The sequence below is a fragment of the Mytilus californianus genome, unplaced genomic scaffold (assembly GCF_021869535.1).
Source record: "Mytilus californianus isolate M0D057914Y unplaced genomic scaffold, xbMytCali1.0.p SCAF_4, whole genome shotgun sequence".
NCBI classification, from domain to species: Eukaryota; Metazoa; Mollusca; class Bivalvia; order Mytilida; family Mytilidae; genus Mytilus; species Mytilus californianus.
This window is the reverse complement of record NW_026262690.1, coordinates 60492790-60614685: the sequence shown is the minus strand read 5'-3', so window position 1 is coordinate 60614685 and position 121896 is coordinate 60492790. Positions and strand designations below refer to the sequence as shown.

The 121896-nt window shown below is 32.8% G+C and overlaps 3 protein-coding genes and 1 long non-coding RNA gene across 5 annotated transcripts in view; 1 reads left to right on the top strand and 3 right to left on the bottom strand.

Moving 5' to 3' along the window:
• Positions 1-4151: 4151 nt before the first annotated feature.
• LOC127698572 (elongation factor 1-gamma-like) lies at positions 4152-47476 on the bottom strand. Its single transcript, XM_052202082.1, has 11 exons — positions 47434-47476; positions 47161-47310; positions 44306-44369; positions 42192-42334; positions 40251-40394; positions 30591-30720; positions 21943-22031; positions 14670-14752; positions 7403-7575; positions 5129-5253; positions 4152-4380 (listed from the first exon to the last, which is right to left on the bottom strand). Exons 1-11 carry the CDS (start codon positions 47443-47445, stop codon positions 4228-4230), a joined length of 1266 nt encoding a protein of 421 aa, XP_052058042.1. The 5' UTR covers positions 47446-47476; the 3' UTR covers positions 4152-4227.
• On the bottom strand, positions 31292-37613 carry LOC127698591 (uncharacterized). The gene is made up of 2 exons (XR_007980896.1): positions 37535-37613; positions 31292-32007 (listed from the first exon to the last, which is right to left on the bottom strand). It is a non-coding gene; the product is annotated as an uncharacterized LOC127698591 (long non-coding RNA).
• Positions 47477-47502: 26 nt separating the features above from the next.
• On the top strand, positions 47503-82358 carry LOC127698587 (calcineurin subunit B type 1). 2 transcript variants are annotated; one of them, XM_052202104.1, is made up of 6 exons: positions 47503-47602; positions 69451-69490; positions 70989-71165; positions 71737-71796; positions 72561-72745; positions 74965-82358. In XM_052202104.1, the coding sequence occupies exons 1-6, from the start codon at positions 47600-47602 to the stop codon at positions 75013-75015; spliced, it is 516 nt and encodes a 171-aa protein (XP_052058064.1). In that variant the 5' UTR covers positions 47503-47599; the 3' UTR covers positions 75016-82358. The 2 variants fall into 2 exon arrangements, with proteins under 2 accessions (XP_052058064.1, XP_052058065.1); XM_052202105.1 differs by having other exon boundaries at positions 47510-47602; positions 74863-82358.
• A 26771-nt stretch (positions 82359-109129) lies between these two features.
• LOC127698578 (homeobox protein MSH-C-like) overlaps positions 109130-121896 on the bottom strand; it is a 23599-nt gene continuing 10832 nt past the window's right edge. Inside the window, exons 2-3 of the mRNA XM_052202092.1 lie at positions 119438-119607; positions 109130-109820 (exon numbers count right to left, since the gene is read on the bottom strand). Of these exons, the coding sequence (XP_052058052.1) occupies positions 109623-109820; positions 119438-119607 (368 nt within the window). The 3' untranslated portion in view covers positions 109130-109622. The remainder of the gene's footprint in view (positions 109821-119437; positions 119608-121896) is intronic.

Below are 121896 nucleotides of genomic sequence, written 5' to 3'. Positions count from 1 at the left end.
CATTACTTTATACATAATTTAAAAGCAGTGTAAGGGAGATAATTTCAATGATGTATTTGATTTATCTCCCTTACACTGCTTTAAATTATGTTTTGTACTAAAGTATTTGTCCATTAACAAGGACAACCTTGTTTTTCCCCCTTTTTTGCCCCTAATTCCTAAACCGTTTGAGCCATAACCCCCCAAAGCAAATCCTAACCATCCCTTTGTGGTATGGAAACTTGTAGTATAATTTCAGAGAGATCCATACACCGTTCCACAGTTATTGTCTGGAAACTAGAAAATGCTCATTTTTGGCCCCTTTTTGGCCCCTAATTCCTTAACTGTTGGTACCATAACCCCCAAAATCAATCCCAACCTTCCTTTTGTGGTATTTAACCTTATGGTCAAATTTCAAAAAGATCCATTCACTTAAACTAAAGTTAGAGTGCGAAAACCAATATGTATTCGGACGACGACGACGCCGGACGACGACGACGACGCCAACGTCATACCAATATACGACCACAAAATTTTTTTGCGGTCGTATAAAAACAGCAAAATTTCCTTAAAATTACCAATTCAGGGGCAGCAACCCAACAACAGGTTGTCCGATTCATCTGAAAATTTCAGAGCAGATAGATCTTGACCTGATAAACAATTTTACCCCATGTCAGATTTGCTCTAAATGCTTTGGTTTCAGAGATATAAGCCAAAATCTACATTTTACCCCTATGTTCTATTTTTAGCCATGGCGGCCATCTTGGTTGGTTGGCCGGGTCACCGGACACATTTTTTAAACTAGATACCCCAATGATGATTGTGGCCAAGTTTGGCCCAGTAGTTTCAGAGTAGAAGATTTTTGTAAAAGTTTACGGACGACGGACGACAAGTGATGAGAAAAGCTCACTTAACCTTTCAGGTCAGGTGAGCTAAAAAAGGAGAGTAGGGGTTACCCCAGGGGACTTCCCCTAAATTTAATTTGCTTTAATTTATTGTCCCATACAAGTACATATATGGTTTAAGGGTGGGGATCTCAACCGTTTACAAGTTTTCAAAAAGAAGGGGGTAGGGTTTACCCCCGTGGACTTGCCCTAGAATACAAGAATATAAATGGTTTCTGGGTGGGAATCGTGACCGTTTACAAGTTATCAAAAAAAAGGGGGGTAGGGGTTACCCCAATGGACTTCCCCTATATTTCAATCAGAAAACAGAAAATTTTCAAATAAATCTGTCACTCCAATGATTATCATATGCTAAAATATTTCAAAGATCTAATCAATAATGAAAATAAATCATTATCATATGCTGAGATATTTATAATATCTAATTGAACAGAACTATGGTTGTTTAACATAGTACTCTAACATAATTAATAATGTAATAATCTTCAAAATGTCTAATGATATAGCTTATAATCATTACCACTTAGGAAATAGATAATTTTCAAATAAATCTGTCACTCCAATTTTTATTCTGAGATAAGACAAATTATAAAAAGATAAAAACAGTAAAATATTTTAAAATTCTACTTTTGGATATTAAAAATGGCGATAACTCACAAAGGAGATATACTAATATCTTGAAAATTAATAGAGACCTTCATTAAGTCCCAGGAAACAACATATTTAAATTTGAAAAAAATTTGTTAAGCGTTTTCATGTTATTGAGCCAACCAGCCGCCCGCCGTATATAACCATTTTAATAACCGATATTTCCTTCGAAATTCCGGTTAAAAAGTGTTTCTCACAATTAGGTGCTAACAATTACCCCAGCTGTTGTCATAACAGCATCACACGATTTGGATGGTAATAACTTTTATAACAATGCATTTGCTTCTTACAAACAAGTGAACAACCTTTCAATCACACAATGAGCCAACATATTTTACCAGGTGATCAGTTTGTAGAGATGAATTTAAACTGCAATTTTTCATTCATGAAACAAAATCTGGACATGCGCTTGAAAAAACCCAAAAGCAAAGAACATCACTTTTATATATATAAATCCCCCCCCCCCCTTTTTATCATAGCAATTAAAACAATTTGGTGTATCAAATTTTCTTTCAGAATCAATTAACACTATTTACCTTCCAGCGCATGTTTATTTACATTCTTTTAATCACGAGTTTTCCCTCGCATTTGCGCAGTATGGTTGTCGAAGTACTATCAAGAGGTCTCGTGGTTAAGGTCACTGCTTACTGAAAAGCTATCGGCGAATTAGAGTACAGAAACAATTATTCAACAGCAGCAAATTTCTTAAAGATTTTGATGAGATAAAGGGGAGTTCATGTACACTTTTTATAGTAAAACTTGAGCCATTCAAGTATGTAAAACATACTCAACTTCTTTTTTAATTTGAAGTATCATATGACTTTAAAAGTATATTTTTAATCAGAATAAAATGCTCCGCTGGGGCGCAGCTTGATACGACTGCAGAGGTCGAACCCTGAACAGTTGGGGCAAGTATGGACACAACATTCAAGCTTGATACAGCAGTGAATTTGGATTGTAATTAAATATTTGACACAGCATAGGTTTCTGACACAGAATGAAAGTGGACTAAGAACTTAAAAGTTTTCAATTTACCTATTCAAACCATATCATTATTATTTGCTTTTATATATAAATCAGAAATAACCAATTTAAAATGGAAAATTCTAAAGAAAAAAAAGGAAAAAAAAATCCCCCCCCCCCCCCCAAATTTTTTGAACCCCCTTATGATTCATCACTTCAAAACTCAATCCCAGCCTTCCCTTTGTGGTATTGTACCTTGCAGTACAATTTCAGAGAGATCCATACACTTGAACAAAAGTTATTGTCTGGAAACTAGAAAAATGCTTGTTTTTTGGCCCCAAATTCCTAAACGTTTAGGGCAATTACCCCCAAACTCAAACCCAGCTTTCCCTTTGTGATATGAAACCTTGCAGTACAATTTCAGAAAGATCCATACACTTACACACAAGTTATTGTCCTGAAACTAGAAAAATACTTGTTTTTTGCCCTTTTATGGCCCCGAATTCCTAAAATTTTGAGGGAATTACCCCCAAAATCAATCCCAGCCTTCCCTTTGTGGTATGGTACCTTGCAGTACAATTTCAGAGAGATCCATACACTTGAACACAAGTTATTGTCTGGAAACTAGAAAATGCTTATTTTTAGCCCCTTCTTCCCAAGCTTTTTGGTCAATTACCCCCAAACTCAATTCCAGCTTTCCCTTTGTGATATGGAACCTTGTAGTACAATTTCATAAATCCATACACTTACACACAAGTTATTGTCATGAAACTAGAAAAATGCTTGTTTTTTGCCCCTTTTTGGCCCCTAATCCTAAAATTTGGAGGGAATTACCCCCAAAATCAATCCCAGCATTCCCTTTGTGATACGGAACCTTGTGATACAATGTCAGAGAGATCCATACACTTACACACAAGTTTTTGTCATGAAACTAGAAAAATGCTTGTTTTTTGCCCCTTTTTGGCCCCTAATTCCTAAAATTTGGAGGCAATTACCCCCAAAATCAATCCCAGCATTCCCTTTGTGATATGGAACCTTGTGGTACAATGTCAGAGAGATCCATACACTTACACACAAGTTATGTCTGGAAGTTACAAAAATGCTTATTTTTGGCCCCTTATTCCTTAGCTGTTGGTACCATAACCCCCAAAATCAATCCCCACCTTCCTTTTGTGGTATTGAACCTTATGGTAAAATTTCATTGAGATCCATTCACTTAAACTAAAGTTAGAAAGCGAAAACTAATGTGTCTTCGGACGACGACGACGCCAACGTCAACGTCATACCAATATACGACCACAAATTTTTTTTTGCGGTCGTATAAAAATTTGGAAATTCTGAAAATTCACACATGTAAACAGCTCTTGCTATTTGAGGGAGGGTTAATGCACTATAGCTCACAACTAGGAGTTGGTTTAAAAGAAAAAGAAGGTAGATAATTTTGCCAGGCATTGACTTACATTTAACCCAGATAAGCTATTTTTAGTCATAGTTTGATGACACAAGTAGAAAGTAAACAGATGCTTGGATAAAAGTAATGTCAAAAGCCTCCTGGCTCATTAGGACATGCAAGTTCATAAAATGTTAAGGACAGACTGGATAAGTAAAATCCAGGTGAGGTGAGAACGATAAAATCATAAAAACAAACAACAAATGTTTTTTTTTTATATATTTTCTTTTCTTTTAATCACATTCACCAGCACTAGTTTTTTAATAAATAAGTTGTCTCCTTTCACTTGAAGATTTTTCCTTGATTGAATTTTTTACCATCAAAATCTCCCTCCCAATTCCAATATTCTTCTACCATTTTCTTTGTTTCTGCAGTAGTTGGGTCCAGTTTTTTCCATTCATATGACTCATAGTCAACCTGCCAGTTGGGATTCAGCTGTAATTATATACATTGTGTATTGAAATTTAGATGTAAATAAGAATGGTTTCTTTATAATAACATTTTTTTCTGTTGCCACTTACTTTTATTAACTTGTTATTTTTACTTTTTACTAAGAAAATTTTCAGATTCCTATCTGACAATGCATAACAAACATCAGTGATCTATCAGATTTAAAAAATTTAAATGAGAATTTCGACACAAGTCTCAATTCTCAATTATAATTAATGCAAATATAGATATCTATATTTAGGCGGAGATCGTGTTCTATGCTGGCTGTCTAACTGAATATCAGAAACAGTCATATATAGTTGCAATTATTTTTCAGAATTTGAAATTTGCTGAAAAATTACTATCGACTGGAATTTAGAATGAAGGGGATATTAATTGATGTTATTTTCCTTCAATTTGTGAAGTATAGACAAACATTTAATTACGATTATTGTAGTTTTGACATTGATTTCTGACATTCGATCAACAATACTAGATGTATTAGAATGGAACAATAACAGATTGCATAGTTAACAATTTTTTGTGCAAGTTTGCAACTTTCACCAATCACGTGAATTCCATGTGAGTTATACTGAATAAAAAATAAAGATTACTGAACTGGCTCTCTAGTGATTTATCACATACCAAGAAAGAAACTTAATTGACTTCACAACTGAATATCCCCTCCCCATTTATACAAACAAAATAGGGGAAATTGTATCGCAATTGCTTTCTTATTACAATTCAGCCCTACCTCAAATGCTAATTTGGGTCCTCTCCAAAACCATACACCTGATATACTGTTTTTGTTATCTTCTCCAAATATACACATACTACCAAAAGCATTCTTCCTCAATTTTTCAACTCGTTGAAAAAATCCTGTAAAAATAGAATAGAAAATTTTATTTTAAGTCAGGTTTACATGAACATTTGATTACAAACATAAGCTCTTTGTGATTTTTGCTGACATGTAATAATGCACAATTCTAAGTTTGAATAATCAATATAAAATAATCTGCAAATTATTCCTTGGTAAAATATGATTATAACAACTCTACATTTTGCATTGTAGAATGGTAAACTTAGCATCAAATTCCCCTTTTTGCAAAAACCTTTCACTGAACTGGTGTAGCAATTACGGAGAAATGACAGTAAAGAAAGCAAGTTTTTATAAATGTTTTGTCTAGTTTCTTTATTAAGGACAGTCATGCATAAAAACCCATTCTGTAAATTTATGATATAAGGTGTGTTAACCAGAATCCCCAAAAAATATCAAAGCATATAATTTGCCTCAGACATTTCTTTTACAGGAAAACTGATGATGTTTAAAATTACATTCATATTCAGTAATAATAATAATTCTTCATCAAAAGGGTTAAAGAGTTAGATATAAAAACAAATCTTCCCCAGGCTTTCATACAATACATTGAAATATAACAAACAAAGAAGTACAAAACAAACCCACATACAAAAACTTAAATGAATGTTTAAAACAGGTAAAAATGATAAATTCATAGAGTTGACTTAATTTAAATTACCTCAACAACATATAAAGTTCAAGTGTGTGACAAAGTATAACATATAAAGTTCAAGTGTGTGACAAAGTATGATAAAATGTTATTTAAACTGATTTGTACCAGACTGACAAGCTTAACTTTTTTTGAATGTGCTCCTTCACAAAGTAACCAAATGTAGGGAGACATGTTACCCTACCTCAATATATTATTCTGACATATAAAATGTCAGTTGCCGAGATGAAAAGCAATTCTTGCTGTTTTAATTTTACAATATCCTGGTATCCTATAAAATTATTCATAAATGATATGGAAACATGTATCGTAAATCAGGTGATAAAATCAATCAGAATAAGTTTCTGAACAAAAGTAATCAGTGTTAGTCAGATTATTAATGTAAATGTAGATTTAAATTAATTAGTAATATTTGCTTGTAAAACCACTTAAACAATAGACAATGGTGGATGAACTTTTAAAAAATGAGACTCACTACTGACAAGATTACCGCTAATAAATGAATCTTTCGATATGATTTGATCTGCATAGCAGATACAATGTGGAAATAAAATTTATAAAATTCTAAAGGGAGCTTACATCAACAGATATAAACAATTCACCAAAGTTTCATGAGAACTGCTGAAAGCATTTTTTAGTTATTGTCCGAAAACTGGAAAATCCCCCTTTTTTTATGAATAAAACCCTGCAACTCAGAATCGCTATATCTAAAATTTATAAAAATCCAATAGCGAGCTCATGTCAATAGATATAAACAATTCACCAAAATTTCTTGCAAGTTGGTGAAAGCATTCTTGAGTTATTGTCGGAAAACTGGAAAATTCCCCCCTTTTTTAATGAATAAAACCCCAAATCTGGGAAACCATAAATCTGAAATTTATAAAAAAACGAAAGGGAGCTCACGTCAATAGATATAAACAATTCACCAAAGTTTCATGCATATTGGTTAAAGGTTTTTTGAGTTAATGTCCGACATGTTGATGACGGACGGACAGACAGATGGTCAACGGTATACCATAATACGTCCCGTAAACGGGCATATAAAAACTGATTGACAGGTGTCATTTACCTATAAACTGCAAAGAGCTTTGTTTATTTAACAATATTCATTATATCTGCTTGCTTCAGATGTCTTCTGTGTTAATGAGACTATCATGAGTTAAAGTTTTGATTTCTTACATTGCCTTTCATTTAGAAATAAAGTTAGGATTTGCAGTATAGATCTGTCATCTGTAAAACTGATTTATAAATAAGACCTATCGGAATAAGTTCATATATGTCCTCATCCTATTCATAGGTTTTCCTTGAAATATTCACAGTAGTTATATTTTTCGCATTTCAACGCTTACCATGAAAATAAAACTGCCTCACAAGTTTCCTTGTTTAAAGTATACCAGTTCTGATAGCACATGAAATTTGCTCTCAAGTTCAATAGCCTTTTTTAGCAAAATTATACATATATACAAAGTTTTTAAGCAAGAACTTTAGATTCCTCTTACCTCCTATTAAATTGCAGGTCATAAAAATTTTGCTCAGTTCTGAATTATACTTGTATTCACAATACCAAATAGAATAATTGTCTTTTTCAAAATTGTTCCAAAAATATGGAAGTGCCTCTGTTAATGTGTCCTTATTGGAATATTCACGTTTAAATTCATCCATGTTGAATTTTCTGAAAAAGAAAATGCTTCAATTATCACAAACAATTTTTAATTTAACTGTGAAGATTTACGCTCATATTGACTCAGTGTGTGTGGTTTTTTGCAAAGACTGTTTGAGCTTGACTAAAACCATTGTCAGGACAAAGTATTCACCATAAATTGGTAAGAGAAAAATTTTGAACTTGTGTGTTTACAAGAACTACGAGAGTTTAAATAAAGTTTCATGGAGACTGCACACGCTGAAATGTCTCACCTGCTTTACTTACCATGATTGAATTTATGTAGAAAGTGTGTAATATGAAGGTTTTACTAAATTGTTTCGAATTAAATGAAAGGACAGAGTTCCAATGTCCCCCGTGTTGCACAATTTTATCTATCCAAGGTACAAGAGCAATAACTAATAATACACTTTTTTTTTGTTCTTTAAAAACATTTTATAAATATCTTAAAAGAAATGAAGGCTTCAGAGCAAATGCAATGCGATATCCGTTATAATCAATATTTCCAAGGGGCATAATTAGTTGAAAATATATAAGCTTTTATTTTTCGAAAGTGTCAAAGACATTGCTGATGTAAACCTATGATATAAGTTTCATATATTCTGGCAAGAATTGTACACATGAGAGCGCTAATCATGCAATTTCCCATATAATTGATGTTTCCAAGGGGCATGACTTTTTGAAAAAAGTAATTGTTCGGCACTGATTTTCAAATGCTGATATAAACGTATGATACAAGTTTCATAAAATTCTGGCAAGAATTGTACACATGGGAGCGCTAACCATGCATTTTTCCATATAATTAATGTTTCCTAGGGGCATTCATCTTTTAAAAATAAATGTGGATAGTGTCCACATGTGGACACAGATGATGCGCCTGCTTGCAAATCATATAGTTATAAAGGGACATAACTGGAGAACGGTAAAAGTGACACTACCCAAATTTGAACTTGATCTGAGTTTTGTGGTAATAAGCATTGTAAGTCTCATAACATTTGGTTGAGGCTAACTTAAGTACAGAACAGAAACTAAAAATTCAGCAATTTTTCTTTTGTAAACACGCATAACTCTAGAACGGTTGTGTACAAGTTTTATAACATTTGGTTGAGACAAACTAGAGTTAAAGAACGGAAACGAAAAATTCAGCAATTTTTCCATTTATAAAGGGGCATAACTCTAGAACGGTTAAAGTGACGCCACCAAAATTCAAACTTGATCTGTGTTTTGTGGTAATAAGCATTGTGTATAAGTTTCATAACCTTTGGTTGGAGCAAACTAAAATTAGAGAACGGGGAAACTAAAAATTTTGCAATTTTTCCATTTGTAAAGGGGTATTACTCTAGAACGGTTAAAGTAACCCAACCAAAATTCAAACTTGATCTGTGTTTTGTGATAATTAGCATTGTGTATAAGTTTCATAACATTTGGTTGAGGCAAACTCAAGTTAGAGAACGGAAACTAATTTTGGGACGTACGTACGTACAGACGGACAAGGGTAAAAATTAATGCCCCCACTGCTACGGCTGGGGCATAAAAATTGATCGGCACTGATTTTTAATTTGTCCAAGACATTGCCGATATAAACCTATGATATAAGTTTCATAAAATTCTGTTAGAATTGTACAAATGAGAGCGCTAACAATGCAATTTTCCATATAATTAATGTTTCCAAGGGGCATAACTCTTTTAAAAATAATTGATTGGCACCAATTTTCAAACTCGTCCAAGACACTGCTGATAAACACCTATGATTTAAGTTAAATAAAAATCTAGCAAGAATTGAACAAGTGAGAGCGCTAACAAGACCGTACAGACGGACACCCGCCCGTCCCTATTTCTATGTCCCCCGCAACGTGTTGCGTGGGGGACAATAACCATTATCAATGATCAATGAAAATGAGGTCAAGGTCAGATGAACCATGCCCAACAACATGTGCACCATGCAATAATTCCATACACCAAATACAGTTGACATATTGCTTCAAGTATCTAAAAATAAAATGCTCCACAGGGCGCAGCTTGATACGACCGCAGAGGTCGAACCCTGAACAGTTGGGGCAAGTATGGACACAACATTCAAGCTTGATACAGCTTTGCATTTGGATTGTGATTAAATATTTGACACAGCATAGGTTTCTGACACAGAATGAATGTGGTCTAAGAACTTTAAAATTTTAAATTGGACATTCACCTATTATGGTCCAATATCCAAAATCTAAATACATGGTTAGATTCAGCATATCAAAGAACCCCAAGAATTCAATTTTTGATGAAATCAAACAAAGTTTAATTTTGGACCCTTTTGACCTCAATGTGGACAAAGTTGATAACGGGGCCCAAAAATCAAAAATCAAAATACATGGTTAGATTCAGCATATCAAAGAACCCCATATATTCAATTTTTGTTGAAATCAAACAAAGTTTAATTTTGGACCACAATTTGGACCAACTTGAAAACTGGGCCCATAATCAAAAATCTAAATACATGTTTAGATTCAGAATATCAAAGAACCCTAAGAATTCAATTTTGTTAAAATCAAACTAAGTTTAATTTTGGACCCTTTGGACCTTAATGTAGACCAATTTGAAAACTGAACCAAAAATTAAGAATCTAAATACTTGGTTAGATTCGGCATATTAAAGAGCCCCAAGAAGTCAAGAATAAAACCCCATTGAAATTGGTCAAGAAATAAGCAATTTATACGAAGTATCTTCTTTTGCACAATACTGTGCAATTAAATATTTTTTGCTATTGCGCAATACTGTACAATTGACAATTTCTTGCTATTGCGCAATATTGTGCTATTGGATATTTCTTGCTATTGCGCAATACTGTGCAATTGAAGATTTCTTGCTATTGCGCAATACTGTGCAATTGAAGATTTCTTGCTATTGTGCAATACTGTGCAATTGAAAATTTCTTGCTATTGCACAATACTTATTATATAATAATTTACACATCCTGTTTGGTGTGTATCTCCTACCATATCATTATTATTTGCTTTTAAATATAAATCAGAAATAACCAACTTAAAATGGAAAATTTTAAAAGAAAAAAAAAAGGAAAAAAAGAAAAAAAAGGAAAAAAAAAAAATCCCCCCCCCCCAAATTTTTTGAACCCCCTTATGATTCATCACCCCCAAACTCAATCCCAGCCTTCCCTTTGTGGAATGATACCTTGCAGTACAATTTCAGAGAGATCCATACACTTGAACAAAAGTAATTGTCTGGAAACTAGAACTAGAGGCTCTCAAGAGCCTGTGTCGCTCACCTGACTCTACTTTGGTTTTAGAAATCATGTAATGATAGATAAAAATCATAACAGATACCCAAGTAATGATTGAGGCCAAATATTGATTAATATTGGTCCCGTTATTTAATAAAATATCCTGGTGGCCATCTTGAACAGTAAATCGGCAACAAAGTAGCAACACTTGGTCAGCACTTCATAAGGAACATTCATGCCATTTTTGGTTTCATTCCATTCAGTGGTTCTCTAAAAGAAGACATTTGTATGTATTTCCCATAGGTCCTTTGTTAAACTAAGTCCCCTGCTGTCGGCCATCTTGGATGATGGACAGACTGCAAAGTAACAACACTTGGTCAGCACCTCATAAGGAACATTCATGCCATGTTTGGTTTCATTCCATTCAGTGGTTCTCTAAAAGAAGACATTTGTATGTATTTCCCATAGGGTCCTATGTTAAACTAAGCCCCCCGCTGGCGGCCATCTTGGATGATAGATCGGCTACAAAGTAACAACACTTGGTCAGCACCTCATAAGGAACATTCATGCCATGTTTGGTTTCATTCCATTCAGTGGTTCTCTAAAAGAAGACATTTGTATGTATTTCCCATAGGGTCCTATGTTAAACTAAGTCCCCCCGCTGGCGGCCATCTTGGATGATGGACTGACTGCAAAGTAACAAAACTTGGTCAGCATCTCATAAGGAACATTCATGCCATGTTTGGTTCCATTCAATTCAGTGGTTCTCTAAAAGAAGACATTTTTATGTATTTCCCATAGGGTCCTATGTTAAACTAAGTCCCCCGCTGGCGGCCATCTTGGATGATGGATCGGCTACAAAGTAACAACACTTGGTCAGCACCTCATAAGGAACATTCATGCCATGTTTGGTTTCATTTCATTCAGTGGTTCTCTAAAAGAAGACATTTGTATGTATTTCCCATAGGGTCCTATGTTAAACTAAGTTCCCCAATGGCGGCCATCTTGGATGATGGATCGGCTACAAAGTAACAACACATGGTCAGCACCTCATAAGGAACATTCATGCCATGTTTGGTTTATTCCATTCAGTGGTTCTCTAAAAGAAGTCATTTGTATGCATTTCCCATAGGGTCCTATGTTAAACTAAGTCCCCCGCTGGCGGCCATCTTGCATGATGGATCGGCTACAAAGTAACAACACTTGGTGAGCACCTCATAAGGAACATTCATGCCATGTTTGGTTTCATTCCATTCAGTGGTTCTCTAAAAGAAGTCATTTGTATGCATTTCCCATAGGGTCCTATGTTAAACTAAGTCCCCCGCTGGCGGCCATCTTGGATGATGGATCGGCTACAAAGTAACAACACTTGGTCAGCATCTCATAAGGAACATTCATGCCATGTTTGGTTTCATTCCATTCAGTAGTTCTCTAGAAGAAGTTCAAAATATAAAAAGTTAACGCCGACGACGGACGCCAAGTGATGAGAAAAGCTCACTTGGCCCTTCGGGCCAGGTGAGCTAAAAATGTGTTTTTTGGCCCCTTTTTGGCCCCAAATTCCTAAACGTTTAGGGAAATTACCCCCAAACTCAAACCCAGCTTTCCCTTTGTGATATGAAACCTTGTAGTACAATTTCAGAAAGATCCATACACTTACACACAAGTTATTGTCCTGAAACTAGAAAAATGCTTGTTTTTTGCCCCTTTTTGGCCCCTAATTCCTAAAATATTGAGGCAATTACCCCCATCATCAATCCCAGCCTTCCCTTTGTGGTATGGTACCTTGCAGTACAATTTCAGAGAGATCCATACACTTGAACACAAGTTATTGTCTGGAAACTAGAAAAATGCTTATTTTTGGCCCCTTTTTGGCCCCAAATTCCTAAATGTTTCGGCAATTACCCCCAAACTCAATTCCAGCTTTCCCTTTGTGATATGGAACCTTGTAGTACAATTTCAGAAAGATCCATACACTTGCACACAAGTTATTGTCATGAAACTAGAAAAATGCTTGTTTTTTTGCCCCTTTTTTTGCCCCTAATTCCTAAAATTTTGGGGCAATTACCCCCAAAATCAATCCCAGCATTCCTTTTGTGATATGGATCCTTGTGGTACAATGTCAGAGAGATCCATACACTAACACACAAGTTATGTCTGGAAGTTACAAAAATGCTTTTTTTTGGCCCCTAATTCCTTTACTGTTGGTACCATAACCCCCAAAATCAATCCCAACCTTCCTTTTGTGGTATTGAACCTTGTGGTAAAATTTCATAGAGATCCATTCACTTAAACTAAAGTTAGAGTGCGAAAACCAATGTGTCTTCAGACGACGCCTGACGACGCCAGACCACGACGACGACGCCGCCAACGTCATACCAATATACGACCACAAAATTTTTTTTGCAGTCGTATAAAAATAACCATGAAAACTTTAACATTGACCAATGAACTATGAAAATGCAGTGAGATGAATCCTGCCAGACAGACATAATTATACACCTGACAATCATTCTATACAGCAAATAATGTTGACCTATTGCTTATAGTATCTGACAAATAGATCAAATCAGAAAAAAATTAACATAGACCAATAAACCATAAAAATGAGGTCAAGGTCAGAAGAGACCTGCCAGTGGGACATACACATGTCACAATCATTCCATACAACAAATATAGTTAACCTATTGCTTTGAGATACTGACTTGACCATGTAAATTTAACCTACATCACTGATCCAAGAAATAAGGTCCAAGGTCAATTGAACCCTGAGACATGAAGACCTTGCAAGGAGCCCATATACCAAATATAGTGATCATAGTAAGTGAGAAATTCACATGACTGTCGCCAAACCATGAAACTGAGGTCAATGACAATAGACTTATGACAGATGGAAACTTCATAACACAAGGCATCTTCATACAAGGTATGAAGCATCCACGTCTTCTACCTTCTCAAATATAAAGCTTTGAATCAATAGTTAACACAGTCACCGCATTGTAATCCCTATGTCTCGCAAGACAAAAACTGTCTAGGTTCATGGAATATGCACAAGATCAAATTCCTCAACCAATTCTATATCTATGCTTTACCATTTAATTTGAAATTGTGACTAAATACTTCAAAAATATCAAAAGTGCATTACAACACCAACAATAAAACAACTTCACAAAACTGATTAAAAGCATTTTAATTTGTGACTAAAACTTCAAAATATTAGAACAAAACCAAAACTTAAAGGCGCATTAGCTGCCAAATTCATATTTGATTTATAACATACTACTACATATATCCAAATTGCAAAAAGTCTAAAATAAACAATTAACAATCCATGGACTTGATAATATGTATCAACATTTCATGTGTATTTTTGTCTAGACGTCATCTAATTAACCATGAGATAACCAGATATAAACATAAATATAAATATAAACAGAAACGTCCACATGCAATTGGATTTTTCTAGGTCGGTTTGATTTCATATTGTAGGTTAAAAAGTATGTTTATCGAATCAACCAAATGATTCATCCTTGTTTCTCTTTCAATGTTGACATTCTTTTCCTTTTAATAGCTGAATACATGCGTAACCGAACTCGGGGTTAAATTAAAACTCACATGAATACGGATTCAATGAGGTCGAATTATTCACTTGCAAGTGAATAATTCATCAGTGATGTTTCTTATCTTATTTTGACAAAATTGAACCAAATTGGCTGCTAAAAGCAAAATAGTATTTCACTATCACTTTTATTAATGATAAAGCAAAAAAAAAATCATATTTTAATTTTTATTATATCTCGTGGCTAATGCCCCTTTAATTTGAAACTATTTTAGGTGTGTTTTTTATTAAAGGAAAGAGGAAAAGAATATGTAATATTTTTACCCTCTTGGAAATGCAGCAAATGGATCTTTTTCCTCTTTCTCTTTAGGTGCATCATCGTCTTCATCATCATCTTCATCCTTTTTCTGCAAAAAACATATTTAGAACATAAATCTACTAAATTCTTTTAATATTCTTTTAATATTCTTCTAATGTATAGATCAAGAGTTTATTTTACAAGTGTTTGATATTTTAAAAAGCCTGAAGTTTCGGTCCCATCACAAGTTTGTTGTGATATTTTGACATGCTGTCTGAATGAATAATTTTACATTAAATATCTTCATAATTGTTCACGTCCAATTAAACAAGCATTCTTAGAGTATTGCATGGCAATACATAGTCCCTTACTTGTTAAAAAATCATTGTACTGGAACAAAATGCTAACTTAATCTATAAGTTGTCATGGTGTAAACTATATAACAAATATCAAGTCAATATCTTCAAGCATGACGAAAAAAAGTGTGGAAAACTGATTATTTGAGTGAATTTTCTAAGTCCACAAGGACCATATAACTGCACAAAATCATCCGACAGAACAAAATCCAAAATTGATCAGTAACTTGTCATGATAAAAATATATAACAATTATCAAATCAATATCTTCAACCATGATGAAAAAAAGTACGGAAAACTGATTATTCGAGTGAATTTTCTAAGTCCAAAGACCATTACTCTGCATAAAATCATCAGACCTGAACAAAATTCAATTATGATCTGTAACTTGGCATGATAAAACAATATACCAAATATCAAATCAATATCTTCAAGCATGAAGAAAAAAAGTGTGGAAAACTGATTTGCCAGACTGACGGATGGACAGACAGACAGACAGAGTGTAGGGGGCTAAAAAATAAAATTATTTATCTTATTCTTTAGATTATGGAGATGTCAAATATCATATTTATCCTCCTTGGTAAAAAAATAACGAGATTTTACATATGTATGGACTAACATACGAATTTCTTGAATACAATGATATTTCCTTATAATTAGTAATAAACTGCTTCGCTGAGCGCAGCTGGATACGCCCACAGAGGTCCAACCCTAAACAGTTGGGGCAAAAATGGACACAATATTCAAGCTTGATACATGTCTGAATTTGGATTGTATTAAATATTTGACATATTATAGGTTTCTGAATAAATGTAGTCAAAGAACTTGAAATTGGTTATATGAATTGAATTTATATTCAACAAGTAAAATTGTGAGCTACTGCTCACTGATGATACCCCCGCCGAAACATTTCGGTAAACAGGAAGTTGTTGAGTGATGAATCTAAAAATGCATCACACAGTATAGCTGACTTATATAAACCCTGAAACCAAATTTCAGAAATCCTTGTCAAGTAGTTCCTGAGAAAAATGCGATGAAAATATTCATGGGACAGACAGACTGACTGACAGATGGACTGATGGAAGGACAGACAGAGGTTAAACAGTATACCCCCACTTTTTTAAAGCGGGGGTATAATTAAATATTTCTTGCTGTTGTGCAATACACTGTGCCATTGCGCAATACTTAGTAAATCTGTTGTCAGACTATAAAAATTAAAGCTCAATTAATTCTCAATGTCATATTAGAAATTTATGAAAATGTAAAGGGAGCTTACATCAATAGATATAAACAATTCACCAAAGTTTCATGAGAATTGCTGACAGCATTTTTGATTTTTTGTCTGAAACTGGAAAATCCCCCTTTTTTTATGAATAAAACCCTGTAACTCGGACACGTAAAATCTAAAATATATAAAAATCGAAAGGGAGCTCATGTCAATAGATATAAACAATTCACCACAATTTCTTGCAAGTTGGCGAAAGCATTCTTGAGTTATTGTCCAAAAACTGGAAAATCCCCCTTTTTAATAGGGATGTCAACTCGGTGAAGATTTACTAATCGATTACTCGTTGGATTTACCAAGCTATACTCGAGTAATCGCTCGGTAAAACATTTTCAAAATGGAAACACTAACTTATACCTATTTTATTCATTGTGGGTCGTTGTCTTATGATAGTAAAACCCTCAACATTATTACTTAGGACTAGATAATAGTCCAAGGAAGTTTATACCAATCAATAGCTCATTTACTAACAAGAGTAAAATATTTTAAAATTCCACTTTCTGATATTAAAAATGGCGATAACTTAAAAAGGAAAAATACAAAAATCTTGAAAATTGAACTAGAACTTTATTAAGTCCCAGGAAACAACATATTTAAATTTGAAAATAAAATGCTTCGCTGAGTGCAGCCTGATACGACCGCAGAGGTCGAACCCTGAACAGTTGGGGCAAATTTGGACACAATTTTCAAGCTTGATACTGTCTGAATTTGGATTGTGATCAAATTTTTTACAAAATATAGGTTTCTGATACAAATTAAATGTGGTCAATGATCTTATAAATCCATTGCGCAATACTGTGCAATTGAAGATTTCTTCTTGAAACTTTTCAAAAATTCGAAATTTTAAAAATTTTGAATCCCTTTAAAAAATTGGGAAAAAAATCCCCCCCCCACCCAACATTTTGAAATCCCCCTTGGAGCAATAACCCCAAAACTCAATCCCAGCCTTTCCTTTGTAGTATGGAACCTTGTAGTACAATTTCAGAGATATCCATACACTTACACACAAGTTTTTGTCTAGAAACTAGAATAAAATGCTCCGCTGGGCGCAGCTTGATACGACCGCAGAGGTCGAACCCTGAACAGTTGGGGCAAGTATGGACACAACATTCAAGCTTGATACAGCACTGAATTTGGATTGTGATTAAATATTTGACACAGCATAGGTTTCTGACACAGAATGAATGTGGTCTAAGAACTTAAATTTTTTTAATTTACCTATTCAAATCATATCATTATTATTTGCTTTTATATATGTAGGACTCAAATCTATGGCGGGTTCCAAATCTATGGCAGATTCCTAATCTATGGCAAATATGACGTTACAAACGCCAAACAACTCAAATCTATGGCAGATTTTTGTTTTCTCCAAATCTATGGCAGATCTGAGTGAAAGAGTAACATGTAACGTCACAATTGAATAACGCCATATTACATCTTCGCCGCCGCTTACGATGGCGAAACCCATATATGTGAACACCATTCAAGGTGAAGGTATTTCCCTGACAACAATTTGCGGGAGGTTTAAATGCAGATGTGACCTATTATCCCGAAGAGGGACAAAATGTGCTGTATCGGTCGATGCCCGCGATGAACAAGGGCACCGCTAATTTCAGTACCGCATATTTTAGAAAAGGAGTTTTAGTAGCAATTTACTGTCTACGGCTGGCACAGTTTATAAAGTGAATATTAAATTACCGGATACAAATTTTATTTAAATCGTCATTAAGTAAAAAAGAAGTATTAACGATATCCCTAAAATAAATATTATTTGAAAATTCAAACGGTTCATTTTTATTTTTTACTTTTTTTTTACTTTTTTTTTTATATAAAAAGCGGCCTTCATGTTTGTTAAAGGACTTATTAGCTGGTTTAATGAATGGGTTAAACAGGTACCATGCACAGATTAAAAAATGTTTATTTTTTTACAGAGCTCATCATTTTAATCTTGAAGTCTGTATTAAGGTATATGAATTTATCATTTATGTTTTTTTTTTTTGGTTAACCATCATGGAATGTTTTTTTCAAAAATGTTAATAGACATGCTCCCGTTGTCGTATATTTCCGCTTGTTTAAGAGAAGTCATTGGTCAAAATGTACTGCATTGTTTTCCGTTTGCACAATATTTGCCATAGATTTGGAAACAACAAAAATCCACCATAGATTAGGAAATTACAAAACTTGTCATAGATTAGGTTTTAAAAAAATCTACCATAGATTTGGGATGGCATGACGTCACATTTACCATAGATTAGGAATCTGCCATAGATTTGGAACCCACCATAGATTTGAGTCCTACATATATAAATCAGAAATACCAAATTTAAAATGGAAAATTTTAAAGAAAAAAAAGAGGAAAAAAAGGAAAAAAAATCCCTCCCCCAAATTTGTTGAACCCCCTTATGATTCATCACCCCTAAACTCAATCCCAGCCTTCCCTTTGTGGTATGGTACCTTGCAGTACAATTCCAGAGAGATCCATAAACTTGAACACAAGTTATTGTCTGGAAACTTGCTTGCTTGTTTTTAGGCCCCTTTTTGGCCCCAAATTCCTTAACGTTTAAGGCAATTACCCCCAAACTCAAACCCAGCTTTCCCTTTGTGATATGGAACCTTGTAGTACAATTTCATAAAGATCCATACACTTACACACAAGTTATTGTCCTGAAACTAGAAAAATGCTTGTTTTTTGCCCCTTTTTGGCCCCTAATTACTAAAATTTTGAGGCAATTACCCCCAAAATCAATCCCAGTCTTCCCTTTGTGGTATGGTACCTTGCAGTACAATTTCAGAGAGATCCATACACTTGAACACAAGTTATTGTCTGGAAACTAGAATAAACTGCTTCGCTGAGCGCAGCTGGATACGCCCGCAGAGGTCTAACCCTGAACAGTTGGGGCAAAAATGGACACAATATTCAAGCTTGATACAGGTCTGAATTTGGATTGTAATTAAATATTTGACATACATCTATTATAGGTTTCTGAATAAATGTAGTCAAAGAACTTGAAGTTGGTTATATGAATTGAATTTATATTCAATTAAAGATTTCTTGCTGTTGTGCAATACACTGTGCTGTTGCGCAATACTTAGTAAATCTGTTGTCAGACTATAAACAAATAAAATTTATAAAATTCTAAAGGGAGCTTACATCAATAGATATAAACAGTTCACCAAAGTTCCATACGAATTGCTGAAAGCATTTTTGAGTTTTTGTCTGAAAACTGGAAAATCCCCCTTTTTTAATGAATAAACCCCATAATTCGGAAATGTAAAATCTAAAATTTATAAAATTCTAAAGGGAGCTTACATCAATAGATATAAACAATTCATCAAAGTTTCATGAGAACTGCTGAAAGCATTTTTAAGTTATTGTCCGAAAACTGGAAAATCCCCCTTTTTTTTATGAATAAAACCCCATAACTCGGAAACGTAAAATCTAAAATTTATAAAAATCCAAAGGGAGCTCATGTCAATAGATATAAACAATTAACCAAAATTTCTTGCAAGTTGGTGAAAGCATTCTTGAGTTATTGTCCGAAAACTGGAAAATCCCCCTTTTTTTAATGAATAAAACCCCATAACTCGGAAACGTAAAATCTAAAATTTATAAAAAACGAAAGGGAGCTCACGTCAATAGATATTAACAATTCACCAAAGTTTTAAGCAAATTGGTTAAAGCGTTTTTGAGTTAATATCCGACATGTTGACGACGGACGGATGGACAGACGGACGTACAACGGTATACCATAATACGTCCCGTAAACGGGCGTATAAAAATGCTTATTTTTGGCCCCTTTTTCCTAAACGTTTTGGGCAATTACCCCCAAACTCAATTCCAGCTTTCCCTTTGTGATATGGAACCTTGTAGTACAATTTCAGAAAGATCCATACACTTACAGTTATAAGTTATTGTCATGAAACTAGAAAAATGCTTGTTTTTTGCCCCTTTTTTGGCCCTTAATTCCTAAAATTTGGAGGCAATTACCCCCAAAATCAATCCCAGCATTCCCTTTGTGATATGGAACCTTGTGGTACAATGTCAGAGAGATCCATACACTTACACACAAGTTATGTCTGGAAGTTACAAAAATGTTTATTTTTGGCCCCTAATTCCTTAACTGTGGGTACCATAACCCCCAAAATCAATCCCCACCTTTCTTTTGTGGTATTGAACCTTATGGTAAAATTTCATTGAGATCCATTCACTTAAACTAAAGTTAGAGTGCGAAAACTAATGTGTCTTCGGACTACGACGACGACGCCAACGTCATACCAATATACGACCACAAATTTTTTTTTGCGGTCGTATAAAAATTCGTAAGGGTTCCGCGGAACCCAGTGTCTCGCCTACTTTTGCTGTTAATCGCAGGCTCAACAAAAATAAGGAAAAAAATCAATAAAAATATTCCTTTAGATACTATCTTTCGATTGTAAGAAGCTTCTGTCAAAGTTTGGTATAAATCCAGGATAGTTTATGAATCTAATAAATGTTTTAAAAACTTTAACTGCAGACTGTATTTAATGTTAACTGGAAGAAAAACTAAGTCCATTTATTAGTAAAATAAGGATAAACAGGTACAAATTTTAACAAAATGTCCTTCTAGATCATGTAGATACTAGCTTTTGATCATAAACAAGCTTCTGTCCAAATTTGGTACAAATCCAGGATAGTTTAAGAAAGTTATTAAAATTTCAAAAACTTTAACCACAGAGTGAATGTATTGTTTCCTGGCCGAAAAAGTAAGTCCATTTATAAGTAAAATACAGAAAAAATGAAATTTTTTTTTTAACAAATTTACTTCTGGATACTATCTTATGATCATAAACAAGCTTCTGTCCAAGTTTGGTACAAATCCCGGATAGTTTAAGATAGTTATTAAAATTTCAAAAACTTTAACCACAGAGTGAATATTTGTGGACGCCGCCACCTACAGAATGTAGGATCACTATGTCTTGCTTTTTCGACTACAGTCGAAGGCTCGACAAAAATACTTGTTTTTGGCCCCTAATTCCTACGTTTGGGACAATTAACCCCAAACTCAATCCCAGCCTTACCTTTGTTATATGGAACCTTGTGGTAAAATGTCAGAAAGATCCATATACTTACACACAAGTTATTGTCTGGAAACTAGAAAAATGCTTGTTTTTGGCCCTTAATTCCTAAACTGTTGGCCCCATAACCCCTTAAATGAATCCCAACCTTCTACTTGTGGTATTTAACATTGTGGTACAATTTCAGAGCAATCGAAATATTATACACAAGTTATTATCCTGAAACTAGAAAAATGCTTGTTTTGGGCCCCTAATTCCTAAACGGTTGGGACCATCATCCCCAAAATCAATCCCAACCTTCCTTTTGTGGTATTGAATCTTCTTCAAAAATTTCATAGAGATCCATTCACTTAAACTAAAGTTATTGTCCGGAAACCAATGTGTCTTCGGACGACGACGCAGACGACATCATAAATTTTGCGGTCGTATAAAAATTTGTTAGTGTTTTCATGTTATTGTACAGACACTGTTTGGCAGCCGCCCGTCCACCCGCCGTACATCACCATTTTAATAACCGATATTTTCTTCGAAAATCCGGTTAAAAATGAAGGTATTCAATTTACAACTTTTCTTTTAATTTTTTTATATTTTTAACCTCTTTACCTTGGGTTTTTCTTTTTTGGGTTTATCTGCTGGTTTCTTCTCTTTCTTTCCACCATCAGCTTTACCATGGAGTTCCTGATATTTCTTAGCTAAAAAAGTTTAAAGGTACTTTTATTATATTTTGTAGCAGTATTAATTTTTTTTGACCCATGTATGTGGTAGTCTATTTATAAAACTGTGTCTGGCAAAGGGAGACAACACTTATACGATAAGAAAAGAAGCATGAATTTGCTAATCCCAGTACTTATTAACTACACCATGTACACATAATATAAAAGTTTCTGGAAGGGTGAAATTTACAGACTACAATGGTCATACACAACTGAATACCTCTTTAAGAGATGAAAATCATGTATGGAACATGTAGATTTTAGAAACAAAATTTGTTAACAAAGACTCGGAGTTCCATGTTTTTCTTTCCTCAACATTTACAACATTCTATTTATTACAATGTTATATTTGCCATGAGGAGTAAAGATTCCATTTATACAGGAAAAAAACATAAAACTATATCTTAGACTTCTAGTTGCTAACATCTACCTCATTTGGTCTCTGGTAGATAGTGGTCTTACTGGCAATATACAATTATTCTTCAGAGTTGGCAAGGTATTACCCGCCCTGGAAAACCCAGGTCCGGGTAATACTGGGCAATATGATTTTATAAGCTTATTTTAACACAAAATAGTAAAGACTTGTTGTAGTTTCATAGTATTATAGCTAAATATATACATTTTATACAGATAACCATTGAGAGTCATTTCTAGAAGATTGAAAATTCAATTTCATTCTCTTCTCCACTAACTCCATGTAGGCAGAATACAAGATTTGCACATTTTAGGATACCTTGTTAATTTCCTAGCATTGTTTCAATAATCCAAACTTTGAAAAAATGCATATTATTTGAATGTTTAAGTAAATTATAAATTTAAATTGCTATGCAAACATACTGCTAAATAAACACCCTCCAGGGTCATGTCATTAACACTTATAGATATGAAAAGGCTGATTATTGTTATATAAACATATCTGTGTTCTAATCTGAATAATTACTTATTAATTAGTGATGTACATATAAATTATTTAAAGTATTTTTTTTACCTGTAAGTGTTAATTGTTAATATTAGTTATAAATATTTGAAAAAAAAATTGAATTCTTTGGCTTTCTGTTAACAGTTTGACCAATCTAGACAGAATGGTGATTTAATAGTTTTTTAGAATTATTGCGAAAGGCTTTTTCCAATATTATTTGTCTAATGTGTCTTCATGTACACTTGTCTCAGAGTTGCTAGAACAATACTTTCTCAAATGTATACACTTGTATTATAAGACTCTCTAACAAGTTAACTTATTTATAAATCGAGATTTGTTTATAAATATCTTAAATGTATTGCATTTGTGTTTGATCACTGAATCCTCTTTAAAATTCAGGCCAGTATTTTATATTGCCCAGTATTACCCGGTAAAACCCGGGTTTTCCCAGTATTTCCCACTGGGCTGGGCAATACTCATAAAACCCGGGTTCTTCTTCTTCCAGGTAAGGAACTGGATTCAAAATTGAATGTTATTGGTTCCGCGCGAAAACTTTACGCAGTGTCGGGCAACACAGAAAGTTCTCTCTTGGCTATTTACAAATTACATTTAAAACGTTCGCAATATTATACAATTAAAATTATGTACAACTGGTGTTTCCTACTTCCTTTCAGAGCATGCCTTAAGGGCAGCTCTGAATCCCTCAACGGTGTTGGCCGATGAAACTGATGTTGGTAAGTTGTTCCAATCCCTGATGGTCCTCGGGAAGAAAGATTGGCCGTAGGCGTCTGTACTTGTTCTTTCTTGGTAGAAGCGGTTTTTACCTCTGGTCCGGTTATCATTTGGGGTTAAATATTGGTGACAGTCTATGTCTATAAGATCATGCTGGATCTTGAATAGCATGCATAGTCTGTTTGTTTTCCTCCGTTCTTCTAAGCTTTCCCATTTTAGATTTTTGACCAACCCTGTTATTCTTATTTGAATAATCAATAAAAAAAATAAACAGCTGCGCCATGTGCGCATGATACGCCCGTCATCTTGTGTGTGAATTTTTATGCAATAAGCATAAATAGTTTCTGACAAAACCTTTTGAAAAAGTAAAGAGATTTAAATTATGGTAGGATCTCAAAATGATTGCCAAATCATTATTATTGCAAAACCAAAGTGCAACTCTTCCACAGAGTCATCTCCTCTTGGTCAAGGTATTTAAACTTTTGTCAGTTCAATTGTCCATTAAATAAATGCAACAGCTATTGTTCTCTGTGTAGATTATTCACTGGGACCTTTAAATTTCTTCTAAGAGAAATCCATCACTCATTGATTAATTTACCTAAAACAAAAATTATCTTCCAAGTAGATGAAAATACATGTATTCAACTCACAAAACTGCATGTGATGTTATATTTACTCAATGTCAATAATATATTTTCAATCTTTTCAATATATACACTGATTTAATTATAAAAAGTTGATTTCTGACAAAATATTTAGCAATGTTGAAAATTTTGTTGAAGAGTATTTAGTTCGCAATGAACAAAAAGAATGTTCAAGGTACCTGAAAGTCATTATAGCTATAAATCATTTCCAAACTTTGAAAACTCGCCAAAAGGCAACCAAGAAATGTATTTAGCAAGAGCTGATACTTTGGAACTTGCCAAAAATTTATTTACATATCATACAGTAATCACACTGGCTCTTTGGACAAGTCGAGCTATAAATCATGTATGGAACATGTAGACTTTAGAAACAAAATTTGTCAACAAAGACTCGGAGTTCCAAGTTTTTCTTTCCTCAACATTTACAACATTCTATTAATTACAATGTTATATTTGCCATGAGGAATTAAGATTCCATTTTTACATAAGAAAATTTAGTTTAAACTTAGAATACTATATCTTTGACTTCTAGTAAGTTGCTTACATCTACCTCATTTGGTCTCTGGTAGTTTGTGGTCTCATTGGCAATCATACCACATCTTATTTTCATATTCGATAAAAAAAAATTAGATGTGTGTTGGCTACTGAATTTGTCAATATTCTAAAACCTTTTGAAAAAGTAAACAAATCTAAATTAAAGTGGTATCTAAAAATGGTTGTGAAATCGCTGTTAAACAAACAATCTTTATAAACTTCAAAAAAATAATTATGTGCATGTATGTTGCCTGCTGAATTTGTATATATTCTAAAACCTTTTAAAAAAGTTAAAAAAAAATTATCTAAATATGGTATTATTTAAAAATTGTTGCAAAAACATTATTAATCTGCTTAAGGTTCAATTATTAAGATTACTAAACTACAATACAGAAAGCAAGATAAATTATCATGGAAAACAACCCATAAATTCAATATTTATCAAGAAAGGAAGATCACCCACTCCTAGTGTTTGAAAAATGACATATGGATATAGGCATTCATTTACATCAATCATTCAGCTGTTTAAGCACATTCAAGGCTAATACTTTTCTTATTTTCAGCCACATTCGTTAGTTTGAATGAAATTATCTATTTACAAGTCATTCAAGTCGGACCCCCCTCCACTAAGCAGTCATTACAATATATACAAGCAATTGAAGGATTTGTAGATTTAAATTTGATTGTTTGTTATCTTAACTGTTTACAGTATCTCTCAAAACATTTTATAAATTTAATGGTTTCAAGATAATAATCAAAAGATGTTAAAATCATTGTTATAAATGGCCTCAACTCCTAAAAGGAATAGTCTGACAATTTTGATGGATAAGTTCTATAGAAGATCACATCTTTCTGAGCAATTTGCAACAGTTTCCTCGATAGGGTCTTAAATAAAGATCTGGTCTTCCTGATCATTTTTGCCTATTTAAGTTTCTACCTATCTATTATAATTTTCAAGATATAAGGCAACAAAAATGTATCATTAGTACATGGATGCCCCACTCGCACTATCATTTTCTATGTTCAGTGGACCGTGAAATTGGGGGTCAAAACTCTAATCTGGCATTAAAATTAGAAAGATCATATAGGGAATATGTGTACTAAGTCTCAAGTTGATTGGACTTCAACTTCATCAAAAACTACCTTGACCAAAAACTTTAACCTGAAGCGGAAAGATGGAAGAAAGGACAAACGCACAGACTGAAAAACAATTCCCCTCTACTATCGTAGGTGGGGCATAAAAACACAAAAAATTGGTAAAAATTGCCATCAAAGGGTAATACCTCTAATTAGGAGTCATCTGAAGATTTCAACCATGCACACTTAGTGTAGATCTTGTCTTGCTGATTATTTTTGCAACTTAAAAGTTTCTCTACATCTATCATAGTTTTCAAGATAAAATGCAAAAAAAATAAATAAAATGCTCCGCTGGGGCGCAGCTTGATACGACCGCAGAGGTCGAACCCTGAACAGTTGGGGCAAGTATGGACACAACATTCAAGCTTGATACAGCACTGAATTTGGATTGTAATTAAATATTTGACACTGCATAGGTTTCTGACACAGAATGAAAGTGGTCTAAGAACATAAAAAATTTTAATTTACCTATTCAAACCATATTATTATTTGCTTTTATATATAAATCAGAAATAACCAATTTAAAATGGAAAATTTTAAAGAAAAAAAAATTCCCCCCCCCCCCCCCCCGAATTTTTTTTAACCCCCTTATGATTCATCACCCCCAAACCAAATCCCAGCCTTCCCTTTGTGGTATGGTACCTTGCAGTACAATTTCAGATAGATCCATACACTTGAACACAAGTTATTGTCTGGAAACTAGAAAAATGCTTGTTTTTTTGGCCCCAAATTCCTAAACGTTTCGGGCAATTACCCCTAAACTCAAACCCAGCTTTCCCTTTGTGATATGGATCCTTGTAGTACAATTTCATAAAGATCCATACACTTACACACAAGTTGTTATCCGGAAATTAGAAAAATGCTTGTTTTTTTGCCCTTTTATGGCCCCTAATTACTAAAATTTTGAGGGAATTACCCCCAAAATCAACCCAAGCCTTCCCTATGTGGTATGGTACCTTGAAGTACAATTTCAGAGAGATCCATACACTTGAACACAAGTTATTGTCTGGAAACTCGAACTAGAGGCTCTAAAGAGCCTGTGTCGCTCACCTTGGTCTATGTGAATATTAAACAAAGGACGCAGATGGATTCATGACAAAATTGTGTTTTGGTGATGGTGATGTGTTTGTACATCTTAATTTACTGAACATTTTTCCTGCTTACAATTATCTCTATCTATAATTAACTTGGCCCAGTAGTTTCAGAGGAGAAGATTTTTGTAAAAGATTACTAAGATTTATGAAAAAATGGTTAAAAATTGACTATAAAGGGCAATAACTCCTAAAGGGGTCAACTGACAATTTCAGTCATGTTGACTTATTTGTAGATCTTACTTTGCCGACATTTATTGTTTTTTTACAGTTTATCTCTATCTATAATAATATTCAAGATAATAACCAAAAACAGCAAAATTACCTTAAAATTACCAATTCAGGGGCAGCAACCCAACAACGGGTTGTCCGATTCATCTGAAAATTTCAGGGCAGATAGATCTTGACCTGATAAACAATTTTATTTCATGTCAGATTTGCTTTAAATGCTTTGGTTTTTGAGTTAAAAGCCAAAAACTGAATTTTACCCCTATGTTCCATTTTTAGCCGTGGCGGCCATCTTGGTTGGTTGACCAGGTCACGCCACACATTTTTAAAACTAGATAACCCAATGATGATTGTGGCCAAGTTTGGTTTAATTTGGCCCAGTTGTTTCAGAGGAGAAGATTTTTGTAAAAGATTACGAAGATTTACGAAAAATGGTTAAAAATTGACTATAAAGGGCAATTACTCCTAAAGGGGTCAACTGACCATTTCGGTTATATTGACTTATTTGTAAATCTTACTTTGCTGAACATTATTGCTGTTTACAGTTTATCTCTATCTATAATAATATTCAAGATAATAACCAAAAACAGCAAAATTTCCTTAAAATTACCAATTCAGGGGCAGCAACCCAATAACGGGTTGTCCGATTCATCTGAAAATTTCAGGGCAGATAGATCTTGACCTGATGAACAATTTTACCTCATGTCAGATTTGCTCTTAATGCTTTGGTTTTTGAGTTATAAGCTAAAAACTGCATTTTACCCCTATGTTCTATTTTTAGCCGTGGCGGCCATCTTGGTTGGTTGACTGGGTAATCGGACACATTTTTTTAACTAGATACCCCAATGATGATTGTGGCCAAGTTTGGTTAAATTTGGCCTAGTAGAAGATTTTTGTAAAAGTTTACGGACGACGGACGCAAAGTGATGAGAAAAGCTCACGACCTTTCAGGTCAGGTGAGCTAAAAATGCTTATTTTTGGCCCCTTGTTGGCCCCTTATTCCTAAACTTTTTGGGCAATTACCCCCAAACTCAATTCCAGCTTTCCCTTTGTGATATGGAACCTTGTAGTACAATTTTATAAAGATCCATACACTTACACACAAGTTATTGTCATGAAACTAGAAAAATGCTTGATTTTTGCCCCTTTTTGGCCCCCAATTCCTAAAATTTGGAGACAATTACCCCCAAAATCAATCCCAGCATTCCCTTTGTGATATGGAACCTTGTGATACAATGTCAGAGAGGTCCATAGACTTACACACAAGTTATTGTCATGAAACTAGAAAAATGCTTGTTTTTTGCCCCTTTTTGGCCCCCAATTCCTAAAATTTGGAGGCAATTACCCCAAAATCAATCCCAGCATTCCCTTTGTGATATGGAACCTTGTGGTACAATGTCAGAGAGATCCATACACTTACAAACAAGTTATGTCTGGAAGTTAAAACAAATGCTTATTTTTGGCCCCTAATTCCTTTACTGTAGGTACCATAACCCCCAAAATCAATCCCCACCTTCCTTATGTGGTATTAAACCTTATGGTAAAATTTCATTGAGATCCATTCACTTAAACTAAAGTCAGAGTGCGAAAACTAATGTGTCTTCGGACGACGACGACGCCAACGTCATACCAATATACGACCACAAAATTTTTTTTTCGGTCGTATAAAAATGGTAAAATTTGTCATTTAAGGGCAATAACTCCTATAAGAAGTTGGCTGACAGTTTTGACGCCAATGAACAATTGGTAGAGCTCAACATTCTGAATATTTTTGATCTGTCAGAATTTCTCTATTAATAAGAGTTTTAAAATAATAGACAATACTTGCATTTTACACCTATGTTCTATTTTTAGTCATGTCTGCCATCTTGGTTGGCGCGCCAGGTCATCGTACACATTCTTTAAACTAGATACCCCAATAATGATTGTGGCCATGTTTGGTTAAATTTGGCCCAGTAGTCTCGGAGGAGGATATTTTTGTAAAAGTTAACGACTGACACCAAATGATGAGAACAAGAGTGCACACGCTGAAATGTCTCGCCTTCTTTACTAACCATTGATATTATGTTGATAGTCCTAAATGAAAGCTTTACTACAACTATTACATAAACTTAACATGATCCAAGAAAATGAAGTCAAGGTCATATAAATCAAACGAGAAATACATGAACACCTTACAATCATTCAATACACTAAATATAGTTGACCTATTGCTTATAGTTTCTAAGAAACAGACTTAACCAAGAAAACTAAACATTGACCAATGAATCGTGAAAATGAGGTCAATGTCAGATGAACCATGCCAGGCAGACATGAACAGCTTACAATCCTTCCATACAACAAATATAGCTGACCTATTGCTTATAGTTTAAGAAAAACAGACTGAAACACATAAACTTAACACTGAGCAATGAACAGTGAAAATGAGGTCAAGGTCAAATAAAACCTGCGAGACTGACATGTACATCATAGAATATTTCCATACACCAAATATAGTTGACTTATTGCATATAGTATAAGAAAAAAGATCAAAACTAAAAAACTTAACTATAACCACTGAACCATGAAAATGAGGTTGAGGTCAGATGACACCTGCCAGCTAGACATGTACACCTTACAATCAATCCATACACCAAATATAGTAGACCTATTGCATACAGTATAAGAAAAACGGACCAAAACACAAAAACTTAACTATAACCACTGAACCATGAAAATGAGGTCAAGGTCAGATGACACCTGCCAGTTGGACATGTACACCTTACAGTCCTTCCATACACCGAATATACTAGACCTATTGCTTATAGTATCTGAGATATGGACTTGACCACCAAAACTTAACCTTGTTTAATGATCCATGAAATGAGGTCGAGGTCAAGTGAAAACTGTCTGACAGGCATGAGGACCTTGCAAGGTACGCACATACCAAATATAGTTATCCTATTACTTATAATAAGAGAGAATTTAACATTACAAAAAATCTGAACTTTTTTTTCACTGAACCATGAAAATGAGGTCAAGGACATTGGACATGTGACTGACGGAAACTTCGTAACATGAGGCATCCATATACAAAGTATGAAGCATCCAGGTCTTCCACCTTCTAAAATATAAAGCTTTTAAGAAGTTAGCTAACGCCGCCGCCGGATCACTATCCCTATGTCGAGCTTTCTGCGACAAAAGTCGCAGGCTCTACAAAAACTCATTTGGCCCTTTGGGCCAGGTGAGCTAAAAATGTGTATGCTGTTATTACCATCAAATTCTGCCATCTTCTCACAAAATTTAAAATCTCCAATCACTTTTTTAAACTGAGGTTGGTTAACAAGTGTTGTAAACCATCTGTTGACATTTGTGAAAGACTCTACAAACTTGGGATCTAAAACCTGTAACAACAATTAACCTTTATCAAGTCAAAATTAACATTATCAAATTACTCTGAAAACAAAGTAAAAGTATTTTAACTCAACCATATATTAAACAATTGCTTTACCTGGATGTGTTATGTATGATGCAGGACCATTTTTGTAATCAATGCATCTTATCAATGTTTATATTAATATAGAAGTGTCATCTGAATATCAAAGTTTCATAAATACAGTAGATAAAAGTTAACTAGAGCACCTTTTGTAGCTTACTATGCTGTATGGGTTTTGATCATTGTTGAATGCCATACAGTGACTGATAGTTGTTACTTTCAACATCATTTGGTCTCTGGTGGAAAGTTGTCTCATTGACAATCATACCACATATTATTATTGTTATATAGAGGGGATAGCACCTGTGGAAAGTTTGCAACGGTAGATGTGTATCATTTCAAATAGGTTGTAGATGTGTATTATTTCAAATAGGTTGTAGATGTGTATTTATTTCAAATAGGTTGTAGATGTGTATTATTTCAAATATGTATTTAATCACAGCTTTGGTGTTTTTCCCTAAACCATTGTCTCATCAGCAATTATCAATAAAATGCTCCGCAGGGCGCAGCTTGATACGACCGCAGAGGTCGAACCCTGAACAGTTGGGGGAAGTATGGACACAACATTCAAGCTTGATACAGCTTTGGATTTGGATTGTGATTAAATATTTGACACAGCATAGGTTTCTAACACAGATTGAATGTGGTCTAAGAACTTAAAAATTTTAAATTGGACATTCACCTATTATGGTCCAATATCCAAAATCTAAATACATGGTTAGATTCAGCATATCAAAGAACCCCAAGAATTCAATTTTTGATGAAATCAAACAAAGTTTAATTTTGGACCCTTTTGACCTCAATGTGGACAAAGTTGATAACGGGGCCCAAAAATCAAAAATCTAAATACATGGTTAGATTCAGCATATCAAAGAACCCCATATATTCAATTTTTGTTGAAATCAAACAAAGTTTAATTTTGGACCCCGATTTGGACCAACTTGAAAACTGGGCCCATAATCAAAAATCTAAATACATGTTTAGATTCAGCATATCAAAGAACCCTAAGAATTCAATTTTTGTTAAAATCAAACTAAGTTTAATTTTGGACCCTTTGGACCTTAATGTAGACCAATTTGAAAACGGAACCAAAAATTAAGAATCTAAATACACGGTTAGATTCGGCATATCAAAGAACCCCAATAATTCAATTTTTGATGAAATCAAACAAAGTTTAATTTTGGACCCTTTTGACCTCAATGTGGACAAAGTTGATAACGGGGCCCAAAAATCAAAAATCTAAATACATGGTTAGATTCAGCATATCAAAGAACCCCATATATTCAATTTTTGTTGAAATCAAACAAAGTTTAATTTTGGACCCCGATTTGGACCAACTTGAAAACTGGGCCCATAATCAAAAATCTAAATACATGTTTAGATTCAGCATATCAAAGAACCCTAAGAATTCAATTTTTGTTAAAATCAAACTAAGTTTAATTTTGGACCCTTTGGACCTTAATGTAGACCAATTTGAAAACGGAACCAAAATTTAAGAATCTAAATACACGGTTAGATTCGGCATATCAAAGAACCCCAATAATTCAATTTTTGATGAAATCTAACAAAGTTTAATTTTGGACCCTTTGGACCTCAATGTGGACCAATTTAAAAACGGGGCCCAAAATCCAAAAACTAAATACACGGTTAGATTCAGCATATTAAAGAACCCCATGAAATCAAGAATAAAACCCCATTGAAATTGGTCAAGAAATAAGCAATTTATAGGAAGTATCTTCTTTTGCACAATCCTGTGCTATTAAATATTTCTTGCTATTGCGCAATACTGTACAATTGACAATTTCTTGCTATTGCGCAATATTGTGCTATTGGATATTTCTTGCTATTGCGCAATACTGTGCAATTGAAGATTTCTTGCTATTGCGCAATACTGTGCAATTGAAGATTTCTTGCTATTGTGCAATACTGTGCAATTGAAAATTTCTTGCTATTGCACAATACTTATTATATAATAATTTACACATCCTGTTTGGTGTGTATCTCCTACCATATCATTATTATTTGATTTTAAATATAAATCAGAAATAACCAACTTAAAATGGAAAATTTTAAAAGAAACAAAAAAGGAAAAAAAGAAAAAAAAGGAAAAAAAAATAAATCCCCCCCAAAATTTTTTGAACCCCCATTATGATTCATCACCCCCAAACTCAATCCCAGCCTTCCCTTTGTGGTATGGTACCTTGCAGTACAATTTCAGAGAGATCCATACACTTCAACACAAGTTATTGTCTGGAAACTAGAAAAAAATGTGTTTTTTGGCCCCTTTTTGGCCCCAAATTCCTAAACGTTTAGGGCAATTACCCCCAAACTCAAACCCAGCTTTCCCTTTGTGATATGGAACCTTGTAGTACAATTTCAGAAAGATCCATACACTTACACACAAGTTATTGTCATGAAACTAGAAAAATGCTTGTTTTTTGCCCCTTTTTTGGCCCCTAATTCCTAAAATTTTGAGGCAATTACCCCCAAAATCAATCCCAACATTCCTTTAGTGATATGGAACCTTGTGGTACAATGTCAGAGAGATCCATACACTAACACACAAGTTATGTCTGGAAGTTACAAAAATGCTTATTTTTGGCCCCTAATTCCTTTACTGTTATTACCATAACCCCCAAAATCAATCCCAACCTTCCTTTTGTGGTATTGAACCTTGTGGTAAAATTTCATAAAGATCCATTCACTTAAACTAAAGTTAGAGTGCGAAAACCAATGTGTCTTCGGACGACGCCGGACGACGAAGACGACGACGACGCCAACGTCATACCAATATACGACCACAAAATTTTTTTTGCGGTCGTATAAAAATCACTTTTTTCATATGTTTTTCATGTAAAATTTTGATAATTTCTATTGCAACCTTAAACTGTAGTTTTAAAATAATCAAATATACAGAAAGCTCTGTTTATTTCTTTCTGTGCCCATCCCATGTAAGGGGCCTGTGATAATTTATTTTTTATTGATTAAGGTCCTTCATATTTGTTTTTAGTAAATGTATTATTACTAATTAAGCAGTTAGTTTTCTTGTTTGAATTGTTATATATTGAACAAACTCGGACTACGATTAGTAGATAGTGTGGTTAACGTTTTTTTCCGACTTTTAAATTTGTTTACTTAATACAAGAAATAATTGTAACAGGATGCTGTTACGAAGTCTCCCAAACAAAGCTCCCATAATTAGTAATTCCCATGGTGGCCTGACATTGGGCAGTCCAGTACAAATTGGTTTGGTCTAGAAAAGTGATATGCATAAGTGACGCCTAGGGATTAACCCTGTATGTCATACAAGTTCTCAAACAGGATGGGGTGGGGGTGACCCCCAGGGACTCCCCCTATATTTCATTAGATTTGTTTTATAGTCCCATACAAGAATATATATGGTTAAGGGTTGGGGATCTCGACCGTTTACAAGTTCTCAAACAGGAGGGGGTGAGGGTGACCCCCAGGGACTCTCCCTATATTTCATTTGATTTGTTTTATTGTCCCATACAAGAATATATATGGTTTCAAGGTGGGGATCTCGACTGTTTACAAGTTCTCGAACAGGATGGGGTGGGGGTGACCCCCATAGACTCCCCCTATATTTCATTTTTGTTTTATTGTCCCGTACAAGAATATATATGGTTTTCTGGGTGGGGATCTCAACCGTTTACAAGTTTTCAAAAAGAAGGGGGTGGGGGTGACCCCCGTTAACTTCCCCTATATTTCATTTGATTTGTTTTATTGTCCCATTCAAGAATATATATGGTTTAGGGATGGGGATCTCGACCGTTTACAAGTTCTCAAACAGGACGGGGTGGGGGTGACCCCCAGGGACTCCCCTTATATTTCATTTGATTTGTTTTATTGTCCCATACAAGAATATATATGGTTTTGGGGTGGGGATCTCAACCGTTTACAAGTTCTCAAACAGGAGGGGGTTTTACTTGTTTTAAAGTTAGGAGTGACACCCAGGGGCTCCCCCTATATTTCATTTCATTTGTTTTATTGTCCCATAAAAGAATATATATGGTTTCAAGGTGGGGATCTCGACCGTTTACAAGTTCTCAAACAGGAGGGGGTGGCGGTGACCCAGAGTGGCTCGCTATATTTCTTTCGATTTGTTTTATCCCATACATGAATATATATGGTTTAGGTGTGGGGATCTCGACTGTTTACAAGATAAAAGCCCATTCTCCAATTGAAGGGGGGAGGGGGGGCTGGGTGACCCCAGGGACTCAACCTATATTTTATTTTATTTGCTTTATTGTCCTGTGATCATTACTGAAGACCGCGTGTGTCTATCACTTACTGTTTTCAAGTTATAGTCATTTGAAAATTAAAAAAAATAAAATCCCATATGGTTCTTTAGTAAATCCCTCCCTTCTGTAGGCCCCTCAAAATACCCATAATTAGACCCCAAGAAGAAAAATAATAAGTACTGAGTAAAAACAACAAGTCTCCAAACTTTGTTTGGGAGACTTTATAACAAATAGTATATACCAGTGTATACGTTATAGTCCAATTTTGTAATAGGCCGAGTTTGTTATAGTTTGAGTCTGTTATGGGCAGAGATGAGATACCAGGTTACTTTCAATACACTCGGGCTTTTACGTCTTTAATAAACATTTGTAAAAATCGTAGTAAAAATAGCATCATAATGTTCATTCATGAAATATTTTAAACACAGTATTTATTTTCTCTTCAACCGGAGGACAGGAGGAAACCCCTGAAACCGGGATTATTGTACTCCCGTCGGGAGGTACACATATATGGATCTCACGCATGTCTGGGGAATACCAACTAGAGGCTCTCAAGAGCCTGTGTCGCTCACCTGATTCTACTTTGGTTTTGGAAATCATGTAAAAATAGATTAAAATCATAACAGATACCCTAATAATGAGCCAGGCCAAATTTGGTTTAATATTGGTCCTGTTATTTAATAAAAAATCCTGGTGGCCATCTTGAACAGTAAATCTGCAACAAAGTAGCAACACTTCATCAGCAACTCATAAGAAACATATATGCCATGTTTGATTTCATTCCATTCAGTGCACCTCTAGAAGAAGCATTTGTATGTATTTCCCATAGGGTCTTATGTTAAAGGACGTCCCCCCACTGGCGGCCATCATGGATGAAGGATCAGCTTCAAAGTAACAACACTTAGTCAGCACCTCATAAGGAACATTCATGCCATGTTTGGTTTCAATCCATTCAGTATGTGGTTCTCTAAAAGAAGACATTTGTATGTATTGTCCATAGGGTCCTTTGTTAAACATTGTCCCCCAGCTGGCGGCCATCTTGGGTGATGGATCAGCTTCAAAGTAACAGCACTTGGTCAGCACTTCATAAGGAACATTCATGCCATGTTTGGTTTCATTCCATTCAGTGGTTCTCTAAAAGAAGACATTTGTATGTATTTCCCTTAGGGTCCTATGTTAAACTAAGTCCCCTGCTGGCGGCCATCTAGGATTATGGATCGGCTTCAAAGTAACAACACTTGGTCAGCACCTCAAAAGGAACATGCATGCCATGTTTGGTTTCATTCCATTCAGTGGTTCTCTAAAAGAAGATATTTGTATGTATTTCCCATAGGGTCCTATGTTAAACTAAGTCCTCCGCTGGCGGCTCTCTTGGATTATGGATCGGCTTCAAAGTAACAACACTTGGTCAGCACCTCATAAGGAACATTCATGTCATGTTTGATTTCATTCCATTCAGTGGTTCTCTTAAAGAAGACATTTTCAAATATTTCCCATAGGGTCCTATGTTAAACTAAGTCCTCTGCTGGCGGCCATCTTGGATTATGGATCAGCTTCAAAGTAATAACACTTGGTCAGCACCTCATAAGGAACATTCATGCCATGTTTGGTTTCATTCCATTCAGTGGTTCTCTAAAAGAAGACATTTGTATGTATTTCCCATAGGGTCCTATGTTAAACTAAGTCCCCAACTGGCGGCCATCTTGGATGATGGATCGGCTTCAAAGTAACAACACTTGGTAAGCACCTCATAAGGAACATTCATGCCATGTTTGGTTTCATTCCATTCAGTGGTTCTCTAAAAGAAGACATTTGTATGTATTTCCCATAGGGTCCTATGTTAAACTTAGTCCCCCGCTGGTGGCCATCTTGGATGATGGATCGGCTACAAAGTAACAACACTTGGTAAGCACCTCATAAGGAACATTCATGCCATGTTTGGTTTCATTCCATTCAGTGGTTCTCTAAAAGAAGACATTTGTATGTATTTCCCATAGGGTCCTATGTTAAACTTAGTCCCCCGCTGGCGGCCATCTTGGATGATGGATCGGCTACAAAGTAACAACACTTGGTAAGCACCTCATAAGGAACATTCATGCCATGTTTGGTTTCATTCCATTCAGTGGTTCTCTAGAAGTTCAAAATGTAATAAAATGCTCCGCAGGGCGCAGCTTGATACGACCGCAGAGGTCGAACCCTGAACAGTTGGGGCAAGTATGGACACAACATTCAAGCTTCATACAGCTCTGAATTTGGATTGTGATTAAATATTTGACACAGCATAGGTTTCTGACACAGAATGAATGTGGTCTAAGAACTTAAAAATTTTAAATTGGACATTCACCTATTATGGTCCAATATCCAAAATCTAAATACATGGTTAGATTCAGCATATCAAAGAACCCCAAGAATTCAATTTTTGATGAAATCAAACAAAGTTTAATTTTGGACCCTTTTGACCTCAATGTGGACAAAGTTGATAACGGGGCCCAAAAATAAAAAATCTAAATACATGGTTAGATTCAGCATATCAAAGAACCCCATATATTTAATTTTTGTTGAAATCAAACAAAGTTTAATTTTGGACCCCGATTTGGACCAACTTGAAAACTGGGCCCATAATCAAAAATCTAAATACATGTTTAGATTCAGCATATCAAAGAACCCTAAAAATTCAATTTTTGTTAAAATCAAACTAAGTTTAATTTTGGACCCTTTGGACCTTAATGTAGACCAATTTGAAAACGGAACCAAAAATTAAGAATCTAAATACATGGTTAGATTCGGCATATCAAAGACCCCCAATAATTCAATTTTTGATGAAATCAAACAAAGTTAAATTTTAGACCCTTTGGACCTCAATGTGGACCAATTTAAAAATGGGGCCCAAAATCCAAAAACTTAATACATGGTTAGATTCAGCATATTAAAGAACCCCAAGAATTCAAGAATAAAACCCCATTGAAATTGATCAAGAAATAAGCAATTTATACGAAGTATCTTCTTTTGCACAATACTGTGCAAATGAATATTTCTTGCTATTGCGCAATACTGTACAATTGACAATTTCTTGCTATTGCGCAATATTGTGCTATTGGATATTTCTTGCTATTGCGCAATACTGTGCAATTGAAGATTTCTTGCTATTGCGCAATACTGTGCAATTGAAGATTTCTTGCTATTGTGCAATACTGTGCAATTGAAAATTTCTTGCTATTGCACAATACTTATTATATAATAATTTACACATCCTGTTTGGTGTGTATCTCCTACCATATCATTATTATTTGCTTTTAAATATTAATCAGAAATAACCAACTTAAAATGGAAAATTTTAAAAGAAAAAAAAAAAGGAAAAAAAAAAAAAAAAAAAAAAAAAAAAAAATCCCCCTCCCAAATTTTTTGAACCCCCTTATGATTCATCACCCCCAAACTCAATACCAGCCTTCCCTTTGTGGTATGGTACCTTGCAGTACAATTTCAGAGAGATCCATACACTTGAACACAAGTTATTGTCTGCAAACTAGAAAAATGCTTATTTTTGGCCCCCAATTCCTAAACGTTTCGGGCAATTACCCCCAAACTCAATTCCAGCTTTCCCTTTGTGATATGGAACCTTGTAGTACAATTACAGAAATATCCAAACACTTACACACAAGTTATTGTCATGAAACTAGAAAAATGCTTGTTTTTTGCCCCTTTTTTGGCCCCTAATTCCTAAAATTTTGAGGCAATTACCCCCAAAATCAATTACAGCCTTCCCTTTGTGATATGGAACCTTGTGGTACAATGTCAGAGAGATCCATACACTTACACACAAGTTATTGTCTGGAAGTTACAAAAATGCTTATTTTTGGCCCCTTTTTGGCCCCTAATTCCTTAACTGTTGGTACCATAACCCCCAAAATCAATCCCAACCTTCCTTTCGTGGTATTGAACCTTAAGGTAAAATTTCATGGAGATCCATTCACTTAAACTAAAGTTACAGTGCGAAAACCAATGTGTTTTCAGACGACGCCGGACATCGACGACGACGCCAACGTCATACCAATATACGACCAAAAAATTTTTAATTTTTGCGGTCGTATAAAAAGTTAATGACGACGACGACGGACACCAAGTGATAAGAAAAGCTCACTTGGCCCATCTGGCCAGGTGAGCTAATAAAAGCATAACGTAGAAACTGCTGTCTCATGTAGATGTGTATTGATTTTAATTTCCGCGCAGCGCAGATCCACGAAGTAGTGTTTGTGATAGCCATTTTCAAAATGAAGTTGAATTCATTTGAATTATCGATGAAAATTCAGTACTTTTTAATTCAAGCTGTAAGCTAATCAAAATAGAAGTAACTCAAAATTTTAAAAGCAACTCCTAGAATTAGTATTCAAACACTAGTACTACATTATCTAGGAGTAGACATAGTAAGATAGTCTGTCCAACTTCCAGTTTGAGGCAGATGCCTTAGGAAAGTATATTGCTATAGCAAGCTATAGCAAACTTTCCAAAAACTGACTCCATTGCTCAACACGAAAAATTGTTTCACATCAATAATAATGGGATGCCTTTTAAACTAGTTCTGACAGAAGAGCATGTGATCTATAAACAAATATAATATCCCATACAATTTTGTTCAAAAGAACCTTCTACTTTATTTTATAGGTGTTTACTCTCACAATATTGTATGCCACAGGTGAAGGTATTACTGATATTGAATGACCATTCAAATTCCACAGTTCTAGTGACCTAAATACAAAATACTAATCAGACTGTTATAATTTAAATATAAACATCAACAGATAGATACAATTTAGTAAAAATCAAAGGACCCTATGTTTTATTACTGAAGTTACCAAACTATTTTAATGTAGAAAATGTATTTTCGTAAAATGAAATCTTGTGTGTTTTAACACCACTCTCAACTACCTTAGCTATAACATAGTGGCCAGTTTTTATTGGTTGAGGAAGCTGGAGTACAAATCACAACCTCAACAGGAAAACTGGCAATCCTTTTAAGTTAACTCTTTCACTGATAGCCGGCCTGACAGAAGCTACTCTGAGACGATGGCTTCCCTGGCTATTATGACAGCGTGAGGTGAAAAGACCAAATTAATTAGGAATGGACTTACCAGTATAACTGACAAATTTTTGTGTTCAAATCTTACTAATAGTAACTTACATATTTGTACAGTGACAATAAATTGCAAGCAACACTAATGTCAGCCTGAGTGATGCGTTCTCCTACAAGGTATGTACGTGTCAGCAGGTAGTTGTCTAACACAGTCAGAACTTTTTTCACCTGTGCCTTAGCACGCTCTGTTTCCTATAAAAAAATATTGCACATCAAATTCTTGAAGTTTTTACAAATGATTTTTCATTTGTTCATTTTTTTTTCTTTAAAATTGTATGTTCACATTACACACATACTATAAAAAATAATGTCAATACAAATAAATATTTGTTTTAATTCATGCTTACAACAAAAGGATATCACCATACAGTTCTGAAATAAAACAATTATCTCTGCTGATGTTTGGTTAAACATTTACTTCTGTGGAATTTCAACTTTTTTTGTACATGTCTGTGTTTAAATTTAAACTGCAACAATCTTAAATCTCCAACTATAACTACAAATATCAGCAAATGCATGAACTGCTATCATCAAGCTAGATAAAATTGATATTTCAACAATTCAAATCCAAAAACAAGATGTGCAAGCAAATTTTTAAGACATGTTCCTGAACTTCACAATTCTAGCTCTACAGATATTAAAATGCTCCTCTGGGGCGCAGCTTGATACGACCGCAGAGGTCTAACCCTGAACAGTTGGGGCAAGTATGGACACAACATTCAAGCTTGATACAGCACTGAATTTGGATTGTAATTAAATATTTGACACAGCATAGGTTTCTCACACAGAATGAAAGTGGTCTAAGAACTTAAAAATTTTTTAATTTACCTATTCAAACCATATCATTATTATTTGCTTTTATATATAAATCAGAAATAACCAATTTAAAATGGAAAATTTTAAAGAAAAAAAAGGAACCCCCCCCCCCCCCCCCCAATTTTTTGAACCCCCTTGTGATTCATCACCCCCAAACTCAATCCCAGCTTTCCCTATGTGGTATGGTACCTTGCAGTACAATTTCAGAGAGATCCATACACTTGAACACAAGTTATTGTCTAGAAACTAGAAAAATGCTTGTTTTTTGGCCCCTTTTTGGCCCCAAATTCCTAAACGTTTCGGACAATTACCCCCAAACTCAAACCCAGCTTTCCCTTTGTGATATGGAACCTTGCAGTACAATTTCATAAAGATCCATACACTTACACACAAGTTATTGTCATGAAACTAGAAAAATGCTTGTTTTTTTGCCCTTTTATGGCCCCTAATTCCTAAAATTTTGAGGGAATTACCCCCAAAATCAATCCCAGCCTTCCCTTTGTGGTATGGTACCTTGAGGTACAATTTCAGAGAGATCCATACATTTGAACACGATGTTATTGTCTGGAAACTAGAAAAATGCTTATTTTTAGCCCCTTATTCCTACACTTTTTGGGCAATTACCCCCAAACTCAATTCCAGCTTTCCCTTTGTGATATGGAACCTTGTAGTACAATTTCATAAAGATCCATACACTTACACACAAGTTATTGTCATGTTACAAGAAAAATGCTTGTTTTTTGCCCCTTTTTGGCCCCCAATTCCTAAAATTTGGAGGCAATTATCCCCGAAATCAATCCCAGCATTCCCTTTGTGATATGGAACCTTGTGGTACAATGTCAGAGAGATCCATACACTTACACACAAGTTATGTCTGGAAGTTACAAAAATGCTTATTTTTGGCCCCTTTTTGGCCCTTAATTCCTTAACTGTGGGTACCATAACCCCCAAAATCAATCCCCACCTTCCTTTTGTGGTATTGAACCTTATGGTAAAATTTCATTGAGATCCATTCACTTAAACTAAAGTTAGAGTGCGAAAACTAATGTGTCTTCGGACAACGACGACGACGCCAACGTCATACCAATATACGACCACAAAAAATTTTTTTGCTGTCGTATAAAAATCTTATTTGCAACATATGTCCTTCTCTTGTAATTTAATTTTACATACCTGTTTGTTGTACTGCACAATACCTAGACATGGATATACCCAGGTACAAGATGCTGGAAGAATTTCATTGTCACCAAAATTAATCCACTGTAAAATGAATGATGCATCTTTGTCATTCTTACCCCTCAACTGAGTGTTCCCAACTAAAATAAAAAATATTTACTTTATGAATTTCATCAATAACCTTTGTACATGAAGTTATGTAAAACAAGATCAGTAAACCATGACCTTCAACAGGAAAACTGACAATCTAAGACTCCAAGTCAATTAAGATTGGAGTAGAGCACACCTGCACAAACTAAGTGTTGACAGGCTGAAGATCAATGTAGATGAATCATTCCGACACCTAGACCCCAATATCATGAGCATAATTTATAAATGATAGATGTATGTTCAACATCCAGTGGTAAATAAAATGCATATTTCAGGACGAGAACATGTTTATGTGATATGAATATGAACCCTGCTTTGCACTAGACCAACATGTTTAATTTGGGTTTTTTTTAAGTTCTAGTTGACAAGGTAACAGTCTGCAGGAAGAACTGTTACCCTAACTGGAATACATTATTAGGACTCTTAGCTGAATAGTCTTTACTCTTACTCCTACATGGCATGTGCTGAGCAGAGAAGCAGCAAATACCTATTTTCTAGTTTGGCCATCAACCTACTTCAGTTCAGGTAGGCACACTACCGCAAACAGACTGTCAGCTTGGCCTTGACCGACAAGGTGTGGATCAGTCATAGCATGCCTTTGTTAAATTGGTTTTAATTGGGCAAATGACGAGTCTTGAAGTCTTTAATTTGCTGGAGGCAGAAGCAAGAGAATCCCCACCTCAAACACCATGTATGATCTTAGGATCAGCCATCATTTCTAGCTTTGAGGTTTTATGTTAATACTCTTGTTTACCGTAGAAAGGCTTGTATAGTCCGCGGTTTTATTCTCCAAAATTGGACCTTCCAGACGGGGTGCGGACTATAGAGTACAATAAGCAAGAAATAAGAGAAAAATTTCAATTTCGCGGTCGAGGTGGTTTGTTTACGTTCCGCCATCTTTGTTATTTCTATTGTAGAGGGCGCTCTTATCATTTTTCAAACTAATAATTTTAACTCATCCATATTAATAAGTTATTTCTATTCAATATCAAATTAATACTGATAAATATAAAAACTAAACCTTTCATTACAAATTTCTCGTTTCTTTTCAATGCATTGGTTGAAATAAACTGGTATCTGCTCGATTGAAACGATACAAACATAGTGAAAAAGACAACCGTAAACCAGCTTAGAATTTGTAAACTACAAAACGAAATCGGTTATTGTTCGTTCCGTTTTGGTGTTTCATACTGACTAATATGGTTTGTATTAGCTTTAGACCCTTCAAACATTAATGTGATAGATATATTAAAGACTGTTTTACAAAAGGATAAAACTGTTTTACTTTCAAAGTCGTATTATAGTGATATCTGTTATGTACGGATTTCGACTCTCACCAGTTAATTTCTTCTTTTACACGTGCTTTTTAAACTTCCTGTTTAAACATACACAAGTTTCTTAATTGTTTTTTAAGTGAATTAAACTTATTTTAACAATCATGAAGCGTTCTAGAATCATTAACAAGCAGTTTCAGCTTCTGTTTGATGATGGAAAACAGGTTTTTCCAAGAAAATACCGCAAACGACCGCACAGGATTTGAAATTACCGGAGTTTCATTAGACCTTTTCTAACAGTTACAAAAAGTTTTTTTACCTAAAATTTCGTGGGGAGAAGGGGGTGCGGACTATGTACCACTGCGAACTATACAAGCCTTTCTACGGTACATTACAATTCTGAAAGTACATTGTAATAATAGCCTCTACCTTACCACAGTCACACCTTTTTTTAATTATACCTTGTATGTTCAATGTCAACAGTTTTTCTTGTTTAGCAAATATATTATTAGTTAATTCTCCTTAGACATAGACAAAAGATCAAGGACTAGGAAAGTGCCTACATCATTTTATACATGCACATTGCTTTTTTTTTTTTTTTGGCTGTCATGTGCATGTATCATTGTATGCATTCATTATGTAATTCATGTGAATAGACAATACAATCTTTTAACTATGAGTACATACGATAGTGTGCAATGGCATTGCTTTCAAATATGCAGTCTCCTCCAGCTGTAACAAATGCTGGAACCTGTAAAATAACATGACAAACATAAAAACTTACAAATTCATACACCCTTTTCACTATTTTTTTAATAACTTGAAAATTTTCATATTTTCCATAACCACCAATAATCATTCAAATCAAAACCTAAATTAGGATGTGAACAATAGCATTATTGAAAAGCTAGGTAAAGAATTTCTATAAAATCCTGTCAGGGATACCAGAAACCCAACCCTATCATTTCCAATTAGTAAATATTGAATTATCAGATAATGTTTTGTCATGGAAATTTTAAAATCAAAGATCCCTCAACACTCTTTTTAGATAAGCAAGGAGTGAAATAGTTCAAAGGTCAACTAATTGAACTATTAAATCATTCTGAAGTACATTTCTGAAGCATAATGTACTAACTATAAATAAATACATGTAGTTATTCTGAATATGAAAAAGCTTAAATGTATTAACTCTTTCATGTAATCAGAAAGAACCTTTCTCTGCCTTCAGTTCTTACACATTTGCCATTATAAACCAGCAAACATGCCTTTGATGAAGGTATAATCTTACCAGAAAAACATTCATGCATTAATAAATATTTGTGACTGGAGATTTAGCTAGCAACAAAGGATCAATATGATGACCTTCATTACAGGGCATCACCATGCATCATTACTCTTTTAAGATTTGAAGTTCATAGTTCATTGGATCTTAACCTGTTGCTCAAGAACCCAATAACTACCAAGTCCAAGCTATGATGATGAATTGTGTTTAATGTCCAGTGGAAAATATTACATGCATATCAAGAGAGCAAGTAATGTGATATGAGTATTATCCTTGCTTTGGACTAGACCAACATATTGAGCTTGATATTTCATGTGCTTAGTTTACAGGGTTACAGTCTGCAGGATGGAATGTCACCCTACCTGTACATATCATTGACTCTCAAGTCTATCCATCTTTGTTCTTACTCCTAAATGCCATTGTACTCAGTAAAGCAGCAGCAATTATCAATTTTCAAGTCTGGTTTGACCTAGCCAGGGGTCCAACCCTCAACCTATGTTACAAATGCAGGAACCTGGAAATGAACACCACAGAAATCAACGACGACGCCGATGTCATACCAATATACGATTTGCGGTCAGATAAAAATCACTCTGCATCAAATTTCTCAGCAAAAGGTAAGATACAAAATGTAGATGAAAGCTTAACCATAAATTCATTTATGTCATAACTTTCCTTAAATACATGTAGTTATTCTGAATATGAAAAACCTGTAATTTATCAACCCTTTCATGTAATCAGAAAGAACCTTTCTCTGCCTTCAGTTCTTACACATTTGCCATTTAAAACCTGCAAACATGCCTTTGATGAAGGTACTATCTTACTGGAATTCATCCATGCATAAATAAAAGGATTATGGACTTTCACCATGAAAATCAAATATTTGCCACCAGAGGCAAAGCTATCAATAATCGATCAATCATGTGTTGACCTTAAGAACCATACATATTTATGTATCATTAATCTCACAACTTGGACGTACAATGTACATATTAGATCTAGACAACCAAACAAATGTTCCATTTCCCCATGTAAAAAATGTATTTCCATGTCTCAAAATCTTTGTTACATATATATATATATGTATATCTCAAAAGTTGGGTAATATTAAATTTTTAACCCAAATTTTCCAAGATCCTTCACTGTGAGAAATTATAAAATAAATTAACAAACCAAACTCTTTCAAATTTGATGTCATAGGAAATCATCACAGCAAAAAATTTAAAGACCTTTCAAGACATCATACATGTAATTATTTGGGCTACTGCAGAATCTGAAGGTGAAAAAACTTAAGTATGCTTGGTAAACTGTTTGAGATGCCCCTCATCATGTAACAATATTATTGTATTGATTGATATGGATAATAGGTCTTCACAACAATGAGTGATATGCAGACTGAGTGGACAGTATCAAATGCATTTCAGATGTTTGTTGATTTGACCCTCATCTGCAGTGATGAAAAAATGGCTATCAAATTCCGAAAAAGATCTCATCTTTCTGAAACACAAATGCATTTAACTTTTATATATTTGGTTGATACTGGAACTTGAAAAGTTGAAGCTTTGACAACTGTTCCCAAATCATGCAAATAATTAGCCTGGGATCCTGGCCAACTGCTTGACAGTAGAGCCAGGCGGAATACAACAACATGGTTCCGTCAATTGGATGTTAGAATGATGCATCTTGGGATAGCGTCATTTCTTGACACATGGCGGGAAATATTTATATTGCCACAAATTTATTGAAAACTATTTTTATTTTCATAAGAAATGCAAATTTTGAAAACTTTAACAAATATAATCCAAGCGTTGTTGATTAGCATCGTGAATCAAAAGTTCGATCGATATATTCCTTGATTATATAATATGCACATGCGCATTAATTCAGTCCTGTTCAGCGCTGATAGTTGGTCACGTGGATTGTATTACGCCTGGCCCTATCGACGAAGTATTAGTTTGGGTCAGGATGCCAGGCTAGCAAATCATCAAAATTTACGACATTTGGTTCCTGATTTCTCTTTTTGAAAAAAAAAACAGTCTCAATACAAAAACTTACATTATGTAGTCACCACATACAATATTACTCATAATAGCGTCAATTTCAGGGTATGATGATAAATCATGTTATTACTTATGTGTTGCAACATTCATTTCAATTTTCAATTTCATACATGTACCATTTTTATAGTTTTTTCTCGACACAACTGTATGAAACCCATTTCAATTTTACATTGAATGACCGCATTTTAAAAGTGACTTACTTTTCCAAGCGGAAATTTTGATAAGAAATCTGCAGTCTGGTTGGTTTCACCAAATTTAAAACCACTTGCAAGCTTGATTGTTGTTCGACTGTACTCTGCAGCAATTTGAGCTTTAAAAGCTCTGAAGTTGTCAGGGAATGTGTATAGAGTCTACAAAATTAAAAATAGATGAAGATAATTTATCGTTTTTCAGATTTCCGTTAATATGTTTATTATATGAAGAAAGATTGCATTGATTCTAAATTGATTGTCACGTATGTCAATATGTAGTACCCCTGTAGCCATTGCACCGGTAAAAAAAGGAAGTAGATATGATTTCCGGGATGCCATGCGCTATCGGAGAAAAATTTCTTGAAGTGCCCGGATGTTTCGTCTAGAGTTGTCAATATCGAACTAAAATATTTAATTGATTGAAACAGAAATACAGTTTTAGAAGAAAATGGTAACATAAGTGCCTTATTGAAACATATTTGATGGTGCACATTTGCTACAACGTCTTTTTTGTATCTCATACTCTAAATTACAATATTTGTGGTTCATTTGTAACAAATACTGAAACTGGACAGGAAAAAGGGGGATTTTTAGGCAGTTAAGCTGCCTTATGCGAGCACCCTAGATTTGTGTTCTACCCAATAAATGCTGAAATACGTGCCATTGTTATTATCTAGCTGGATATAATGTTATTTATAACTAATTGAATAGTTTTTTCATACTTTTAATTCTGGATTACAAAAATATGACCAGAAAAAACCTTAAATGATCGTCGAACCACCCAAAAGTTTTGAAGTTGCACATAGGAAGTAGAGCACATTAGGAATCCTTATGTAGTTTATTATCCCCTGTGCTTTTGGCTAAGATGTCAAAAAACAATTGTATGAAATATTTAATCGCCGAAAATCTTTAAAGACAAGTAGTTTAGATTTCCCAAATGGCAAAAGTCGTAGGAATATTGTTTGTCGTCAATACGTGGTACAACTACGTCAGTAGTCTATTAATAAGTTCAACTGTTCATGCTGTTGGCGGCAATTTCAAATTAGAAGACGAAATTTTCGTATCATTTCAATTTGGAGGCAGGGGTTCAAATTAGCGGTGGTCCGAGGTCCGCGACCTTCCACTTTTGCAATCGGACTCTCGACTTGGTTACTAGCTACGCCCGACGGACCTTTCACTTGAAAGAAATTAAAAATAACTTTGCAAACCTTTTTACCAAAGTCTCTAAATAAACGATCTCAAAACGCGTATTTTCATCTTTATTATTCATAACAGCGATGTTCATTTTGTTCAACCGCTAGCTTTATACAGATAATCGCCGACAAGTAATGTGTAAATTCGAGTAAAATCGTATCTGACTGACAAAAACAACATCGAAAAACAATGGATGCCGTGTAGACAATTACAATATCGGGTCCGATTCCGGAAGCGGATAAGGGTAATTCCGGGTTTTGGAGATCAACTACAAAAAAAAAAAATTTCAGGCAGGTGACAAAATACATCTATGCATGGTAAATAAATATAAACACTAGAAATGGAAACCAAAAGATATATGTAAAAGAAAGAAAAAGCAAAAAATATTTGATACAGAAACTCAAAATTACTTTCTGACAAATTTTAATGTCCAAATCCAATACAATGTGACAGCTGGGAACAGTATATCTAACAATATATATGTTCCTGGTGACAGTATAAATCTTCTTTATCAGTGATAAATGTTGATAATGCATGTAAGATGCTTTTAAAGTGTAAACATATTACTGCAATTTTTTTCTCAATTTTGAAGGGTCAGTTAAAATAGCTGGAAGTTTCTTACTTTGTTTTCACAAATAGTGCAACTAGATTATATGATACCTGAATGTAAGCAAATCATATGATATATAGGTGGAATCTTTTGGGTCACTCTACCCCCTCCTGTTTGATAACTTTGAAACGGATGAGATCCCCACTCCTAAACCATATATATTCATGTATGGGACTATATAACTAATCAAATGAAATATAGGGGGAAGTCCCTAGGGTTACCCCACCCCTCCTGTTTGAGAACTTGGAAACAGTCGAGATCCCCACCCCTAAACCATATATATTCATGTATGGGACAATATAACTAATCAAATGAAATACAGGGGAGTCCCTGGGGTCACCCCAACCCTCCTGTTTGGGAACTTTGAAATGGTCGAGATCCCCACCCCTAAACCAAATATATTCATGTATGGGACAATATAATAAATCAAATGAAATATAGAGGGAGTCCCTGCGGTCACCCCACCCCTCCTGTTTGAGAATTTGGAAACGGTCAAGATCCCAAGACAAGACAAGACAATTTATTTAAACTTAAGCACACGTATGGTGCTACAAGAGGATAACAATTATACATTAACAATTACATATATATTTATACATTTACAAGCAAGACACACAATAAATAAATAAGTGATATCATACATTAAAATTGAAATAAACCATATTTGGTTGATTTGTTTGCAAAATTCTTAATTGCAACGTGGATATGAAGTTATTGTAACATGCTTTGTATTATGAAAATATTTTTTCAATATGTCTTAGAAACATGCACACTTTTGTTAGCAGTGGCACATTACAGTGTGATAATAGACCAGTAAGTTTCAATTGGGAAGGATTTTGTGTGTAATATGTAGGTATATACCTTTCTCTTAAAGACATAATTTGTTCATTGGAGCATACAAAAAAATAATGATCCCATAAACCATACATATTCATGTATGTGACAATATAACAAATGAAATGAAATATAGGGGGAGTCCTTGGGGGTCACCCCACCCCTCCTGTTTGAGAACTTGGAAACGGTCGAGATCCCCACCCCTTAACCATATATATTCATGTATGGGACAATATAACAAATCATATGAAATATAGGTTGAGTGCTTGGGGCCACTCTACCCCTTCCTGTTTGAGAATTTGAAAACGGTCGAGATCCCCACCCTAAACCATATATATTCATGTATGGGACAATATAACAAATCAAATGAAATATAGGGGCAGCTCCTATGGTCACTGTAAACCATCCTGTTTGAGAACTTGGAAACAGTCGAGATCCTCACCCCGAAACCATATATATTCATGTATGGGACTATATAACAAATCAAATGAAATATAGGGGAGTCCCTGCAGTCACCCCACCCCTCCTGTTTGAGAACTTGGAAACAGTCGAGATCCTGACCTCTAAATTAAACCATATATATTCATGTATGGGACAGCAGAACTTATCAAATGAAATATTGTCCTGTTTGATAACTTGGAAACAGATGAGATCCCCACCCCTAAACCATATATACTCATGTATTTGGCAATATAACAAATCAAATGAAATATAGGGGAAGTCACTGGGGTCACCCCACCCCCTCCTGTTTGAAAACTTGATAACGGCCGAGATCCCCACCCCTAAACCATATATATATTCATGTATGGGACAACATAAAAAATCAAATGAAATATAGGGGTAGTCCCTAAGGTCACCCCATCCCCTCTTGTGTGTGTTTTAAGAACTTGTAAAAGTTTGAGATACCAACTCCTAAACCATATTCATTCCTGTTCGTCATTTCAAACAGATTTGAATGACATACAAGGTCAATCTCATAGGCATCACATATGCATATCACTTTACTAGACCTAATCAATGTGTACTAGACTTTGCCCAATGTCAGGCGACCATGGGAATGAATAATTATGGGAGCTTTGTTTGGGAGACTTCGTAACAGCATTCTGTTACAATTATTTCTTGTTTATTATAAAATTTTATTGATGCAAAAAATGAGTAGGTTTAAAGACTTTACCTTAATTATATTTTGAATAATTTCTGGTTCTATAAAAAATTTCATTTTAATATGGCTCATTTTAAAGAAAACATATCTTTCAAGCCCAAGAATGTTTGACCAACTTTATTATAATCACCTGTCATTTTATTCCAAACTTAGACATCATGGACTTGGGGTGAAGGCGGGGGTTATTTACATTTACTATGGGCAGGTCAGTCAGACCTCACCTTTGATCCCCGTAGTAGTAAACATTTGTCTGATTTGTGTCTCATAACTTTTGCACTGTAGAACACAAACTCAGTTTTCTTTCCAGGGAAGCAAGTCCATGCATACTATTACAAGCTCGTACTAAGTCAACTTGAACTACTAACAGTCAACTAATACCAACGTTAACTATCAACTAGAACAACTGCAATCATTTCGAACTTGTACCACTGCAGACACATGACCATTAAAAATATACTTGATATATGCGTTGCTTTGGAAAACCTTGATAAAATATGAATTATTTGCCTTAATAATTAATTCATTAAATGAACGTAAATGCACAATATATGAATGTTTAATGTTTGTTCTTTTAAATCTTAAAAAAAATGAAGCAACATAGCCACAGTTTTCATAATTATGTTTGCCTTGGTTTTTGGTTAACTGCCTACAGCGCTTACAGTGCTTTGATTTTTAGGTACAACCAGATTAATTTCAAATATTTTATGCTAAACCGGGATTTTCTTCTCTTTAACTTAACTGTATAAACTATGAATTCTGCTAACGTGTAATAATTAATCACTAAAAGAGGAATTTTCAACGGATTTTACATCATACATGTAACAAATTTCCTTAAAAGGTTTGGACAATCAACGACCCAATTTATACCTTGTATGATCTGAAATAGCATATTATTTAATGTTAAGCAAAACTTATGTTAGATTTCACAGAAGTATTTTACAGCTTAAAGGTTGAATTTTTGGGTCACTTAAAAGGTGTTGGGGATACATGTAATATTTTTTTTGGTCATTTAATAATTAATTATTAAATGTTAATTATGTATGATTACTAGTTGTTAATTGGTATTTTCAAATCCAAATTTGGTATTATTGTTCTGTGTTTGAAAATCATGGATTGATTGTTGTTATAACTAGCTTTGATGTAAATACTGCATGTAGTTAGCTTTGTATGAGTAAACTCAATGAAGATTTGGTATCTTCTAGATCTGCCTTTCTTGTTAATTCAAGTCTTAGATATATGAACTCTGCCTTAATTTTCATGACAATCTTTTAATCATGATTCATTTCATCAAAATAAATAATAAAACACTAAAAGAAACCTGTTAACGTTTTAAGAATGTCACTTTATTTTAAGGAAACATTAAAAAAAAACTTGTTTATAGCTGCACCAACTTAAACATGATTAAAATGTATTCAACACAAAACCAAAAAAAAGGTTGTGAATGTGTGGGTTTGCGATCATGATTTTTGACAAACAGACCCAGATTCCTTCTGCATCATAAATGTAAGTCCAACTGTTTAATCAGTCTGTTATTTATGTTAAGACAGTACTTGATGGTATACATTGTACACTAATGACACAAAAATCAGAGTTCTCCCAAGACCGATATGACACTGCGTTCCCACAGCGCCTTCAAAATATTTTCGTTGATCCCACAGCGCCTTAATTGGCCGCTGTCCCTTAATACTTGATCCCCCAGCGTGTTAATTTTCACATTTTAATTATAAATTTTGGTTAAAATTGTCAAGTTGCTGATCACCGCTGAGAGGTTGCAATTGGTCAATGTTGCGCAATAACTGATAACTAGCAAAAGTCTCTGATTTACCTGTTCAAGCCTTATCAGACCATGTTATCAGGTTATAGCGTAAATGATCATCAAGAAGATAGATATTTTTAGTAGAAAATAAAAGTTTTTAAAAACTTCAGTGCAAAAATTGAAGAAATAGATCGCAAATACATTGTATTTATGCATCGTCTCTGTGCGATGACTTGGCTGAAGACCACAATTAATGACCCTGCTTTTTGTTGTCCACGAATATAGTTCCTTTTAATTAGAGTGTATTTTTTCTGAATTTTTTTTCTTTCCCTTCCTCACTCATTTCTTAGGTTTTTTTTAGGGTGGAAATGAAAGAAGAGAGGTGAAATAAACTTTTGGATGTTGTATTTTAACTGATTTTGATATGGAAAGAGTGATTAGGCCAGGTGCAAAAAGGTGATATTTACAGTTTTTCGGAACATCTCTTGACTTGTCCATCATGTCCATAGGGGTATGTGTAACAGTGGTTTGATTCCGCCAGTGTACTTTATCGGGAGAATGAAATTTCCTAGTGATTTTTATCCACCAACAAAAAATAACTAGGTTTTTTTATCCGGGTCCAGTGTAAAATATATATCCACCACTCATCATAAGGTTCTAAAGAGGGGTTTTTGATTGGGAAATATATATATATAAAAAAAATGGGCTTGGTATTTTTGGGGGGTATTTGAAAACTTGCATAGTTGATTTATGTAAAAAATTGACAAGGTAAACAAGTGTTTTTTATCCCAGGAATGTTCATACTAGTGTGTTTGAACCAGGAATGATTACACTAGTGCTATATTGTACCAGGAATGATTACACTAGTTATTTTGAACCGGAATTGATAACACTAGTGTTTTAATTCCATACATTAATGAAGTGTTTTAGTACTCATTTTGACCACAAGATTACAAAATAATGCTTATTAATAAATTAGAATTAAATAATTTTATTACAACTCCTCTGAAACTACACAACAGAATTTCATGAAACCTTTTAAGATAATAAGGACATACTATGTACATGTAGATGTGCATGTCGACAGGAAATTACGATTCAATTTTTTTTCTAGGAGTTACACCCCTTTGAACTTATTTGCTTTAAGGTACAACTTCAACAGTTTGTCATCTCAACTCCTCTGAAACCACACAGCAGAATTTCATGAAACTTTGTAGATAATAAGAACATACTACGTAGATGTGCATATCGACAGGAAATTACGATTCATTTTTTTTTTCTAGGAGTTACGCCCCTTTGAACTTATTTGCTTCAATGTACTTCTGCAACAGTTTGTCATCTCCACTCTTCTGAAACCACACAACAGAATTTCATGAAATTTTGTAGATAAGAAGGACATACTATGTAGATGTGCATATTGACAGGAAATTATTATTCAATATTTTTTCTTATACAATTTTTTTTTGTTACACTTATTTAATTTCTCCAATGACAATGTGTGGACGTGGGGTATGTGAGTGTGCTCACTAAGGTTCTTCAATTGATAAAAGTATTGTGAGTTATAAAAATATCCCCATTATCATCAATATTATTCGCTGGGTTGATTCAGATTGTTTAAATTGGTTCCTTGAAAATCATTCTAATTTTAACCCATTGATTTATGTAAACAATAAACGGTACCTGTCTAATATAAACAAAACAAAGATATCAAGATTGACGCTTTCACACTATTTACAACTAATATTCTCTAGTGAAATACAGTTACCCGGAATAAATACACGGTGGAATGAAAGTATGCTTACATATGGATGTGTATTTGCTAAATTTGTAAGATACTAGGGAGCAATCATTCTTAATGTTGGATATATGTTTGGACTAGTACTGTACTTTACACACACAAAATATTTGACAAAAAGATTCAGTGCATTTCTTTTAATGAAACAAAACGTTATAAAGAACTTATAGAGGAATTTAATTGTGGTCTGTGGCCACGTAGCCAATGAAGTAACGAATTTTTCATTGGTCCAGAAGAAGAATCTATTTAAACATGACCAATGAACATGATGAATACACATGATAAATTTGAATACACATTACTAAAGAAATATACAATGAAATTTATGAATGAGAGTATTTGTACGTCAAAAAAGTAAAATAAACTTTTATTAAAGATAACGAGGAGTGATTTATTTTATTAGAAAGTGAAAAATTGTTGCTTTCAAGTAAAATTCGTCTCTCAAGTTTTAGAAATAAAATAATTTTTTAACATCGATTGTAATTCGTCCATCGGGAAATATGTACAGAATCGCTGCAGCATTTGTATATTGTCACTGGTGAAGAATTCCTCTGGTCTTAACTTTGAAGAATTTGTCAAGTTTCGTTTATATCTACTTGCCAAAGAAATGCTATTGACAATGAAACACACGGAAGCATAATGTAAAACTACAGACACTGGTCAGCTGGTTCATTACAATATTTATACAACCGCATTTGCGGTCATATATTGGTATGACATTGTGGTCGTCGTCGTCCGAAGACACATTGGTTTTCGCACTCTAACTTTAGTTTAAGTGAATGGATCTCTATGAAATTTTACCATAAGGTTCAATGCCACAAAAGGAAGGTTGGGATTGATTTTGGCGGTTATGGTGCCAACAGTTAAGGAATTAGAGGCCAAAAATAAGCATTGTTGTAACTTCCAGACATAACTTGTGTGTTAGTGTATAGATATCTCTGACATTGTACCACAAGGTCCCATATCACAAAGGGAATGCTGGGATTGATTTTGGGGGTAATTGCCTCTAAATTTTAGGAATATGGGGCCAAAAAAGGGGCAAAAAACAAGCATTTTTCTAGTTTCATGACAATAACTTGTGTGTAAGTGTATGGATCTTTATGAAATTGTACTACAAGGTTCCATATCACAAAGGGAAAGCTGGAATTGAGTTTGGGGGTAATTGCCCAAAAGGTTTAGGAATTTGGGGCCAAAAATAAGCATTTTTCTAGTTTCCAGACAATAACTTGTGTTCAAGTGTATGGATCTCTCTGAAATTGTACTGCAAGAAACCATACCACAAAGGGAAGGCTGGGATTGATTTTGGGGGTAATTGCCTCAAAATTTTAGGAATTAGGGGCCAAAAAGGGTGGGGGGGAACAAGCATTTTTCTAGTTTCAGAACAATAACTTGTGTGTAAGTGTATGGATCTTTACGAAATTGTACTACAAGGTTCCATATCACAAAGGGAAAGCTGGGATTGAGTTTGGGGGTAATTGCCCTAAATGTTTAGGAATTTGGGGCCAAAAAGGGGGAAAAAAACAAGCATTTTTCTAGTTTCAAGCAATAACTTGTGTTCAAGTGTGTGGATCTCTCTGAAATTGTACTGCAAGGTACCATACCACAAAGGGAAGGCTGGGATTGAGTTTGGGGGTGATGAATCATAAGGGTGTTCAAAAAATTTGGGGGGGGGGATTTTTTTTTTCCTTTTTTTCTTTAAAATTTCCATTTAAAATTGGTTATTTCTGATTTATATATATAGCAAATAATAATGATATGGTTTGAATTGGTAAATTAAATTTTTTTAAGTTCTTGGACCACATTCATTCTGTGTCAGAAACCTATGCTGTGTCAAATATTTAATCACAATCCAAATTCAGTGCTGTATCAAGCTTGAATGTTGTGTCCATACTTGCCCCAACTGTTCAGGGTTCGACCTCTGCGGTCGTATCAAGCTGCACCCAGCGGAGCATTTTATTTTGTTTTAAAAAGTTGTATACCAAACATCTTAAACATAATTAATTTTAATGTTGAATCAACATGTTCTTTGCAAAGAAGAAATGGGTTAAGCGAAAGGCAGATGATGTTTTCAACCCTAAAGAGGATAAAGACTGAGGTACAGGATGTTCAACAAAACTACAAACTGTCTTGTTACTAGATCTCTAGAAGGAACAGAGAGTTCAGAAATATTTATTTGAAGCTGTTCAGCATTGGTAGGCCCAGAAGAACATGAGGATTTTTCTTGAACTATATATACATTTTGACTGTGATATAAATGCTTTTTATACTACCGCAAAAAGCGGTCGTTTATTGGTATCACGTCGTCGTCATCAGCGTAGCCGAAGACATTTGGTTTCCGGACAATAACTTTAGTAAATGTATATAGAAATCTATGAAATTTAAACACAAGGTTTATAACCACAAAAGAAAGGTTGGGATTGATTTTTGGGGTTATAGTCCTAACAGTTTAGGAATTAGGGGTCAAAAAGTGGTCCAAATAAGCATTTTTATATGCCCGTTTACGGAACGTATTATGGTACAATGTATACCTCTGTCTGTCTGTCCGCCCGTCATCAACATTTCGGACATTAACTTTAAAACGCTATAAATAATATGCATGAAACTGTGGTGAATTGTTTATATCTATTGATGTGAGCTCCCTTTCGTTTTTGTCTCGCCTGCGACGAAAGTCGCAGAAAGTGAGACATAGGTATTACTATCCAGCGGCGCAATGGCGGCGTAAACTATTTGTATAAAGCTTTATATTTCAGAAGGTAGAAGACCTTGATGCTTCATACTTTGTATGCAGATACCTTATGTTACGAACTTTCCGTCTGTCATATGTCCAATGTCCTTGACCTTATTTTCATGGTTCAGCGACTGCTTGAAAAAAAAGTTTAGTTTTTTTGTTATGTAAATTTCTCACTTATTATGAGTAATAGGATAACTATATTTGGTATATGGGTTCCTTGCAACGTCTACATGTCCATCAGACAGGGTTCACCTGACCTCAGCCTCATTTCATGGATCAGTGATCAAGGTTAAAGTTACGTGATTAGGTCTGTTTCTCAGATACTACAAGCAGTAGGTCAGCTATATGTGGTGTATGGAATGATTATAAGGGATACATGTCAGTCTGGCAGGTTTCATCTGACCTTGACCTCATTTTCACGGTTCATCGGTCAATGTTAAGTTTTTGTGTTTTGGTCTGTTTTTATACGACCGCAAAAAAATTTTGTGGTCGTATATTGGTATGACGATGGCGTCGTCGTCGTCGTCGTCGTCCGGCGTCGTCGTCCGAATACATATTGGTTTTCGCACTCTAACTTTAGTTTAAGTGAATGGATCTTTTTGAAATTTGACCATAAGGTTAAATACCACAAAAGGAAGGTTGGGATTGATTTTGGGGGTTATGGTACCAACAGTTAAGGAATTAGGGGCCAAAAAGGGGCCAAAAATGAGCATTTTCTAGTTTCCAGACAATAACTGTGGAACGGTGTATGGATCTCTCTGAAATTATACTACAAGTTTCCATACCACAAAGGGATGGTTAGGATTTGCTTTGGGGGGTTATGGCTCAAACCGTTTAGGAATTAGGGGCAAAAAAGGGGGAAAAACAAGGTTGTCCTGGTTAATGGACAAATACTTTAGTACAAAACATAATTTAAAGCAGTGTAAGGGAGATAAATCAAATACATCATTGAAATTATCTCCCTTACACTGCTTTTAAATTATGTATAAAGTAATGGTTAATGAACAATAAAGATAATCTAAAACAGTGTAAGGGAGGTAATCCAAATACAACGTTTTGGTTACTTCCCTTGCACTGCTTTTAAATTATGTTTAAAGAAATGCATATTTATAAAGGAAGACCAGTAAAAATATCTGCAAATGTTTTCATCTTTTTTTTTTACAAAAAAATCCATATGAAAGATTTGACACTATATTTTTATTAATTCTATTATAAAATAGATTAAGTTAGCACTATGGTAAATTTAAATGGGTAATTATGGTTGCCAACTCCATTGGAAATTTGAATTGAGATTATGACCATATCTTGAGGGAAAGAATTTTTTTGGGGGAAAAAGGAGGGGGGGGGGGATAAAAAGAAATTGTGGGGGGCCAATTTTTTCTCATTTCAGATTTCAGAAATTAAAAAGAATTATTCTTCAAATATTATTTTTTTTTCAAATTTCAAATATTGAAAAATTTCAAGAAGTAATCTTTAATTGCACAGTATGGCGCATTAGATTTGTAAAATCTTTGATCACATTTATTTATTTGTTATGCCGAATCTAACAGTGTATTTAGATTTTTAATTTTGGGTCCAGTTTTCAAATTGGTCTACATTAATGTCCAAAGGGTCCAAAATTAAACTTTGTTTGATTTTAGCAAAAATTGAATATATGAGGTTCTTTGATATGCTGAATCTAAACATGTATTTAGATTTTTGATTTTTGGCCCAGTTTTCAAGTTGGTCCAAATTGGGGTCCAAAATTAAACTTTGTTTGATTTCAACAAAAATTGAATATATGGGGTTCTTTGATATGCTGAATCTAACCATGTATTTAGATTTTTTATTTGTGGACCCCGTTATCTAATTGGTTCATATTGAGGTCAAAAGGGTGCAAAATTAAACTTTGTTTGATTTCATCTAAAATTGAATTATTGGGGTTCTTTGATATTCCAAATCTAACCATGTATTTAGGTTTTTAATTTTGGGTCCTGTTTTTTAAATTGGTCTACATTGAGGTCCGAAGGGTCCAAAATTAAACTTAGTTTGATTTTAACAAAAATTGAATTCTTGGGGTTCTTTGATTTGCTGAATCTAAACATGTGTTTAGATTTTTGATTATGGGCCCAGTTTTCAAGTTGGTCCAAGATAGGGTCCAGTATTTAAACTTTGTTTGATTTCAACAAAAATTGAATATATGGGGTTCTTTGATATGCTGAATCTAAACATGTATTTAGATTTTTGATTATGGGCCCAGTTTTCAAGTTGGTCCAAATTGGGGTCCAAAATTAGACTTTGTTTGATTTCAACAAAAATTGAATATATGAGGTTCTTTGATATGCTGAATCTAACCATGTATTTAGATTTTTTATGTGTAGGCCCCGCTATCAAATTGGTTCATATTGAGGTCAAAAGGGTCCAAAATTAAACTTTGTTTGATTTCATCGAAAATTGAATTATTGGGGTTCTTTGATATGCCAAATCTAACCGTGTTTTTAGATTTTTAATTTGGGTCCCGTTTTTTAAATTGGTCTTCATTGAGGTCCAAAGGGTCCAAAATTAAACTTAGTTTGATTTTAACAAAAATTGAGTTCTTGGGGTTCTTTGATATGCTGAATCTAAACATGTGTTTAGATTTTTGATTATGGGCCCAGTTTTCAAGTTGGTCCAAGTTGGGGTCCAAAATTAAACTTTGTTTGATTTCAACAAAAATTGAATATATGGGGTTCTTTGATATGCTGAATCTAACCATGAATTTAGAATTTTTATTTGTGGGCCCCGCTATCAAATTGGTTCATATTGAGGTCAAAAGGGTCCACAATTAAACTTTGTTTGATTTCATCAAAAATTGAATTATTGGGATTCTTTGATATTCCAAATCTAACCGTGTATTTAGATTTTTAATTTTAAGTCCCGTTTTTTAAATTGGTCTACATTAAGGTCCAAAGGGTCCAAAATTAAACTTAGTTTGATTTTAGCAAAAATTGAATTCTTGGGGTTCTTTGATATGCTGAATCTAAACATGTGTTTAGATTTTTGATTATGGGCCCAGTTTTCAAGTTTGTCCAAGTTGGGGTCCAAAATTAAACTTTGTTTGATTTTAACAAAAATTGAATATATGGGGTTCTTTGATATGCTGAATCTAACCATGTATTTTGATTTTGGACATTGGACCATAATAGGTAAATTAAAAAAATTCAAGTTCTTAGACCACATTCTTTCTGTGTCAGAAACCTATGCTGTGTCAAATATTTAATGACAATCCAAATTCAGAGCTGTATCAAGCTTGAATGTTGTGTCCATACTTGCCCCAACTGTTCAGGGTTCGACCTCTGCGGTCGTATCAAGCTGCGCCCCAGCGAAGCATTTTATTCTAATACTATAAGCCATTGGTTAACTATATTTGGTGTATGGAATGATTGTAAGGTGTACATGTCTGTCTGGCAGGTGTCATTTGTCCTTGACCTATTTTCATGGTTCATTGGTCAATGTTAAGTTTTTGTGTTTTGGTCTGTTTTTCTAATACTATAAGCAATAGGTCAACTATATTTGGTGTATGGAATGATTGTAAGGTGTACATGTCTGTCTGGCAGGTGTCATTTGTCCTTGACCTCATTTTCATGGTTCATTGGTCAATGTTAAGTTGCTCTTGTTTGGTCCTCTTCTCAGATACTATAAGTTATAGGTCAACTATATGTGGTGTATGGAATGATTGTAAGATGTGCACGTCTGTCTGACAGGTTTCATCTGACCTTGAGCTTATTTTCATGGTTCATTGGTCAATGTTAAGTTTCTGTTGTTTGGTCTTCTTCTCAGATGCTATAAGTAATAGGTCAACTATATTTGGTGTATGGAATGTATTTTATTATTTAACTGCTGATTACTTACATTGAAATAGATTATTTTATAAAAATCTTTAAATAACATTAATAATGATAATAAATAATAAAAACTTTTAAGGGATTATTACTAAACCGTGATTAACAAAAACATTGGAAGGTGTGAAAATGTTAAAATAAGGTCACTCATGCATGAATGTTTAACATAGAATACAGTTCACTCCAGTCCCTTCATAAAGATTAATTGGCTGAATATGTACAGATTGAAGAACTTTTGAAATTTTGTTTGCACAACAGAATCACATTTACTGATTTTTGATACATATGAAATAAGATAAGTATTGAGATAAGTAAAAAATATTTTAGCATAGCAACATAAATAGATAAATAGATAATATGAAAATATGACTTTTTACAATATTTTGATCAAAGATTGAAGATAATTTTAGTTTGTTTTTTTTTTATTGGGGTGGGATGGTCTTTCAGGTTCATCTCAAGGAATTGACAAATATTTATCCAGTTTCTGCAATGGCTTAAAACTTTTCCTTGTGCACAGGTTTGTCTGTACTCAAGAGGAAATAAAAAAAAAAATGGCCATATTTGTCAATCCCTTCTGATGAACCTTAAATCTAGATGAAGAATTATTTCATAAGAAATTTCAAAGTTTGCTTTTAGTAGTCATTTGACTTAATGTTTCAAAAAAAAAATTTGTATAATGCGATTTTATTTACTCAAATGTTGTTGCTATATTTGCCTGTGATTTATTAGCCAAAAGTGTATCCCATGTGATTTTATGATGCTGTTTTTAGCTTACCTGACCTGAAAGGTCAAGTGAGCTTTTCTCATCAATTTGCGTCCGTCGTCCGTAAACTTTTACAAATATCTTCTCCTCTGAAACTACTGGGCCAAATGCACCCAAACTTAAACACAATCATCATTCAAGTATCTAGTTTAAAAAATGTGTCCGATGACCCCGCCAACCTACCAAGATGGTCGCCATGGCTAAAAATAGAACATAGGGGTAAAATGTAGATTTTGGTTAATATCTCCGAAACCAAAGCATTTAGAGCAAATCTGACATGGGGTAAAATTGTTTATCAGGTCAAGATCTATCTGCCCTGAAATTTTCAGATGAATCTGACAACCCGTTGTTGGGTTGCTGCCTCTGAATTGGTAATTTTAAGGAAATTTTGCTGTTTTTGGTTATCTTGAATATTATAATAGATAGAGATAAACTGTAAACGACAATAATGTTCAGCAAAGTAAGATCTACAAATAAGTCAACTTGACCAAAATGGTCAGTTGACCCCTTAAGGAGTTATTGCCCTTTATATTCAATTTTTAACCATTTTTCGTAAATTTTTGTTATCTTTTACAAAAATCATCTCCTCTGAAACTACTAAAACAAATTTAACCAAACTTGTCCACAATCATCATTAGGGTATCTAGTTTTAAAAATGTGTCCGATGACCCCACCAACCAACCAAGATGGCCGACATGGCTAAAAAATAGTACATAGGGTAAAATGCAGTTTTTGGCTCATATCTCTGAAACCAAAGCATGTAGAGCAAATCTGACGAGGATAAAACTGTTCATTAGGTCAAGATCTATCTGCCCTGAAATTTTCAGACCAATCAGGCAACACGTTGTTGGGTTGCTGCCACTGAATTGGTCATTTTAAGAAAATTTTGCAGCTTTTGGTTATTATCTTGAATATTATTATAGATAGAGATAAACTGTAAACGGCAATAATGTACAGCAAAGTAAGATCTACAAATAAGTCAACATGATCAAAATTGTCAATTGTCCCCTTAAGGAGTTATTGCCCTTTATAGTCAATTTTTTACAACTTTCATAAATTTTGTAAATTTTTGTAAATTTTTACATAATATTTTCTACTGTAACTACTGGGCCAAGTTCATTATAGATAGAGATAATAGTAAGGAGCAAGAATGTTCAGTAAAGTAAGATCTACAAACACATCACATCACCAAAACACAATTTTGTCATGAATCCATTTGTGTCCTTTGTTTGATATGCACATAGACCAAGGTGAGCGACACAGGCTCTTTAGAGCCTCTTGTTTCTAAAAGTTCAGTTTCCTCAATGAGGTTTGTTTCTAAGATACTTTAGGCAATATATGTTAAATAAACTTGGTGTATGGAATGATTGTACGGCTACATGTTTGTCTGATAGGGTTTATCTCACCTTGACTTCATGTTCATTCATCTTTAAAATGTTAATTTAATGTAAAGCTTATATAAACTTAATTTTTTTACTTTCAACATAAATTCAATTATGAACACTAAAACAGGCGAGACATTTCAGTGTGTCCACTCTTGTTTTATAAATTTCAGATTTTACCGTTTCTGAGTTTTTTTTGGGTTTTATTCATTAAAAAAGGGGGGATTTTCCAGTTTTCCGACAATGACTCAAGAATGCTTTCACCAACTGGCAAGAAATTTTGGTGAATTGTTTATATCTATTGACATGAGCTCCCTTTCGATTTTTATACATTTAAGTTTTTATGTTTATGAGTTGCAGGGTTTTATTCATAAAAAGGGGGATTTTCCAGTTTTCGGACAATAACTAAAAAATGCTTTCAGCAGTTCTCATGAAACTTTGGTGAATTGTTTATATCTGTTGATATAAGCTCCCTTTAGAATTTTATAAATTGTAGATTTTACATTTCTGAGTTATGGGGTTTTATTCATTAAAAAGGGGGAATTTTCCAGTTTTTATACGTCCGTTTACGGGACGTATCATGGTATACCGTTGTCCGTCCGTCGTCAACATGTCGGACATTAACTCAAAAACGCTTTAACCAATTTGCATAAAACTTTGGTGAATTGTTTATATCTATTGATGTGAGCTCCCTTTCTTTTTTTATAAATTTTAGATTTTACTTTTCCGAGTTGTGGGGTTTTATTCATTAAAAATGGGGATTTTCCAGTTTTCGGACAATAACTCAAGAATGCCTTCACCAACTTTCAAGAAATTGTGGTGAATTGTTTATATCTATTGACATGAGCTGCCTTTCGATTTTTATATATTTTAGATTTTACGTTTCCGAGTTACAGGGTTTTATTCATAAAAAATGGGGGATTTTCCAGTTTTCAGACAAAAAATCAAAAATGCTTTTCAGCAGTTTTTATGAAACTTTGGTGAATTGTTTATATCTATTGATGTAAGCTCCCTTTACATTTTCATTTATTTCTAATTTGACATTGAGAATAAGTTGAACTTTACTTGTTTATAGTCTGACAACAGATTTACTAAGTATTGCGCAACAGCACAGTGTATTGCACAACAGCAAGAAATCTTTAATTGAATATAAATTCAATTCATATAACCAATTTCAAGTTCTTTGACTACATTTATTCAGAAACCTATTATATGTCAAATATTTAATACAATCCAAATTCAGACCTGTATCAAGCTTAAATATTGTGTCCATTTTTGCCCCAACTGTTCAGGGTTGGACCTCTGCGGGTGTATCCAGCTGCGCTCAGCGAAGCAGTTTATTGGACAATAACTCAAAAATGTTTTAAGCAGTTTGCATGAAACTTTGGTGAATTATTTATAGTTATTGATGTAATCTCCCTATTGATTTTCATAAATTTCAAATATGACATTGAGAAGAAATTGAACTTTATTTGTTTATAGCCTGACCACAGATTTACTAAGTATTGCGCAACAGCACAGTGTATTGCACAACAGCAAAAATCATAATTGAATATAAATTTATTTATTCAGAAACCTTTAATATGTCAAATATTTAATTACAATCCAAATTCAGACCTGTATCAAGCTTAAATGTTGTGTCCATTTTTGCCCAAACTGTTCAGGGTTGGACCTCTGCGGGCGTATCCAGCTGCGCTCAACGAAGCAGTTTATTCCAGTTTCCAGACAATAACTTGTGGAACGGTGTATGGATCTCTCTGAAATTATACCACAAGTTTCCATACCACAAAGGGATGGTTAGGATTGGCTTTGGGGGTGATGGCTCAAACCGTTTAGGAATAAGGGGCATAAAAGGGGGAAAAACAAGGGTTTCCTGGTTAAAGGACAATTAAAAAAAAAGTACAATGTTATGTTTGGATTACCTCCCTTACACTGCTTTTGAATTATGCATAAAGAAATGTTGTATTGTCTTGAGGTGATTAGCTGTCAATTTATTTTTAGAAGTTACTATTTAAAAATGATCATCAAGGAATATTTAATATATTAATTTTAGCCATGATGTATGTCTTTTTTTAAGACTTTTATGATGTATTTAGATGGCTTTTTTGGAAAAGGAGGTGAAAAAAATTTCAGAAATTAAATTTTTTTTTTATATAGTCCGCTATAAAAGGCCCCAACATGAAAAATGTGAAACAGCACAATCATGACAATTGAGGAATCTAAGCAGGGCCTAATCTAGGATTTTGGAGAGAGAGAAGTGGTCAACTTCTTAGAGAAGCGAAATTCCATTACTGTTTCGGCTGCATAGTGTTTTCGTGCTTATCATTAAGGAAATTGTTTTATACATGCAATTAAAAGATACTTGCAGTGTTTTTAAATGAGTTTGTATGTACATACAAGATTCTTAATATAAATATTTAGACAATATAGATGTTATTTACATGTATTTAGTCATATCATGTGTACTGTCAACTTGAATTAAATTTCAATAAAATGTGTTGCTTGTATATCATGCATTATTCTTGTGTGCATCTGCCTCAATTTATTTTTTAATTCAAGAAAAATATGACTCACAGTTTTTCTGATGACTTGGCTTTTATATCACCACTTTTTGTCATAATTTAGTAAAACATTATTGAATGTCCAGGACATCATATCAGTTGTAATGGTTATAGTCCTATAAAAGAAGATATCTGTCAAGCACATATAAATTAACTGATAAAGAACTAATTTTTATACGCCCGTTTACGGGACGTATTATGGTATACCGTTGTCCGTCCGTCTGTCCGTCCGTCGTCAACATGTCGGACATTAACTCAAAAATGCTTTAACCAATTTGCATAAAACTTTGGGGAATTGTTTATATCTATTGACGTGAGCTCCCTTTCGTTTTTTATAAATTTTAGATTTTACGTTTGCGAGTTATGGGGTTTTATTCAATAAAAAAAAGGGGGATTTTCCAGTTTTCGGACAATTACTCAAGAATGCTTTCACCAACTTGCAAGAAATTGTGGTGAATTGTTTATATCTATTGACATGAATTCCCTTTCGATTTTTATATATTATAGATTTTACGTTTCCGAGTTAGAGGGTTTTTTCATAAAAAAAGGGGGATTTTCCAGTTTTCGGACAAAAAATCAAAATGCTTTCAGCAGTTCTTATGAAACTTTGGTGAATTGTTTATATCTATTGATGTAAGCTCCATTTAGAATTTTATAAATTTTACATTTTACATTTCTGAGTTATGGGGTTTTATTCATTAAAAAAGGGTGGATTTTCCAGTTTTCAGACAATAACTCAAAAATACTGTCAGCAATTCTCATGAAACTTTGGTGAATTGTTTATATCTATTGATGTAGGCTCCCTTTACATTTTCATAAATTTCTAATATGACATTGAGAATTAATTGAACTTTATTTGTTTTTAGTCTGACAAGAGATTTACTAAGTATTGCGCAACAGCACAGTGTATTGCACAACAGCAAGAAATCTTTAATTGGATATAAATTCAATTCATATAACCAATTTCAAGTTCTTTGACTACATTTATTCAGAAACCTATAATATGTCAAATATTTAATTACAATCCAAATTCAGACCTGTATCAAGCTTGAATATTGTGTCCACTTTTGACCCAACTGTTCAGGGTTGGACCTCTGCGGGCGTATCCAGCTGCGCTCAGCAAAGCAGTTTATTATTATTTCTGTTATAAAAGATATTTCTCTTATTAACAAGTTGGTCATGGAAAAAACACATTGCTGATAACAAGCTGACCATGCGTCGTATGTTTGCAATCAAATTATTCATCGGCTTTTTTTTTTTACTTTTAGTTTTTGCATTTCAATTTTTATCAATGAATAGAAAAAATAGAGAGAAAACCTGTTAATTTCCACCCCCTATGCTACTGAATAGTACAACTGATTGACTCGTATTAAATAAAAATACTGAAAACAAATTATCTGAGTGACGAAATTTATCATAAAATGATAATTCAAACAGTCGCTCTGTTTCCCGTTTTAAAAGTTTTGAATGTTAAATCTGAGAATGTTCAAAGTTGCTGTCGTATTTATTTCACCTAATCGTCGACAGTTTTAGTCCTTGCAGGGTTGGCCAAAACCCCGGGTTTTATGAGTATTGACGATCCCAGTGGGAAATACTGGGAAAACCCAGGTTTTACTGGGTTTTACCAGGTAATACTGGGCAATACTGGGTAATATGAAATACTGCCCTGAATTTTAAAGAGGATTCAGTGATTAATCACAAATGCAATAAAAAGTCAAAGACTTCAATTTGTTTTTTTAATAAATATAACTAATATCAGAAGTCCAGTAATGGACTTTTGCTAATATTAAGAATTAACAATTCTATGGAAGGAAAATTACTTTTAAACATTTTTTGTTCATTACAAAAAAAGTTTACTAAGTTTTAGCATATGTTTATGTACATCACCAATTAATAAGTAATTATTCAGATTATAATACAGATTTGTTTATATAGCAATAATCAGCCTTTTGATTTCTATTAGTGTTCATGACCTTTCCCCTTAGGGTGTTTATTTAGCAATATGATTGTAAAACAATTAAAATTTACAATTCACTTACACACTGCAATCAAATGCTTTTTTCAACTTAGATTTAATATTGAAACAAAGCTTGGAAATTAACAAGGTATCCTGAAATGTCCAAAACTTGTATTCTAGAATTAGTGAAGAAAAGGAAGAAATTGAATTTTCAATCTTCAGGACTGACTCTCAATGGTTATCTGTATAAAATGTATTTATTTAGCTATAATACTATTAAACTACAACAAGTCTTTACTATTCTGTGTAAAAATAAGCTTCAAAAATCATATTACCCAGTATTGTCCAGTATTACCCGTTTCTAGGAGTATTGCGCATGCACAGCCCGGGAAAACCTGGACCCGGGTAATAGTTTGCCAACCCTGAGTCCTTGATCGTTGTGAAAATAACATTGAATTTCCATGTTAGTCGCCATTTTGGTTTACAGTACCTGTGCGACTTGTAAATCACAAGTTGTCTCCCTTATAATAATTTTGATAGCGAATTGACCTTGCCTTGTAGTCAGTTGGCTGGCGAGTTTTAGCAATTTTCAAAATTCTTTGGCAACTTAAATCGTCATTTTGCCAGCAAGATTATGGCCTGACTAATGGCATACCTGCCAACTTTTCAAAATCTCCATGGGGGATTTTGAGCGCATGAGGATCTAATGCTCCTCTTATATTGTCATAAGTGTTTTTAATCTTCTACTATATTGTTTTAATGAGTATATATATACGTATGTATGTGCTTAAAAACCCTTTTAATACATTTGAATGGAGTACAATTAATGCGCCAATATTATTCATCTACATTGTAAATAGACTGAATCATACAAAAGGAATGGTCTATTTAATATACCAATCTTACATTATTTCAAATACATAACAAGCAAATAATGTGTAGTTTCTTGTTATTAAAGCAGCCTCCAGTCCCCAGTCATTATCTATACAACTAATTGTTTTTATGACCCCGCCATAGCGGAGGGGGTATTGAGTTTAACCATACGTACATACGAACGTACGTACCTCCCAAAATTGGTTTCCGTTCTCTAACTTTAGTTTGCCTCAACCAAATGTTATGAAACTTATACACAATACTTATTACCACAAAACACAGATCAAGTTTGAATTTTGGTGGCATCTTTTTTACTGTTCTAGAGTTATGCCCCTTTACAAATAGAAAATTGCTGAATTTATCTTTTCCGTTCTCTAACTTTAGTTTGCCTCAACCAAATGTTATGAAACTTATACACAATGCTTATTACCACAAAACACAGATCAAGTATGAATTTTGGTGGCGTCAATTTTATTTTCTTCTAAATATCAAGTAATTTTATTAAAATTGGAGTTATCTTCCTTTGTCCATGATTATAGTTGAATCAACTACAATCGATGCTTTATACAATGCAATGTTTAATTTTGACTTCCACTGATAAAACACAGATCAAGTTGAATTTGGGTAGTGTCACTTTAATCATTATTGAGTTATGCCCCTTTATAAATCGAAAGATTGCAAAATTTTTAGTTTCCATTCTGTAACTTAAGTTTGCCCCAACCAAACATTATGAAACCTATACACAATATTCATTACCACAAAACTAAGATCAAGTACAAATTTTTTGTTTCCGTTTTCTAACTTTATTTCATCTGTTTCAGGGAAATGAAGCATCGCTTCCTTTGGAATTATGTTCGAACTGTAAGTACATGTAGATGTATACATGATTTGAATGATACGTTAGAATAATAAGTTTTAGAAAGCTTTGAAAAAGTATTCTATTGTATATTAAAATAAAATAAGGAGATGCCTATGTCCATCTCATAAAAAATTTCAAACGTTTTTCTCCATGTAGCTACACGTATATATAGATCTAGATCTACAACACAAACTGAAAAATTTATTAGAGCTATTATTTGCAATGAACAGATTGGATGTTGACTTAAACTGTGGTTTACTTTTTAAAATTTGTAGTAAATGTAAAATATGGTTCATATTTAATTATAAAAGTATATAGACATGTATTAGTTCAATAAATTCCTTAACACTATAATTCCAAGAAACTCGTTTCATATGACTTTAAAAATATCAAAGGGTATATACGTAAAATGCATGCTTTGTCTCATATCTTGATAACTGAATGGATAGAGAAAATGTGGTTTAACAAAGATGCCTAAAATGTCGAGATCAACCTTCTATTTCACAAAATTTTCAGATGACTCCTTACATGAAAATGATTTGATGCAAACTTATTTTCACATATTTTCTGAGTTTTGCCTATCATCTTAAATCTATAACTAAAAAGTTGAAATGGTAAAAATGATCAACAATACAAGATCTACATAAAAGACAATATCAGTAAAAACAACTATTTACCATCTTAATATGCAAATTTAGATTAGACATTTTTCTGTTAACTGTTTGTTTAAGTTCATGCTTAAAGCTTTAAAAGTATGATATTTTACTAGTGTTTAGCCATATTATGTGTTTAAATAAATTTTTGGGTCTATTTCCATCTTAAAAAAACATTGGCAAAATCCTTTCAGCAAAATAAATTTGTTATATCGTATATAAAAAGATGTTTATGAGTAGGATTCGCATCACAACAAAATATTATGATCGTCCATTGCCATTGTTGTCTTTTGCAAAGCTATCAAAATGTAGGCAAATACATGTACATTGTACATGTGTATAAGTTTTGCAAGCTATCCAAATGTAGGCAAATACATGTACATGTGTATAAGTTTAAGTAATGATTTTCATCATACATATGTATGCATAGTTATGACATCATTATTGTTCACACAGTTGCATTGCCTCAGTGCTACATGTAGTTGATTTTGAATTAGTCCAATACTTGTACACATTCTTTCATCAAATGCTACTAGAAATTACTGAAGTTCATGGAATTTTAGGACCAATTTGTAACCTACTCTATTAGACCTTCACCATGCTCAAAAATTAATGAGGTCTTACTGTCTAGATGAATTAATTAAATCAAATATCAGTTGGAGTGAGAAAGGAAATTCCAGATAAACTAGCTTTCTTCATATTTACTATAACTAAAAAGTGGCTCCTTTTTACACATGAAAATATTTGTAAATGGTTTGATACTACTTGTTGGATCCTTGAAATATTGCGTTTAGGGTTGATGTTGAAGTGCAGTGTTGTATATAATATTACGATCTATATTTATCAGTTGATGCAGATGAAATTAAAAGACTTGGCAAGCGGTTTCGTAAATTAGATTTGGACAACTCCGGATCACTGAGTGTAGATGAGTTTATGTCATTACCAGAATTACAACAGAATCCTTTAGTACAACGAGTTATAGATATATTTGACACAGATGGTAATGGGGAAGTAGATTTTAAAGGTAATTTATTTAAAGAAAAATATTTCACTTTTAACTGAATATCAAGATATTCTGTTTAGTTTATAAAACAGATTCTGTGTCACTGATAATACTCAAATATTTATACAAAAATTGAAAGAAGAATGGGAAAACTATAATCTTATTATTGCGACATTTTTATAAGAAAATTATGACATTAATCTTGTTCAATTGTACAAAACCTTTCACTAGCTTTAGTATTTTACAGTTTGAATATGATACACAGTGTTAAAACAAACAAAAAATTTACACAAAGAAAAGGTAGTAGTTCATTCCAAATTGATCGATGAAAGAAAACTGTAAATAATGAAGAATTTAGGAACAGATTGATGTGTTAAAATATGTGTAAATATGATGGTACATCACATTTGAGAACTGCAAAAAAATTGTAGAGATGAAGGAGTCATACAGAACCACAACTTATTTTTGAAATAATGTATCTGTTTGACTTGCAATACATTTTAGGTAATGACCAAAGTTAAGATGCTATTTCACAACTCTATCTAAGAAGAGTTAAGTATTATCTTTTAATAATGAGATCTTTCTTTTACAGAATTCATAGAAGGAGTATCACAATTTAGTGTTAAAGGAGACAAATTATCTAAATTAAGATGTAAGTACAATACTTTAATCTAGATTACCAGCTGACTGACCCTATTTTGAGGTGTTGTCCAAGTTATATTTGTTTGGCTTTTGTTATGAAGAATCATCTTACTGAAAATGGTAACACATTATGTAATTGAACATTTTTAAGCATATCATATGATAGCTCAAGTTTGCTATTATGGAACTTTATGAAGTAACTACATTATGTTTCGTTTTATGGAGGCAAGTGAGGCATTTTTTTATGCTTCTTAAAGTCCAGTTTCTTCACATGATAAAAAGGAATTGATAACAATTTTACAGCTAGTTTACACCACTTCCCTTTTAACTTTTTTACTATTTTCTCATTGTTTTATTATGGGGATTTTATTCAAGGTACAGCCTTATGCTCTTATGGCACAATTGTATACAGTCTCTATACCAAAACAGTATTAAGAAAAAATAAGTTTTTGTGCACATAACACATTTTTCTGGAAAGCTTCATTAAGTTAGTAATATAAAACATTTTAAGAGCATAAAGGGCCGAAACAGAATAGCCAGAACCATCGAAGGTTAACTTTTCTTTAGTGGGTTGCAGTCTTAGTTTTATCACAATGACATGATTTAATAAACTGAAAAAATACAATTTTCCCTCAATCGGAATCCATGAAAATTGGTACCCCCAAAAATAAATAAATCCACAGTTGCATTTAGTTGATGAAGGGCATAGAGAAATAATTTGCATATTTCTTGAAACTTTATTTCCATCTTACCATCTGGACTTTATAATTTCAGTTGCATTTAAGATATATGACATGGATAAAGATGGATATATATCTAATGGAGAACTGTTCCAGGTGCTTAAAATGATGGTAGGAAATAATCTCAAAGACACTCAGCTACAACAGATTGTAGATAAAACCATTATACATGCAGATACTGATGGTGATGGCAAAATATCATTCGAAGAATTTTGTTCTGTAAGTATAATGGATGGTTTTGACTGCTTTTAGAAAACGAAATTATTTGTAGATAATTAATATCCAGTTACTTTTTAGTATCATGCATTTTTATAAAATGGACAATCTCTGCAATTTATGAGACTTACTAATCCCTTTTTGGTACTATGTCCAGAGTGATTTTCAGATTTGGCCACTTTCCATTTACCACACCTCAAACCATGGACAGAAACTTGATTTACAACCAAAGCAGTTAAGCACTGAAAAGAAGACATGCTTACCTTTTAGAATCTATAAAACTTTTGAAATACTGTTCCTTTAACAGTTGTTTTTGTGGCTATGATTAGGAATTCAGTGAGTAGCCAAATCAGAAAATTGCTCAGGACACACAATCCAAAAAGGGATTAAAAACTTTCCAATTTTAGTGAAATTGCTTTCAATGGACTTTTTTTATTGATGAAGGTTGCACTTGTTCATAACTTTTATCACATGTTTGTGAGCTGATTGTATTATGTAGTTTAATAATTAATATTTTTTAATCAGTTTTTGTCTCGCCTCGATGGAGTAAAAAAGCGAGACTTAGGTATGCTGTTTTTGACAGTTGCATTTTCAATTTGTTAAAGTTAGTGTGATTTTGTCAGTTTAAGGGGAACTGCTAATGATAAATCAATGATATTTGGTATGCATTTGTTGAAGCATTGGCACATCTCATTTCCATGGAAATTATTTGGCCCTACCCCCTCAGTCATGGTCTATTGACTTTGAAATTTTGCATAGTTTACATGTTAAAGTTTATGATAAGGTCAGTTTAAGGGGAACCACTTATGATAAGTCATTTATATTTGTTATACAGTTGTAGAAGCATTGGCCAATCTCATTTCTATGGAGATTACCTGGACCCACCCCATCATGTCTTTAAAACAATTCCAGGTTTATATGTTAAAGTTTGTGTTTATAATTAGGTCTGTTTCAAGGGAACTGCTTTTTATATGATTTTTAGTATGCAGTTGTATAAGCATTGGCACATCTCATTTCCATGGAGATTAATTGGCCTTGTACCTTCAGTCATAGTTCATTGATTTTGAATATTTTGCATAATTTACATGTTAACATATTGCTATTTTAATTTCAACTTTTGCATTTTACTATCAAAATAACAAAAAAGGTGTGACATATCTCTGTTTTGACAGTTTATATTTTATATTTTCATTTGTTACAGAATTACATTTCCTTCCACCCATATTACCCACAGAAAAAAATATTATGTGGTGACCAACCCTCATACATTATATCTGGAATAGCCTGCATGTTTATCAAGAATTGCTGTAATCATATCTATTGTTACTGTCAATGTACTTTATGTTTATTCTAAATTTATTATGAATTCTGGCATTATCATTTGGTCAAGCTTAAACAATATCTTAACTCATTCTAATGCAAAATAAAATAATGTTCCGTTTTAGTCATTATTTCAATTTGAAAATTTAATATGTATAAAATACAAAATGCTTTAAAGCTCTGAAGACTACATAGGTATGTGTCAGGCATTAAAAGTAAACACCAGCTGTTTTTAATGCTTTGTGTATGTTTTAGAATGAAATAGAATGGACAAAAAGAACATTTTCAGATAAATCTAAGTTACTTTTTGCAAATTATTGAAAAAATTCTGGAATTCAAAATGGTGATTGATTCTACCCACTACAAATATATGTTGTCATCAAATCAAAATTATCCATACAAACTAATTGCATTAGAATGATAGGGAAATCCATTGATTCATAAACAGCAATTTGTTTTTTATTTAAAAGGAGTCCTAAACCAATGACCAATATGTTTCTAGGATCTACTAATATGATTGTTACTTTCAGCAAGCAAGACTGGCTTTACTGTCAAAAGAATATATATGAAATAAAAAGTGTGTCATCTTCTCTTCATAATTTTACATTCCATCACTTATTGGTACTTAAAACATTTTAAGTATTTTTTTAATTCTCTTAAATCTTCCCTGCCTTCACATAGCATTTATTAATTGTAGTATTTGGCTTCAGCTTGTAAATATATGTGAATGTTGTAAAATTATGTTGTGGAGATTGTTTTCCCAAATAAAAGTAAGACACACTTTTTACTTTTATTTTCAGGTTGTAGGGAATATGGATGTCCACAAGAAGATGGTTGTTGATGTGTGAATACTTTGAGACATTAAATCGTTCTATGTTCATTTGTATTTATTTTTATTGCAGGTCGTAGGAACTATGGATGTTCATAAGAAGATGGTAGTTGGTAAAATTTGAATATTTGAATGTAGTCTGAATTTTTCCATGACATTTTTTTGTCAGTTGACAAATCCATTTATGTATTTTTGCGTAATTATTTTCCATATTTTTACAATTTCATAACTCCTTTGTTCATATATAGAACTAAGTGTTTGTAATTGTTGCATTTTTATGAAAATTTTTGTGTGACATTTTTACCTTCCTAGTGCAAATCAGGTTGATTAGTGTACTTATTGAAAATGATCCATAGTACAAACTAATGTCATAATATCAAGCAGCTAGTCATTGATTTAGGACCTAAGTTTTTTATTTCATAGAGTCTCAGTTTGCAAAAATTAGCAACATTTGATGTTTTTCATTATTTGCTGAATTTACATGTAATGGTGGTACCTAAGATCTGCTCAAGTGTGAATCAATGAAATATAATCTTGCTTGCAACATATTTCCATTTGTATGTCAGTGCATTTTGTATTGTTTTCATTTTACTTCTGTAAATTGCTTCTTTATACTATAAGTAGGATAATGAAACAAAGATAAATGTGACTTTTAATATATCTCATTATCAGAAAACCTCTTCAAATTCCTTGGGCAAAAATAATCTTTTAATGTTGGGGAAAAAAAACCCTGAAAATGTTTACATAAATCTATTAAAAAAAAGTAAAACTTAGATGTGTAGCAATGACATTGTTTATTTTATTGGTTCTTAGACAGAATAACTAATTATGTTTGGACAAATGTTAAACAAACATAAAATATCAATGAACCCAAATTAAAAAGTTGTTTTAGATTTTGATATGTAAGATATAATGGAAGGAGACATCTGAAAAAAAAGGAAAAATTAAGATTGAATAAGGTTGAACAAAAAGCAAAAGTATACTCATGAATCACTCCTCCTATTTAATGTCTGCAATATTTTATAAGGGATTTAAAAACTAGAGAGAAAAATTGTATTGCAAGTAGAAAGAATGTTTAAATTATGTAACTAAGATTTTCATTGCAGTTACATTTGTAAGATATCCATTGTTCATTTTACATTTTTTTCTCTAATTTATGAGGCTTTTTACATATCATTGAAAATGGAATATAGTTGAAATGAATTAAATGCGCTGATCGAATACAGCATATTTTTCCATAAATGTACTTAAAGAAAACTTGTCTATCAAGGCTTGTATGTATTTTGAGAAACACTAACAATACTTTTCTTTTACTATTTCAAAATTAATGGGCAAATTTTTTTCAACCTTTTGTTTTAAAGGAACATAGGACAAACTCATAATAATAAAACATTAAAGGTCTGAATAATTTTACCTGAGAATATAAAATTTGGAATAATTTGTAATTTGTTAACGGTTGAGGGAAAAAAGTTGGTCTACTTACCCACTGAAGTGACATAACAGAATAACATTAGATATATATCATGTAAATGCATAAGCATCACATGATTTAACAGATATTTCCTTTATTTTACATTATGGCACTGGAAAATTATCCCTTCTTTACAACCCAATCCATAAAATTTGGAACAGTCTTTTATACTTGTTGGAAGGATTTTTTATACTCAAAGGCATAGATTGCCTTAGCCGTATATCTCTCCAAAATTAGTTTGACATTTTTTACACCCTGAAAGACACTTATTGGTTCCATTTTCTTATTTAAGCAAGCTGACAGGTGCAGCAAAAGTAATTCACCTTAAAAAGTGAATATGGTTTAGGTTGAATAAAGTTTCTTATTTAGGGGGGTAATAATGTACAGACAGTTACAGACATATCAATGTTAGCAAAATTGGTAAGGACAATTGCTTATATTCCACAAACTATGTCAGGTGAAATAAAAATTCTTGGAAGGCTTGCAATTATGCAGATCGATCACTAAGTTATACAAAGCCTGTTCTTACCCTTTCTTATTTCTACACAGAAAACAACCATTTATTTTTCTTTGATGGTTCATTTTGAAACTTTTTAAGATTTGAAATTTATAACACTATGATGCTATTTATTAGTATTTAATACATAAGTGTTAAGAACAAAAGAAGCCATATTTTGTCTGTTTCAGGTATTTGTTTTATGTCAATAGTAAATTTGGGCAAAATATTTTCTGTGAAATGTGTGATAATGTTGTTATATGACTTCTTTAAAGACCAGGTTTAAGTAGAAACAAAAGCAGTTATGATAGTAAGACAACACACACAAATATACGGCAGAATCTTTGGATATTTCATGAATTATAAATGTATTGGAAATATATTCCACGAAGCTAGACTTCTGGAACCTTTAATACTTTGAAAACTTGTGCAACTATTGTAACATTGTATCCTTACCAGTACTAACATTGTGTTATATGTGCCTAAACTGTTGTTAAATTGATAAATACAAAATTCTATCTGTGAGTGTTATATTGTATTTTATAATTGTTGAATTCTGTTTGTTTTTGCTATAATCATCAGTTTGTATACTGGGCATATTTTATTGTGATTATTAAATGTTTTAATGTTTGAACAAATGGATTGTTACATATTTTGTTTTTGTTTTTGTTATTATTTTGAGACAAAGATTGCTTTATACATTATATTTTGCTCTATTCCTTGCTGTACAGATTGCTTTGAACATACTAGTTATACAATATAATGAGTCCCTCTGAAAGTTCACATTAATTCACACTGTCATTATTTCTTCACAGAAAAGTTTCATATTTTAGGAAGTTGATCACATGGATGAGAATTTAAATATTGATTTACATGTGTATAGTGGAATGATGATTTACAGGAAAAAAAAAGTATTGTAACACAAATATTTTTTTTTATATGAATGACCATTCAAATAAAAAAAGAAGATAAATTTACTCATGATGTTATAATAAAATAATGATTTGTAGTTTTCATTACATTGGTAATGACTTCAGTTTAATGTAAAATGAAAATATAAAACATGCTATGAGGAAAAAATGCATGCACAAGACATAAAAGAGATTTATATTTTCCTTTATTTTTTATGATTGAATTGCCAATGAGAGCAATTCAGTATATTAACTGTTAATTTGTTTATGGTATGTACTGATGACAGTTTGATAGTCATTTCTTCTAGCCAGTTAAGAACAAAAAAAAGCTGAACAATTTGATTTAAAGATTTGATTTATATGCATTCCAGGAATTCTGAAATGATTTTGTCTTTCAAGTTTGTATCTGAAGTTTACTTAGCTATTGTATAGCAAATATTTATACTAAATAGTATCAACAAATATTGTATTTTTTTTTTGCTCATTTCATATGTATTTGAATGACAGTTGCATATTTTTGTGTATGTTGCTTATTCTAAAAATTCTAGTAATTTTATTCTGCAAGATTGTGAAAAACTTTTAATTTGAAAAGAACTATTAATTATGCATAGATATAAATCTGTAAATGAAAATCAGGGATTAGACTTAATGCTGCTTAGGAAATTTAAAGTCACCAAATAGCAGATACTGTACTTTATTAGTAAAGTTACTGTAAGAATTTTGAACACTAAAACTTTTTTTAAAAAGTATTTTTTTGTTTATAATGCAACAGATATAGCTCTTTCTCTGAGCTCTTTATGAGTTCCTACTTTTTGCTGCACTTTATATTGTAGATACTAAATGTAACTAGTAAATTTATTTCCATTTCCTAAGGTCCAGATTTTTCTTATAATAGCTGTCTCTGCTGTATATACAGAAATGTAGTAACTATATTTTTTTTTTTGCTTTCTACCTCTCTTGTATATTTAACTGAATGGAAATGATATACCTCAGAATTAAATCAAACACAGATCTTAGAACATACAAGAATGTATATCTGCTTTATATAAGAAATGACACCTTACACCTATAATCATTATATCTGCGTATGGGAGTAATTGTTCATGCTCATTCGTTAATTTATTTGGCAACGATTGTAGTGTATTTTGTTGGTCATTATTTTCTTTCTCAAACAACAAAACCATTTAAAAATGTAGTTTGAGATTGAGAAAAATACTACTACCGTAATCGTCCTTGTATAGTTCGCATTGGTACATTGTCCGCAACCCCCTTTGCGCCACTGAAGTTAGAAAACGTCTAATGAAACTCCAGTAATTTCAAATTATGTGTGATCGTTTGCGGTATTTTCATCATCAAATAGAAGTTGAAAATGCTTATAGATGATTCTAGAACACTTCTCAAGTCTTAAAATAAGTCAAAATCACATAAAAAACAATTTAGAAACTTGTGCATGTTCAAATAGCACATGTAAATGAAAAATAAATATGGTGAGTGTACGGAAAATCTGTACTCAATAGATATCACTAGAATACAACTTTGAAAGTAAAACAGTTCCATCCTTGAGTAAATAATGTTTAACATATCTATCACATTAATGTTTGAAGGATCTTAGGCTAAAACAAAACACATGCATCAGTATGAAACACCAAAATGGAATGAATAACCAATTACGTTTTTTAGTTTATTACTTTGTTATGGGTAAGCTGGTTCCTGGTTGACTTCAACTTTTTTCGTTCCGTTAAATTCAAGCAGATTCCAGGTTATTTTGAGCAATGCAGTGAAAAAAAAAAAGGGAAATTTGTATTGAAGCATTTAATTTTGAAATTTAACAGTTTATATTTGATATTGAATAAAAATTACATTTTAATATGGATTAGGTAAAATTATTAGTTTTGAAAATGATAAGAGCACCCTGTACAATTTCAATAACAAACATGGCTGAACGTAAACAAACCTTGCAAAGTAATTTTTCCTCTTATTTCTTGCTTTTTGTACTCTATAGTCCGCACCCCTGTCTGGCAGGTTAAATTTTGAAGAATAAAACTGCAGACTATACAAGCCTGAATTCGGTATATGAAAAGTGATGAGTAATAAAGAACATAACAAAGTTTGGTTTGAGGACATATTTTGAATTATGAGTTTGGTCCTTTCAGACTTCTTTTTGGTCATGATGTAGTTAGTTTTGGAACTGGTTCCATTAGTTGTTAAAACAACAAATTTGCGATCTCAGGTGGTGGTTATGGGTTTTTAGTCGGTTAATAATTTAATTGCATGCAGCAAAAGTTAAGTTGAAAAAAATCATTCTTGAAAAAACTTGGATCCTCGGTTTCAATTTTTAATTTTCAAAATCTTACCACAAAAAAGATATATTAAAACAGTTACTCCCATATTCCCAAACACTTCTGCCATCCTTCACATTGAGCTGTTGCCTAATTATATTTGAGTATCTCTGATAAGAATTTTTATACTAAAATTTATTTGAATGTTATTTGTAGTGCTTGCTTTTTTGTGTGAGTTTCCTTTATATTGTTTGTATCAAAGTTTTCTGAAGTATTTTGAAATTTTTGAATGCTTTTTTTTACAAGGTTTTTTTTGTAAGGTCTTTTTAATCTTAAAGCAGTCTAAGTCATAATGATAAAAGCATTAAATTTTCAAGGGATTAAAATTTGGAATTAAGGTCAATTACATGTTAATTTATACTCATATGTTTTTTTGGTGAATGTGCCTTTTAGCATATCTTTTTATTAAAAGTACCTTAACACAAAAAATATAAATTTGGTCTTCCAGCATATGTTTAACAGAAATTCACATAGAATAAATATGCTTCAGTTTCTTCCTTAACCATTTTAGTATGAATGGACTTTGAAAATGTTGCACAAAAAATCATGAATAAAAATTAAAAATATAAGAAAGTAACAAAGAATAAAAATTGTAATAAAGAAAAAAGATAGGAATATATTTTCCAAAAAACAATTTCTCTTAATTGATATAGTAAAATTTTATTTTATTAATTTTGAATGCTTTGTCAATATGTTGTCTTTTTGGATATTGTGATGTATTTGTATACAAATAATGAGTTTTTTTCCCATTTTTTAAAAATATTTTACTTCATTATTGCTTTCAACAAGCTTTATGTTAGAAATACTATAAAAAATATTGAAGATATAGATATTGTATGATGAAATATATAATTATAAGGAATAGAAATATGTTTAAATAGAGTACCAAAAATAAATGAGGTCAGTACACAACTAAGCTTATACTCTGTCACCTCTAAATGTCTAAAACACTATTGATTTTCTGTTCATTTTGGTATGTTTCAGTTTTATGTCTGTTCCTGAAAATCATTTTCTTGTAACTAATAAGGTTGCATCTATTTATCTAGGTAACTAAGTCAGTTTATATATTTGAAATTAAAATGTCTTATTGAAACATGCTTAACCAGTAGGAGAAACGATTTACCCCAGTTTTGATGTATTACAATATTTTCGCTCAGTTCAATTTTTTTTTAACCTGTATTTAGATTTGGGTTCTATCAACATTGGTTAGGCATTTCATTTTTCTTCAGTCGTTCAACCAACCAAATTCATTCTTATAAAAAAATATTTAAAAGTTTTCAGTTTGACAAAATTAGAAAGTGTTAAAGCAAAATCAGGTTGTTGAATCTTAAAATGTATAACTGAAATCATGTTTTTCGATTATAATGCACAGATGCCATAGACATCAGATTCTGTTAGATATGTTTAGGGCAGTATTTTTGGATTTAAGGAAAGCATTGAATGATAAAAGTTCACCAAAATGTTTGTAATAAAAAAATTTAACTGGATTGATGGGAAGGCATATTGTTTTAGTCCTTCAAAGTTTAAAAGTTTAAATGACCTTTGCTTTGGTCATGTCATTTACTAGAAAAGGCTCGGAATTAAATTATCATTGGGTAAAATAATTCATAAAATACTCAAATCAGGGCATATAATATAACAAAGTTCAGAAATTAAGGGAGATGGATTTTTTCACCTCTGAAACGTAGGTGTAAATCTTCCTCCTTCATACAATGCAGTGTCTATGTAAAAGGAGAAGTTTTACAAAGGGCTAAACTTTTAAAAATTTGAAATTCAAGACCATATTTTGCCAAAAGTAAACCTTTTCCTTTGAAGTAGAGCTCATTCTACACCTATGAACAAATGTTAGCTCAACACAAATAATTGATATTAGATAGTTTATAAAAAAATATGTTTAACATTGAACTTTATGTATTACAAATAAATGACTTGACTTTACCCTCTTTTGGGAAATTTATTTTCTTATTCCTCAGAATATGAACAAATTTTCAAAATTATTTGGTGGACATGTTCTTTTCAATATCAGAAAACATTGATACACAAACATAAAATGCATGGTTTTGAGATTGTCTAGAAGTAAATGTTGTATTTATGTTGTGTCTAATTATAACTTATATTTAAAGCAATATTTATATACAGCAGTCAGATATTGATATTGTAAATTTCCAAGTTGATGCTGTTATTAAATTTACAGTGTTATTTGTATTTTTCTCTCACAAATATTACTGAAAATTAAAAGTTTCTAATTTATTTGATTTGAATTTTTGGTATGATGTTAAGTCATGGCCATAATCATTTTGATTTTTTAGCTCACCTGTCCCAAATGTGTCCGATGACCCCGCCAACCAACCAAGATGGCCACCATGGCTAAAAATAGAACATAGGGGTAAAATGTAGATTTTGGCTTATATCTCTGAAACCAAAGCATTTAGAGTAAATCTGACATAAGGTAAAACTGATTATCAGGTCAAGATCTATCTGCCCTGAAATTTTCAGACAAATCTGACAACCTGTTGTTGGGTTGCTGCCCCTGAATTGGTAATTTTAAGGAAATTTTGCAGTTTTTGGTTATTATCTTGAATATTATTATAGATAGAGATAAACTGTAAACAGCAATAATGTTCAGCAAAGTAAGATCTACAAATAAGTTGATATGACCAAAATTGTCAGTCGACCCCTTTAGGAGTTATTGCCCTTAATAGTCAATTTTTAACAATTTTCGTAAATTTTTGTAATCTTTTACAAAAATCTTCTTCTCTGAAACTACTGATACAAATTTAACCATACTTGGCCATAATCATTATTAGGGTATCTAGTTTTTGTCCGATGACCCCGCCTTCCAACCATCATGGCCAACTTAGTTAAAAATAGAACATAGGGGTAAAATGCAGTTTTTATACGACCGCAAAAACATTTTGTGGTCGTATATTGGTATGACGTTGGCGTCGTCGTCCAGCGTCGTCGTCCAAAGACACATTGGTTTTCGCACTCTAACTTTAGTTTAAGTGAATGGATCTTTTTGAAATTTGACCATAAGGTTAAATACCACAAAAGGAAGGTTGGGATTGATTTTGGGGGTTATGGTACCAACAGTTAAGGAAAAAGGGGCCAAAAATAAGCATTTTCTAGTTTCCAGACAATAACTGTGCAACGGTGTATGGATCTCTCTGAAATTATACTACAAGTTTCCATACCACAAAGGGATGGTTAGGATTTGCTTTGGGGGGTTATGGCTCAAACCGTTTAGGAATTAGGGGCAAAAAAGGGGGAAAAACAAGGTTGTCCTGGTTAATGGACAAATACTTTAGTACAAAACATAATTTAAAGCAGTGTAAGGGAGATAAATCAAATACATCATTGAAATTATCTCCCTTACACTGCTTTTAAATTATGTATAAAGTAATGGGGCGTGTTTTATTGGTCTCTTCTGCACATCTCCAGAATGTCTTCTGGTGAAGAGTCCAAAAAAATGAATCTGGACCTCTTCTGGAGATATTCTACGGAAGACCAATAAAACAAAAATTCAATTTACCGTCGAATATAGCAGATTTTTGTTATGTTGGATGACATAAATGAAGTTTACGCTGATTTTATAGCAAATTAAGATACGTCCGGTAGACATGACTGTAAAAAAATAACACTGAACAACTTCTGTAACATTTTTTCCCCAGATGATATTTCATCCGGATAGAATTTTGCTTTACATGCTCTGTTCGTGACATTTTTCTTTGTTCTTTCCTCTAACTCAATTTTGCTAGACAAATCAGGCTTAAACCCCCACTATTTGAATTTTAAGAATAATCTTAAACTGCACAAACATTCGTCAATGTTTGTCTCGAATATAATCAAAAAGGACATCTTGTCTAACCAATTTTTATACGACCGCAAAAATTGAAAATTTTTTGGTCGTATATTGGTATGACGTTGGCGTCGTCGTCGTCGTCGTCGTCGTCGTCGTCGTCGTCGTCGTCGTCGTCTGGCGTCGTCCGGCGTCGTCCGAAGACACATTGGTTTTCGCACTCTAACTTTAGTTTAAGTGAATGGATCTCCATGAAATTTTACCATAAGGTTCAATACCACGAAAGGAAGGTGGGGATTGTTTTTGGGGGTTATGGTACCAACAGTTAAGGAATTAGGGGCCAAAAAGGGGCCAAAAATAAGCATTTTTGTAACTTCCAGACAATAACTTGTGTGTAAGTGTATGGATCTCTCTGACATTGTACCACAAGGTTCCATATCACAAAGGGAAGGCTGTAATTGATTTTGGGGGTAATTGCCTCAAAATTTTAGGAATTAGGGGCCAAAAAAGGGGCAAAAAACAAGCATTTTTCTAGTTTCATGACAATAACTTGTGTGTAAGTGTTTGGATATTTCTGAAATTGTACTACAAGGTTCCATATCACAAAGGGAAAGCTGGAATTGAGTTTGGGGGTAATTGCCCGAAACGTTTAGGAATTGGGGGCCAAAAAGGGGCCAAAAATAAGCATTTTTCTAGTTTCCAGACAATAACTTGTGTTCAAGTGTATGGATCTCTCTGAAATTGTACTGCAAGGTACCATACCACAAAGGGAAGGCTGGGATTGAGTTTGGGGGTGATGAATCATAAGGGGGTTCAAAAAATTTGGGGGGGGAATTTTTTTTTTTCTTTTTTTTTCTTTTTTTCCTTTTTTTTTTCTTTTAAAATTTTCCATTTTAAGTTGGTTATTTCTGATTAATATTTAAAAGCAAATAATAATGATATGGTAGGAGATACACACCAAACAGGATGTGTAAATTATTATATAATAAGTATATATATTGTGCAATAGCAAGAAATTTTCAATTGCACAGTATTGCACAATTGCAAGAAATCTTCAATTGCACAGTATTGCGCAATAGCAAGAAATCTTCAATTGCACAGTATTGCGCAATAGCAAGAAATATCCAATAGCACAATATTGCGCAATAGCAAGAAATTGTCAATTGTACAGTATTGCACAATAGCAAGAAATATTCAATTGCACAGTATTGTGCAAAAGAAGATACTTCGTATAAATTGCTTATTTCTTGATCAATTTCAATGGGGTTTTATTCTTGAATTCTTTGGGTTCTTTAATATGCTGAATCTAACCGTGTATTAAGTTTTTGGATTTTGGGCCCCGTTTTCAAAAGTTAAATTTTTAGGGTACTTTGATATGCTGAATCTAAACATGTATTTAGATTTTTGATTATGGGCCCAGTTTTCAAGTTGGTCCAAATCGGGGTCCAAAATTAAACTTTGTTTGATTTCAACAAAAATTGAATATATGGGGTTCTTTGATATGCTGAATCTAACCATGTATTTAGATTTTTGATTTTTGGGCCCCGTTATCAACTTTGTCCACATTGAGGTCAAAAGGGTCCAAAATTAAACTTTGTTTGATTTCATCAAAAATTGAATTCTTGGGGTTCTTTGATATGCTGAATCTAACCATGTATTTAGATTTTTTATTTGTGGACCCGCTATCAAATTGGTTCATATTGAGGTCAAAAGGGTCCAAAATTAAACTTTGTTTGATTTCATCAAAAATTTAATTATTGGGGTTCTTTGATATGCCAAATCTAACCGTGTATTTAGATTTTTAATTTTGGGTCCCGTTTTTAAATTGGTCTACATTAAGGTCCAAAGGGTCCAAAATTAAACTTAGTTTGATTTTAACAAAAATTGAATTCTTGGGGTTCTTTGATATGCTGAATCTAAACATGTGTTTAGATTTTTGATTATGGGCCCAGTTTTCAAGTTGGTCCAAGTTGGGGTCCAAAATTAAACTTTGTTTGATTTCAACAAAAATTGAATATATGGGGTTCTTTGATATGCTGAATCTAAACATGTATTTAGATTTTAGATTTTTGGCCCAGTTTTCAAGTTGGTCCAAATTGGGGTCCAAAATTAAACTTTGTTTGATTTCAACAAAAATTGAATATATGGAGTTCTTTGATATGCTGAATCTTACCATGTATTTAGATTTTTTATTTGTGGGCCCGCTATCAAATTGGTTCATATTGAGGTCAAAAGGGTCCAAAATTAAACTTTGTTTGATTTCATCAAAAATTTAATTATTGGGGTTCTTTGATATGCCAAATCTAACCGTGTATTTAGATTTTTAATTTTGGGTCCCGTTTTTTTAAATTGGTCTACATTAAGGTCCAAAGGGTCCAAAATTAAACTTAGTTTGATTTTAACAAAAATTGAATTTTTGGGGTTCTTTGATATGCTGAATCTAAACATGTGTTTAGATTTTTTATTATGGGACCAGTTTTCAAGTTGGTCCAAGTCGGGGTCCAAAATTAAACTTTGTTTGATTTCAACAAAAATTGAATATATGGGGTTCTTTGATATGCTGAATCTAAACATGTATTTAGATTTTAGATTTTTGGCCCAGTTTTCAAGTTGGTCCAAATTGGGGTCCAAAATTAAACTTTGTTTGATTTCAATAAAAATTGAATATATGGGGTTCTTTGATATGCTGAATCTTACCATGTATTTAGATTTTTTATTTTGTGGGCCCGCTATCAAATTGGTTCATATTGAGGTCAAAAGGGACCAAAATTAAACTTTGTTTGATTTCATCAAAAATTGAATTATTGGGGTTCTTTGATATGCCAAATCTAACCGTGTTTTTAGATTTTTAATTTTGGGTCCCGTTTTTTAAATTGGTCTACATTAAGGTCCAAAGGGTCCAAAATTAAACTTAGTTTGATTTTAACAAAAATTGAATTCTTGGGGTACTTTGATATGCTGAATCTAAACATGTGTTTAGATTTTTGATTATGGGACCAGTTTTCAAGTTTGTTCAAGTTGGGGTCCAAAATTAAACTTTGTTTGATTTCAACAAAAATTGAATATATGGGGTTCTTTGATATTCTGAATCTAACCATGTATTTTGATTTTGGACATTGGACCATAATAGGTAAATTAAAAAAATTGAAGTTCTTAGACCACATTCTTTCTGTGTCAGAACCTATGCTGTGTCAAATATTTAATCACAATCCAAATTCAGAGCTGTATCAAGCTTGAATGTTGTGTCCATACTTGCCCCAACTGTTCAGGGTTCGACCTCTGCGGTCGTATCAAGCTGCGCCCAGCGAAGCATTTTATTTTAAAAGTAACCAAACTGGATTATTTTTGTATAAAGCAAAGATATCGGAAAGTTCTCAAAATCATTTTTCTCTAGTGGTCCTTGAAGAAAATCTTCTGGTCCTAACTATTATTTCTATAGCAAAATTTCGATGGTCAAAACCTTCGGACCACCACTTTTCAAAAATTTTCATTTTATATGGATTTATATGCACGTATACAATGTATGTGCCTGTCCCAAGTCAGGAGCCTGTAATTCAGTGGTTGTCGTTTGTTGCTGTGTTACATATTTGTTTTGCGTTCATTTTGTTGTACATTAATTAGACCGTTAGTTTTCTCGTCTGAATTGTTTTACATTTGTGATTTCGGCGCCTTTTATAGCTGATTGTGCGGTATGGGCTTTGCTTATTGTTGAAAGCCGTACGGTGACCTGTAGCTGTTAATTGCTGTGTCGTTTGGTCTCTTGTGGAAGGTTGTCTCATTGGCAATCTTCGTTTTTATATCAACCCTGCCATATTCTTTGTGTGCCTGTCCAAAGTCAGGAGCCTGTAGTTTAGTGGTTGTCGTTGGTTCATGTCTCGACTCATATTTGATATTTTGTAAATTATTTTGTTATGTATAATTAGGCCGTTAGTTTTTTCGTTTGAATTGTTTCTCACACTTTTCACGTCGGGCCTTTTATAGACGACTTTTAATACAGTATCGGGTTTTGTCATTGTTGAAGGCCTTAATTACGGTTGCCTATAATTGCTTACATCTACTTCATATTTAAACTCCGGTGGATAGTTGCCTCATTAGCAATCATACATCTCTTCGTTTTTGTATTATATACCTGACTATTAAATTCGTGTTTTCCTGACCGAGTCCTGAACATGCATGACATATTTGTCACTGGGCGTTAAAAATTAGCAACAAACAATCAATCAATTTTAACTTGTGTTAAATAAGAAGAAAAACCATTTGATATTTATTCATTTATTGGGGTGGGGGGCAGGAGGATTTCATATATGAATATGGTTGACTGGTAAGAGCTGAAAAATAGGCATAAATTAATTAGCGACAGATTAAAAAAGTTAATAATGCCCTCTTCTCTTCCCCATTCTTCATCTATACATTTAAACTGACCACCACGGAATAGTCCAACTTAGTGTTGAAACTCAGTAGCGATAAACACCAATCAATCAAAACCCTTCCCTAGAATACCAAATAGTCGTCCCTTAACTGTTATTGTCCGTGTAGTTCTTATATTTATCCAGCTTATCGTCCTACAGGGATGTCCTACTAAGACTGTCATACCATAAAAAACGTTTTATAACACAGCTCACATTCTAATATATCTGCATTCATAAATTTGTTAATGTCATTTAGACTAAACGACGCCATGTTTGTTATGTGCCTCTGCCGTCTAAACTACCTATCAAAAAAGAAGAGGTGGAAGAGAGCCAGAATATCTTCCCTATGCAAAAAAACAGAAATGGACCTCTTCTGGCTCACTACCGAAGAACAAAAAAACACGCCCATGGTTAATGAACAATAAAGATAATTTAAAACAGTGTAAGGGAGGTAATCCAAATACAATGTTTTGGTTACTTCCCTTACACTGCTTTTAAATTATGTTTAAAGAAATGCATATTTATAAAGGAAGACCAGTAAAAATATCTGCAAATGTTGCATCTTTTTTTTTTACAAAAAAATCCATATGAAAGATTTGACACTATATTTTTAATTCTATTGTAAAATAGATTAAGTTAGCACTATGGTAAATTTAAATGGGTAATTATGGTTGCCAACTCCATTGGAAATTTGAATTGAGATTATGACCATATCTTGAGGGAAAGAATTTTTTGGGGGAAAAAAGGTGGGGGGATAAAAAGAAATTGTGGGGGGTCAATTTTTTCTCATTTCAGATTTCAGAAATTAAAAAGAATTATTCTTCAAATATTATTTTTTTTTCAAATTTCAAATATTGAAAAATTTCAAGAAGTAATCTTTAATTGCATAGTATGGCGCATTAGATTTTAAAAATCTTTGATCACATTTATTTATTTGTTATGCCGAATCTAACAGTGTATTTAGATTTTTAATTTTGGGTCCAGTTTTCAAATTGGTCTACATTAAGGTCCAAAGGGTCCAAAATTAAACTTTGTTTGATTTTAGCAAAAATTGAATATATGAGGTTCTTTGAAATGCTGAATCTAAACATGTATCTAGATTTTTGATTTTTGGCCCAGTTTTCAAGTTGGTCCAAATTGGGGTCCAAAATTAAACTTTCTTTGATTTCAACAAAAATTGAATATATGGGGTTCTTTGATATGCTGAATCTAACCATGTATTTAGATTTTTTATTTGTGGACCCCTTTATCAAATTGGTTCATATTGAGGTCAAAAGGGTCCAAAATTAAACTTTGTTTGATTTCATCTAAAATTGAATTATTGGGGTTCTTTGATATTCCAAATCTAACCGTGTATTTAGATTTTTAATTTTGGGTCCTGTTTTTTAATTTGGTCTACATTAAGGTCCAAAGGGTCCAAAATTAAACTTAGTTTGATTTTAACAAAAATTGAATTCTTGGGGTTCTTTGATATGCTGAATCTAAACATGTGTTTAGATTTTTGATTATGGGCCCAGTTTTCAAGTTGGTCCAAGATAGGGTCCAGTATTTAAACTTTGTTTGATTTCAACAAAAATTGAATATATGGGGTTCTTTGATATGCTGAATCTAAACATGTATTTAGATTTTTGATTATGGGCCCAGTTTTCAAGTTGGTCCAAATTGGGGTCCAAAATTAAACTTTGTTTGATTTCAACAAAAATTGAATATATGAGGTTCTTTGATATGCTGAATCTAACCATGTATTTAGATTTTTTATTTGTGGGCCCCGCTATCAAATTGGTCCATATTGAGGTCAAAAGGGTCCAAAATTAAACTTTGTTTGATTTCATCAAAAATTGAATAATTGGGGTTCTTTGATATTCCAAATCTAACCGTGTATTTAGATTTTTAATTTTAAGTCCTGTTTTTATACGACCGCAAAAAAATTTTTGTGGTCGTATATTGGTATGACGTTGGCGTCGTCGTCGTCTGGCGTCGTCCGGCGTCGTCCAAAGACACATTGGTTTTCGCACTCTAACTTTAGTTTAAGTGAATGGATCTATATGATATTTTACCACAAGGTTCAATACCACAAAAGGAAGGTTGGGATTGATTTTGGGGGTTATGGTACCAACAGTAAAGGAAAAAGGGGCCAAAAATAAGCATTTTTGTAACTTCCAGACATAACTTGTGTGTTAGTGTATGGATCTCTCTGACATTGTACCACAAGGTTCCATATCACAAAAGGAATGCTGGGATTGATTTTGGGGGTAATTGCCTCAAAATTTTAGGAATTAGGGGCCAAAAAGGGGCAAAAAACAAGCATTTTTCTAGTTTCATGACAATAACTTGTGTGTAAGTGTATGGATCTTTCTGAAATTGTACTACAAGGTTCCATATCACAAAGGGAAAGCTGGAATTGAGTTTGGGGGTAATTGCCGAAACGTTTAGGAATTGGGGGCCAAAAAGGGGCCAAAAATAAGCATTTTTCTAGTTTCCAGACAATAACTTGTGTTCAAGTGTATGGATCTCTCTGAAATTGTACTGCAAGGTACCATACCACAAAGAGAAGGCTGGGATTGATGATGGGGGTAATTGCCTCAATATTTTAAGAATTAGGGGCCAAAAAGGGGCAAAAAACAAGCATTTTTCTAGTTTCAGGACAATAACTTGTGTGTAAGTGTATGGATCTTTCTGAAATTGTACTACAAGGTTCCATATCACAAAGGGAAAGCTGGGTTTGAGTTTGGGGGTAATTGCCCTAAACGTTTAGAAATTTCGGGCCAAAAAGGGGCCAAAAAACACATTTTTCTAGTTTCCAGACAATAACTTGTGTTCAAGTGTATGGATTTCTCTGAAATTGTACTACAAGGTACCATACCACAAAGAGAAGGCTGGGATTGAGTTTGGGGGGTGATGAATCATAAGGGGGTTCAAAAAATTTGGGGGGGGGATTTTTTTTTTTCCTTTTTTTTTTCTTTTAAAATTTTCCATTTTAAGTTGGTTATTTCTTATATATATTTAAAAGCAAATAATAATGATATGGTAGGAGGTACACACCAAACAGGATGTGTAAATTATTATATAATAAGTAATGTGCAATAGCAAGAAATTTTCAATTGCACAGTATTGCACAATAGCAAGAAATCTTCAATTGCACAGTATTGCGCAATAGGAAGAAATCTTCAATTGCACAGTATTGGGCAATAGCAAGAAATATCCAATAGCACAAAACTGTGCAAAGCAAGAAATTGTCAATTGTACAGTATTGCGCAATAGCAAGAAATATTTAATTGCACAGTATTGTGCAAAAGAAGATACTTCGTATAAATTGCTTATTTCTTGACCAATTTCAATGGGGTTTTATTCTTGAATTCTTGGGGTTCTTTATTATGCTGAATCTAACCGTGTATTTAGTTTTTGGATTTTGGGCCCCGTTTTTAAATTGGTATACATTGAGGTCCAAAGGGTCCAAAATTAATCTTTGTTTGATTTCATCAAAAATTGAATTATTGGGGTTCTTTGATATGCCGAATCTAACCGTGTATTTAGATTCTTAATTTTTGGTTCCGTTTTCAAATTGGTCTACATTAAGGTCCAAAGGGTCCAAAATTAAACTTAGTTTGATTTTAACAAAAATTGAATTCTTAGGGTTCTTTGATATGCTGAATCTAAACATGTATTTAGATTTTTTATTATGGGCCCAGTTTTCAAGTTGGTCCAAATCGGGGTCCAAAATTAAACTTTGTTTGATTTCAACAAAAATTGAATATATGGGGTTCTTTGATATGCTGAATCTAACCATGTATTTAGATTTTTGATTTTTGGGCCCCGTTATCAACTTTGTCCACATTGAGGTCAAAAGGGTCCAAAATTAAACTTTGTTTGATTTCATCAGAAATTGAATTCTTGGGGTTCTTTGATATGCTGAATCTAACCATGTATTTAGATTTTGGATATTGGACCATAATAGGTGAATGTCCAATTTAAAATTTTTAAGTTCTTAGACCACATTCATTCTGTATCAGAAACCTATGCTGTGTCAAATATTTAATCACAATCCAAATGCAAAGCTGTATCAAGCTTGAATGTGGTGTCCATACTTGCCCCAACTGTTCAGGGTTTGACCTCTGCGGTCGTATCAAGCTGCGCCCTGCGGAGCATTTTATTTAAATTGGTCTACATTAAGGTCCAAAGGGTCCAAAATTAAACTTAGTTTGAATTTAGCAAAAATTGAATTCTTGGGGTTCTTTGATATGCTGAATCTAAACATGTGTTTAGATTTTTGATTATGGGCCCAGTTTTCAAGTTTGTCCAAGTTGGGGTCCAAAATTAAACTTTGTTTGATTTCAACAAAAATTAAATATATGGGGTTCTTTGATATGCTGAATCTAACCATGTTGGTGACCTTCTGCTGTTGTCTGTTCTATGGTCGGGTTGTTGTCTCTTTGACACATTCCCCATTTCCATTCTCAATTTTATGTATTTTGATTTTGGACATTGGACCATAATAGGTAAATTTAAGTTCTTAGACCACATTCTTTCTGTGTCAGAAACCTATGCTGTGTCAAATATTTAATAACAATCCAAATTCAGAGCTGTATCAAGCTTGAATGTTGTGTCCATACTTGCCCCAACTGTTCAGGGTTCGACCTCTGCGGTCGTATCAAGCTGCACACCAGCGAAGCATTTTATTGGTTTATATCTCTGAAACTAAAGCATTTAGAGCAAATCTGACAGGTGGCAAAAATGTTCATCAGATTTAGATTTATCTGCCCTGAAATTTTCAGACAAATCTGACGACCCGTTGTTGGGTTGCTGCCCCTGAGTTAGTAATTTTACAAAAATTTTGCAGTTTTTTGTTATTATCTTAGATATCATTATAATATCTAATATCTAATACTATTAATTATGATTTTAACCTTATTTTACATGATTTCCAAAGCATCAGTAAATACAGGTGAGCGACACAGGCTCTTGAGAGCCTCTAGTTGGTTATTATCTTTAATATTATTATAGATAGAGATAAACTGTAAACAGCAATAATGTTCAGCAAAGTAAGATCTACAAATAAGTTAACATTACCAAAATTGTCAATTGACCCCTTAAGGAGTTATTGCCCTTTATAGTCAATTTTTTACAATTTTAATAAATTTTGTAAATTTTTGTATTTTTTTACATATAGGAAAACACACCACCATCACCAAAACACAATTTTGTCATGAATCCATCTGTGTCCTTTGTTTAATATGCACATAGACCAAGGTGAGCGACACAGGCTCTTTAGAGCCTCTATTTTAAGATTAAAAATGACATTGAATGTCATTTAAATCACATCTACAATGCTAGACATGGGCATTTTATTTTCCATTCAGCAATAGTGTTGAATAGTTGTAAAAGCTTCAGTATTCCCATGAAAGAACAGGTAGTCAGTTCTAATTTTGTAAATAGATGCATCACTCTGAATTTGCAAACTGGCTTAACTCAGTTGTTCTTGACAATGTTATTGTTTTGTGACTTAATATTACAATTCTATAAAGTATGTATATAGTACCAGTACTATATACTGCAATGGAATAGTTGTATACTCTACACTTTAGTAAGTCTTCTAAATTCTGTGTTAACTTAGAAAAAAATAGGCTTTTCGATGGCAAGTTACCATCCCTACAGTACATTAAATCTAAACATGCTTCACTAGGAGGTAATGTTATAAATAACATATTTATCATTCAATATACTAGTATGTGCTAAAAGGAGTTTGTCAAATACATTAAGGAAAAGGTCAAGTTAATGTGATCAAAATTTCCAATAAGGTGAACATGTCAGTCTTTTTTATTCACCTTTTCCTGACAACATTGTCATGGTTATATTTTCAACATTACTTTCATGGTGAGGTCTGTTTTTTGTTAATTTCAAGTTATATGTCACCTAGGTTAAAAGAAAGTGTACATGCCTGTTTGATAATGGAAACATGTCTCATTAGAGTACATAGATTGTATATTACAAGGCTAGTTTGTAGATTTTGATTAAATAACTATATTTGCTCATAAAAATTTTGAAATGTTTAACTTACTGTGTGACAGGAATTTCCTGATCTGACCTCATTTTTAGCTCACTTTTACAAGTTATTACTTTGCGTCCTTTTAAAATCTACCAAGGTAAAATGTTTTGAAATTTTAGCGGTTAATGGTTTTGAGACCATGCATCTACAAACGATTATCATTTAAAGTTGTTTGGGTTTCAAACATGACCGCATTTTGTTGCTTATTATTCCCCTTCAAACCCTGAGAAAAATCACATTTTCATCTTTTCTTAAAATTTCCAGGAATGGAATTCTTCAAACAATCTTTATTTTGTTTTATCTTGATGAATAATATTGCTGCCAGAGCCAATCTCTTTGATTTTGATTGTTATATTTTTAATAAGGGTAGTGATAAAAATACCATCTGTAGCTAAATTTGTCCGAAGTTATTTTCTCGTGAGCATTAAGGAGTATATGCAGGTCAACAAACAGCCCTCCCCAATGGAAAGCTCTTAATGGGCCAAAGACTATAAGAGTTGTGAATAAATTTATCTGACTTTCAAAGTTCTACCATAAACACAAAATTCTCTAAATAACAAGAAACAATATTTGGATATAAAAAAGGCAACCACAGATGAGGTAAAAGACCTGGGACCGGCAAATCAACCTATGGAAGGTTTAAACTAGTAAGTTAAAGGTCTCATATCCACCCCCTTTAATCTCAATCATTGGTATAACAAAAAATACAATAAAAAATGTACAATAAAAATTAGCACAAAAAGAGAACTTAACTGTGTTATACCGATATAAAAAGATAAATAAGCACAACAAAAATAATGTTACCATTTATCATATATGTCTAGTAGTAAATACAGTAGTTTTGAATATTTGATATATAGCCTGCTGTTTAATCCATATCGCTCAACTTTGATGCACACCCTTTATCACACCCCTACTCAAATTTCCCATTTACGACAGTAGTGATTCCGACTAAATTGTGAATGTTTTAATTTATGCAAGCTTCTCAAGTAATATTTTTTTCTAAATAGGTCCTAAATGAAACTGTCATTAGGGTGTAAGGTCTTTTATCGAATGACATCATTGTTGGGCATGTGACGTCACAGACGTCGAGCTTTCATATTTCCTGGCACACGAAATGCAACTATAAAAAAGAACTCAATGACATACCATACAAAACACACAAAAATACAATAAACACAATATTTCTATGAACAACAGTACGCAAATTGTAAGGTAACCCAGGTGCTTCAGATGAATAATTAAGCAGTTCTTTTCAAGCTTTTATAACAAGACAAAAGTAAATCTGAAGGTAACTCAGGTGCTAGGGATCAGAAAGCAGTTCATATATACTCTATTGTTTAAATATATGATAAAGCGTATAAAACAAGGCAGAATCCGTATCACATGCCGTATCACCCTCCACCAATATCATCCCTCGGGACTAAGGGCCCTCGGGCTGATATTGGTATCTCGGGATAATACGGCATATGATACGGATTTTGCCATGTATTATTGTCTATATAAAAGTGCTCACTGTTTATCAAAACAAGTTAATAATACTTCATGAAAATAACATTTTATAAATTCGATGTGTCCTTAGAGCTTTTCTGGATTTACCTCCATCATGAATGCTCTAGCCAAACAAGTGAAGCATGTTTAGATTAAGTTTAACCCTAGGATTTATAATTTTGAAGCTTATTCAGAAAGCATTCGTTACGGGTATGTCCTTTAAAATTCAACGTGGTATTCACAAACGTTTCCTTAATCGATATCGGACTGTGAATGCAATTAAATACTATTCAACCTTAAAATCTGGTATAAAATACGTTGGATTATCAAAAGGCAGAAAAAATCAGATGAAAAGAAATATATTTGTCAAAATGGTTATTATTCCTAAATAATACTGTGCACTAAGATAAAGAAAAAAATGCAGTGCTTTTAAATTTCAATCCTGGGATCAATGATTAGTTTATTCAAAGCAACTCGGTCGATGCCACTGCTGGTGGAGTTGTTTGGCCTTTTTAACTTTTTTATGAGAGCGTCACTAATGAGTCTTTTGTAGACGAAACGCGCCTCTGGCATACAAAATTTCAAACCTGGTATCTATGATGAGTTTTTTTTTTAAGAAAACACAAAAGGTGACAAATAAGCCTATGCGAATCATTAGAGAAATAACACGTTTTCACATTCCAATATATAAGAGAGGCGAAAGATACCAAAGGGACTTTCAAACTCATAAGTAGAAAATAAACTGACAATGCCATGGCTAAAAAAAGAAAACGACAAACAGACAAACAACAGTATACAAAACACAACATAGAAAACTAAAAACTGAGCAACAAGAACTCCACCAAAAAACTGGGATTGATCTCGGGTGCTCTGGAAGGGTAAGCAGATCCTGCTCCACATGTGGCACCCGTCGTGTTGCTCATGTTAGTACAAACCCGGTAATAAGTATAATTCGGTAGGTCACATTCGAGGAAAAGGGGACGGGATTGTAGTTACGACAAATGGAACATATCCGCTGTCATCTATGAAACTGATATTCCATAACGGCCAACCAACTCGTGATGGCGTCCGTAAAATTTACGAAGTGATGATTTCAACTTCACCACTTGGAACTCTTGGTTTAATAGCTTGCTTGTCAGCAGCAACCCTCTATAAAGGAAATAATGATAGGAAATACAAGCCCTGGAATATCGGATCAACTGGGAGATATATACTCCGTATGCAGGCGCTGCTGGAATGTTGCTACATAAAAATGGAAAGTTCACAATTGGGCAGCTGAAATCATCTCTTTTGTCGTAAAGTTTTGTTTTCAAACGACCATCATTGTCAATTTCTAGATTGCAGACTTAAGTGTATCTGTTGCATCCTTTATCTCAAGTTCGATGGGAAAGATGCATTCAACATAGTCACCGAATTTTGAATTATTTAGTGGAATATATATAGCGGAAAGTAAAGTTAAAGGATACTGCTAACTATATCATGATATATTTGAAACTAAATCGTTTGTCTGTCAGAGAGTACAGTAATATAGAAGTTGTGTTTGCCTTGTTAGGTTCAGATTATTTTTAAACAAGTCGGATTTGGTGATTGTTAATCGACATTTACCGTAAAAGCCTCGACAACACATTATTTTGATCGTGAAAGCAATGCGTGACTGGACCAGACTAAAGGTTTTGCTCATTTTTGAAAGCCGTACGGTGACCTTCAGTTGCGTACATCTATGTCATTTGGTCTTTGGTTGATTGATGTCTCATTGGCAACCATAACATATCTTCTAATATTTTATACTAAGAACAGAAAATTAAGATTTTTTAAGGGGAGATTCGTTGGCAAAAACCACGAGCGACGAACAGCAAAGCATTTTTTTATTATCCTTGCCAGTTCATTGAGCTATAATAGAATGGAATCATTTTCCTATATTTAAAAAAAATAAAAAAAACAATGAGAATGGCAGACTATAGGAGTATTTTGTGGTTAACACTGTTCAAACAGGAACACAACGATTCTCCGTCTATGAAACAAAAACAGAGAAATTAAGAAAACAATATCACTCAAAACAGAACGATAAAGCAGCTTAGATGAACAAACCGAATTTGTTTTCTCTCAATCGATTTATGACTTTTGAACACCGGTATACTACTGTTGCCTTTACTTAACTTAAATTTTGAAGCAAGTTAAAATGGACTTAAAAGTATATATACACATTTTCTTCAAATAAATCAAGAATGCATGTATTTTGTTCCGTTGGTTCCTTAATTTTAATAAATGTCATACAGATTCATAGGCGAAGACGACGGGCGACGAACAGCAAAGAATTTTTATTATATTAGCCGCTTCATTGAGCGCGGGAATAATAAAAACTGAGTTATACTATAATGTTATCATTTTCACATAAAAAAGCAAACAATGAGTATAGCAGGACTATAACAGTGTTTTGTGTAAAAACAGGAACACGGCAATTCTTCGTATATGTATGAAACTAAAGAAGAAAAATTCACATAAACATTTCATTCGAATAAATCGGGAAGATCGCATATATTTTCCACCCAACAAATAGATTACCTTAGCTGTATTTGGCAAAACCTTTCGGAATTTTGGTCCTCAATGCTCCTCAACTTCGTACTTTATTTGGCCTTTTTAACTTTTTTTTAACTGATGAGTCTTTTGTAGACGAAACATCTGAGGTTAAAAAACTGAAGTCTGGTATCTTTGATGAATTTATATGTGCTACAGTGTAACAATCGAGACCTCATAATCTATAATAGTTATATTTGTTAAATGACAAAATCTAATGATGAGTAATCGTTTTTGTTTTGCCTCGACGAAGAAGTGGAGACTAGACCTAGGCATGCAGCGGAGGTGTCAATGAATTGTTTAAGTTTGTGATTTGGTCAATTTAAGGGGAACCACTAATGGTAAGTCATTGATATTTGTAATGCATTTGTTTTATTATTGGCACCTTTAATTTCCAAGGAGATTATATGGCTCTGTCCCCTACGTCATGGTCTATTGACATTGGAACTATTGCTTAGTTTTAAAATTAAAGCTTGTGATAAGGTCAGTTTAAGTGGAACCGCTCATGTTAATTCAGAGATATTTTGGTATGCAATTGTATTAGCATTGGGATATCTCATTTCAATGGAGAATATTTGGCCCTGCACCTTCAGTCATCGTTCATAGACTTGAATGTTTTGCATAGTTCACATGTTAAAGCATTGCCCTTTCAATTTAAACATTTGCATTATACTATCAAAATTGCATTAAGGCATACAATAAGAGTCTACCAAGTCAATAGTGGTGGAAAAAGATGAGTTAGGTATAAAATTATCGTTGTTTTTAATAGAAAATCAACAAAAACTGGGAATTTTAATATGTGTGTTATTGATGAAACAACATCTTTTATTATAATATAACTCTATTTGAAACCTCAATACCATGAATGTATTAGGAAATTGACAAACTTTCATGACCAGAAATAGGCAATCTGAGGTATAAACTTAACTTTTATCATAAAATCTCAAAAAATCGGAAACATGAAAATTTTTCAATTGTAACTCTATTTTAAACATAGCAAAAACTATTGTTTACGGAAACTGCCAAACGTTCTTATCAAGAAATTGATATTTTTGTCAAAAAACTAAGATTTTTATCATGATATCTCCGAAAACAGGAAACCGAAAATTTGTCAAATGTAATGCAAATTAAGATTTATTTGTCAATATTTTTCCAAAATATATACTGAATGAGTTGAAATATTTAACATCTCTCATGACAAACAATATTTATGATATATATCTTAGTCAACGCTTTTAAAAAAAGATCTCATCCGAAACTTGAAAAGTAAATAAACGTATATTATGATTCTCTCGAAGCGTCTTTTTAAAGGTATGGATACAACTTAAATTTCCTTTTAGCTACGTATAAGTGTTTCAGAGCCTAAAAAGTAGACGGAGGAAAGGATTGCTGATACAGATGAAGTCGAGTAAATGAAACTGTATAAGCTTGACTATAACGCAGATTACACATGTAGAATGTAGCTTCAATTACAAGGGACGGCATACTATTTGTAAGATAATCCGGCCGATGTATTAATGTGTATGTATTTATTCACATTGCATCGAAGTTTCATAAGATTCCATAATTTTGATAAGCAGAGACATTGTACAACTTAAATTTTATTTCCATATAAATACAATATCTACGACTGCGCGTTCTATCTGTGACAACATTAAAACATGGCTTAGAAAAACAAACGAAAGGTTTGATTAAGCTCGTTATTTCATGGTGTTAGAAATAAAAATGTAATTATATGAACTGAATGCTTCTTTTTGTAATCTTATAGGGTTGTAAAGGCGTTGAACGTGTTCACTTTTTTATAATAACGCGCGGAAAGCGCGTCATGCAAAGTTTGAATTGGTCAACGATTTTACACCACAATAACATTACAAAAAGCATTCAATTCCTCAAATAAAAATAAGGAGGCTTGTAATGATTGCCCATGAGATAACTATTCATTAGAGTCCAAAATGACTTGGATCTAAGCAACAATAGATCATCGTCCCCAAGCCTTCAACAATGAGCAAAACCCTAATCGTATAGTCAGAATTTGGGGCTCCGACATGACAAAATGTGAAACAATGCAAACGAGATGTAGCTTGTCAATACTTGTAGGGTTTGTTGGTGACTATGAAATGATTGTTATTTGATAGCGAATCTATGTAAAATCAATATTATATATAAACAACTAAAACAATATTAAGTTCTAATGTTCTATGATTATTTTATAACTTCCAACTAGTGTAACCCAACGTACTTATTCGTATACTTTCGTTCACATTCGCAAATGAGAAAGATCTAGTTATTTCTACTTGAACACCAACTATAATGTATGTCTTTATTGCCGTCAAACTATATTATCTCTCACACTCTCACACTCTCTTATATACTTTCCACTAGACGGTGCCTCTCTCTCAGTAGACAACGGTTGGTATCTATACACCAATCACATGGATACCTTTAACAAATATTAAGTGCGATTACTCAGAAACCTTACTCTTATAAAATTACTACAACCAATACACCCCCACCCACCCGGCCTAGCACTTGAAATTCCTATTTGAATCGTAACTAATTGAATTTGATGACAATTAATCTTTTATTTAAAATTTCACAGGTTAAACTACATTATTCAGTGGCATTGATGTAACTGATGAAGTCCACCGTTTGGGGGTTGAAAATATAGTCTTTTCTTTGTCACTAGGTTTCATTGGTATTTGATGATAGTCCACATCCAAATCCAGTGATGAAAACTACTGAGATTCATACAAAGCATCCACATTACCTTCAATCCTAGGTATCGAATACATATCTTTTATCGTCTTTTCGTTTATTTGTCGGTAATCCACACATATCCGCGTGATGATTTCTTTTTATGTACTAAGACAATGGGGCGGACCATGGACAACATGCTTTTCTATGATACTTTTCTTCTGTAAATGCTTTCATTTCCCAAAATTTGACTCTTAAACAATGGTACTCACCTAGGGGGTTCTTTGAGTAGTGTTTCATCATGTCATTCTAAAGAATGCACCACCAACAAAGTTTTTCCAGGTTTTCCATTATGATTTGCAAATACCTCTTAGTATTGCATTAACACCTTCCAAAATTGATCGGTCTCTTCTTTTTCAATCAAGAAACATCTTGACCATATATTGTGGTAACTGCACATCAGTTTTGTATCTTTTCTTGTCAATTCGACAAACGTCAACATAATAATCTCTATCTCATCATTGTCACCGATATTCATTACTGGAACAAACAAAGCCATGTGGGTTTCCTTATACAGTACGATATCTGTGTTGGTTGCTTTAAATAATCTGGCATAAATTATTACTTTGGATGCATTCACAAGAACTCTTGCTAGCGCTAGTCCTTTATTTTCATAAAAAAAACTTCTTTCAGGAGACATACCACTATAAATATTCAACAAAGTATCTCCTTTCTAGTCAATCCCGATTTTAGTACTACTTTATGTTTAGCAGGTACCGTTATTGCCCTGAAGCAAGCAACATACTCTACTTGATCGAGTGTCTACACTGCTTTCCTGAATTGGTATATTTTAGTCATTTTCTAAAAAGAAGAAATATCCAAGTCCCAGTGGCAAAGAAATCACTATTTAAGTCTTCTCCTAATAAATTTGATTTCATAAAATAACTCTATGAAAATCAACACAAAATTCATCAAAAGATAAAGTAATAACTGCAGTTCCTTACACATTTAAACTATTTCCATTTGTGGTATCGAATTTTGTTTCCATTGGGCGTACCAAAGGTCTGCTTTCGAGAAGAATATTTCTGCAGCTTTCTGTTATAAAGGCTTTTCTTGCCGGTATTGATTTTTAATGTGACTGGAGACCCTTCAAGTTTACCGTCCATAAATATAACATCTTTTCCATCTACCCTTATGAGAATGCTACATCTTTCAGGTCGATGTCCGATTCACCTTTCTCATTGTACTGTAGAAATTCACATTCTGTAGACAGTATTTCCTTTTTCGTATTAACTTCCTTTAGATAAGATGCATTATCGCTTTGTTCTTCTTCTGAATGAAGACATTTAGGCTTTACGTTTGAGTGCTACTTGATATCTTTGAAGTATCCAGGATACTCTCTTGATTTAATTTGCTAGACTTTATGAACCGTCGGTCGGGAAATGGGATACAGCTCCCTTTTAATGTCAATGCCCGTTTTACAGTTGGTCGGAACCATAAGTCCGTCGAACGGTGTAGTTAGACACCACCGGTTTGATCCTTGGAACTTTTTTCTATCACCTTGACTGTATAACTCGTTTTGCCCAAGTTACTGCAAGGTGGAAAATTTGCATGTCTTTGCCGCCCATGAATATTTGTAGTCTGGCTCTTTCTTGATGCTATTAGAAATATCTGCACTCCGTATTCGCTTTCTTCATCGACTCGTAAACATTTCTATGAATACTAGTTCATTTATTTCGTTCATTCATACGTATGCATTATACCTGCATAGCACTAGTACTTGTCACTGCTTCCTGGAGTGTTTTAGTTAGTGTTTTGGTCATTTTAAAATCTTCAGATTCTCCATGAGCATCAAGAAATGTTTGAATTTTGTTTATCTGCACAAATCCTGGGTTAGAAGGATATGCACGTCCATACAAATCTTCTATTGCTTGCCACAAATCTCTGAAAGAATCTCCTTGTGTTCTTTCGTGGTATAATGTCTTAATCGTAATTTCATACGGTTGATTAAACGAACCCAATTTGTTTGTACATCACTTGATAAATTTTCTATGTTGTGGTCCGTGTTCTGCTGTATGTCTTTCCGTCCGTCGTTTTTTTTTTTTTTTTTTTTGCCATGACATTGTCAGTTTGTTTTCGACTTTGTGGTTTCTGTCAATATTCCAACAATTCAATTTCGCAATGTTTTCAAAATAACGCAGAAATTAAACGTTTTTCATTGAAACACTAAATATTTGTTTTGTTTGGGTGTTAAAACTTTTAGTTTGTGTGTAAATGTCGAGAATGATTGCCAGTCTCGGGCCGAATCTGTTCTATCGCGCATATGCAAATCATCATCTTTCGTTCAGTTTTTTACGTAACCGATTTGTTTCTTGAAGCCAACAGATTTGTTTTTTGAAACTCTTTCCTAGTACATTTTTTTCTGTTTATTTAAACATTGTGACGTCTCCTCCATCAAGTTTTGATGATCAGTGATATTAAGAATGTAATTATTAGTGTCATAGTCAGATGAATTGAGTTCTGCTGTAAGCATTCAACAAGATCGTGATATAGAAATGTGAAAGTAAACCACATAAGTGCTAGAAAAAACGCTTAACTAGCCATGTCCATCAACAAATAAAATACATTTGAAAGAGAAATCCTAAACTTGATTGCTTAATAGATATTTAATCCTACCTCAAAAAACTGGGTATGATAGATAACTATTTTTTTCGATTAAATTGCTGCAAGCAATATCATACTTTCATAACAAAAGTCTAGATTTAGTAAACTTCGTTGGTCATCAATTTAGGATTGAAGATTACCACGAGAAAGGCTTATATCTAGGTCTAAAAAATAAAGATTACGATCACTTTTAATGATGGATTCATTATGAGTGAGCTAGGGAAGATAACCTTTATCTGTATGTTTAGAAAAATCTGATTTGTTAAAAGAGATTATGTCGTCTAGATAAATGATCTGAATGAGTGTATGTTCTTCCTGATTTGCTATCACAATAATTGTTGAAATAACATAACAGAATAATGGAACTCTTTATTCTGACAGGAAACTTTTCAAAACACAAATGCTTGGAAATTTGTATGAATTAACAGAGTTTAATATTTAGGACCTTTTAGGATCTTTGATATTCATATTTCACTTCGTGTTGTCAATTTTCGATTCAGACCCATGAAAGAAGCACATTCAGGTGAAATTGGTCACAACCCTTTTAAATTCAAATATTAACAATTGCAGTATTTGTTCTAGGGTTGCAACTCCTTTGAGGAAATTGGACTTTGACAGTTTTGACTGTTTTTTTAAACCCTATTGTTGTGTATGCTCTCAACGTTTTATATGTTTGTTCTTCCAGATTTTTGACTGTTGGTCTAGAACGAACCTCATGATGGTTATTGAAAATAACCCTTATGCAATATCAATGGCATAGTACTTTCAAGAAACATAAGATTACTGCCGACTCACTTTCAATTAAAAGAATTACACCATCCCTCATTCCGGTTATATTTTTTCCTCATACAATTATTATTATTATGGCAGAAGATATTTTATGAATAACTTCAAAATCTGAGAGGATATTGTTTTGTCAAAATGATATATATAACACAAATTGATTTTGTGTATCTTTCGTTTGTCAACCTTTATAAAGCAGATCCCATAAACACACTGTCTTGGGAAAACACATAGTCATTGACGGTTTGTTTTGTAATTTCATCTGCCTTATATTTATCAAGATGGTCTGCTCTTGGGAAGGTGTAATTGCATACTCCTCCAAACATACACACAAACATTCTGTAAAGTTTTACAAAAAAAGGTAATAGTTTGTAGTCCTGAGAATTTACACAACAGGTCAACTTTCGGTTGCAAATTTTGCTAAAAAATGGAAATTTTAAAAGTAAAAACTAAAGGAAAATATGAAAAAAAACCTATAGGTCAGATATACAACTTTAATTTCTTGGCAAAGATTCTGTCGTGCTTCAAATAGATAAAATGAAAACTTTGGAAAGTTTATTACTCAAGATTTATTTAAATGTTACCAAAATGACTAAGGTTCTATAACATATTAACACTTACACACGAATTATCATTATATGGTCATTATTATAGATAATAAAACTGTTTACACAACTTTGAGTTTTTCGAAAAACTAAGGATTGTTTACAACAGCAATAGATTAATTTAGCTGTTAGCAAAACCTTTAGGAATTTAGGGTCATCAATGCTCTTCAGCTGCGTACATTATTTTGCCTTTTTAATTTCTTTTTGATTCGATCGTCATTGATGAGTCATTTGTAGACGAGGCGCGCGTCTGGGGTACACAATTTTAATCCTGACATCTATGATGAGTTTATCTACACATCAGCACATTGTTATATTCCTACGGAGGAACACATATGTTTATTTCTAGCGAAGTTTTTATATTCAATTTTATACACAATTCCGGCCTGCAATTTGTCAAACATCGTGGGGCAGACTTGGGACAGACACAATGTGGCAGAGTTAAATTTGTTTGTAATCGCTCAACCCCTCCCTTAACCTTGGACAGTGGTGCAACACAACAACATAAGAACAAACTGTAAAAATCATTTGGAATTGATTTGACTCAACAGATTTGCACGAAGCACAAAACAACTAGAAAATATACAGACAAAGTACTGATCTATGAGCTCTCGCAGTTCCCGAAAGCTTGTTCAAAAACAATTACAATTAAGAAATGAATCGTATTCTCTCAGACTACAGTATCAATCAGTACATAGCAAACGCACTAACTGTAAGTCGTCATAAACAGTCTGAAAAAAGCATGACTCTGTGCAATGCCAAGATATAAGTACGTAGTATCGATACGACGTAGGACCCTTAGTTTCCTTAACTGTATAGCAATACATATTTTGTTATGTTTCAATTAATCAAAAACAAAACTAGTAATAAAACAATATGTAAAGATCTTACAACGTTGTTAAATTGACAACCTTTAAAAATTAAGTTTTTTCAAAGGATCGATGAATTTATATGGAACTTATCTAAATTTATGGGCTCTAAAAACAACATCACCGTCAAAATTAGGATGTGATAAAAATTCTGATGTATTAAGAATTCTACTGGTTTAGCCAAACTTCCCGGAACCAAATCTTTGTATATATGAAAGAATTCTAAGTTCTAAGTTATTTGTCGGTAAGGAAATCTCATACTTAATGATGTACCAGTTATACAAAGTTTACGTTCATTGAAATCTAAAATGTCACATCAGACACGGGCGTAGCGAAGGAGTTGGGAAATAAACACATCCTAAGAAAGGACCAAAGGAATATCACCGGCCAAAAAAGAAAAAAAAATAACACAAATCGTCTCTCTTGTAATTATTTGTGTGGAGTTATTCATGTTAAACTTAAATATTTAAATCAAGGGAAGACAATTATTGTTGTCTATATCAGATTTATTTAAAGTGAGTTCTCTTGGGTAAATATTCTGCAATATAATTAGAGAATTTTGTTTATTTAAAAATATCATCACGATAACGGTAAATGTTATCAAAGTTATCATATTAATGGAATGTATACCGATCTTTACTGACTTTGGCCATAATCCGTGAATCATAACTATACCGGAAGTATGGCGCAATCGGTGCCCATAGGAATACATACCATCTGTCGATTCGGTTTTGCTTCATGATGAGGCCTTAATACTTTGAGACGAAGAACATCAACAAAGGCGCTGTGTCTTTACTTTTTAGTTTTCTTGTATGCGTAGTGATTTTGTTTTATGAATTGATACACCACATACTTTCTAAATAAATATTATTTCGAAATCCCAATTCCTTAATTTCTTTAATCGATTTTTTAAAACGTCTTATATGTTTTTCTTTTCAGAAATATGCATTTAAAGTTGATACTTTCAAGATGTTTATCTTTGAATTGGTTAACATTCTGAAAAAGTGTGATATACATTAAGAATCTAAAGTCAGATTGCTACTCATAGACCTAATTATGATACATTTTCCTATTCACACCTGTCTTTTCATTGTCACAGGAACTATCAATCTAAAGTTTGTCCCATAATGTGTGACTATAGTTTCAAAGTGATGTCTCTTTAGTTTAAAAATATAAATAACATATACTTCCATTAATAATTATAAGTTCGTAGATTTCACTATTTTCTAGTAATCATTATTGTATCTTTACGATTATTGCTCGTTTATGTGAATGAATATGTCAGCATGACGGCCCTTGTTTTTGGAATATAGATGGAAAAGGAGCGTACGGTGTCAAAATCCATAAACACACTTGATTAAATCCAAAGGAAAGGATCAACGCTTTGCTTGCTGTTCTTCATCTCTCTGCATCGAGACCTTCAACACAAAGCAAAAGCTCTCACTTCACTGTAAGTTAAAGGCGGTCCCTAGCACGAGCTCAACCGAATTTATTTGCTAGCTGTCGATACTGCAACATCATCTGTGCATGGAAGTAGACAAGGTTGTGGGATATAAAAAATATCAGACTATAACTGTCGAAGAAATCTAACAATTACTGTCATAATCTGCCCGTCAACTTTGTTGTATGATATAGAAACAACCACGACGGAGTTAATCAAGATATGTTTAATAAGTTTGCCTAAATAATGTATGAATAAGCCAAATAAAAGCAATGGACTGCAGTACAATTTCGAAAGGCATACAGGCTAAAAGAGAAAAAGTGATGAAGGTGACATAAGAGAAATTATTTAAAAAATATATACGACGTAGATGTAAAAATATAAGAGCTTTATTTCAAATTAGGAGATATATATAACTGAATTGTATTTTAAACTTGGCTTTCGTAACTCCGCTACGCGTCCCTAGGTAAACTCAATTTGCGACATTAAAATTTACGTTTTACGAAGGCCAAGCTTAAAATACAATACAGTTATCTCCATTCATTCAACATATTAAAATAAATTCTATTTTAGTAAATATTTTGGCTTAAAAATGCCTTAAAGGAACTAGTCCGCACAACTGTTACATCGTCTTTAGCATCTAAACAATGTGACGTCATAAGTATACTCCCTATGTTAAACATAAACACTAGACGTATGCATACTTTTCGTACGCTTCTGAATGGTTTCGATATTGACAAAAAGAAGATTTTGAGGAACAAAATGAGACTTTTTTGTCTATTTTTTGGGAAATTACATACCCAAAAAAAAATCCGAATTCAAAATGGTGGCTTTCCTTAGCTACGGACTGCTAGAATCTAACCCTTCAAAATATTTGTCAACGTCCAATGAAAATTGTTGTTATAAACGAATTGCATTAGCATTGTTAATCGTTGCTAATAATTGTCATTCCCTAGATTTGCATTTCATTTCATACTGTTGGTATTTTTTTTAACTTTCTGAGGTCTATCTTCGTATGTATAAATATATATTGACTTAAGCGGAAGCGCTTCATATTGAAAATGTGCGCACGATCAAGCGCGTTTACAACCCTAAAAAAAATCACAAAAAGAAGCATTCAATTCTTATAATTACTTGTTTATGCTACAACGAAATTATACGAGTTATACTTGTTTCTATGCACTTTTGTGACGTTGACACGGAAAGCACGTGCTGTCATGAATGTTGCATTTTCTTTCATTATTGGGAAAACCATCGAATTTTGGAATGCATCTCGATTATTGTCAGCCAATCAAAAGTACGGATTCTTATGGGACAAACGTGTTATGTAATTAGTGAGTATTTGCGTGAACTACGACATATACTGTCAGTAGATAAATAGATAGAGGTTGGTATTAGAAATTTGTTCGCATAGCAATATAATAAATTCTTTTATATAATCAAGAGGAAGATGATACACACTATATCATTTTGTTGTTTATTTGATATTTTTTTTAAAATTATTACTATCTTGTAAATTTGTAAGTGATCCCGCAAAGAAACTGTCAAACATTAAAGAGAAATTCTATATTTTCATCAGTTTTCCAACTTTAGAGTTTTCAGGTCAGTGAATAAATCAGTTGGTACATTTTTAATAAGAACACTATAGAAAATTACCAAACAAATAAAATTATATTTGGGAATATAAGTAATTACATGAAAATATCAGTAATACACAATTCTAATACATCTATCCTTTATCACATGATAGTTTATTTAAGTAACAAAATACAAAATTTTCATGTGACAATTACACATGCCTGTACTAGTCAATTTTGTCTGATACTTTCTCTATCAAATATTTTCAAGCACATCAACTAAAGCCAACACAATATTATAACAAAGATAATCAGTTCTTTAAAAAAACAAGGATCTTTAGTACACTTCAACACCTATATTGCACTGTCAGTTTCTTTTATACATACAGCACATAAATCCAAGTTGAGCGAGTTATTCAAGATCATATTCTTTGTAAACCAGAAATGTTGTCCATATTTCAAGGAGACATGAAACAGTAAACTTATATCAAAATTAACTGAAATTGAGTTGAACAACAACAAAGTATTCAGCTCAAGAACAATTAGAGAGAAAATTCATATAACATCATTTTATGGAGTTACTTGTTGAAGTACCGAATGGGAATGTCTGTGGTGGCGTTGGTGTCCTTACATTGCTAGAGAACGGCCAAATCATTCCAGAAAACATGGCTGTTGATTGTTTGTTCTGGATTATTTGTCCTCTTTGGGCAGCTTCTCTGTCTCGTCTTTCACGTGCTCGTCTGTTCTGAAACCATATCTTTACCTTAAAAAAATAAATCAAACATTTATCATTTGCATTTTCAAAATAAATTTTCGTCTGAAAGTTAAATTAACTTATGACCGCCTATCCGTAAAAACCTTTAAGTTGAAATATTTTCGAAAATATATAAAATTTACTATTGTTCAGTATTAAGTGTATTCTTACAAATTCGTCTTTGAGCCATGACACTTTTGTGAAATGATTTTGATGCAAATGAATGTTACTTTCGTCTAAGAAGAATCTGATCCTGTTATAACAATTAACACGACAAGGGAGCTTTAATTTCGATGAGTTAATCTAGAATTAAATACTTTTAATAACACAGAAAAAAATGCATTTCATATCTTTGCGAAAAGGCTGCAAATTGGACATGTTGATTCCTTCAATATGTCAAGGGTAGAACAAAAATGTATAACAAAAATACTGAACTCCAAGGCAAATTAAAAAAAGAGAAGTCCATAAAAACTGACAAAACCAAACGCTATCAATCAACGGAACAAGTGAAAAACAACGGCCATATTCCTGAACTTTGAACTAGCATTTTCCAAAGAAAATGGTGGGCTAATTATTCTTTTCTCTGGACATATCAGTTATTTCTATTGAGATATTGATTATATCTCTTGACATATCAGTTATTTCCCTTGACATATTAGTTATTTCTCTCGACAGATTGGTTATTTTTTTCTAGACAAATATGTCTAAAAATAACCATTTTGTTAATATAACTAGAGGCTCTAAAGAGCCTGTGTCGCTCACCTAGGTCTGTGTGCATATTCAACAAAGGACACTCTCTTTCCAACACTGTAGACGAGAATAGAATTCATTACAAAAATCTCTTTTTTGTTGATCTTGTATTGCTGATCCTTTTGTCTGTGTAGTTTCTCTCTATATTCTATAGTTTTTGCTCAAAACACAAAAAAGGGTAAAAAATTACTCATTTAAGGGCAATCACTCCCATAAAGAGTGACAGTCTACTAACTATATCGGCAAAATTTGACTTGTTTGTAGATCTTGCCTTGCTTATCATTTTTGTTGTTTAAAGTTTCTACTTTTCTATCATATATGGCAAAATGCAAAATAATTGGTAAAAATCGCCATTAAAGGGCAATAACTCTAATTAGGAGTCATCGGATGGTTTCCTCCATAATTGTCTTAATTGTAGAACTTGTCTTGCTGATGATTTTTGCTTATTTAAGTTTCTATCTATCGATTATAACTTTTCAGATATAAGGCAAAAACGAAAAAAATTGGTAAAAATCGTCATCAAAGGGCAATAACTCTAATAAGGAGTCGACTGACGATTTCGACCATGTAGATCTTGTCTTGCTGATAAATTTTTTGCAATTTAAAGTTTCTCTGTATCTATTATAGTTTTCAAGATAATAGGCAAAAATAAAAAAAAAAAGGCAAATTTGTCAATTTAGGGCAATGACTCCTATAAGAAGTCCCCTGAATTTTGACATAAATGGACAATACGTAGGGCTCAAGATTCTGAACATTTTTGCCCTGTCAAGTTGTCTCTATATATAACGGTTTTCAAAATAATAGACAAAACTTGTATTTTACCCATATGTTCCAATTTTAGCCATGTTGGCCATTTTGTTTGACAGACGGTGTCATCGGACACATTTTTTAAACTAGTTACCCCAATGATGATCGTGTCCAAGTTTAGTTACATTTGGTCCAGTAGTTTCAGAGGAGAAGATTTTTGTAAAAGTTAACGGACGACGGACGATGACGGACAACGGACGATGAATGCCAAGTGATGAGAAAAGCTCACTTGGTCCTTTCGGCCTTGTGAGCTAAAAATAACTAATATCCATTGGGAAAAAATAACCAATCTGTCAAGTAAAATAACTAATATTGTCAGGAAAATAATTAATACTGTCAAGAGAAATAACCAATATGTCAAGAAAAATTACACATATTGTCAAGAGAATAACCAATATGTCAGGTGAAATAACTAATATTAATAACCAATATGTCAAATGGAATAACCAATTTTTTCGGGTGAAATACCTAATATTGTCAAGAAAAATAACCAAAAGTCAAGAGAAATAACTAATGTCAAGAGAACTAACCAATTTGTCTAAAAAATTTAAATATCTCAATAGAAATAACTAATATGTCAAGAGAAAAGAATAATTCTTCTGTTCTTTATAAAGATGTATTCATTATATTCAGTACACAATATGACTATCCTTTTTTATTGTTATCAGCAAAAGGTTAACTTACATATAAAGAAGGAAATCGATAATGATATAGAAACAATTTTAGCATTGACTACAATTAAAACAGCAAATACTCTTCTTTATATTTTAAGAAAACAAAGGGTTCATCGCGGTAATGTAAGCTTTGAAGTACATTCAATTAAAAGAAAATTTAATACACCTACATGTCGATTTATATTTTGTGTGGTTACAAAGGATATAATGACAAATTAGTCAAGACATTAATTCATAGATTTGTTACACAATTTACATAGGAAGAAACAAATGCTGGGCATTGAGGGAGAATTGAAAAAAAATTAAATGAGGATATATTTTTATACAGGAATTCGTTTTGTTTGGCGTTCCGTTGTAGGAGGGATATCATATTTTAATGAGTTCAAACAATTTTTTTATTTGTAGTGTCTAAATTTGTCAAATTGATAAATCCATGGTGCTCTGGTAATGATAATAGAATGACGTAAAGTCATGAGAATATTACATTTATTGACTTGACTAATTAAATACACAATCGGGCAATGTAATGAAATAGTGTCAAACATAGATTAATACATGATTAAATTAAACAAGTTTGATTTATCATCAATACAACAAAGGATATTCACATCTGACTTTTATGCCAAAATAACAAAAAATCCATAATTAAACGTTTAGACGAGTGATGTTCCTGCTGCTAAGTCAATGACGCATTTAATTTTCCATGCTGTTGGTGTTACTTAGACGTATTTATGTTAATATGTACACTGTGATACGTGGCCTGACCACTCATTACATTTTTCTGGACACTAGTTAATTATATGTTATTCACAACAATTCTCTAATTTGATCCATTTTACCGAAATATTAATCTCCCCACAGGTGGGAAAATTACCTGAGATAGTAATTATATTGAACACACAACAATACAATTTTTCGTACCCAATCTATAATACATCATATAAAGAAATTTATTACATAGATATCCACATATCTGAGAAAATGAATAAATAAAAATTATATGAACTGAATAACTTGAAAATTAAGGATTACCGTCCTATAAACTCTATCATGCTATTTCTGTTTTTAATTTTCTAATTTGTTTTACCTTCAAGACATTCTCAGTGAGACAACTGCTGATGTGAGAACAACAGAAAAAACTCTTCTTGTGATTAAAGGATTGCCTACTTCGGTAATCATATTGATAAAAGCTATTTGGAAACCACTATTATATAATTTATTAAATTCTATGTTAAATCGTGTAATTTATACAAACAAATATATTTTCTTTGTTTGATTTGTCTTGTCAGTTTTTATGGTAATCACCCTTTTTGAAAATCACCGTGGAGATCGTAATTTTGTTTTATTTTTTTCTTTCTTTTATTGAGAAAAATGTATTATAAGCTGATTTCGCTTGTTTCCTTGTTTTTTAAGTGTAAATATTTGCCTAATCATTAAAAAAATCATTAAAAGAATATTTGCGTACAGAATTAATTTATTCCATATATATGTTTTCTGAGCGTTCGGATAGTCCAATTTAAGCATAATGCATTTGCCGAAATGCCCTTATTTAAAAAAAAAAACTTTTTCAGACAAACACGCCAGTCTTATTCTACTCCCAGTAGGAAAACTAAAAACTATTTTGTAGGGCCATGGTGTATAACAAATTTCATATGATTTTTTTTGGGAGATTTTTCATTGTAATCCTTTTTTATTGAAAAGCAAATATGACGTCCTGATAGAATAAAACAAAAACTTATAAGAGATAATGAAAACAGTTTTATGAATATAGAATTGCGATTATTAGCAAACACAAAAATAATTTAGATAAATTGAATAATAATTCAGAAAAGAGTGTACTCATGTTCTTATAGCGAAAAATGAATAGGGGTAAACATTGCAGTAATTAAAACTTGCTTATTAATTTTGGTTAGCAGTTTTCTACTTCATGAAGATAACCCGTGTTAGTTTATCTTGTATTATAGTCCTTTGTCGGAGATTGGCATTAATAAATAAAGTCAGATTTTTTATAATTTATATTTAAATGATATTGGAAATGGTCTTTTATCATGTACAGATCTTTATTTTTTTCAAGCATATCTTATATGTCGAAAATTCTTTGATTTCCTCCCAAACAATGCTAAATTAAAAAAAGATGTGATATTAAATTTATATCTTGATCAATGCAATCCAACATCTTTTTTTTAATAATTGATAGGAGCTGCCGATGATGTTTATTCATTACTTTTCAAGTTAAAAACATGAAAATTTAAGCGGTATTTTCAAAACACACAACTTATTTATCATCTCAATATAGAGTTTATTGAGATATACATAGATTTAGAATTTAAAAAAATATGAAGTCATTGTTTATATTGAATTGATGAACCGACACAGTCACAAATTGATGAATTCTATAGCTCTGACTAACACCAATATTCTGACTATATCTAATCTAAGTTTTGAGTGTTTTTCGTGATTTGTTGTTGTTTGAAATGAACTCTGAATATTTATTTTTTGCATTTTGGGTAGAAAAATTCCCAATGAAGTAAATAAAAAAGAGCATTGTCTATGTACGTGCATAATCCTCCACAAACTGATTTGGATAGATAACCTTTTTAAAAAATCATTGAGTATGAAATGTGTGGTACATTTATGTTTGGATGTACTTGACACATGATCAAATGCAGAAATATATGTTTTCTTTATGATTTTCTTGTGAGCCAGAATTTTGGGTTTGTTATCACTCACAAATCGCAATTGAAAAGGGTACAATAACTTATTGAAATTTTCCTCAAGTCTTGTTATCAAAATTTGTCAGTCACAAGGTTTGTTTTGATAAATTCTGCGGAATTTCACTTTTGATAACAGAAGTTGTACATAATTTGATTGCAGTAGATAATTTAAAAAGTTCCAAGAAACTGTGCTTTATAAAAAAAACCTATTTAGTTCTATTACAATCATTTTCATTGGTCGTTTTTAGTAATGATTAACTTTTTTACTGTTGTTTGGTCATTAAATGGATTTACAAGAAAAGTATTGGCTTCATAGAGGGTCCATATTGACCATATTGATAGATAAATATATCAACTGAGTATTATATTAGTTTGACAAAAAATATTTTAGAAATGCATAAAAAAGAAAGAAAGTTATCATGAACTCCAACAATAATCATTAAATTATTAACGTCTGATTTGATCAGAATTCAGAAAACATTTTGACACGTCCACAGAATGGAAGAACTGTGATTTTATACGTCTACGATCTGTATGTCCTTTCCTACAGAAGTTTGACACCAGGATTTTGCAAGTGATAACTCACATTTTCTCTAGTAGAAAAAGACTTTTCAATCGATGATTCGATCGGACAAAAAATGAAACATCACATATTTATGATTTCTTGTCTTTGATAGGCTATCCTTTATAGTGCTTTTCGGTTATATCAGCTCTTCAAAAAATTTAGGATTTAGATTTTCAAATACGTATCTTTTGTTCCTTGAATCCTTACCTCTTATTTAAAATTAAAAATGGCTATTATTATCTTATAGTTCGTTTCTGTGTGTTTTGCATTTTAGTGTTTCTGTTGTGTCTTTGTTCTCTTATATTTGATGTGTTTCCCTCAGTTTTAGTTTGTAACCCGGATTTGTTTTTTCTCAATCGATTTATGAATTTCGAACAGCGGTATACTACTGTTGCCTTTATTTACAATTTGCCGTTTGCTTTATACTTTTTCATTAATTTTGTTCTTTAAGTAGATATAAAAACACTTTTAAAATGACGGTTTAAATCCTTGTTAGAGAAAATCATTACACGAATGTGAATACAATATTTAGATTTGAACCTGTTACCTTATCAAATATTCTAACTTATTCATTTTCATTTTCAATTTTGATACTAGATACTATATAATATACTATAGCATTCCATGCAATATTTTATTCGCTATGGTTGCAAAAAAGTATCTTTAAAAAGAAATTTCATTATATCGTATCTTGTAAGCCAATTTTACAAGCATTTGTTATTTTGAATGCCAGAAGTAATCATCTGATGTAATTTTACATTAACGATTTTTAGACTTAATAGAAAATCTTAGAACAGTTCCTGTCTAAAAAAACAACTATAAATATGTCGATTTTTCACAAAAAAAATAGTCAATGACGAACATCATTTTTGTGCCGAAATAGTTATCTTTCAATACGACATTATTTCGTTTTATTCATGAACATCTTTTATCAGTATCGTTGCTGAAATCTTAAAACTAATTATGATTTTCCTATTTGTCTTGCATCGTCATTTGAAGACGATCCGAAACCTATAAAATTTGCTAGTTGGTTGTTTTCATAAATTCATATATAAGAATATAAGCATATCAACAGTATCGTTATCCATTTGGCATAAACACAAATTACAAATTTTCAGCCAGCCAGAGAAATATAGTTTTCTTATCAAAGGGAAACAGTTTAACGCCTTGATTTAGTTTCCTAGGTAGAAAGTAATAAAAAGACCTTATCTACGAATTCAAATGTTTCACACATGGACACAGTTGAAGCAAAAAATATAACAAAACGTAGTAAAACGACATAGAAATGCTACATATTAAATTTATATATTTAGACATTCATGGAAATGCTCGCCGTATTGTGTCGGTTAAGTAAAATATCTATAATCTTTTGCTTTACAGTCTTACAAAATGTTTTTTAATTATTCCAAATTGGATTTCTACTAAAGTTTATAAGACATGATTTAATAACTATGTTATTTGATCTATTCAATATAAGAGCATGACAATTAAGTTTACAACAATGATGTCTAGAAAACAGATTGAAATTAGTTCTAGTATTATTAATGCACCTTTTAATTCAAGACGTACTGTACAAATTACTTTACGAATTCTTTAATTTTCCTATAAAATTGTCTTTTTTCTTTGATATTACTATTTTAAAAGATAATAAAACCGGTGGTTATATTAAGACAAAGATATTAATGTATACCATGATGAGAACTTTATTAGTTGCTTTCTAATTCTACTCGAGCGGCTAATTATATGTCATCAATGTATAATGGACATGTATTATAGTTTTAGTGTTTCAGAAAACTTAATTTCCTATTTTTCAGATTTAATCTGATTTAATCTGTACAATAAACTTGTGGATGTTATTGGTTATGAAGAGAAACAAACCAATATGATGTTTACTGACACAATACACCATAGAACTCAAAATTATTTGCTCTCAAATTACATATCTTAAATGACAAATTAAAAGATTATTGCGCAAATCCACTCCACGTTATTGTTACAAAACACACGATATAAAAAGTTATCAAACAGCAAAGATAGAAATATTATGACAGGTTACAGAAATTTGAAATTTTTGTATTGAGCTGAATCTGGGAAAAGTGGCTGTAAACAGTATTATAAAAGAACACCAATAACGCAAAGAAAACATTTATTTAAACTAAAAGTTGAACTGCCTGATTGAAAATAATTTTACTAAAGTTGTACAAACCTCAGCAAGGCCATAGTTTACGAAGGTTCTCAGGTATACACCATCTTAAGACAAGGGACATATCTTATTCCTAAGAGGACATATCTTCGTCCTAAGAGATGTTTTTGAAAATGTCTTAAATAAGAATAAATCCTTATATTTATCGTAAAGTTACACGGGTAAATTGTATTCAAGAGAAACGTAATTTCACTTCACGTGAATTTCACGTTTACAGTCGATTCAAATAAAATTTACATGAATTTTTTTCACGTGAACAAAATATGCCTGTGTTGGACATCAACAAACATCTCTTGATATATTAACAGTACCAATTGTACTGCACCAGATGCGCATTTTGACAATAATTGTCTGTTCAGTGATGCTCGACTCAAAATATTTGAAAATCCAAAATCAGAGCTTTACATTAGTGATATTCCTTAACTCAAAATAATTTCAAAAACTTTGTAACAGCAAATTTTGATAACACAATACCTGTATTTGGTACTGGCTACTGAATTGGTGATACCCTTGGGGACTTACATTCCACCAGCAGAGGTATTGACCCATTGTTAGTAGTAACATCAACGATACCAATGTTACTGCACCAGATGCGCATTTTGACAAAAAATGTTTCTTCAGTGATGTTGACGCCAAAATCCAAAACTTATTACAAAATGAAGAGCTTATAAATAAAAAAAAATAAAAAGTATAGAAAAAGTCGGGCAATGAATCGGAGCTTTGCAAACATTTTGCGGTCGAATAAAAATGAAGGGCGTATAGACACAAAAAAAAAAACAAAGGCGGGCAAGGAGTCAGAGCTTTGGATGAGGGAAATATATTCCTTAACTTAAAATATTTTCCTAAATTTATTACCACAATATCCGTATTCTCATGCCAGTACCGAAGTTCTGGCTACTGGGCTGATGATACCCTCGGGGACTCACAGTCTACCAGTAGAGGTATCGACCCACGTCATTAGGATATGTTGGATAGTTGTTTCATTGACAGTTATACCACATCCACATATTTACTGTAGTGTGCGGATATGACAAAGTCCATGTAATGCCAAAGTAAACCCCTTAACCTCTTGAATATTCAATTTCCAGCATCATTTGACCATTTAAGTGAAACAAATACAGAGGAAATTATTCCTACTCTTATGCTCGCAGACCGTAAAAAAAGTAGGAACAACTCTGAATTCTAATGTGTCGAGAACATCAGTCTATCGTAGTAAAATGATCGACCTGTTCACAAACGTCAGATAAGATCGAAGCAACAGGTTCGGCGAAGCCAAAATATACAAATCATTTGAATGCATCATAGCAAAAAGGCTTGGAAACAGGAGTAAAAATAAAATAAACCCCATCTTGAAGCCTTAATTTTTGTACAATAATATAATTAATCAACTGAAAATGTATCATTTAAACCTTACTAGTATACCAATTAGCAAATGAATTTGAACATGTTTGCTGGTCAAAAAAACATCTTCGAGTATCATTGAGTGGTTTTCTTTACAAATAAAACTATAGAAATATTCTTCATGACTCTGTTCAATTGTTTTTTCCATTCGTTCCGTTGGTTGATAAAGTATAACGATTGATTTTGTCAGTTTTTATGGACTTCCCCCTTTTTGAATTTTTATCTTGGAGTTTGGTATTTATATAAATACTTTTTCCATATAGATGTCTGTTTTAATTATTATTCTTATTATTCTTCTTCTTATTATTATTATTATTATTTGTATTATTAATATTTCTTTCAGTATATCCTCATCTACATTTAAACATAAAACTGAACCTGACATTAAAAAGACCTGCGTTTAAAAAAATTAACATAAAGACAAAAAAAATAAAAAAACAAAGAGTCAAAGAATTTCAAACTAAGAACAAACTCAGCACAGATGAATATAAAAGACAAATTATTGTACTGACCCTTGTTTCTGTAAGATTCAACAGAGTAGATAACTCAGCAACATCCATGCTACTTAAGTACTGTGTTCGACGAAATTTCTGTTCTAATGCAGCAACCTGGTGTTGTGTAAAAGGAACCCTAGGGTTTCGACCAAGCTTTCTTTTCTTAATACAGTCTTTCCTTTTGTTTCCTAAAAAGATGGAAATAATAAGCTATATCTATTGTATGCCTTACGTTGTAGCATGAAGCTGTTACCATAATGAAGGTAACTTTTCCTGGTATTTTTCTTGTAATACATAAAAATGATTTTTCATTTTGCAGTTTTACATATATTCATAATTTCAATTAAGCGCCATTCATTGCTGTTGAATACATTTTTGTAGTAATATTTCATTAAAAATTATGCATTAAGGACATCCAAAATAAAAAAAAATGGATTAATTATTATCTGAAAGAAAATACTAAGTTAAACCTAATATAGAAATTTGATGTGTTTGTTCTTATTGGATAAATGTTTCCAAAATATTTGTAATTTACATTTTTTAAGCAATTTTGAATCATCTTTACTTTGGCAACATATTAATATTAATAACTACGCCATAATGTTGCGAGAGAAAAACAAGAACAACGGAAGAGCTATATGACCAAAATGAGAAATTCGAAGTTTAAACATGAAGCTATTATGCTTTGAATTTTAGAAAAGATTGACATCAATTTCAAAATGACATTTGTAAGTTATTCAAGGGAAAGACACTAGCCTATTTCTAGACTATAAGGTCTACTGTTACGCTAAAAAGCAATCAGCAATTCTAAGGTAAAATGTATTTGATAATATTATCAACCAAAAGAAACAAATACGGTTAAATTAAACTGACCCCCAAACGATTGCAAATTGGTATTTAAAATTATGAACTAACTATTTGAGTACTTTTAAAACAGAGGAAGGAATAAGGGTCGGCAATCGAACATGAATATAAGTTAACAAAATAAAAAGAATTTCAAGGAAACAAAAACCGCAAAATTGTTCACTTTTAGGCACAGAACAAGTAAACTCTGAAAACTGAGGGGATAATTTCAAAGCGGTTGTACTAAATCACTATTCAAGATGGAAACATAAAAAAGCATGGTAGGGGTTATCCGTCTTTAACTCCTGCAGAAATGGTGATATCAAGTTTCACTTTATTTTCTTTATTTTTTGTCTGTTTGTTTGTATTTTGATTTTTAATTTTTGTTTTTTTAGTTTTTTTTGTCATGCATGCTTCTTTTAACCACAGTTAAACTTATTTAACTGAATAAAGGGGAAAATAGGAGAAGATTAGTAAAATTTGAAGGTTGATTATTACTTATTGCAGAGCAGGTAATTGAGATATTTTGGACATTTGATGATAAAGACTTAATTTTAAAGTGATGAAAAGTTTAGGCTTGACTTTTACGATGAGTTGAACTTTCAAAGAAACCCTAATGGCTATAACTGTCTCAGAAACGCATCATCTTGTTGTGAAAATTAGACATTAAACAATCATCTATTAACTTTGTTTTGCCATAAAGTCTTTCACACCGATTGTGCTATTTGTATCACAGTTTGACCATGGACTGCAGCTAACCGCACACAAAGTAAATCTACAGGATAACTAGATGGACGACCGGAAGATACTGATCACTACAATGGTGGGCGGCACTGAATCGTTTGTGCGGGCCTGTTATTTGACAAATACAAGGTAGTTTTTACTATTTGTTAATTATAACCTCAGTGTAAATTTACACACAGGATTTTTAAAATGCTTTATGCCTGCCCATCTGCTACATTTAAACATCAATTTAAAAGTGTTAAAACTGTTAAAAATATCTAGTTTGTCATCAGCATGCAATCATGGACATATAGGTAACTACGTTACCTGCCATAAAGTTTAATTTTGGAATTGAATAGTTGAAATTTTAGGAAACAATCAGCATTTTTATTTGTAAATTTTTAAATTGTTTAACTACATTTTGTTTTATTTCATTTTTATTGAAATATGTAGAGACGTTTAAACCCCTCTATAAGTGGAACAATTGATTTTAGGTAATATGAAAATAAGCAAGAAAACTGAATAAGTGTGTGTGTATTTAGTTGACAATGATGTTTTTTTTTATTATTGATATTAGTTATTTTCTATTTTCTATTTTTCTTATTTACTGAAATTGATTAAAAAAAATATATAATATGTTAATTGAGGAAAATTAGAAGACTGAATCTATTGTGTTTTAATGAAAAATCAAAACGTCAAGACAATACAAAAAACATCCACCAAAAGACAAGTCCAGGGCTTATATGAGTTAAGATATCAAATCGTAGTACTAATTTATCGTAGGACATGTAGAAAAATCCGTCCGTTCGGAACAAATCTTAACTTAAGTAGTTTTATGCATATCAGCCCAGAACGCAATCAATTAATCTCGCTCCCTTGAAAGTTGAATTTGCTTTGGAATTCGTCATATT

Excerpts from the sequence above, each read along its gene's own strand:
- LOC127698572 (XM_052202082.1), bottom strand. Across the intron at positions 30,721-40,250 it reads TATTGTCACTGTACAAATAT|GTTTTAGATCCCAAGTTTGT; the intron begins GTAAGTTACTAT and ends TTGTTGTTACAG. Across the intron at positions 14,753-21,942 it reads CCAAAAAAGAAAAACCCAAG|AAAAAGGATGAAGATGATGA; the intron begins GTAAAGAGGTTA and ends TGTTTTTTGCAG.
- LOC127698587 (XM_052202104.1), top strand. Across the intron at positions 69,491-70,988 it reads TTTGGAATTATGTTCGAACT|TTGATGCAGATGAAATTAAA; the intron begins GTAAGTACATGT and ends TATATTTATCAG. Across the intron at positions 71,797-72,560 it reads CAAATTATCTAAATTAAGAT|TTGCATTTAAGATATATGAC; the intron begins GTAAGTACAATA and ends TTATAATTTCAG.